This window comes from Phoxinus phoxinus (genome assembly GCF_949152265.1).
Source record: "Phoxinus phoxinus genome assembly, chromosome: 15".
In the NCBI taxonomy this organism is placed as follows: Eukaryota; Metazoa; Chordata; class Actinopteri; order Cypriniformes; family Leuciscidae; genus Phoxinus; species Phoxinus phoxinus.
Window position 1 is genome coordinate 22664533 of NC_136890.1, and position 101383 is coordinate 22765915.

Consider the following 101383-nt stretch of genomic DNA (forward strand, 5'->3'; position numbering starts at 1 on the left):
CCACTGCTTTGATCCACCCTGTGAAACCACAGATGCCGTAAGAGAGTCACACTTTATCACTCATCCGCAGACTCACACACTGGACGGTTGGCTGTGGGGAGACGGGGGTCCCTGAGTAGGAAGTGGGGTGAAAGTAAAACCCGTTGCTGGGCGACTGAATCATAGTTGCTATGGTGAACTTGAGTTGAGCAGCTGGTCCAATCAGCTGAGACATGTAGGGCAGAGTGGATCTCATACTGAAGAGAGTGATGTAGAAACACGTGGGAGGAAGAGAGGAAGAGAGAAGGAGAGTTGAAGTTAAAGAGGGTGCAGAAAAAGAAGATTGACAGTAAGAGAGGAATAGAGGGAAGTTGCAGAAAATGATCGAACAGGATGAAAATAAGAAGGAAGATCATGAGGGAGAAAAATGCAAAAGAGAAAAAGGAGCTGTTGTTTTTCCTCCAGTGGAACATTTTATATTCATGTCTATAGCCTACACTAAATTTATTTTATGCACATTTATTTTCATTGTTGCTTAATTTATTTACCCCCCCCCCCATGTGATTTAACATCCAATTAAATACATTATGTGTGCAATTAAAAACATATGTGTTCTAAGGACAATTCTCTGATTATTTTCATAAACTTGTTAATTTATGCATAATTTATGATGTGGCCAAAACAATGCATGGTTGACATTTTTGCTGTTTTGTGAATTGTTTTGTTTCATACATATTTTCGTGATTTATCACAACTTTTTTTCTTATGTTAAATCAACTTAGACAATTAATGTGGTTCAGATTACATAGGCGAATATTTAGAATTTCTGTTGATTATCTCCTTCATTGTATAAACTCACATTTTTAATGTCATGAACTCAAAATTGTAAGGCAACCACACTAACTTTTTTAAGATAAACCAACAATATATATTTTTACAGTCTGCCTATAATTGTTTCTAGGCCTACATTTCCTGTTAAGTCAATAATAGTATGTTTTTATCGCCAAAATCGACTAATTTAATTAAATACAGTAGCCTACAGTAGGCTATATAATCGTTTTCTAAACAAGCAGGTCTAAACGTCTTTTTATAATCCTTTAAAGAATATGGGGCGTCTTTGACCTCGACAGCAGGGTTAGATAGCCATAGCCTATACATGACAGTAGAAGCAGGTGCAGGCAGTTACTTAAACTCAATGGGCTTTCTCAGCTCTTATTCATCTACATTATCTTGACTCCTCGTCAATGACAAAGCCGCTAAATCGCGGCCCTGCCTCCCTCCTGCACTGACTTGCATGTGTTGTGATGTCTTATGATGGAGAGGCCCGGTCGCGGCGTGGGGTGGACAGGCCGTTGAAGAGCAGGGACGCACGGGATGAATGGTCCGGTCCTTATTGTAATGCAAAGACAAACCTCCTCCCTTGCTCAATGGAGAAGGAAGTAGGCCAAAAATATCGCTCTAGGAGAAGAATAAAACCGTTTTCCCGGTTGAACATCTATTCTCGGATTTTACACATTTACAGTCGAACTGAGGGGGATTGGAAATGAGGTGAATTGAAGATGGTGGATTATAGCCTAGCCTACTGAAGCAAACTGTCAGGTCCATGAAATTGCACGTGGTTTATCGGCTTCCATGCTTACGAAATATTCAAATCCTTTTACTTCGCTTCCTCACACTTGCTCTCATTTGGAGAAATTTACGATTCACAATTTACTAGCCTATATCATTTATGGAAACTCGCGCTACAAAATGATAGGCTAAAGTGGACGATTTGAACTGCAACCAGGGTAGGCCTATGGTTGCTTGGGATTTGATCTCATTAAGACTTAAACATTATAATGAACGTCGACAAAAAGCGATCTGTTTTACTTATTTATCACTTTATAGATTTACTAATGTTTAATAGCCTAGTTCGCGGTCATGCGCCACAATGTTGCGCGAGAGATGCCATATTCTTTGACTGTAGCTATTTAATTGAAATCATTGAATAATTCGCACACGAATCTCATTACAAATGTTTCATATTTCTTTAGGAATGATTCTAATATTTAATTTATAGTTTAGACTTAGGCTACTTATTTTATAGGCTACGTCCTTCCCTAAAAGATATGCGTGCACTGCAGGTTGCGATTGCATAGCCTATAATTATCGCTTTCTCTGTTAAATCTGGAAATAAATCAGACAATAGTATTCCATATGAAGCAAGTGATAAACCACGAACTGACAGACATTGAAGAATGCTTGGGGCATTTTAGCCTAGGCTAACAGCAGAACAATTTTGATTAGCTACTGAATGTAAAGGGCGCAAATGGCTCTCAGCCCTCCGAATGTCAGCCTCACTGGTTTTCAAGGGCATCGTGCTGATGGAGATTTGGTTAAACGGAGAGGAGGGGGCCTTCGGTGCGGGTCATGACGTCACCATGTCCCGATGTAATCCTCTCGCGCTTGAGTCCTATCAGCAGAGGAGGGCGAGCGCGCGGGGACGCGAGGAAGCACTAATCTCTCCAGAAGGGATCATCAGCGCAACTAAGGCGCAAACGAGACCCTTGAACACTGCAGCAGAAGTCGATTACGATGAAAACCTGGATACAATCAGTGTGTTTCAGACGTGACCTCATTGCTCGTTGCGGGATGCAAGAGGGATACGGTGGCAGCTCAAAAGATGCTCGACGGAGAAAATGGAGCATCGTGTTTACGGGGACTGTAGTGATGTTTCAGTCATTTTGCTTGTTTTGGCGGTGATATTATTTTGAATAAGGTTGGTTGACAGCTTTTTGTAAAATAGTTGATTGTTTATTTAGAGATTTTAAAAGTGTGTTGTTTACACTTGATGTAGGCTAGTCCAAGGGATGCGCTACTGCAGAGGTCAGCAAAATGAGTGAGAATCATAACAATGCGCGCCCTTCGGACGGATGCTAGCATAATCTTCTTCATTGCATTCTGTCGCCTGCAATGCAATTCCTTCGGTGTTTATTCGACATCGATTCATTTTTGATATGCTTTATTTGGGGCATCGACATTCTTTTTGAATTCCTAACCGTACTGCCACTGAGGCACAAAAATCCCAGAGACTCAAAAGAAGGAGGACAATAGCCATGGCTGCTTGAATTGAGGCTGCAGAATCATATAGGCTACAGACTCCCAGAGCAGCTCCTAAAGGGAGTGAATATAGGCCACTGGTTGGCCTGGTCTGCGCAATATAGGCTATGATAGGATGTGTTTCACGCGATATTGAAATAGAAAACATTAAAGAAACGTTATTGTGATTATTATTTTGACGTTTTTGTCGTCGGTGTGTTGTCAAAGCGCATTACGCCATCCCTCTTTGCGGTACTCTTTGAAGAGGAGCCTGCTCTGGTGTGCGCGCGTCATGGAGGGTGGTGACATGGGCCCGCCACTCTGCGTGTTCACGGCGGACCTTGATTTAATATCCATACAATTAAGGCACGCGGTGAATGCCAAGAGAGGGGCCTTAAAACGGCAAATCTGTCTCGTTTATAAAACTGAGCAGCAGCACGAGTGATGCGCAGATCCGGAGTGAAGACTGCGCGGTTATTCTCTCGTAAAGTCACAGAGCTGAACAGGAACTGAGGCCGCTTGGGTTGCTGGCGCATGATAGGAATATTAATTTTGGGAGCTGACAGGAATGTGAAATTCCTCTTCTAATTCATAATATATTGTTTTATTTTGAATTTCACCAAGTCTATTACCACTAGGCCTATAGTCTATATAATGTCATTTTCATATGATAGTAAAAAAATAAATAACACAGGTAAATTATTAGATGCTTACTTTGATAGGGATTTGCTGATGTAGACATTATTGCTCGAAGGGACAATGGGCACAAATATTCAGAACATCATATAATGGTTTCTGTGGACATTTGGTCCCCATTGCAACTCAGAAAACGCTGCAAAACCGAAGGCAATGATGCAAGTCAATATTCTAGCCTGAAAAACAAAGGCGAATCTGACAGTACCTGCAATATCATGTTGTGTGATCATTATTTGGTCATGTATTGGTAATGATTTAAAAAACACACAGGCCTCTTTGATTTAGTAATGGAGTGCATCTGCATTCAACTGATATATTGGAATGTTTAGATAAAAATACTGCAAAAAATCAACTTAAATTCAGGAAGACATTATTGTGTATAACACTTACAGGATTTATTGTTTTCAAATTGTGTTCACTGTTTTTGATATGCACCACCTTCTACTAAGACCTGTCACTTCCTTTCATGCTTTTTTGTTTGCCTGTCAATAAATCCTTATTGCAAATCTGTCACCTGTCTAGAAATTTTGCTTCAAGTTCATATTGCTGGCCTTCTCCCAGAACTCCACATACTCACCCTATCCTCTTCTTGTAACTATATGGATGTGCTGCATGATTACAACAATATGGAAGCCAATCAATGACAGAATTTTACTTCCAGCGGTTTCAGTGATAAATTCAACACATTTGAATGTTCTTTACCTAAAAGAAACCATACTGCTATGCATGTGCCACACATGCCAAAGCCTTAAGAGTTTGACCACAATGTACAGATACTCTCATTGGCCGTTTACTTGAATTACTGCATCTCTGAGGAAGTGCCAGATGTGCACATGAATAAAATGGGCAACCAATTTTACACCATTCAACCTTTACTGTAAGGCTTATAGCACAATGCTTGTAGATAAACACTGCTCGCTCTCTTCAACCGAGCAATTAATGGTATGACAAGGCAAAGTTGGAGCGTGTAAAAAATTATTCGCATTGATAACTGAAAGTGACCAGAAACACAACCTTAGAATTTTGATGACAAAGAAAAATTTGGCCAAAACAAACACTTATAAAGCATTGGTGATTATATTGAGACCATGCGAGGATTACCGTTTTTCAACATTTGTTATACCGTAATTAGCTCTATTTCTAAGCTTATTTTACAGTTTTCAGAAGGGACAGTGACAAATATATCCTGGGTTATTTTGAGATTAAAAAAATAAACACATAACAAATACATATCCATAATTTTTAAGTTAAGCATGTTAATCCGGTGTTCGTCAAAGGTGCTTTTTTTTTTTTTTTACTTTAAATCCTTTCAGGTGGGTGTGAGCAGGTTAAAATTGATACAGAACTCTTTGTTTTGTGCATCTTTATGCAAAAACAATCAGCAGAGCAACAAAAGACAGTCTTTCCAACAAAAGCCAGTAAAAAGAACACCAATTACACCATATAATATTATTTTAATAATGAGCATGATCAAATCTAAGAACGTGATAGATAGTGACCTTCCAATACAATGCATATTCATTTCAGGGGTGACTTAAATGTTTGTCTTGTAACTCTTTTTTTAATATTTTTAGTATTTCATATATTTTTCATGAATCTTTTGTTATATGACTATAGAAATCTGAAACCCTCACACGGTTCAAGTCCGCTCTCCCACACACAAACACACAAAACAGCAAGCAGGTCCTAAAAAAATCACGCACAGAAACCATATACTCTTTTTTTGTTTTTTCTTACTTTTGACAGTAAATCAGTAACATTAATTTTCAGGTTACACGTTTTGAGGCGTTCTTCGTTATTGTTATAATTATATGATCCTACGTTAAAGCTTAGCAATATACTGAGGACATGGGGGAGGAAAAAGCGATAAAATGAAATCTGTTAAGAAAGGACAAGGAACAAAAAAAAGAAAAGAAAAAAGAGGTGATGCATCTAAAGTGACTTCAAATAATAAAGCAGTGAATTGCTACATCTTTCAGATTGGCTTAAAGAAACAGCGACCTCTGCTGGGCGGGGTTGGAACAATAAGTAGTTACATTTCTGCTCTTTAAACATTAAGCATGAATGGGAACAGAGTCTGAGCACCGGGCTCTGAACCATAATGAAAACATTAGATTTACTTTCTTTTTTTAGTCCAGCCAGTGACAATGTTGACTTCCCTTGGTTAAGGATGCATGGGATGTCGTCTCCCTGATAATGCTGTTTCATTTGAGGTATAGAACAGCCATTATTAAACGGTTTCCGTAGCTTTAAAATGTTAAGGCTCCAAGCAGGAAAAACAGAAGAAAAAAAGAAAACGTGACATAAGTGGCTCGTCACTGAAGAAAAAAGAAAGAAAAAAAAAGTCAAGTGTTACATAATTCAAAAATAGATTTTTTTTTATAACATCATCTCATGTCAAGACACATTTCATTGTCCCTTCTACGCAGTTGCACGATTCTCCACAAATGGGTTTAAACCACTCTGGATCTACAGAATGTAAAACTGGCCCGTTACAGTTACTGATGCTGGAGATGCCCCTCCCCCCTGACCAGAACGGAGTCTGAACACCCCCCCCCGCCCCACTTCTGCCATATCACATGACTGACATACACTCTACCACCATCCCTGATACACACACACATACATACGTACATACATACAAGTGTCACAGAGTTCACTACCCACTCATGATGAGGAGCAGTGGGGCTAGAGAAACAAACATATAGGATGAAATAAAAGACAAGTGTGTACAGATATCGGTTGGTCAAAGGGGGGAGGGAGGTGCATGAAAACAATACCAAATGATAAAAAAAGAGAGAAATAACAAAAGAAATCGAAATGATGACGCGACGTTGAGAGGTGCTAATCGACTTCAGCCCCCACAGGTAAAGCAGGAGGCGCAGAGGCTCGAGTCTGACGCTGGCTGAAGTCACCAGAATTAAATAGAAAAACATAATGATTGTTTATTTTTTTAAATTTCATCTTGTGTCCTCTTTAAATTTCATTTTTAAATGGTCAGTCCTAAAACAACTGCTCATCAGCTGTAGGTGGCAGCCTTCTATTGTTTATTTCGGTTCTGGCGTTCCTGTGGGAGAGAGAGAGAGAGAAAGAGAAATGGAGGGATGTCACTGATGTACACTAAAACAACTATTTTTATTTCAAAACACTACCACTGCAATCAAAAATTTCTCAAACTGTACTCTCACACACCAAAAAAAGGGTTCCAAAAAGTTGACCAATAATTTCCATTAATTTTCCAGTTCTTCGTCATTTGGTTATTTAAAAACATTTACACTCAATTGGGCAATTCATTTATTTGTTTATTTATTTTATGTCATGGCAAGAACAGGGTATCAGTTACAATTTAGGCAACTAAATTAATAGATGTATGGGTATCTGCAGGGTTTTTTTATTAAATTTCAGGCTTCAAACCATAATATGAAATTTAAACAATTTTATATAAAACAATAATACTCCCATTACAGCCTATAAACTATCTTTTAAAGAAAAGGGATGAGTCAAATTGATAAGAGATTTTATTTATAATTATTCAAAATATTATATATATTTTTATATTTATATTATATATATATATATATATATGTAATCCTAATTTCTTTTGATTGTACATGAACTTATTTTCGATCCACTGGCTGAGTGTAAATGCAATTTCTCTGGTAAACCCTGTATTCAACGCAGCTAGGCTTTTAGAAATGCAGCAAGTTTGCAGGTATGATATAAACACCATAAGGTAAACATTGCCATCGCATAGGTAAAAATGTGCAAGCCAGTAGAACGTGTATCAATGCTGTGTTTTTACTTTGAAACATGGAGTGCTCATAATTAAATCATAGCCTTTTGAAGTTTAATAATCACATTAAGCCATATCGTGATTCCGGTTTTTCTGTCCCCATTTTTAAGACCTTGTAAAATGATAATTAAGTGAAAGGAGTGTTACAGTAGCAGCAAAATGGTAATTCTTCAACCTTCAATAAAAGGTGCAATTTATAGCCATTAGCCAATGACCTATTTTATATTTTAGCATAAATATAAACTTTTATAAAAATTTGACTTTTCTAAAATAAAATGAAAAGGAAAGCTTACTTGATCCAGTCGGGATCGGCTCTGGAGAGGAGCAGGCTCTAGGTTCTGTCAATGGAGATGAAAGAAAGAGTTTCAAATCAATAATCCTTTGAAACTAATAAAAAACATCAGCACTTTGTCTTGACTAAATTCTAGGGGTGTAACGTTACCCTCATGTCACGATCCGATACATATCCCGATACTGAACTCAAGCTACGATATATTTGCAATACTCCAAGACAAATGGTAAAAGGTTAACAAAAAATGTACTGATGATTATAAAGCAAAATTTTATATTACATTGGGACTGGAAATGAATAGTCTTGGACTTGGTGCTGGTAGCCCAATGCACAGGACAATAGTGACACCAGAATAAAAATATTCATGATTCTTAAGCTGAAAATATAGAATTATTTTAGATGAATATGCTTGCACTGTCACTGACTAGATCTATTTAAAATAGAATAGTGTATGCCACTTTTTACTGGTACTTTACTTTTTACTTCAAGACATTTGGCATTATAATGAGTCAGGACACACAAACATTCCCCCATTGCGTTATTATACATTATATGTAGTAGTTTAATGTAGTACTGACACTAAAACTTGAATTTTTTCACACACAGTAATTTTAGGTGTACTATACACAATACATATTGTGACTATCCACGATACCTATTCTTGCATTTTTGTATTGCTATATATTGTGACACGATATATTGTTACACCCCAACTAAATTCTCAACAAAAAACAGCCAAATTTAATTGTTGTTTGTCTTATCCATCCATAACCTGTCAAAAACAGAAATAATTTACAGAGAATACAATTTTAAATAATAAAAATCACATTTAAAATGAGCAAACCGAGTGGAGCCAGATTAAGCCCATTTCTTACAGTCACCAAATGGCTTACTGATAAAATTCAATTTATTTGCAGCTTGATACTCAACTAAAGCAGCAGTAAAAGCACAGTGTTAAACACCACCAAAGACAGAAAAATGAAATAACCAAAGCAATGAGCATCAACCATTTAATGCAGATGTGCACTGATCTACGGCACCTAAAAACAGTAACCTTAACATTGGAAGTTTCTGAGACATGAAGTAGCCCGAACCCATCACATGCCGTTCAAAGTTCTTTGGTTAATCGCCGCTTATGGTCATTCACCTCAACAGGGTCTACATAGAAATATTTTTCTTCAGTATATACATCTCTAAACCATAAAAGACGATAACATCAAATAATAATAAAAAAACACAATCTGCATTAGGGCAGGACGATATGACCAAAATCTCATATCACGATAGAAGTCATCTCATATCCCGATAACAATATACATCATAATATAGTATCTTTTCTGTAAATTCATATATACATACCACATGGAAAATACTTTCTTAGTATATCAACTAAAAGAATAGTTGATATATACATTGAGTTAAGTATAAACTCAAATGTACTCATTCATGATTATTTTTCTCCCTTTATTTAGAAGGTCTGGCCAAATGTTTGATTAAGAATGTAGAAATATAAAATATGAATGAAATATAAAACACTTTTCAAAAACAACTGATTACAGGCCCAACATAAAATATTGCTATGCCAAATGTAAACATTGTACTTTCAAGTTTAAAATATAGTAGCGCTCAGGGCTCCGAACCTGTTCAATGCACGAAAACAAACGAACGAAATTTTGAACATAACCAGAAACGGAAACAAAATCAGTTAACCATAAATCGTTCTGAACAGACATTGAAATTAATTCAAATAGTAGGCTACAGACATAGACTGTAAAAAAAGATGGACGCCCCTTCGCTCTCTTCCATTGGTGAGAACTGAAGCCACCACTGTCCCGATTTGGCGCTGACATCTTGGGACTTGAGTCTGCGCCGTAGCGATCTCGGGACCAGACCTGCGCAGTAGTGAGCAGGAAGTAAAGCCGCAAAATCAACGGCCCGCCCTCACTCTCGCAGAATGCACTCTCCCTGCACTTTTCAAGTGACCTATGTCTGCTCCGTTCTGCTCCAATTTTGATGTCTGTTGATTGCAGTACGACAAGAGGCTTGTTAAAATAAAGTAAATACTATCTCGTCAGTCCTCCGAAGATCCCGAAAAAAAGTTTGTTGGTGCTTCAGTGACTACTTCGCTCAGAGAACCTGTCAATCACAGCTATCAATCATGACGTTACACCACCGTTTTTATAGCATCACGTAACTAACTAAAAACAAACTTATTTTAAAAACAGACACTTGAACTTATATCAGCGTGATAAAAACTACAGCAAATGACAGAAACCACCTTTGAAAAAAAGATATTTGAAGTGTCATTTAATTGTTTAGTTGGTCTCACGTCCCGTTGAATAACAAGGGGAGGCGGGGTTTATGACCTATTCTAGGACCAGCCAGGCGATGGAGACGTTTTGGCCTCACTTTTCAAGGCTTGTACGGCACGCTTGGCTACAGACTCTGCAAATGTGATATTGACGCATATCCAACGTGAGTGAAATGCCCGCGCTCAGCTGTCAATCATCATAGGTGAGTCGCAATGGTAATCTACTGGCGTTAATTTTCCAGAGGATATACTGTACATGTCACCAACTGTCAAACAGTTAGGCCTACATTTCAGGTCTAAATGAATAGCAGGAGGTAGGCAACTTTTTGTTTTTTTGAAACCAACTAAAATTGCAGGATAGTGTGTAGATTAGAACATGGATCCACACGCCAAATCACGCACTTAAAGCGCTTCTGTGAACGGAGGAAACTGAATAAAACTAATATATAGGCCCATATATTTCGCTTAAATAAATACAGATTAATAAAACAAAATAATTTTTTTGCTGAGCTTTGGTTCATTGCGACAGGGTCCTAAGTTCACATCGCAGTGACATCACAGCCTGTTCAATATCCAAATAAAATAGTCAACCAAACATAGAAAGTTAACCAAATGGCACTTTTCCACTACACAGTACCAGCTCGCCTCGGCTCGCCTCGCCTTTGTTTGGTTTTCCACACTGTGTAAAAGGTGTACCGGTACCTGCTTCCAGATAGTTTTTTCGTATCACCTTCCGCGAGGTTCTGAGCAGGCTGAGGCGATACTAAAATGTGACGTGAAACACGGCAGACTGCTGATTGGTCAGAGAGAATCGTCACTATTCACTGCGTCATCATTGCACGCGCCAGACGGAGTATCCTGAATAACCCCGACATTTTTAAATATTTTGGCCAGAGATTGCGTGATATACCCATTACTAATATTATGTAAAACAGCATACACTCGAATTCCTCCATTGTCCTGTGTGTGCGGGTAGCGTAGGGGTGGGCGATAATATGTGGCAAACATATATCACGATTCATGATTTTATCACGATTCCTTTTCATGTTGGTTTTACTATTTTGCAAGTGACTGAGCATTACAGCCAAACTAATGTCCCTATTTTAAAAACAAAGCCTTAGGTAACAAAATATAAAATGAAATAAAAATTGCAGACATTTAGGCCAAAGTGGCGAAGATAAAAAATCTTTGTCCTTTTCTTTGTTATTAAAAATTAAGAACAAATATACACATACACAACTTAATATACAAATTAAATAAACAGTGCTTTATTTTTTCAGCTACAGGTGTATTTAACAGCATTGAAGAAAGTAATTAAATGAACAAATATGAAAATAAAACACAACAGACTTCACTGTATAAATTGTACATTGATTCTTATTAAAGCTACTATTAAAGTTCTCAGTCAAGAGTGAGTGATTTGCTCTTTGTATTTTGTTGTTTATTAACAGGGATAGTTCTCCCAAAAAATTTAATTGCTATTATTTACTCTCTCAAGCAGTTTCAAACCTGAATAAGTCTCCCTCTTCTGTTGAAAATAAAAGTGATTTGGAAGAATGTGGGTAACCAAACAGTTGATGTACCCCAGTGACTTCCATAAGAGTGGAATCTTCCATAAGGTTTCTTCCATAAGAAGAAACTTCCTTTTTAAAAGTCATAAAAGTCAATGGGGACCAGCAACCGCCCAATTAGCCACAATCCTCAAAATATCTTCTTTTGTGTTCAGCACAAGAAATAAATTAATACAGGTATGGAACAACATAAGAGTGAGTGAGTAAATAATGAGTAAAATAATATTTTTGGGTAACTATCCCTTTAAGGACAAGCGGCTGCATGTTTACTATTAGGGCTACTGTCACTTTAAGATCTGCACGCAACGAGTCTTAGGGTGCTTTCACACCTGTGTTTCGGTTCATTTGGTCCGGACTAAGGGCGAAAAATTATACTTTGTATAATTTTCATGCGTTTTGGTTCCTTTTCACACCACACTGATTGCTCTGGTCCGAATCAGATGATGAGTTGATGAAACGAACCAAAATGCAGTCACGTGACAACATCCACATCACTCGTTGGCCAGAGGTAACTGCACTTCGATTGGTCAGAATTAACGTGCGGGAAAATTTCAGACCTCCCGGAAGTAAACAAAGAGGAGAAAAATCCGGCAGACAGCGTTTGACTATGGAGAGACGACTGCGTGGGCTGATAGTATCACTGGTCATAGTATATTACATAGTTTGTCTACACCACTTTAGGCAAACAATTACATTTCATAATGAATCGAGGATGCGGCTTGAACAGAATGTTTTAATGCACTGCACGCGGCTCCGCACCTCCGTCCTCAGAACTCCAAGTTTGTCCGCGAGCTGCCATGCTAGTGCAAAATGTCAACAAACATTATTCCTCATCCCATAATGCACAGCGCGGCTGACTATGGCAGCTGGTTTAGTCCAAAAATGTGCAGTTATCTGACAGTTGGGTCTGTTCGAGTTCGGATCACGTGCTCACCACAAACTAACCGCTCCAGAGTTCGTTTGAAAGCGTACCTCTTCAAGGAGGTCTCGGTACGCTTGTTTGGTCCGCTTTTGGTGCGCACCCGAGTGCGATTGCTGCATTCTCACCTGCCCAAACGAACCGCACCAATTCGGAAAACGAACTCTAGTGCGATTCAACCGAACTAAACAAGGCAGGTGTGAAAGCACCCTAATATACAAGCATTTGACAAGCAGATTTTTTCTTAATTTTTTCTATTGTTCTTTCACTTTAGACATAACCAACTTTGTTTATGTAAACCTTGTGTGTATTTGACAGTATTCGATCAATAAGACTCGAAAGATAACTTAGTCCAGTATCCAGGCGCTGTTAGACAGGCTTTTAGTGCATGTGCACGTCGGGTGTATTGCACTCAGAAAAGCGCTCGTTAGAACAGCGCATCAGCCGCGAATTACATGTTTAACCGGCAAGGCTTTAAAGCACATGCAAATAATTCATTTTTATGAACTACAGTGTCCCGTTCCTCTGCATTTCATGTGAATATACGTCGTGTTGTACAGTATGTTGAGACGGCGGCGCCAGAACTGCAAACGGATAGAATGCACGATCCTACGATATTTCTTCAAAAGCAGATCGTGGAGACATTTTAATCGTCCACGATCAAAAATCGTGATATCGCACACCCGTAGGGTAGCGGGTGTGTGTCGCGTCGCTATGACGACCAGGTACTATTGTGGAGGTACTATGTGCAATGGAAAACGGAACGAAAAGCGAGCCGAGGCGAGTCGAGCTGGTACTGGAAAAGCACCAAAAGTTAGTCCATGCCCCTCGTTTAGGAACGAGCACCTCGGTTTGTCCTGGGTGGTTCTTCAACTGCTCGGAAACACCCATTCTGTCACCCTTCACTCGTTATGCTGTTATTCATGTTTCTGCCTGCATCCTCATGGTGGCGTGTAAGATTGCAGTCATCCAAATGATGAAAAAGTTTTGCCGTAAACTATTTTTTTTGCGACACCACGATATAAGCGATAGAGCATACTATGAAACGATAGGCTTTTTATATCGTCCATCCAATATATATTGTCATATCGCACAGCCCTAATCTGCATCAATATTAGTTCCCATTTATGTGCTAAACAATGCAGCTGTTAAAAATACGGTCCCACTTTATATTAAGTGGCTTTAAGTACTATGTACTTACATCGAAAAATAAGTACAATGTACTTATTGTGTTCATGTTTTATTGTAAAACATCCGTGTGATCCGGGTAAGGTTAGGGACAGGTGTGGTGGTATGGTCAAGTTTAAGGGTGGGTTAAGGTATAAGGGAAGGGTCAACATTGTAATTACAAATGTAATTACATACATTAATTACAGCTGTAATTACATGCAGGTATTTAAAAAATATAAGTACAATGTAAAAACATGTACACAATAAGTCCATTGTATCAAATTATTAATTTCAATTTGAGTATATAGTACTTAAAGCCACTTAATATAAAGTGGGACCAAAAATACTCAAAAAAAAAACCCCAGCTGAATTTTCGAGATTAAAGCATGCATACCTTTCTTACCACCTCTTCCTCCTCCTGCCGTTTCTCGTAGTGTGAGAAGTCATCGAAGATAGAGGTGGTGTGTTTGTAGGTGGCGATGATCTTCAGCACCTGCTTGGCCTTCTCCAGAGGCACCTCCTGCGTGTCACGGGAGTTGGTCACGGGCTTGTTGTCATTGTTCTCCAGGCGGATGTGCCTGAGCTGGCTGTTGGGCACATCTTTAACAAACAGCCAGTCCACGTCGAATTTGCCCTTCCATTTGTCCTGCGCCCAAACGCCGGCGCTGGTGCCGTAGTCTACAGGCGAGCGCATCTCCGCCACGCCGCAGAAGTGTCCGCTGCCATTGACGCTGAAAAGCAGGTAGACGGGACCCTTGCCATTGATGGCCCGAAAGGCAGAATCTAGCCGCTTGTTACCATGTTCCGTGCTGCACCAGATGGAGTACTTGATGGAGCGGTGGATGTCGTCCTCAGAGTAGCTCTTAATGATGAACACCCGGCCGTTTTTCAGGTTCCAATCGAAGTCCTTGGGGTTGTAGCTGTGCGCCGCACGCAGCTTTTCCAGGACCGGGTGGGACTCGCCACCACCAGAGCCCGGAAGGCCGCCTCCGCCACCGTTGCCGACCCCTCCGCCGCTCGAGGAGCCGCTGCTGTCCACGCTGCCACCCCCGCCATAACCGGGGTTGCGGTTACGCGGGGCAACCCACCGGGTTTGAGGGGGAGGAGCAGGGTTATGGTTCTGGTAAGGCTGCGGAGGGGGCGGACCCTGCATCGCCATCTGCTGGGCAAGTGATTGGGCATGGGAAGGCATGGGGGGCTGAGGTGGGGGCGGCAGCCCGTGAGGGTGAGGCGGTAGGTGACCCTGGGAGTGGAGGGGAGGCTGCTGGTGGTGGGGCGGTAGTGGCGAGGCCACTTTAGTCACAGGCCCCTTATTATCCCAAGTGCCAATGTCCATGTTGTGTTTGATAGGCGGCGGGGGCAGGGTGCCTCCAGCCATGGGCATCCCCGGCTTGCTCTTTATCTTCAGCTGCTGAGGCTTGGCTGGTTTGCTAGCGATGGCTGCCCAGGATGTGGGTTTGTTGGGCGGCAGCCCGATAGGAGTCCCACCATTACCCGTGGCCACCGCCGCCACTGGCCCTCCTCCGATAACAGAGCCCACCGTCTTCACTCCAGAACCACCTCCAGTCACGTCGCCGCCAATCTTCAGCCCCACCATGCCCTGCTCTAAGCTATTCATACCTGGCGCCTTATTCAAGGTGTCGCTGGGGAAGCCCGTTTGCCCATCGGGCACCAGTGTGCCACCTAAAGAACTAGGTGGGTAACTGTAACTGCCCCCGTATGCAGAACTCTGAGTCTGCTGGCCCTGGGAGCCGCTCGTACCCCAGGCGGAAAACGCGGGATTTTCAGGGAAAAAGTTAAAACGGTGTGGATAGATGCTACTGCCCAGACCCCCAGGCTGTCCAAACACAGTGTCATGCATGAAGTGATGGTCTCCATTGCTGAGGGGGGCGTACGGAGTGAGGTACGGGATCGGCGGGTCTCCACCGGTGGACCAGGGGGCCTCGCTGAGGGGGTACGGGAACCCAATCGAGGGGGCATAGTAGCTAGACAGGTATGGGTCGGTCATGGATTGGTAACTGTTATTCTGGGGGAATACCAGAAATACAGATATTAGAATTAATAATGACAAAATGCTAACTAAATATACTAATTTCAAATAGGATAAAAACAGATTAGACATGAAACTGCAGATGTGAAACTGTAAGAAACACTATATTTCTATGGAAATTCTTTTAAACTCCTGTACAACTTAAAAACAATGATGTTATAAAAATATTATACAATCAGTTCCTTTTAGCAATGTACTGTGGTTATGGTAATGTACTGGTATTTCAAAAAAATTACAGACAAATTTAGTGGTTAGCACAACAGCAAAAAAAAAAAAAGTATTATAGAATGATTCTTTGGTGAAAGTACTGAGTGCTGATTTTACTTGCATAATGCGTCAAAAATCACGTATTTTTTACCATCTAAACATCCTTACAATAACATACATTAATGGACTATCAAAATTGTGTAAAATAATGAGACTTGTTTTTAGAGCATGTTAAAATAAAAAGTTTTTCTCATTTTCATACCCAAAGTCTTACACAAACAGACATTTCTCACCGGATTAGACTGGCCAGTGAGGTATGGTTCAAAGTCATTGTCGTGGACCGTTTCTTTCTGATGGAGAGAGCCATTTTGCACTGGAAAAAAAAAGATTAACATTTAACATCAGGGTTACTTTTCAATTTACCACATCTGATAATAAACCCAAAATCATGTGCTAAATCCAACAGCCCTCTCTTTCCTGTGAAAAATATCAATTAACCAATGCTGCAATGCCATTCACATTTTAGATCTTTAACAAATGATAAACAACTACAGTAATATGTCTGTCACCACACACTGATCTCATTGACTCATTCACCACATGTTCTGTCAGAGTACCACAATACTACAGACATACAGTCAGGGATGAAGAGGACAGTCTAAAAATCGCCCCAAGCACAAGACACAAACCACACAACTACAGTAGTTAATGCCACAGAGTTATGAAGCATAATCTATTTAATGTGCTCAAAAGCCAAGCTCTCAGTCCCAATAGATGTGTCGGTGTAGTGTTAATCCAACAGGAGCAGTTCTGGACTCCAGGAGGAGGTATATGCTCCATCAGGTGATTGATTGAGCTCTCAGACAACATTTGGATGATATGCGAGAAACACAGCAACCAGGCTTGAGTTGATACAAGTCACAGAGAAAGAATGCCCAAATTTTACTTGACAGATCATAGCTAAGAGCATCTATTATTGTGAAATTAGATTCAATGTATGATTTAATATGAAACAATATCCTGGCCGTTTAATTTATAAATCAAACTTACCTTTAGCGTCTTGCCCTTTGGATGTCTTCCCATTCAGTAAGTGATCAGAGATGGGTAGAAACAACAAGATAAAATATTATTAACACATTTGATTCGTTGTTTTAAACACAAGCTCTTCGTGCTTAACATGTAGATACTTCATGCTCCTAATCCACATCGACTCCATCAGAGCATCATCAATAAATCAAAGCACAATCAGGGGTCGCTCGACACTCGTTATTAAAAAAACGGGGGGCTAACATTGACATTTATTAAGTCAATCAAGTAATTATAACGTTACATCCACTCGGACAGCTAAAGATTCCGTCGACCATGCAGATCAGCCCAAGTCCAGAGAAAACTGGTTATAACTCTCGGAAGCTGATGAGAGAGATTGTGTAAATGAATTAAGGAATTAAGGAAACGTCTGTTTGGACAGAGGAAACGCGATGTAATATTCAATTAAACGAGTGCGGGGGAAATGCTAACTCGTTAGCCATCGCGCTGGTGTGAAGCAAGGAGAGGCTGATGCCCGTCATGTCTCCGCAGAAGCGGCGGAGGCTGCACGCGCATTCCCTGCTCCTCCTAAAGGCCTTAGCGATGCCGTGCCACTCCAACCTACCTGTGGGTCAATACTGGTGGTAGACATAATTCATCAAGAGGGCCTCTTTAGATTCAGCAAGAGTCTTGCAAAGAAAAACTGAAACAGCAGCGAAGGTGCACGGCGTAACCCGAAGCCCGTGGGTTCCTCTCGGCTCCGTGCAGGCTGAACTGCGCTTTTTTTCAGCAAGTTCCACGACTTGATTCTGGCGATCCGGTCCGCTCGAGCGCACTAAAAGTCCAGCCTGAGGATGTTTCCGAGAGTATTAGAGGCTCCGCGGGTTTGAGGTTTAATCCAATGCTGTCACACTCCGTGTGTAAATTAATTTCAAAGTGTATAAATATATTTTTCCTCCTCCCAGCCCGCAGTTATTGTGCACCTCTGTTCACTTCCGCCCAATGGCCGCTCCATCCGGGATCTACGAGGAGGGACTGACGCCACATGGACCGGGTGGCCATCAACCTGAGAAAATTGGGGGGGAAAGTTATTATTGCATACATATCTTATTTATCGTGGTAAAAAAAAATATTTTTTCAATCTAATAATTACCTCAAGAACTAAATAGAGTATTTATGAAGTGGATTTTTTTTTTTTTTTTGCCATTCACATAATGTAGCCTATCTTTAGGGTCAAGCATGGGCAAGACAAGAAAGGGACTGACCCTATTGTAATGGTTGGTTTACTTTATTTGTATCATCATCATTCTCATTCTCATCATCATCATTCCTGAATGGGAGGCAATGGCAGCCCTATAAACCAAATGAAAATGATGAAAATTCACACAGTGATGGTATGAATAATAGTGTAATTATGTTTGTTATAAATATTTTAAATAGAAAAACTAGCTGCTTCCTCCACTTGATCTTAGAAATATGACATCACATTCATTCTGCAGTCACACCTGTCATATTCATTTATTAAGGATCGTTGCATGGGTTTTGTAGCCTGGCTATGGGTTTTGTTTAATGTGGACAAAACAAGTGACTGTCATAAACCACCCTGTAAAGATAACACAATTGGGTTTTAATGAATATTACTTTTTTAATTAATTATATAGATAGCTTGAGTATTTTATATCAGATGTTGTTGACAGGCTTGATGTCTTTTTCTCCAAGCCACATAAGACCATTTGACTGTGAAGACCATAGGCCTATTCCTTTTTTATAGTTCATAACTTTGTTTTATAACATGCCGCCACTTGCTTTTAACATTTACATCTTCACAGTTAAAGAATGTCATTAACAAGCCCTGAGTACTCTTGTATCGCAGTGAAACCTCATGCTGATAAAGGGCATTCAGGGTAGCTAATTGATATTTAGATAGCTATTGATCTTAGTCAGTGATTGGTGGGATGGGTTTCGGTTTAATCCGTTTGTAGTCTCTGGAACCCCACAGGGAACAGCTCTGTTTCAACATAACACCCATTTCACAGATAACACGAAATACTACAAGATTTAGGCTATACTCTATATAAATATATATAATGTATTTATATTTTAGTTACATTTCTTAAAGTTTAATTAGCATATGTGTTTCCACTTTGAAAGTGTTACAGAGACAGAGAGCATGTTGGATTTGGATGCTGGTGGCCGATAATAAAATATTGTATCACATGGGATGTCAAACACAATAATGCCAGGTGTGCTTGCTTATCAAGATCATTAGTAATGCTTTATTTAATTGTTTAATAGTTCTGTTGGGGGCATGTAGGCTACAGCAAGCCGTTGCCACTTACACAGATTCAAACACAACTTGCGTTTTTCTCATTTTAACCACAAGGTGTCAGTCTAATTTGAGTCGAATTGTGAAATTTCCTCGATTACATATCACAACATTGACACAGAGACATTAATAAAAGTGTTGTTGTTGTTTTATTCAAAATGTGGTGTTTTTAATCAAATATTATTAAGATATGTACTACATGTATAATTTAAGAAATCAAAATACGATACGACACACTACAGTCAGCATTCAAAATACAGTGTTCAGTAAATGTTTTATTATTTACATTTACAAAATGAGGTTTCATGTTCTGTATGTGCTACAACGTTCTTCTTTGGGCCATTAAGATACAGACCACTACATGCAAATATTATAATTGCTCTCTCTCCCATACTCACACAAATGTGGCCTGTGTCACCATGGTTAGTAAAGGAGACATTGATCATTAAAAATTAAACAGCATTTTGCTGTGTAAAACAAGTGCATGTAAAGCATTTCATACTTCTTCATTTAATCTTCAACATTAATCCATTGAACTTAAAGAAATCTCGGCATTGTTTAAAGTCCTCTGATTTAAACAAAAATGTAAAAAATTTGAAGTGTAACATTAGTCACAGATTTAACAGATAACAGACAAAATAAATTAAAAAAGACAAAGAATTGGCAGAGGTAGTATAGCAAGAAGTCAGTCATGAAAATGTTTTACAGAAACATCACCTTCTGAAAATAAAATAAATATGTAAGCATAAAAGCGTGTGAGGTTAATGGCTGTATGCTTTGGCTTAGTAATGGATAGCTATACAGATGACTGTGTCTTGCTTCTAGTTAAACACCTTTAAAATGTCATGTTTGTAAAGCCAGCGTTTGGGTGCATCAATCTTATTTTCAAAATGTTGGTGTATTATTATGTTTATACATATATAAATACTTTAAAATCCATCTGAACTGGTTTCTGTTTTCACTACTTTCAATGCTTGAAGTCCTTTTCTGCTATCTCTTTCCCCTCTCAATGTTCCTTCTCTCTCTCATCTGTTGACATCTGGACACTGTCACTTATACAAATCTGAAAAGCAACACAATGCAGATACAAAATTAGATTCACATGACATAACATTAACAATATAAGTTGTTTAAGACGAATAAGAAAAACATTATCCAAAATGACTTAATACACTTTTAAGGTATAAGACAAGGAAATGTATTTTACAAACATGTGTCTTCCTCTTCACTGAAGATGCTGACGATATAGCAGGCAAATACAAATCCCAGGGCCTACATACAAACAAACAAACAAACAAACAAAGCAACAGATTAAGTCGCATACAAGTCACTTTTTATGAGTGTCTGAATTTTTGTATTGGTGTATGAATGTATCACAAAATCTTAAAGCTGAAGTATGAAGTGTTCAAATTAAAACAGACTTATGTAATTTTTAGTAGATTTGTATATTATTTTGTTGGTTATCAAAAACTTGTCTGACACACAACAGCATTGCCTGAACCAAAGGTAGATTGCGTGAATGTTCCGGAAACCTGTTTGAAAACAATCATTATTTCTGCACACTTCAGCTTTAACAACTTTATCAGTTTTAGGTTCTTACAGAAATGAACAGTTGCAGGGCACTGTGCATAACCTCGATGTACTGATACTCTAACAAGCAGCTTAGTTCGGAGACCAGAGCAGGACTGTCCAAATGCTGCCATCTAGTGGTCGGGAGGTTTCTGTTCCCACAGTCCGGACCATTGTCCTTCCACCATGAACGATGAGATGACAGTCCCAGTGACAGATAATCACTGTCCTATAAAAGTAAAGCACAGAAATGCCTTAACACTTTGAGTTTCAGTTGCATGGCTTTGTAAACATTACTGACTTTAATGCTGTAGTACTGAGGAACAATAGTGTAAGTTTAAAACTTTGTTTAATCCCATTTATCTTTGGTTTGTAAGCCTAGTAGATTTTATATAATTTCATACTAGCACTAGACTGACCCGTATGAGCAGTCCCGTTTAAATTCGGCTCTTTACCTTTGACAGCCCTCCGAGGTCTAGATAAAGGCAACAGATAAAGATATTCCAAGTCACCCAAAACACGGTCCAGACTATATACTAAAAGAAAAGGGAAGGACACATAATGGTCAGCAGATATATATAAAATGTTAACTATATACAAAAGGTAGCTAACTATGCAAACAAAAAAAAAACTATGCAAAATATACAAAACAAAAAAACAATTGCATTTATTTAATCAAAAGTACAGTAAAAACAGTAATATTATGTTATATTATTACAATTAACTGTAAAAATTCAAATTAATTCATTTCATATTTTTTTCAATGTAATTTATGATGGCAAAGCTGAATGTTCAGCATCATTACTCCAGTCTTCAGCATGATCCTTCAGAAATCATTCTAAAACGCTGATTTGGTGATCATGAAACATTTATAATATTGTCTGGAAACTGGGATACATTCTTTTAGGATTCTTTGATGAATAAAAATATCAAAATAACAGTATTTATTTGAAACATTATAAACATCTTTACTGTCACTTTTGATTCATTGAATGGATCTTATTGAATACACAGTATATTCATTTATTTATTTTTCATAAATACATACAAAATATATTATTACAATTAAATTAATCATATTAAATAATTCAATTAATAAATAATTTCAGTTTAAGAAATGAATGTACATATTTCTGTAATGTTATAAATATATAATATAAATAATATTTATATTATTACAATTATTGTTGTTTTTTATACAACAAGTTTTACTAACTGTAACACTACTTAACGTACGTATTAGGTTCAAAAGTAAAAAAAAAAAAAATAGAGATAAATACTATACACACCAAAACTACATAACGGGGCTTATACTGGACTGTCCCAAACAAGCCCAATATCACCACAATGATGTGCAGGAAGTTGACAAGGATAGGCGCCCACTGGTAACCAAGAAAATCAAACACCTGTCTCTCCACAGCAGTGATCTATAGAGAAAGACAGAGTATGATATGAACAAGATCTCTACACACTGTGAAAACAATAACAACACCAGCTACTTTGCATCTACACAATAAAAAAATAAAAAAAACACCACCATTCTGCTGCCCCAAACACAATAATGATGGAGACCCCATCTCGCTTTCCCAGAGACACACAATCAAAACCCCCACCTCTGTTTTTCCACATGCTGGCTTTTTACTCAGGGTTGCCAGGGTAACAGAGCCAAAGGGGGTACAAAGCTTGTGACAGAGAAAAAGAGAGTGAGAGGTGGAGAAAGAGAAAAGGAGGGGAAAGGTTGAGCGAGAGGCTCTCCTTGGAGGTCAGAGGCTCAGTGAGGGGAGATGTATGATTCAGAAGGGAGGTGCTGGGTGTGGGGGATGCTGCTCCTTTCATAAAGCTTCACTGCAGCAGTCATAAACCCTCTCTCTCTCTCTCTCTCTCTCTCTCTCTCTCTCTCGGCCACTAACCACCCATCCCCCATTCAATCTCTCTCTGTATGCCATACTGCTGCTGTGTACCAGCTGTTCTCAGAGGTTCCACCTCAAATCATCCATTTGTAGCATGTCTTCACCACAGTCCCCATCACGAGCTGTGTCGACTTTAACGGTCCAAACATAAAAACATAAAACTGTGAGACGTTCCACAGATACAGATCGCCATCCCCTCTTGGTAATAGACACCTGCATTAAAATACATTTACAGTCTCAGACCATACGTACTGTACGTATCACTATCAAATCTAGTTCATCAACGTGAACAGTGATCAACTCATTTGAAATATTTAAAGGAAATTGCACAGCGACAGTTGCAGAACCTGTTGATACTGTATACATGACGGATGAATGTTCAGCCAAGACTATGACATGGCAGACCTCTCTTCGCTGGCAGTAATAGGTGTGAAATAGTGAAATTAATTCGTTAACCGATTAAACCCACAGCTATGTTTTCTTTTTTGAGACAACCTGAGATCAAATGTGTACAACTGTTAAGACTAAACTGCATGCCTCTGTTCTGCGATGTCTCACTAAATCTTCATCATTATTAGGTGACTTTTTTTTATTTAAATGGCTATTAATGAAACCCACTGAGATTATAGTCCAAATATGATGCCATACCAGATAAAAAAAATAAAAATTAGAATATATATATATATATATATAAAAGCATGTTCAATCTCTATATTTCTCTCTCTCTCTCTCTCTCTCTCTCTCTCTCTCTCTCTCTCTCACACACACACACACACACACACACACACACACACACACACACACACACACACACACACACACACACACACACACACACACACACACACACACTGAAACAGGTAATAGGAAAAAGGGAAAGGTTAGGAAAGACAAAGGTAAAGCAAAGGTTAAACCAAAGCTCAAAGCCATACAAAGGTTAAGCATGAGTAACAGCAGGAATGTAGGTCACTGTCTCTGCTGGGGTTCAGACCACAAGTGTGCAACAACTGAAGTGGGATAACACGACAAGAATAATCCAATATATCACTTTATGTGAGAGGAGAAAATGATCTCACACCACTGAAAGACCAAGTGCAATGAGGAGTGATAATGATAAATATGCAGTAAAACACTTAAAATGCACACACAACATTCTCTCAGTATCACATAATGCACAGTTGATTCACATCTCACATTTATTTTATGGTCTAACTTTAATGTAAAAATTAAATCTGCCGTTTAAATAAGTAGATCATAATCTATGCTGGTTTAATGAGTTCTTCTATGAAAGGGATAAATGGATAGGTGGATGGATGATGGATACTTTATGAATCCTTTGAGAAAAATGATGGTGCATTAGCAGCAAAACAAGACAACAATGATACAGGTTGAGTTACAGGACAGTGTAACGCATACAGTAGATACAGAAATTAGAGAAAAATTAACAAAATATGTTTAAAAATAATCATATAAATACACAGAAATGTGCACAATAAATACAACACACAAAACAGTATTCTATAATGTCATGTGTTATTTGCTCTTATTGCAGTTCTCATTTTGTGTATGAGATATTACATTAACAGTATAAATGCGCATCAAACGATGTAGTTTCGTTTCTGTCGTTACTCGTTTCACAATTATTATTTAATAGTCCCATAACTCTCCAAACGTGTTTATGTACAGTGTAGTTCAGAGGTAAAGAAAGACTTCCAACATATCTACTACACAAAAGTGTATGTAGCAGGCTATGTCTGTATAATAGTCTAATTATAAATGAAAAACTACGGTTAATTGTGGCTCAAAACTTGAGTTCTTTCAAACAATAGACAATTTAAAAGACTGCAGGTTTTAAGACGAAATGTTCAGAAACTATTCTCGAAGTTAATGTCAAAACGTCAAATTTCACAAGTGGTTTTATCACACATAAATAAACGGGATACAAACCTGCAACGAGTAGACGCGTGTTTTTACCACAATTATAATAACGCACTCACCAGTTGAAGAGCACAGAAGAACATCAACATGCACCTCCCCGAGCAGCAGCCCATCTTCACTATTCTCTCCGGTGTGGTCAATAAAACGGATGCATTTTGAAGATCCTCAATATTTACTCGAGGTATTTTCAGTATGCTTCCCTTACAATAGGCTGAGATCAGAGCTGTACATCGCGCTTAGGGTTAAAAACAGAAGCAGTACGCGGGGGGATACCGGGGTTGCGGGGTAAATAAAATGGGGTGGGACCTTAAATATAAGAGCCTCCACCTTCTGGTGCTTTGTTGAGAGGGAGCGGCAGGTGGAGCACTTGCGGCTGGAAGAGTTGGAAACTGATCAACATATGCACCTTCATTTTAGCTCTGACTACCATTTACGAGACTAGTTTGTTTTAAATACTCAGTTATTATGCACTGTCTGCTTTGCTGCTTTAGGTGCTGAAACTTCTTGCTGAAAAACATCTTAAAACAACGATCGTCTGCTATGGTTTGGGGAATATTTTATCTTGCCTCTCAGCTAAACCATCCGAGCACTTGCTGGGCAGACTGGGAGACCAGCTTAGACCAGGTAAAACCAGTAAACTGGTTTAAAGCAGGGGGCACCTAATATTGAAGTCGCGGCTTATATACACTTTGTATTTGTTTTAGCCTATACACATTATTTTCAGAGGCAAATTCGAAAGGTGAATGATCTACATAGAAACCCAAACTTGTAGAGATTGTTTACAAGGCTGACAAATTCAGCATTGCTGGTCACCAGCATAAGGAATGTTTTGTATGCTGGGACCAGCATGGGCTACACCAGCTCAGTTAAGCTTGAGAACAACATGACTAAGCTGGTCCACCAGTTAGTCCAGCACTATAACAGCTCTGGCCAGCATAAACCAGCCTGAACCAACATGAAATCCGTGCCGGTTTATGAGTTAATACTCAGGAAGATTATTGTTTGTTCAAGCTGCTCATTTCCGTTCAATCGACTTGGATGTTTAAGTTATTTCAGCTTAAATTACATTATGACTTTACAAGTTGAATCTTGTATAACTTTAAAAAGGTGTTAAAACAATATAAAACAAAAGCAATGTAAAAATATAGACCTATGTTGTCATAACTAATTGTTTATATATATTTTTTTTTACAGTGTATAACAACAACGATGCCAGAATATCATTGTACTCCTTTTACTTACACTGAAAACTCAAGTTAAACTCATATCTCAGAACATGCTGAACTGCACCATGCAGTTATCTACACAATGGGGTTTGTGTGCATACTGTATGTGTTTAGACTTCTAAGTACGGTATGTTTTTTTTTTCTAGATTTATAAAGTAATTAAGATGTCAGCCCTGAGGTTGCATTTTTCATCATTTGGACGCCCTCCTACTGGACTAGCCCCTGCAGTGCCCAGCCATGTTCAGCACATATCACCCACCTGAACACAGCTGTCTGCTGCAGTGAGTATGCTTACTGCACGGTCCATAGTCCCACAGATGGGTGATTAACAGCAGGGTGCAGGGGTTTAGGTCTTTGTGTCTCAGTTTGTGCTGATAAACAAATTTACTATCTTTAGAGAGAAAGTGTTAGATTGGTGGGTTGGCACCTAGAACATGTTTGTGAATCCCCTTTTGTGCCCATTAAATATGTCTCCATTTGTGTAGGCTAGATTCTTGTTATGCTGTAACGTGAAGGTTGATAATAATACTAACATTAAGTTCACAATTTCTACAGCTAGAAGACACCGTGTACACTTTTAAATATAAAGGGTCTTTTTGGCATTGATGGTTCCATGAAGAACCTTTTACCTTCCATTTGGTAAAAGGTTCTTCTTTATATCATTATAATGTTCTTGAATCTTCACACTATAAGAACAAATGGTTCTTTAAGGAAAGGTTCACTGAAATTATTCTTTCATGGTATCGTTGTGAAAACTCCATTCTGGAAACTTTATTTATATGAGTATCGTGCTGACAATTGACTCTAATAGTCAAGCTCAACCAGTCAACCCTGTTACCCAAGTTATTGTAAAAATTTGCATTTATTTTTATAATTAATTTTACATTGTCATGCATAACACAATAGAAAGAAGCTGCTCATATGAAGTACTTTTATAAAGTGTCATGAATGATAGTGAATATGGTAATGACTATATAGCCTACACTACTTTTTATTCAACCACTGGCTGTCATTCCCAGACTGGCCGCGCAGTGGCGCAAAACGCGAGCTCCAAATGCCAATGGAGTGGGCACCGCGCTGTCATATGGTACTGTCGCCGATTCTCGAGACAGGATTGAGGCTTGAGGAGGCTCAACGGAGGCAGCCGTGACTTGGTCTTCATATCACAACCGAACCTCGACTTGGAATAACCCAGCTGTGCGTTTACACCTTTCGCCTTGTGCGCGACGCGGCATGCAGCACGGGAACAATGGGGATGGTCAGAGGTTGCGCTGAGGACGCCAGATGCCATACCGCACACATGTCCTCCCTAACATACGAATCCAGGCTCAACGCAGGTTATTGATTATGCTTGCGGGGTCCGATCGGGAGCCAGACGTTTCAGCAGCAGCAGAGAAAGTGCAGCGAGGTGGATGCTGCGCGGCGACGCGCCCCCTGAATCCCTAAACTGAGTGAGTATCTTCAGCAGCATCTGTATACGGCTCTCGTCTCATTGGCATGCACTTCTGCCTACGTGCTGGCCATACAACGGAACCCTGTATTAAACGCATATCAGAATGTATAGCATGATCATTTGCGGTTGGAGGTTGGAGGAATACGCGTCCGGTATAGATGATATTAATGACTCGGATCATAAGTCAGAAGACACGTGTGCAACAGCTTCAGTGTAGCCGCATTACCCTTTGTGATTCGACGCTTAATTAAACGGTTTATAAGCAGGATGTGGCACACTCTCTCACTCGGCGGAAACGAGCAGTTCAGCACTGCTCGGTATCATATTTAATACCGTGAATTATGGAATCAATTAAGGGAGCAGCAACATAGCCGCTCATTTATTTGTTTCCCCTCAATTAAAAGGGATTTCGATGGAAACCTCTTGCCGTCTGCTGTGGGAGCTGGCCTCGAGGACGCGCCTGCATTGCGCGTGCATTCACTTTGATCTTGTGAGATTATTTCCTGAGTGCATCAGTGATTGGCGGGACGATACCCTCGGGAGCTACGAATTACTCGTGCTGAATAAGAGGTCGACCGCTGCGGGCCATAACATATCATGCATTCGCGCTACATATCACATATGCGAGCCGGGAAAACAATGGTGTTGCATAGTATACTGGCATACTTGACATAGCCTACAGCAGTGTTACAGTTGAAACAGCTCTCGTTTTAAAGTTCACATGGGCAAATCGAATCAAAATTGTACTTATTTTGCTGACCTGTTGGGTCTGAATAAGCAGCCGCAGTAAAAGCTGTCTGATCTCCTGTCCGCAAAAAAAGGGTGCAGTATACTTTAGTTTAAAGTCACCATGAAATCAAAATTGAAGTTTTTTTGGCTATAGTATGAATATGTCTGCTTTACTGTTATCTAAGCGCGTGTGCTCCAAAACCACGGCAAAATATATTTAGAAGATTCAAAACTTCTCTCACTTCCGCCAACATGGATCAATGATTTTGATCACATCACTTTGCACTTCAGCTTCTCATCAGATTTTCTGTCCAATGTTCTCTAGAATCTAAAGTGTCCTGTCCCGTATTTCTATAGTCTTTGTCCTACATTATAAAATCGGTCACTTGTTCAACCATTTACTGTTTTCTTCATGGTGAATGGCACATTGTGCGCTATATAGTGGATAGGCTCAATTCAGACAGTGTAATGCTTTCCAATGGGACGAGTGAAGTCTGGATTCACGTAAGTGTCACATGAACTGCCGCAGCGCACACACAGTCTGCTCCGGTCCAGAGACACGATAGCACACAGCAGATCTATGCTCGAGTTGGCATATACCATGAAAACATATCGGACCCATTTGAATTCTGCACAGAATTCTATTTATAAAGCGGTTAGAGATTAGGAGGAAACTGCGGCTTTACCGAGCTCAACGGCTCTGGCTGAGCTCAGCTGTGATATAAACTAAATTCTATTGGCTATTTAAAAGGGGGGTTGGGGGATAGCTGTTCGATATGTCCCTCCCAGTCTTCCTGTTTCAGTAGAAATTACGTCAACAACACATGAGACGTGGATAATGCCTTTAAGATGATGATGTGTAATATGGCGACGAAGCTCACTGTACAAGTTTAGATCGCCCTGGAAAAGTCTATAGACTAAACAGAACACTAAAAACTAATTATTCATGTGAGTCATTCTCGTTCTCGTTCCCAGAATGGGTCTTTCTAAGGAATTAGTTCAATAATTCACTCATCAAGAATAAACATAGCATAGCTTATTCGATTGCCACCTACTGGCCTAAAAATGTCATTTGCAGAAAGGGCTACATTACGAATTTGAATGAATCTTTTTGTGAACGATTAAAAAGAATCAAGTTTAAATTAATCAAATCGCCAACACTATAGTGTAGAAGGAAGGCTTGCTGGATAAGACTGGTGATGTACCTGTCATCCATAACAGACAGATGAAGGTTCTGTGTCATGTATGTGAGTTAGTTTGTGAGAGTGGCTGCAATGAATCGGACTGTTGGGGCCCAACTGCTCAGTCATATAAACTTCCTGTTGATTGGTGGAGACAGATATGATTTCCCTACCCGTGAGCATTAGAGAAAGCAAGCAGAATGTTCTGTACTGTCCAATCAATGGAAAATCCAATGGAATCCAACATTGGCTCACATGTGATACGTTGGAGTCAGGAGGGGTAAAGAACGGTTTCCTATTTAGGATTTTGAAAATAATTTTTTGTCTAAAGAGACAAGGAGGCTGCACTTGCTTGGAAATCATACAGTTGCAGGTTATAATATAACCTGTAAGTATAATATACAGGTGATGCAATGCATAGCAAAATTTAAATTATTTTAATGACGTTGACTCCAGCTTGACAAAATCATTCAGAATATTTTTAAACCCTATTAATTCATCTCAGCTGTGTCTGCTGTGTCAGCTGTGCCTGGTCTTTGTGACTAAACTTGGTCATGACAGAGGAACCAGACCGGGTTGGTCAACAAGACCCAACAAGCTGATCTTTTTCTTAATCAAGAACATTGAAGTCTTCCTTTTACGTGAATCACATGCCTTGTTTTCTCACATCTGAGATGTGTTTCCCCTGTACTCAATTTCCTGAACCTCTTGTTTATCCTGAGGTGGCCTACTAGCTGATCAGAGTCTTCCAATTTTGAGAGAACCGTCAGAGATTTGCTGTAGGTCTGTTACGGTGCGATAAGGCCCTGCAGGCAGACATCCATTAAACTTGAGGCTCTGCTGAAGATACTGTGAACGGCAGAGGAGTTCCTCCTCTCAGTCTTATCGTGGAGCAGATGAGTGGTCATAGCTCCTCACAGGAGGAAACATACACAGCCTATATCTGTCCTTGAACATAAGAGTGTGTGCATATTTGTGTGTTTGTGTCTGTGTATTTTTCTTTAGACCTGCAATATCTACATGAAGAACATTTGAAATTTGATTGCCTGAAAATACAGAAAATCCAAATAGATTTGCCCCACAATAGTTATTGAGTACAGATTGTGTGGGTGAATGTTTTCTTAGTTTGACAATGAAGGTCATGTGGAAGAGACCAGAATGATCAAACCAGAATGATTCACAGCTACTAGCAAAACTGCATCTCTACAATCTCTTAGCGAGAGGTCAGAAGGTCCTTGTCTCCTCAAAACAAAGGTCATAAGGGCAGGGATCTCTGGTGACCTTAAAATCTGCTATTTTCCGTCATTGTGTTTTGGTTTGTTTCAGTTCAGCACTGCAGGTTGTTCATAACACCAGTAATTTGTTTAAAAAAAATTCTCCTTCATTATACTAATACTGAACAGTTTTTTAAATGGCAGGTTATATTTAAATAAATAAATAATTACAATACTGTTAATATTTTAAAGCTGCTTTCTACAAATGTATTTCTTCTGATTTTCTGAGCGGGAAATTATCAGCCTAAATTATTTATCTGAAACTATTCAAAATATGTATATTTTTTTGTAATTTAAAGCTGCAGTCCGTCGTTTTTCCTCTTTGTCGCCATCTCTGTTAGAAATCTGCAATTGCAGTTATTCGCATAATTATTAACTGTGCGTGGGTAGTAAATCGGCATGAAACAGCGCGGATGAACACAATTGAGTCTGCCGCATCGCTGTGGATACTGTAACGTTACTGTCATCAGCAATCTCAGAGTATACTTTTTGAAAGTGTCAACATTAGAATTTTCATCGGAAAATGTCATCTGAACAAGTAAGTAACATTCACTTTTGTTCTGACCAAATTCGGGGGGTGGGGGAAGCATTGCAGTAGCTATATCATGCTGATTAAATCTAACGATTGCTTATATCACGTCAAAACGTGAAAAATATATTTTTTCTGTAGCCACTCTGAAGTCCGAAGTCTTTGGGTTTTACAACTGGTGAATCTCCAGTTGTCACTGGTGATTGTCGCTTTAAACTTTCGGGATCCGCCATACCAAGTGCTAAGCTAAATCTTCACCTCCATCATCCACTCACGCTAGCCGGGGACTCCTTCTCTATGTGTACAGAAGTGACGTAATGACGCAAAGACATGCTCGAAATTCCCGCGGAAATCCACCAGTACCACTGGAATTAAAATCATTATTACAAGCTTACCGTTTTGAATCGAGGTAAGGCAAGCAGATCGTTTTGAACACTGGCTGGTTACGTTTTTTTTCAAAAATGTCTTTTTTGATATTTTTAAACCCAAAAAAGTGCCAGACTGCAGCTTTAAATAAAAATGAAATGATGAATTTACATTACATTTTCTGAATAAAAAACCGGAGTGATGTTTGCTAGTGGTTCCCAGGGTGTTGCTAATTCATTGTGAGTGTCTTTAAGAGGATTGCTATTCAGTTGCTAGGGTGTTTTGAGTGGTTGCTAGGGTGTCTTTAGATGGTTGCTAAGAGAGTGGATACTGCTCAACGTCAAAAGAGCTTACCTTCAAGTTTGGCCATATGGCTTCTTCAATGTGAATCAATTTAATTTGTTATCGTATTTTCATCGCATTCAGTTAGCTTTAGCTGTTAGTGCTGTAGATGGAAATAGTAGCACTATCAGTTCCATCAGTCATTTATACAGTTAATAAGTTATATCTTATCTGAAAACAAAGTATTATGTAAAGGTGGCACTGAGGAGTTTGGCTTGAAGGATGTGTTTGTTTCAAACCCAAGACAAGATGACAGAGGACACCCTGTTTTACTGCTTGTTTACGAATAAATCATTTAACATCTCATGCTAACATGCTGCTCAGAGAAGACTAAAGGGGCGTTCACATGCAGAGATTTAAAAGAAAGAAGAAGGAAGTATTTCATTTTCAATAAGAGTTGATGATTTCTGATGACATGAACGTCAGCGACAGAAGTTGAGCAAACACATAAAACAAGTTTTTAGTTCATGTATTCATTTGTCGTCATCATTTTTGTAGTTTACTTTCCACTTATATCCACTGACACCCATTCCCCCATTCTTTTTGCTGATGTAAAACGGACAGAAAGAGAAGGAAAAGAGTGAAAGGGGGAAAAAACGAGAGGGGGAGGAGGCGAGAGAGTCGTGTCTCTTGGGTTTGGGGGGACGTGCCAGTTTCTCTCTGACTGAAATCTAGGGCTTCACAGTAATTAAAACATGCCATTCCCCAATCTCTCTCTGTTTCTGTTTCTCTCTTTCTTCTTCCCTGTTCCATGAGCTCCTTACAAACAGACACAATCTTTCTCTTTATTTCTCTGGGGAAGTAATTGACTGGAAAATAGAAGCTGGTGTCTGATATACCTGCCATTATTACACAATCCAATTTAGTCTTCGTTAAAGCAATGAGATTCATTTCAGACACATGGTAAAGAAATGAAAAACAGGGAACCCGAATAAAAAGGATTAATCATGTGATTGGGATCTGGAGTTTCTTGAGTTTGGACATGCTGAGCTGAGGCTTCATGAAGGACCTGTAAGCTGTTTTTGTTTGATATATCTGCAATTGCCGACAATAACCACTAGGGAGCAGTAGTTAAAGCATTGAAATGCCAGCATAGTTGGCCCCTGCTGGTAAACTATCTAGATTCAATAAGCATCTTTCGTAAGCTTGGAATCATTTTAAAAACATAGGCTACATAATTTAAACTGTTAAATGTAAAATTTGGCAAATCTCCAAAATGCATAGCATATCTACTTTTTATACTGCATCTTATAATGTTGTGTTGGCTAAATTCACTTGTAGGATTAAAAATGATTGATTGTAGTTTTCATTTTTTTATTGAGACAAAGTAGTAGGAGGCTTATAGAAATTTAAAATCTGCAATGTATTGGTTGTCAGACATATCTGAATTTCAGCTCCGGAGCCCTTCTTAGCACTTGATACACACACAGTGATAGAACAGTATAACAATGGCGTCATTTTTTTCTTCTCATTTTAATTCCGGCGCGAGTCCTTCCCCTTTTGAAAGTGCATGCAAAATGGATTCGTAGTGTGGAAAATAGCGTATTCTCGAAATATCGACAACACGAACCAAACTCTTCCAGGCCTCAGCTAAAGGGAGGGTCAAAGTAGATGTTGTTCGCAGACAGCCAATGAAGAACATAGATGCAAATTTATTACATTATGTAGGTATGTAACTGGAAGTGAGTCTGGAATTCCTGATGACTCGTTTCAGCAGATCTATTCTTTCTTTAGGAGATAAGTTTATTTGTCGTGCACTTTGATCTGTAATATATAATTACAGAGTTATAATATATTACACACTGCGTGAAAGGTAATATTTGAAAAAGAATAATGGGGCGCTTTAATATCTGTACATCCCTATTGAATTATATAGGGGCCTGACTCCAGGAATCTGGAATCTTACATATTTTAACATGTTAAGCATGTTTACTAAATTTATTTATACTGTAGTCAAGAAGTTGTATAGTCGTTAAGTGCAATAATATATCTTAACTTCTGTTAGTAAGCTCTCAAGACTGGAGGGCTTGTTTCATTTGCGTTTCAATTTAAATTGTGTGGTGGACTGAAAGTCTCCAATTAAGAGTGAACAGGATGTTTTCGTTTTGCTTGGTCACATTAATCAAATATGAAGTGGTAATAATTTTAAAGGGATTGTCCTGGGTATCCTAAATTATTGCGCAGCATTAGCTGATTTTACCAATTACAGAGGATTTTGTCTTGCTCTAATGAGTTGGTTTTCAGAAAGGCAAATTAATCAGTCGGAGAATAAAGACAGGGACTGTGTATCAGAGACAGGCTTCTGCTTCTTCCCAAATAGTATCCATGTAATTACACAGGAAACAAGCTCTTTACTGTTTAATTAGCCCAGCGAAGACAAGATGTAGATTTAGCCACAAACTCCTCACATTTGCCAAGTTCGACGCAGTCCAAAAAGTGTGATGGGAGTTTAACCGTTAGTCTTCTCAGTGCTATTTTTGAGAGATGGTTGTATTTTAACTTTGACACAACACATATGTGTATGGATGTAGATGTGTGTGTGGACTAAAGAGCCATAGTCTCATGAATACCATCAGGTCCAGTCTACACTGCAACTTATTCGGGCCAAGAACCGCCCACGTAGACAGGAACAGACCAACATATTGATTATAACACAATAATACTGCCATCTTTGGTTGAGACTATAAACAATAACAGTTTTTAATTTATGGCAGTTATTAAAGGAAATTCTCCTTTAAGGAAGTAGTAAGCCATAAATCACAATGTAATGCTGCTTAAAGGGTTAGTTCACCCAAAAATGAAAATGATCTCATAATTTACAAACCCTCATGCCATCCTTGGTGTATATTTACATTTATGCATTTGGCAGACGCTTTTATCCAAAGCGACTTACATTACATTATCTTATACATTTATACATAGGTATGTGTAATCCCCTGGGATCAAACCAACAACAAAAAGTGTTAGTTCACCCAAAAATGAAATTTCTGTCATTACTCTCAATTACCCCCATGTCGTTCCAAACCCGTAAGACTTTTGTTCATCTTCAGAATCACTGTAGTCACATAGACTTTTTTAACAATGTCCTTACTTTCTGGGCCTTGAAAATTGTAATAATGTTGCAGTCTATGGAGAGACAGAAAGCTCTTAGATTTCGTCAAAAATATCTTCATTTGTGTTCCAAAGATGAACGAAGGTCTTAAAGGGTTGGAACGTCACGAGGGTGAATAATTAAGAAAGAAATTTCATTTTTGGGTGAGCTAACCCTTACAAAAATATCCTGGCTCTTCCAAGCTTCATAATTGGAGTGAATGGTAACTTACATTTTGAACTATAATCACCCTCGTGTACGGCTGTTACGGGGTGATTATAGTTTATAAAGTTATAAATATGGATATTTTATTTACAAAACGTATCCAGGTGGAAGAGTGACCTCTGACCCGACACATGAAGTATTGACGAATGTGGAAGCACAAAGGATAGAGCAAAGCACTTAGAAGAATACAATTAGAAGTCTAAAATGAGAATAACGACCGCTACCGGAAGCCAGTGATTATAGTTTATAAAGTTATAAATATGGGTATTTTTCTTACAAAAACGCATCGCTTCACTTTACTAAGCCTTTTTATTAACCCCCTGAAACTGTATGGATTACTTTTATGATGGATGGATGCGCTTTTTGGGCTTCAAAATCTAAAATCTAAACCATTCACTCTCATTATAAAGCTGGGAAGAGCCAGGATATTTTTTTAGATAACTCCGATTGTGTTTGGCTGAAAGAAGAAAGTCATGTACACCTAGGATGGCTTGAGGGTGAGGGAGGGCTTGAGGGTGAGTAAATTATGGGATAATTTTCCTTTTTGGGTGAACAAACCCTTTAAGTTCTGTAGAATATGTCAAAGACACACACATTGTCATCAGCAAGGTCAGCATCTACTGTATACCTTTTATTGTTTTTTTTTAATGTAACACTGTCTAGTCACATATGCGCATAACAGCATCTGCACCTGTTGACAGTTACAGGGACTATTTTGTTCACCCAGCATGCTTCTCTGCATGAAACACATCATTATTGGGAATGACTTCACAAATCAATATGACCAACATGTGATTCTGCCATTCGGTGGGTTGAAACACAGTCACAGCTCCATCTGGCCTCAATGTGCTCATGACAGAACAATCCCTGATAGAGCACTGTCCTGTCCTTGTCTCTTTCTTTCCAGAAACACACAGGACAACACACACTAGTAGTAGTTTGCAACATGGGTTAGGGTTTTGTATTTGGTTAAGTGTCATTCAGCAGATGCTTTATAATAAATCACAATAAAAGCTAGTAAGCAACATGTAAATATAAATTGTTGTCCTAGCTGCAAACATGTTGTGTCAGGATATTATAATGAGTGTTTGGTGTGTGTATATTTGCTGCATCAAGCTGGGAAGCCCCGTCCACTGTTACATCTCATTGGTCCAAATTCATTGGTTTGATTCACATCGCACAGCAGTTTCATGTTCAATGTGGACAGACAAATTGCTTGTCACTTTTGACAATAAGACAAATTTGCTTGTGTTATGTGTATCCGAAAGGCATTATGGAGATGATGATTTTAGTATCTCTCTGGATCCTCAGGTACTCTCATCTGATTGGGAAACCATGAAACCAAGAAAGCTCAAGTCATTAGGCTGCCATTAGCAAATTCTATCATACCGATGCAACCTAAATAAGCAGCTCATGTGCAAAATTTAGAGTTGAATTAAAATCACAGTGGCTTTTATTATAGTCATCAGTGTTTCAATATTCTGAGCGTCTGTTTGTCTTGAGCAAATCAAATGGTGCTAAAAAGGCCCATCTGGAGAAAGAGATTATCTTTCAGTCGTTTTTAATTTCTTTAATTTGATTAGGCATTTAAGATATGAGAATAATGCACTGCCAATAAATTGAGGAGAGTTGAAATATGCCATGGGTGCTCTGGACAGATTTGGAGTAAGACATGTCTTATATTAAATTAAATATTAGCAATATGTTCCTTGCAAAACAATTCTTAGTCGGAGTACTTATGGTTAATTTTGAATGGCCATAATGGAGAAACATCTTCTTGTTCAATGAGTGCGTAAATCCACCTGCCGGGGCTAATGCTTGTCATGTTAATTAGGCAAACCTTGACATTTTGATCTAACCAACCAAGTTTAGGTGTGACAACATTTTCATTTTTGGGTGAACTATCCCTAAGTGCAGATCATAATTGATTTGTTATGGTTATATTGAGTAATTAATATTGAGTTTTGTTGGTGCTGTTGGGCGGAGAGGTCCTGTGGCGATCCTATCGTAATCTTCAGTGATACCTGGAATGTGAGAGTCTGGATGTGTGCTTTAGTCTAGCACCGCGTTTTTCCTTAATTTTGTCTGACAGCCTTTGACAAACACTCTGTTTTCTGTGTATAAACAGGGAGTCCGTGCATGATGGATCCACTCATTAATCTTCAGGCATGTTTTTCATTGATGCATACTCAAGAGACCCGTGTACAGTTTAAAAGGGGTCACCGGGAATTCAGGTGGAACTCAGGGCAAGTATGCATGCGTACTACGCATTATAGTAAAAAGTCCTTTTTCAGTCTGACAAAGAGCAAGACACAATGAAAGAGACATTTTCTTAGTATTGTCTCCCTCCTTTGTTGTTTCGACACTGTTGTTTGGTTATGCACAGAGGTATTTTTAGCTCTTATCATGACTCACTTCCCTTTGATAGTACTAAACCAAGAGCCAAAATAATTAAAACTGGGGTAATTCTTTATCTGACAAAATCCACACACTTGAGCTCATGCATGATGCCTGCAAGGTGTGAGTCGGAAATAGCCAGAGAAATCCTTGTACTGCCACCAGCAGTACAAGTCTTCACAATGAAAAATAAAGACGGGATTGTGCATGCAAACAAAAGGTGACTGAGCGATTCAGGACTCACTCTCCATTCTAAAGTGCTGGCTCATTCAGAAGATTTCTGATGTAATGGAGAACATTGGACAATTGGAGAAGTGTACGCAACAACGCTGTCGAGTGTGTAGACTGTATTATATATGTGTCTCACATGGGTTAATTTCAATGCATCTGTTCTCCTGTGCAGACATTTGCGATGTCCCCTATAGAAACAGAAAGAGTTGGAGATGTGTTTGTGTATGTGTATATATATATATATATATATATAAACTTTTTGTATTTAAAAATATATGTATATATAATAAACTTTAGATATATATTATATAGAATATTTGTAGAATTTCTAATTATATATTCAGTATTTAATATAAATGTAATACATAGCATATATATAGATATATATTTTAAGTTTTTATATAAATATAATATTTCTAAACAGTTTGTATGTGTAATATCTCAAACATATATATGTATTTTATTTGTAATGCATAATAGTGTCAGGACTGCCATGGGCCTAAAGCCTCAAGCCGTGTGTCCTTACACTGTCAAATAAAGTTTAACACTTGGGCTCCTGGTGAATATAGTGCAAGACACTTTGGCCCCTGGGACATTAAGCAGTAGTTGACCACTTGGACCCCCAGGCACTGCTACACTTTCTGTGTGAGCTTATTAGCATGCCACTACTATTTTTAGTCGTCTAATGTTAGTCTACCAAATCAAGTGTTTTTAAAGCAAGCAGAGCAAGGGGCCTTGAGTGTACTGTCATATTCATTAGAGAGCAAAATAGTGTTTTTTTATGACAAAAGTTTCAGGCAGAAACCACAAAACTGTATCTAGAAAGATACTTAAGTGACATGTAAAAGCTCAGGGTTTACTGTCGCCTGTTTGTTCACAGCAACAGACAGATGAGGTACCTGATGATCGTGAATCTTCGTATGAAAAATGCCCCCTAGTCTGAGGCAAATGATTTCAAACAAACGCTGAGTGACAGACAGTGGGCAGAAAATGACACACCGTGGGAGAGAAGAGAGAGAGAGACCTACAGGAGACACACACCGAGAGAAAGACTAAATAAAAGTACAAGAGTGAGAACAAGAGAAAGTGTGGGGGAGAGTCATTCTCTGTCATTCATTCACACGGCAGAGAACGGCTTCAGGGAAGGAATAAAAGAGCAGGGGCATCACTAGGCCCTTTTAAGGAGGGCATTCCCCCCCCCCCCCCCCCCCCTAAAATTCTACCCAGCCCCTGTAAAAATGTGCGATTAACTCCGTAATATATACACTCATTCGTGATCGCCTCAGTCCCCTTTAAAACTCATATGAAACCGGCGACAGGCTTCCCATCTCCGTATTTTAGTCTGCGTTATTCAGCGTGTTCTTCAATCCGTAGCAGTGCAACGCCAGCGTCAAATGCAGAGGACAACGTGTGTGCATTTATTAATAGATTGTTATGATATATGCATCTGTGTTTCATGTTTCATGTCATTTTTATGTTAAAAGTGTTTGTTTTCCACCAGACGACAGAAATCCTCCTAAAACATGGCACATTTTCCATGTTATCTCCATGAATGAAAATGATAAATGTAGATCTTCTTTAAAGTTAGACAATTGCAGTTATATAAAGTTTGTCTATATTAGCTGGTTATTTAAAATGATTAGAAATGATCTGAATATTCAGGGATTGACTTTATAGGTAGTGTAGAACTACTGTATTGCTCACACCTACCCTAGTATACAAACAATATATAGGCTATATCTATTTTTTTAAAATCATACTCTCATTGGGTGCTGAGACCCCCTAATATTGAAATAGCCCCTGTAAAAGAGTATTATTAATTTTTGTTATCCCTCTGATGGGTGAAAAAGGCTTTACAAAGCAGAAAGGAACTGATTCTAGCACCTCCACTTTTGCCTTTCAGATCTTGTGGACAGTGTTCGAGAGTGTGTGTGCATATGTGTGTGCGTGTGTGAGGGCGCGCGTGAAAGTGTGTGTGTTAGCACTTCCACATGGCCTCCATGCAGGACGGGGTGAACTTCTCTGCTCATCCCTACGGCAAAGTACTGCTGCTGGGGGCCATCGCCGCCGCCTCAGCCTTCGTTGTCACCATTCTCATCGTCGTGCTATGTGTGGGCTGCCAGAGGTGAGTTGCACACTAACACATATGCTCACATATAAAATGCACTCATTTCTTGTCCTCTCTGGTTGTTTGTTTAGATTCATATTCAGGGGTGCTTGCTTGTTCAAACCCCTAACCTAAGTATAGTGCATAACTCATCCTGCTTTTGTATTGCATACATAATACCTCAAATCATGCAGCTCATGAGGAGAGGGTTCAAATAAAACAGTGAAAAACTTCCTTAGACTTCCACTGAAGGAAGGACACCATATATTGTGACCAGATTGTTATAGAGACATGGGCTAGAACACAACAGAAACCATCTAGAAACACTCTAGCAATAACAACACCAAAAAAAAAAATACACCAAACCATAAAATGTCATTTAGTCCTGTGATGGCAAACCTGTAAATGTATCTGAATCTTTCAGAAATCATTTCAATATTCAGATTTTCTGCATTTTCAATATTCAGAAAACAGTTGTGCTGCTAAATATTTTGTGGAAACCTTGATACTTTCTGTTCAAAATTATTTAATGAATAGAAATAGAATGAAATATATATATATTTTAAATTTTTCTCTTTTTTATGCATTTTCATTCCATCTGCTAGAACCATGATTTTTTTCCCAGTCCATTGCACTCAATAAATGATACACCGGCAGTTTCTAATCTAGGCCGTACAGTATTTTTTGAATAAACAGAGATTTTGACCAACATGTTCACAACAAACTATGTCAATGTCAATGTCACCTTTATTTATATAGCACTATTAAAACAACACAAGTTGACCAATGTGCTTTACATTCTCACTGAAACTCACTGAAAACTAGTATTCTCATGCTTGCTTATGACAATGTGATTTGTACTTTAACCTCTTCATAACAGGAATATCACAGAAAATGCTCCTGTAATATGAAGGCAATGTAATATGTGTTTGTTCTAGGATAAAAGCCAGCGATCACCTGTCTTCATCCATCACTGTCACCAAGGTCTTTCATAGAGCTTATTCAAAAATGGCATTGAAGTTCTTTCGTGCTCACTGGGTAATGGTGGGGATGTCATTTTAACATGGCAGTGATGTTTAAACAGGAAGTGCCTGTTTATTTTATTTTTTACTTTTCCATCTCTCTCTTTTGTTCCACCGATGATAGCTCAGAACGCACAGTGTGAATGCTAATGTCTCATTTTGTCAAAGCACATGATGCATCTGGTAGTGGGAGGACAAAGAAAAATAATTAGGGGGATGAGAGATAGAGGGATCAGAGTGATAGAGGAAATTCAGATCCTGTGGGAAAAAGTAAATGAAAAAACTTTTGGTGTTTGGTGTATATATAGATAGCTCTTCTCAATATTGGACATTTTCAGTTTTTTAGCTTAACAAATATGAGATATTACTGATAAACCTATTACTACTGACCTCTTCAGGTCAAAATATTATTTAGAGTTTGCAAACATACTAAACACTAGTCAAAGATGAACTTAACTACCGGTAAAATGTGACTAATATAAGATTTCATATGAATTATTGCATTTGAACGTCTTTGAACGTATAATGTTCGGCTCATAAAGAAATAGTTCACCCAAAAATGAAAGTTTGACGAAACAGTTCATAAAACCAGTCGGAATGATTCATTTATGATTCAGACTGATCCGGTTCTCACTGACTCGCTAATTCAGTGATTCCTTTGTAGTGGTTAACTGACCAATGTTTGATTGTAAATTTCGGTCTATTTGTCACACAAAGCAATGAAATATAGTGCACGAGTAGTAGGGACCACTGTTATGATGCTTTTGTGTCCTTTTTAAAGCTGCAAAGCCCATATATTGTAACTACATGGAAAAAAACACAACATAATATTTTTTGGGGGGAGGTGAACCGTCTCTTTAAAGAGCACAAGACAAAATGTAAGCTTATGTGATAACTTTTCTTCACTAACCCTCCACATAATTCATATTATGTTAGTCTTGAATAAGATAAATATATGGGTTTAAAAAGCTGTAGTAGACTATATTTATTCCAAAAAGTTTAAGGGTACTGTAAATGTTCTTGCGTGATATTACACTAATGTTTTTTATTCTGTTATGTCTTAAAAACAAATATCAGCGATTCACTGTAATCTCAGTAAAAGCTTTAGTACTTTACAAAATCCATTTTGTATCTATTTCTCCTGCTGTTCTTCTTCTGAGGGCAGATTCCTGATACCTACTCTGTTCCTGTAATCTTATCAAAGCAACGCTAGGCAATCAGAAGAGAACGACAGACATGTTTTTCCAAGAATAAACAGATGTCTGGTCAAATTTGGCGGAACATTCCGGGCAATGGGTCTGGATCGGGGCTCTGTGTATACGAGTGAGAGAGGAAAGTTTAGATTCTGGAGTCACCGAAAGACATGAATGTTTGTGTGCTTCTTGTCTGTTCATGAAGAAATGAATCCTCGGCATCTATTTAACTATTTGAGTGATGTTTGAATTGTATTATGTTGATTATTTGATTGATTTTCTGTGTGGCTACGTTTTGGCCTGAACACCGTCACTATGCAGTGACTCAGATGCCTGTTAATTATCCAGTGAAAGCCTTCTGTTGTTTCAAATGCCAATCTGGACTCATTTCGAGGACAGTTCATCTTGAATACACTTCCACAGCTACTACTTCTGATCAAATGACTTCACTCAAACAGTTTATGAAAAACAACTGCCTTGAATCCTTCGAGTAGCCTAATTGAATTGAAATGTGCATTTTCTTCCCGCACAAGATAAACAGTTGGAGCTACTAAAGTAAATTGAATCAGGGGGCTCAAATGAGTCAGCGCATTCCGTCTCCATAAATCCATGGATAAATGAAGCATTTGAAGTTTGAACCTAACATTCTAAAACGTTTGATTTGGGAACTGATTCACATCTCTCTGATTGTGTCCTGCAGAAAGGGGAAGACGCACAATGGCCCTGGAGAGGAGAGGAAGCACAGGCTCATGGACATGGTGAGAATTTTTAAGTCTCTTCTGGGTCTCATTCACTAATGATTGCGCACAAGTTGTACATATCCTTATCCATTTAGTTACTCACTATAGTTTATTGTGTATAACGTAATGTAATGTATATGTCTGTTGTTTTGGAAAGAAGTATCTTAAGCTCACCAAGGTTGCATTTATTTGATAAAATAATATTGTGAAATATCATTACAATTTATAATTACTGTTTTTTTTATTTCAATATATTTTAAAATGTAATTAATTTAGCAATAATCCATCCAGTCTTCAATGTCACATGATTTTTCGGAAATCATTCTGATTTGGTGCTCAAGAAAGAGTTGCTGCTTAATATTTTTCTAAAAACTGTGATTACATTTTTTTTCAGGAGTTTAAGAACAGCATTTATTTCAAATATAAGTATTTTGTAACATTATAAATGTCTTTATTTTCATCAATTGAATATGTCCTTGCTGAATAAAAGTATAAATTTCTTTAAAAAAAAAAAAAATCTTACAAACCTCAAACTTTTGTTTATATAATGACAGAAAGAGAGTGTATCCTAAACTGCAACCTTATTGATATATCATGATTTCTGTATGAAAACATTTACAGACAGGTTTTTTTTTTTTTTTTTGCACAATTACATGTGTATGCATGGCTAGTGAATGAAACCCTTTCTCCTTCCTTGCAATCAATTCCTTCTTTTCTACGTATTTTCTAAGGAACCCAGGTCTGGGCTCAGTTCCATGTCAGTTCAAGCAGTTCATGGTTTTGTTTCAGGATTTGAATTCTTCCCACTAACTAGTTTTCAAGTAACAAATTGAAGGCTCCTCCTGAATTTAATTTATCTTCTTAATCGGCTCAGTGGAAATGGATCTGACCTAAACTTTGAATGGATCTCTTAAGCTTTGAATCTAAAACCAAAGCATTTGAGCCATTTCACTTTTTTAGCACCACACAGAGTAAGACACCCTAATGTAGATGTATTTATTGCCATGTGCTAGCTTGGCCCAACAATATGTCGGACATAGGCTGAATTGGAAAACTGACAATTTTGTTGTATTGGTTATACTGTGTTTTATTTTTATTTGAACACACATTTTAAGCAGTTTATCTTTGCATCTTTTTTCAGAGTATACTGCGGCAGTCCAAGCTGCGCTCCATCAGTAAGTCAGACACCAAGCTTCATGAGATGAACAGACTCAACTGCAATGGCAAGAGTATGTACTGTAAAATCACATCTCTTAAAGCTCTTAAAGTCTCTAGCTCTTCACACATACCTGCAGTTCGGGGGGAAGGTCTGAGCATGGTACCAACTGCATTCCGGGAGTTTCAATGAGGCTATTTTAGTAGATGTAATTAATTTTACTCTATAGTGATTGGCATGTGTCTGCTGCCCTTTGCCTCTGCAGTTTCGAGCAAATGTTTTATTGTCTCTTTGAAAAAAAACAAACAATAGTTTTGCTTCTCAGATTTTAAGCTCTTGACTTCCGTTAATATCATGCTGCTCTCTGTAGAATCTTCTAAGAAGAACCGTCCCGCCAGCATGGATCTGCTCCTACTCCCTAGCCGTCGCTCAAACTCCGACCTGCGTTCTCAGGGCCGCCAGCTGCCTCAGATCCCCTCTGGTGAGGATGGGGAACACACGTACGCCGAGGTGGGCCGCCGCTCCTCTCCCACACGTGGTTCTGAGGATGCCCGCTATGGTGTCGGAGGTCGAGCTGGGGAGACGGACACCCCCGCCCCACCGGCGGTCCCTGCTAATACCCCAGCTCCACCTGATCCTGACGGGGACTGCTTAGAGGGCGGGATTCCGGAACCAGAGACCCTCCCCCAAGTAGTAAACACGCCCCCTCAACCGCAGGAGACAGTGGAGTACGCCTGCATCAGAAAGGTCCGGAGAGTGGACAAGGCCGCCCAGAAGAGGGACAATGAGACGGAGACCGAGGAGGGGCTTGGACAACAACGACACAGCAGTGGGGACATTCGGCATGCCCCACCCACTCACCCAGCCCCGCCTCCAACGCACCCACACAGTCAGAAGATTCCTCGGAAAAACATGGAGGGCTTCAACTTGCCATCTTTCCCTAAGGTATCTATATCTATCTAGGTATATCTACCTGCCTATGTATACGTCTATACTAGACTTATAAAAAAATAGATTTTCTAGTTAAAAATCTATATTAATTTCTTTGAATATTGATTCATTTTCATACATATACTGTAGTTCAAATTGCAATTCACACCAATCAGTTTCTATGGGCCATACATCTGAATGGGTCATTCATCTGTATGGGCCATTTGGCACACACCTTTGCAGACACAGACAGAGTGGATTACATCTGATACACAGTCACAATGTAAATGAATCTGATGACTGAAAATACAAAATCTTTCAGGTACATTCAAGATCTCAATTAGAATTTAAAGGATATTCTTAATTCCATTCTGAATGGTGCTTAAACCTGCATTTACATCTACTGTACATTTATGCATTTGGCAGACGCTTCCTGGGAATCGAACCCACAACCGTGGTGTTGCTAGCACCATGCTCTACTGCTTGAGCTTCAGTCTATAACCCTCAAACTGTATAGCAGTGAACAAGAACAATGCAGTTAATTACCATCAATGCTAAAATGCTATAAATGAATCAAGCCAATCAATTCATTAATTGTGATTATTACATGGCTTGGTTGAATTCTAATGTAGAATGTGGTCTGTTATTCCTTGCTAACAGACCGTTGCCATGAAAAACAGAGCGTTGCCAATGGACGCAGGATTCTAACCGTAGAGACGGAACGGACTATTTTCTTTAGCGGATGCCAATTGTTTTTAAATCAATAAATTCCTTTTTAAATCAATATTTTGTGTCAAATTATTAATTTATTTGGTATGTAGCCATGTAATAAGCGGGATAATGTATAGCGAGTTGGTTGTTATAGCGAATACAACTCCCTTCAGGCTCCGCTTCGCATCAGGCTCATAATGAGCCTGTCGGGAGTTGTATTCGCTATAACAACCGCCTCGCTATACATTATCCCTTACTTACACATACATTCAGCATGTAATTCACCAAGTCATGCAACACTGCAATGGCATTTCGCTGAGGCTACAAATGCAAAGAACAACTGCAGTATATGAAAGCATTGTTGCTCATGAAAACTATTTGTCTTTTCATGACCATTAAAAGCCTTTGACTCGCTGTAATTTCCGATTGCTCTTTGAATTGTGTCTTAAAATTGAATATATTATAAATAGAAGCATGCTGGGAATGGCTTCCTCTATTTTTGTGTACCTCAGCACTAGTGTGGACTTGCAACTTAAGTGGGTCTGCAATTAAGTCCACTGCAAGTTTACTTAATTATTTCCTCTGTAGGAAAACTGTCCAAATCAATGATACTTGCGAGCATTGTTGTCCATCCACAGCATTCGGGGTGTTGGATGCTCATAGGTACTAAACTATGAGGATGATGCAACCAGTGGAAACGCAGAGTGAAACCTCTCATTCACTGAAATCCAGGCAAACAGCCAGACCCATAAAATGGGCCAGTTCTAATGGGAGAAAAAGTGAATTCCAATGTTGAATGAAAGAGGCTACAACAACATGCTAATCCCTGCCTTAAAAGTGGCTCTGTGACACACCCCATTGCCCACCTTCCGTTTCTCCTGCATAACAATGAGGAGAAAGTGCACAGCAAGCATCAGCCTGTTCCCTTACAGCCCGAGTACAGGAAACACATTAAGCTCAATATCATTAGATGCAGAAGATGGTTAGACATGAGGGCAGGCATTAAGAGGGGGGATCGTGGCCTGATTATGCTACATAGGCTTATTTTCAGGTAGAGGAGTTTTGAATCGACTCCTCAATTGACCTTTGCAAAGTCTTTGTGGATTTCTCACATCCAGACTGTATGACTATGAAACCATTTTAAAGGGTTTTTATCTTCTTTGACTTCTTTCAAATTAATTTTGAACTGTTACCTACAACAGCTACAAATATATACCCAAAAACTAGATAGAAGTGTATATTCTATCTCAACCACCTCATGCCATTCCCAACCCGTATTACTTTATTTTTTCCCCCCTGTGAAACACACCATTTTTTTTAACAATATCCTGGCAACTCTTTTCAATATGAGTGAAACAGCTGATTTGTTCACAAATTGGATTAGTCTAGTTCTTGATTGTTTTTAAAACACATTTGAACACAAAACATCCAAGTTGTGCACATTTTGAAGCTCCTTTAGTGTTCAATAGAATAAAGTCATACTGATTTGAAACAACATGAGGGTGAGTAAATTATGTCAGAATTCCTTTTTTGGTGAACTATTTCTTTTAAACCAATGGTTTTAAACCTGTGAACTGTCCTTTGAGGTCATGATGAATTAGATATGCTGAGCTCTACTCCCCAATGCCCCAATGTATATTGTTTGAGATGGCTCCTTAAACTGTAATATAATATTTACTCTAGTCAATTGTTTTTAATACTTTAGGAGGCAGTGTTTATGGGAAATGGAGAGCAGTACATATGGAAACCTCCGGAAGAGGATGACATCATCTTCCAGCACAAGCAGATGGGTATTCTAAGCTCTCATGCGGGAGAGAATATGGCAGCATCTGCAGCAGGGGTGAGTGTGCATTTAGTTTTCCACACAGTCCTTAGACACATCCTCTATTTCTCATTCTGTGCAGTCAAAAAGTCTTGTATGGTATTATACAATCTAGAAACATTGTAGATGATCCCAGAGCACTTCCTTACCCCTAAACACTGTATTAGAGTTAACTAGAAGCAGCTGTAAAATGAGTATTCTTAAAAGACCAAACATTTGGAGTCAAAGATATATACACAGACTTTCCACTCACAAATACATTTCAGATGGGTTGTCTCTTTATTGTCATGTAGATCACAGAGATGTATTCGAAAGTCTGCAAACCGGGCAAAAAGAAGCGAGGCGTGCCCGGCTCGCCCCCCGCTGCGAGGGACATCAGCGGCTATAGGACCTTGGCTCGGGGTGACCGTGGTGAGCGGGACGGGGGTTTCAGCGTGGTAGTAAAACCCCAAACATGGGCACCGCAGGAGGGCAAAGGCTCGAGAGCGCCACCCGGCTGCATGGAGGACCACTGCTACGAAGCCATCAGCACCGAGGAAACAGACCTGGCTTACGAGACCATGGAGGGTGGGGGAGGCTGGAGGCGAGACAGGCCTCCTCCCAATGCCAGCGCCACCTTGCGACCCAAGCGGAAGCGGCCCCAGCAGCCCTTACAACAACCACCGCCACCCCCTCCACCCCCCCAGCAGACCCCCAAACTACAGCATCTCCCGGCCAAAGCATCGCTGATGCCCGGGGAGAGCCTGTACGAGAGCATTCCTGACCTGAAGCAGGGCTCGGCCACCTCCAGCACAACCACCATCTTTACTTTTAATGACGGTATGGAGATGTATGTCACTGGCCTGTAGGGGGCGCTCTAGTAAAGAAAACTTTCCTCTCTAGGGCTTGAATTTTGAATTGGGACACGTGTCGTAACCCAATGGGATACGCGCATTGTGCCACTGCTATATATTTTACATGGGTTCCAAGTATTAGTTGAGCATTAACTGAGTTTTGTAAGTCTAGTTAAAGGTCAGTATTCTCGCAGCACAAAATGATAGAATGAAATGATTTCGATTAGTCACGCCTCATCACGAGGGAGAAAAATACTCACCAGCCATGACATATTACCACAGACAAAACATATCACACCTAACAGTAGCATTCCTGTAGAGGGAATTCTTGTTTATTTGTCATTAAATGTTGTATTTTCGAACAAAGTGACCATCGAAATTGCGGGTCAAACTCGTATTTGATGCCTAGAAAATCCCAAAGGAGAAAAAAAACAAGCACAAGCCAATTACAAAAGCATCGTGTCAAAAAGCACAGTCTGATTGTGTTCCACGGCCCTCTGAGGGAAAAATTTGATTCGAAGCACTTAGGAAAGCTCTGTCCCGTTTAAAAAAATAATATATAGAAAGTGAACTTTATCAGAGAGCCAATCAAAAGCTATTGCCAAGCAAAATATCATATATTGACAAAAAGCCTTTATTTAATGTTCATAGAAGAATTGATCCTATTTTAAAACAGCTAAAAGCTATCTATTATCGTAAAAGCTTTAGGAAATACATGGCTCTATTTTTGTAATATCAAAGCCTCTATTTCTGTAAAAAATTAATCACATAATTTTAGAGTTAAAATAAAGATTCTAATTCGATTGGTCAAACAGATCCTGTACGTCAAGAAAGTATTTTCTTATAAGCACAAATATTTCATGCCCAGCAAAAATACCTTATAAAATTGAAGAGTACATATAAAACATTAATAGATGGTGAATTTCAGTTGTCAATAAAGCAAGATCACGGAGGAAAATAGCAAAAGCTCAGGGACAGTGAACAAAAATATTAAATAATTGCACACAAAAACATTATGACATATCTGACAGGAGACCCCCAATGTCTTTTCATGTTATTTTTTGTTTTGGTCATACATCAATTCAAACTGTCACATGAGTCACCACAGTGCTTCAATGCGGTAAAATAAGTGTTTTTCTTTGTCAATAATGTTTATGCACTTTGCCTGATTAAAAAGATGCATGCTTTCAAGAAAAAAAAACCCTTGTAAAGGGATAAAAAAAAGAAAAGAAAGTAAAGTGAAACTAGCACTGTCCTGTGGTATCAGAGAATGGTTTATTTCTTGCTGTTGTTGGTGGATTGTTTGATTTATATGCCTTTTTCTTCATCTGAGAAAGAGCACAAAGGGAATCGCTTCAGGACTGGGGAGGCCAATGACGACCCTAGGAGGACTCTCTAAATAAAAAACTGGACAGTTAGGAATATAACACAATTGGTCAGAAGAAATGTATCATAGACAATCCCTTTCCCCCCATCATTTCAGGAGCAGTCAGGATGTCCACGTATGTCCAGATAAGATTGAATGGAATCGCATATATCAGATTGTTGCAAAAAAAATCTCCTGTGTGTTATATGGAAATAATGGGGAGTTTAAAAAAAGTTACAATGACAAAGCGATTTAAAATTAGTGGATGTTGCCCCGTAGGTCCATGGGAGGGGGGGGTTTGGGGTTTTACGGCCAGACAGTGACGAGCTTCACCAGTGGACAATGTCAAACTATCTGTGATCTGTGGACTATAGCCGCTCTCTCAGTGTCTTTGAATCTGATGCTAATGTGATCTGGATTAAATTATCCCAAATAGCTGGAGCACTCAGAAAGGGGCTCAGGTCAACCAAATATAATCAAACCGCTTGTCTAAGCCTTCGTTGCTATCAAATGTTGGTGCAGTGTTGTAAATATGTTACAAACAGAAGAAATGCAGAAAAGGGGGAGGGAATTTGCTCTTGGTGTTCCTGAAAGTATTTGTTTCTTTCCGGTTGTCCTTTCGGAATGATTTTTCTCTGGTGAAAAATTATCTCAGCAGTATCTCTGTGAGTTTTGATTATGTGCTTTGGGATTTTTTTTGTTTTCCACATCATTTTAGCTATATTGTGTATCTCAAAGACCAGTTGAGTTTAGTGTGGCAGCTAATGTTGTGCGTTTGCTTATCAAACAACAGGGTGGTGTGTATTAAAGCTGTGTAATTAAGTACTAATGTGCAAAAGATTGTAATGTTTTTATATCAAAATGACTATTCATAAAAATGTCGGGTCAAGTTTATACTTTTTTAAATAAAGTAGCACTTCAAAAAAACACAAAGCATAGAGCATTTACATAGTGTTTTCTCCCAATAAGTCATTCATTCTGGAAAGAGACAATATAAGTAAGAGCTGAGACACAGGAACAATATTTTGTTTTGTAGACATTTGTAGTACAAACTATAGTTATTTGATACTTACTAGCTAGCACACACATAGCTCCACATTGGTGGAGTCACAAACAATGGACAATGGAGTAAAACATGGGAAAAGGTGGAATACACAATATTTATTTGCAAGTACCTCAGTTAAGGAAGAGATGGACCTGCGAAGTTGAAGAACATGATGTAAAATATGAAATCGTATATATGACTGTTCTTATACATTAACAAAAACAAAAACTAATTTGAATCAGATTTCATGCTTTTTTGCCTGTTCTGAGTATAAATAAACCGATTTAAGTTGGGTTTAAGTCATTTAAAAAGAACTAGGGGTTTTATCAGCAACAAAAACATTGAAGACATTAATAAACAAAAGTATTGCTCCTCCAACTTACTGACTTACAAAAGAACCAGATGTGCGCCTGTGTTAGATTTGCATTGTGTGATGTCTGTAGGCATCAATGCTAAAAGGTTCAGCAAATATTCCAGAGGACATTTCTCATTCTAAATCTGGATGTGATTAAGCTCTGATTAAACTGGCTTTGATTAGTTTATACACTCAGGTAGATGAGGAATTGCATTAGAGTTCTTTGTTTACCCTAATTAGCCATTGAAGCTGCAGTCACATCAGCCTTTCACTATGGTACATGCTGTTCCTATGACAACTGCCTCACTGTCATGGTATGGTATTTAAGAATTCTCCTCCATTGAGACAAAATCTCATCGCATTTCACAGTAAGATTACATTAAAAACAGATGGAGGAGGTCACAGGGATTTTTCTCTCTTTTATTTCATTCACATCCTCTACTAGACCATATGAACTTGTGTTTGTAAAAGTGTAACCCGCTTCCCTACCTCTCTTACTGTGTCCCTGCGTGTGTTTGTGTGTCACAAGCTCGCATCTGACTTGCTCTGGAAAAAAAAATAGGTCATCCTTAAAACAAAAAGGGTGCAGTCAACATAGCAACCGTCTGCTGTTTTTTTATTGGCTGACTTGTTTCCATAGTAACAGGTTAACCTTGAGGCTGCAGTTGCAGACCAGTTTTTTGTCTAGGCAAATCCAGCATGTATGAGGAGCTCTGCTAAGTCAAGATGTCACCCACATTTTAGAGCTACAGCAACACTGGTAAAAAGGGCCTGACTCAGAAGCCCTGGAAATATTTTTGCATGTTGGAGCAAAGTGTGGCTACAACAGTCTCGGTCATCTAGGTTTCTATACAATGTATGTCAGCACTGTACAGTGCCTTTGATATGTATCCACCTCCTTTGAATTATTTCCGCATTTTATTAAATATTTTTGAGGGAATGGTACTTTAGGTTCTTTTCTCATGTATTGTACTGCCATTATAAAATGGGGAAAAAGTTAAATTTCTCAATTTTAATGTTTCCAAACTTTTTAGCCCCAAAGCCTGTACTGTACGTCATTAACGTAAAATGAGAAAAGAGCATTTTCATTCTACATATGCTAGATATTTAAACGTGTGTGTGTGTGTAAGGAATAATTGACGAAGTGCTGTTGAATTATTGAAAATTTATGCACACCGGAGGTTGTATGCAGCCACAACACCAATTAATTCAACACCCCGAGACATGGGCTGCGTCCGAAATCGCATACTCTCTTGAGTAAGTACTTATTTTGCATGTATGTTCTATATAGTATGAATGTGAGAAGTATGAATGGACATACTATACTCTCCATGTTGTCATTATCATGTGACCTACCAGCGTCAGTTACGTCGCTTCACTGCCCATCACAAATCCTCTCCATCGTATACACACTTCAGAATCTCGCCGGAAGTAGAAGGTCATACTGGGACTTTTTGCCTCCTCTTTTATGAATGCTGTGAATTCAGACATTCTTATTTTGTCCCATGCTTTTTGCCTACTATATAATAGGGGCACATGCAATTTCGGCTGCAGCCGTTGTTTAGATGTTTTATTTGAAGACATTTGTCAGGTTTCCCTGTTGCTGATTTTTTGCCCTTTTTTTAAATGCAGATGGTCAGATTCTGACCTTTAAAAAATTTTTTAGCTCCCATCGAGTCAAATAGGTTATATTTGTGAAGTGCTGAAGAGATTGATGATGTCCGGTTAATTTTATCCAAATATATCTGCTGGATTCTTTAGATAGATGCCCTTTGTTTCCAGTTGCCTAATTTGTCAAAAGTCTGATCTTAGAAGAAACTTGTTAATGCAAGTTTACTCCATTTTGCCGAAACAGATGTCACATCTTTTAAAACCTATGACTTTTTCCTACCTACATTCATCTTTAAGTTCTCTCTTATGGTCTCATTTCTATACCCTACTTGTACTTGACTCTTAATTACTCCATCTCAATAGAGCTCTTGTTCAGTTCCTCTCAATGAAGACCCCTTCACCTTCACCCAGAGCTATTAAAGGTATAGGCAATGTTTTTCATAAACACTTTTTGTTATATCGGTTGAAACTCTCTTCACTTCTTGATAGCAATCAATAATAGAAGTGGACTACTTATGAAAAGAATGTACATCTGTGGAAGTCTCAGGACCAAAAAATGTTCGTCCAATCATTGCATTCGGTCCTAATGCAATAATAGGATGCTGTATTTGCATACCTTTGTAGACCCTGCTAGCGCAGACACACAGTCACCGAGCGCTGGAACAAACAGCAGCTACCATTTACAGTTCCTTCTGAACCAAAACAACAAGCTTATGCTGCGTTCACCCTATAACTACCGTAATTAAGAGATGGCAAGTCGTGACGATTTTTTTGCGTTTCTATGTCAACACTATCAACGGCGAAATGAACCCTTTGAGAAATGGGGTAATTGAATGCCATTTGTTATGACACTTTGCTGAATCTGCTCTGGCTTTGCGACCTGCCTGTTAATGCGTTTTGGAGGAGCGCTCTGAAGATATGGCGGGATCTAATGATTGCTGTCCGCTCTGAAATTGCCTACCCTACCTTTAACAGGTTTTTGAGCTGAGTAAGTGTGCTGTTATTTACTCTCAAGGCTTATAGTTCCACAACAAAAACACCTTGAGCTTAATCTTGTCACTATTCTGTTTAGCTACTAGGGTCATGGCTAGGTCAGTGTCTTCTTCTGGTCTTTTATTAAGATTGGATTAACAGTTTGGTTTGATTGTCTCTAACTTTTTGAGTGAACAACATATTTTGGGATTTGAATGCCCTTATTAAACCAGCAAAAGAACAATAAGTCAGGAGGAGTGAAGTACTGCCCCCTGGTGTTAAGGCTGCAGATACACATGTACAATAAATACAATTTGGAGAGAAAAAATAGCTCTATTGCTCCCAGAAAACTCCCTCTCAGCTGTCTGAAGAATGATGAAATAGAAATTTCTCTAGCAATTGTAAAATAGAAGGTTTGAGAAAAATATATAATGCGTGTAAAGGACTGGCACATTATCAAGTGCTTGAAAACATGTACCGGTAACAGCCAAGTGTCCAGCCATTATTATACATATACACAAATGTACAAACTAATGCTTAGAAATGTCTAAATGTTACCAATTTGAACTTTTGTGACAGTGTTTGAGGAGCTAGAATAAGATTAAATCTAACATTGTTTATTGATAAAATACATTTTATTGTTTTAGATCACATCATGAACATACGGTTTTAAAATAAAGTGCAAAATACTGTGCCTCATAAGTGTGCTAGGCAAAACATTTTTGTTCCTGGCTGGCTTTATGAAATTACAGTAAAAGTGTTGATCCTCACTTGTCACAACTGCCTGAATTGCTTGAACAAAATGTCAAACCTCTGAAGAGCTGCTATGTGGTTCTTGCTGTTCTTCATCAATCCACGATGAAGACCCATCTGTCCCAAAGTAACGGTCACCAAAGTCCCCTTTAAGGACAGCGAATACACACCCACAAGATTTTAGTACAAAGTGTAGTTTTTTTTTTCTTCATCTTATATTTAGATACACACTACCATTCAAAGATTTGGGGTTGGTCAGAATTTTTGGTAACATTACAATAAGGTCCCATTAATTAACATTAGTAAATGCATTAACAATAACAATGAACAATACATTTGTTACTGTACTTATTTTACTTTGTTAACATCAGTTAATAAAAAAATGAACTGGTCATTGTTAGTTCATGTTAGCTCAGGTCCATTAAATAATTAAAAATGTTTTAATGTATTAGTACATGCTGAAATTAACATTAATATTAATAAAGGCTTTAGAAGTATTTTTCAATACCAGTAAAACCAGTGATATTGTAAAACATTTGTACAATTAAAAACAACCGTATTCTGTTTTAATATATTTTGAAATATAATTTATTCCTGTGATGTTAAAGCTGAATTTTCAGCATCATTACTTCAGAAATCATTTTGATATGATGATTTGCTGCTAAAGAAACATTTCTTATTTTTTATCTATGTTTAAAACAATTGTGCTGCTTAATAATTTTGTAGAAACTGTGATGCATTTTTTTGATGAATAGAAAAAAAAACTATTTGAAATGGAAATCTATCTTTTTATAATTTATAAATATCTTCACTGCCACTTTTGATCAATTGCATCCTTGCTGAATAAAAGTATTTATTTCTTAAAAAAAAAAAAAATCTTACTGACCCTAAACTTTTGAACGGTAGTGTATCTATCAGGACCACTCACCTATCCCTGGAATGAGATGAAGAAGGTCGTCTAGGCTCTTATCCACAGCAGTAGTGATGATTTTGACACGAGGGAAGGCGTAAGCCACTGAGGAAACTCCCAACTCCGCCATCAGCAGAGACAACAACACAATCTTGTCTTCCTGGACATCATGGTCCTGTATATACACATACACACACTCACATTCAACAAATTAAAACAATTAAAACATTCTAACAATGAGTCTTGGCCCCTAATTACTTTTATTTAAAAAAATGCAGTCAAAAAAACGCTTTGTGTAAACGTGTCTAAATGATACTGCCGTGCAGGGTTTGCACTTTTTGTTTGTACATTTCGGAAGGAATGAGGTCTACAGCAACATACCAGCAACACCCTCACTGCCATCATGGCTGCCGCTCCAGTAGAAACGGTGCTATCCATCAAAATCACATGGTCCTCACTGATGTCTCTGGGCAGTCGCAGGTAGTGCAGCTAAATGGAAGGGGAGGGAGTCATAGTTACCACGGAAACGAAGTGAGAAAGAGGGAACCACAGCCACCAAAAAGAATGAAACTGAGGAGTCAGGAGATCTCTGTTACCACAGAGACAGAGACCAACAGGCAAAATGGACAAACAGGGTTTGTGGAGAGCCGAGAAAATAACAGAGAAAAGGCCACAAATATAAACAAAAAAGCATGGTGAAATGCCAGGCATAATCTGTGTCCAGGAAAAAAAAAGGCATATATATTGTATGTAGTCAGAGTAAAGTCTCGTAGGCGATTCTTTTTTCATGTCAATTGTCGATGCTCGTATGGTTGTGGCTCGTATCATGTGAGAAGCGTTACGAGCCGAGCAGAGTACCTTACGGACACGATAATCTTTAAACGTTTAAAAAAAATGAGATGTCAGCCTGAATTTGACCAGTGTATATGCTCTCCCCTATTCTCAAATCATACAACATACAATAATACATACATAATACAACCACATCGCATTGGCTACTAGCGACCCGATATCATGCACATACACTGACACACAAATGCACTTTCAAGTTGTTATTGTTGGCCAGAATGACCATACTGTTCTCTGCTATTCACCTAGTCATTTACACATTTCTTTTTTTTCCGTTTCCATCAAAAGCTATAGCAGCAAAATTGATGACTTAATTTTCTGTGTTTAGCGCCTGAGTTCATGCGATTGACGCCAGCTCACCATAGGTGGAGGTAAGGCTAAGGAGATGCACTTCCCCTTTAAAAACACATTTAAATAGATTTACATGAAATAGATTCAAGTGTCGTCACACAACCTACACGTCGCAGCATAAATGCTCCTCATAAACTCTTATTATTAAACGGAAAAAAAAAACAAGCATACTGTATGCGGGATTTGGTATGGCAGAAAGCACGGAAAGAGGGCTTCCTTTTTATCCACTGAAAGGATGTCACTCAACTGCTTTGACACGGTTATCAGATTAACTAACTCGTAATGTGTGCAAGGGCTCTCGAGTGTCTAAATTCGCACAGTGTACGCCCGGCTTAAGATTTAGTACTAAGATCTCTCTTATATACACAAGAGAGACAGGCTTCATTGCATTCATTCTGTTATTGTCCTGTGTTACCTCTGGTTCTCCTGAATCCAGATTAGTCTGGATCAGAATCTTGCCAATACGGACGTCTTTCCACACGGCTCTCAGTGCAGGCTCCATGGTCTCCCCTGCCCGAAGAATGGACACACCTGTGATCTAGAAAACAGGAAGACAGGTGCTGCTACAAAAACCAAGATGATACCAATCTAGTAAGAAATGTTCAATTACTGTCAGACACACAAATTTACCCCTTTCCCACTAAATCTGCGCCCCTTATACTCTTGACCTTGTGGTGTTTGGATGGTACAGGCCTGTAAAAAGGACAGATATTTTTGTGATGACACACATTGTACAGCGGAGAAGATTTTTTTGTTTGCTTTGCATTCATTAAGAGGGGTGACAACAGGTCAGCAAAAGAGAAACATAAGCAAAATATTGATATTAAGGTGGTTAATGTCATAGATAACATTAATATTATTGATAAACCATATATTTAGGTTATAATTGGGACTTTCAAAATTACATTGAAATTGATTGGAATGAACTAAAAATAATGAAAAATAATAGTCTTGCCGATTAATTATCTGGCATATAATGTCATTAACTCAATCAAAAGTTTTATTGATGTATATGTGTGATTATTAGCGATTAACTTGATTAATTAACTGGCATATCATGTAATTCATTCAAATAAAATTTTATTGACAGGTGTGATTAATTGTGATTAATTTGATTGATTAACTGGCTTATTTAATTAATCAGAATAACATTTTTATTGATATATGTGTGACTAATTGATGTTCATTTAATTTGAATTAACTCTAGTACAATATTATTACATATTAAAATACATTGCATATATGTGTGGAATAATTCATACCGGGGACAAATTCCTTGTTTGTTTTGCATACTTAGTCAATAAAGTTAGTTCAGTTGAAGTTTCAAATACAATTGGCATATTAATATAATTTTTTATTGACATCCGCATGGTTATAAGCTATTAATTTGATGAATTAACTGTCATGTAACAGGTCATGTTATTCACAATTTTAATTGAGCACTAGGTATAGTTTAAATCACAGTAGATTCAGCTTTGATCGCACAACAATATCACATACACGCAGAAAAACACCCACACACCTTGGAGGGTAAGAAAGACAGTGCGTGTTCAATCAGCAGCCGCATCAGTCTCTTTGAGTAGAAGATGAACTCGTCACGGCTGGTGTCTTTGTTCCTAAAAAACAAACAGAAAAATTGAGGCGGTGTGCATAAGAGACGCAGAGAAAAGGGTGATGCAGGCCAGTCACTCATTAGCCTGATTCACACATGTGAGGAATTCTGAATGGCACCCGCAACAGATGAATGGATTTCAAAAACACATTTCAACAACAAGAATCAACTTCTTAAAGTAGGCTAATGTTTTGATGTGATTCATATGACACTCACCACTCACCTGATGATGGTGTGGAGACCTCGGACCTGTGGCGTGCTTTCCAGCACACTGAGAGTCTGAGGTAGAGGCTGGGACTGGTGGGCCGTGGCCAGGAGTGCCCTGTGTGTGCGAGTGCATATGCAAGAGAAGAGATATGAAGCAGATCAGCACTTTCACAGATAAAAAGATGCCATTTTTACACCTCAACATAACATTTCTAACAATGATTGCAACACTAAATGAGCTATTGTGGGTGGTTTGCATGTTCATACACACACATGGACTATATTCCTATATATGTATATATATAAAAAAAACTAAAAAGCATGATTAAACAGCTTCTCTACCTGACACTAATCTCACGCTGCCGAGAGAATGCATGCAACAGAACAGAGATGAAAGATCAGTGACAAACAGTGAAAGAGAAAGAGTTAGCAGGCTGAGAGTTTGAGACAATCTTTCTGTCTTACATACGTACTTCTTTGATAACTGTTTACTTCATTGTCCCTAACTGTATTTATATAAAATAAAATAAATAGAGGTTGCAGAACTTCTATTCACAGATAGAGGGCGCCGTTTCTGCGTGTAGTGTGAAGTAAGCTGAAAAAGCTTCAAGTCTATCTAACATGAAAAATGCCCTCCCGAAAATGTTTGAGATGATATTAGGGGGGAAAAAACTGCACAGCTACACTAAAACTTGTCAGTTTTACATGGTAAACACTAAGTTGTTAAAAAGTGTTTTCTTTTTCTTTTTGTAACACTTTCCCTCTTACAGTTATGCTGGGGTGCCAGACAGATATATATTCTGTCAAAATGTCCTTATTTTTGTTTAGGGTCGTAAGTCAAGTCAAGAACTTGACTTAACATGTCTTGTCTAGGGCAGACTACCCTCATGGAACAATGGATAAGATTACTTCACAGGACACATTTTCCCACAATGCCCCTTTTCACTCACCTCTTCTAGCTGGCTGTGAACATGCTGAACGATCAGGTCAATGGCCACCATGTTACCCCCGCCTGTGTTTGCAGGAGAAATAATTGAATAATTGTAATACCTGTATTCAAAAGGCAATGGTAACTGCAATTATACACTGCAGGAAATAAATATTGAACTCACCACGTGGCACTACAATGTCTGCAAGTCGCATGGTGGGTTCTATGTACTGCTCAAAGGCTGGTTTTACAAACTTATTGTATTGTTTAATCACTCCCTCAATGTCACGTCCTCTCTCTGTGATGTCCCTCCTCAGCCGCCGTACCAGCCGAATATCTGAATCTGTATCTACAAAAATCTTCATGTCCATCAGCTGCAAAAAAAAAAAAAAAAAAAAAAAAACATAAGATGCCTAAATAAATATGTTTTCGAGATATTTTCAGCAAGATTGAGTCATCATATATTTAGTAATCAATATTCCCTGGAAAAAAAATGTAGGCCTACATTTGAAATGCTTATACCTGCAAAATGTTAATTGTGTAAACTTTTAGGAATATACCAGCATATAGATGAGCTAAAACCTAAACAATATGGACTAAAAACCACACAAGACAAATGTTCATTTCATGGCTCTTTAAGATGGATCTGTGATAAATGTTCCCTCATCATCTTCTTCATCACAAAAACATTGTTATCACTTACTTCACTTTGCATTTTTATCAGCATTTAAACATTCAGAAACTGAAACATTTCACAATACCTGCAAGAGCTCTTTGTCTGCAAAGGACAAGATGCCTTCAAAGATAATGACGCTGGCACCATAGACGTTTTTCTGGAAGGGGGATGAAAACGTAAACACCATCAAACAACTGAAATCTTTTGCTGTATCTGTATCCTTGGCATCTGGAAAATCAGTAAAACATCTGCCACACACACACACACACACACACACACTCACCCAGTCTTTCTGGCGTCCATGTGTAGTGAAGTCATACACTGGGATTTTGACACTTTTCCCCAGTTTAAGTTTCCGCAGTGTGCTTTCAAGCAGCTCAAAGTCGAAGGCTCCCGGATGGTCAAAGTTATAGTCGTTCTTGGCTGCTAGAGCTTGTTCCTCTCGAGACAGGACCTGCAGATGGGTAACATAAAGGTTGCATGTTTGATCACTGGTGGGGGCGCCACAGACACAGGAAAGATCACAATCCTGACCCATCACCATATGTGCTTTAACATATTCATATTCTAATCACATCAAACGTGGCATATGGCTGTTGGTAGTATGTGTGAAAAGATGTTAAGGGTTGCATAAAATTAAAAAAAATTGTAGTTTGCCCAAATATGACAATTCTGTCATTTATGTCAAACCCTTAAACCCTTATATTGTTGTTTTTTTCCTAGGAACACAAAAAAAAAAAAAAAAAAAACGTTCACACCAAGGACGATAACGATAAAGATATGACGAACGATATCGTTGGGATCACTTTCAGAACGATTTTTTTCCAGCTGTCGAACGATAAAACACTGACAGCCAATCAGAATCCATTCTAATTTAAAGGTCTCGCTTATTTAAAATGGCAGATGACATCGTGTGCTTAAAAAGACCGTTATCGGTCGTCGGTGTGGATGCATATATAGTTATCTTTGTAGTTATCGTCCTTGGTGTGAACGGCCCTTAATTCCTGAACAAAGTCAATAATTTTTAGTCAATAAAGCCAGAATTCTGAACAAATTTTTAGTTTTTTTTTGGTGACTCAAAAACATTCAGTGTGGGCAATGAAGTCCGATTCCCGAACAATTGACAACTCTTTCCCAGCCAGTATTTTTTTTTTAAAGTTGCCAGCCACTCATAGCATTTTTCACAAATTCACAAAAATGTTCATGCCCCCCAGAATATTTTGTTGTATGAATATCTGAACATGCAATATATCAAGAGAAAGAAAGCTTCTGCTTAAAAAAAAAAAAACTTTCATTATAGCTTAATACATTTTTTTTTATCAACCGTTGAATGTGGGTAAGTTTCATTAAAAAGGGTTAGAAAAACATGAAAAAAAATTCTAAAGACTGTTTTCTCAGTGATCAAAACATATTAGATCGAGTCCATCAACACCCCCAAAGCTTTCACAGTCCTATAGCTTGTTCTAGGTGAAAATTTCATTTAACATTAGGCAGTTTTGATTTATATGCGGTTTAATGTTGATAATTGCTTTATTTTACATATTCTATCGCTTGCTTCTGCTTCTTCACAAGTCTTTTGATCAGGGGATTCAGTACTCTTTCAGAAATCTCCATCATTGGCAGGGAATGAATTAAGAGACAGTTCTTTTTGATAATCTTGTGTAAATTATGACAGAATTAAATTTTTGGGCAAACTTCATTAAAAAGAAGTGGATACATACAGCCTTGCTGAACAATTAACAAACAAATCTCCACAGCGGCCATTTTGATTTTATATGTGCAAATCAAATGTGACTGGCTAAACTGTTTAGACTAGAGTGTCAGTCATTAGACTGCAGTGTGTTTGTGTGGTCATGTGTTGGAACAAACGGATTCACACAGAGATAAAGAAGGAAGGAGAGGGATTACGGAAGCACTTGATTTACCAGATTAACTAAATATGGTGGACCAATCGCACATTCAGATCTCACACTCAAACAAACACAAACAGATGACCAAACTTCTTTCTCATAAACACAAACACCTCACCTTATAAAATGAGTCCATGGATAGTAAAACAACCCAAGGAACGTCCAGAGCTTCAATGATTTTATTGGCTACAGTAGTTTTTCCAGAGGAACTGCCTCCACACAGGCCTGTAACAACATTATTACTTGTTTAGACTTTCTGATTTAGTATTTAAGTTCAAATCTTCAAGAAAACATAATAGGGAACGAGCTGAGCCAATATTGAAAGGCTTTTAAATATCTCTATTTAAATGATCATCAGGAAGTCAAGTTTCTGTTCACTCTTGTTTCCATCTACTCGTACCAATGACAAAGGCCTCTTTAAACTGGGCTCCATGTTCGTTGTACCAGGGCGGTCTGCCGGCTGTGTAGATGGTACGAGTGCCGGTGCGAAGCAGTGGAGGTTCTGTTTTACCCAGAGTGCTGCTCTTCCTGCGAGAGGTGCTGACCGTGGGGAGGAGCCTGTCCAGAGAATCTTCACCACTCCCACTAGACCAAAAAAAAGAGAATTATTCTATTATATAATACATTCAACATGCAGAAACAACTATACAGTAAGCTCTGTCTGTCTGACAAAACCAACACAGCAACAGCAGCTCAACCAATGGGGTGAGGTTGGGGCGGGGCAATCTCTATGTCCAACCAATGGGATACAGGAAGAGTGTTTGGGAAACCTTTTGACACCAGTTAGTATTATTCTTTTTGCTGCTCCTAGTGACACAAACAACAACCTTTCCCTTTTATTTGAGTCTACAAGAATTGTTTATACAAAATAAATATTTGTTTTTATTCTGTCCCCTCAACAATCTAATGCCTTACAAAACAAACTTGGAGTGAGTATGTGGGCATCATTGTTGTTATAGTTTTTTTTTATACCATTTTTTTTTTAAATCCGTTAACTCAAATGAGGCTGAAATAAAATAAAAAATAAATATTAGATGAAAAACTTAAAGAAAAATGGGAAATGTTCTTGTCCAATGGTCCAAATGTTCTTGTCCATGCCCTAATTTGGCAATTTATTTGGTGTTGCATCCTTCTCGCAGGAATTTAATAATTGTTGACTTTTCAGTGCGAGTTAAATCTATTTTTTGGGTCATTTTTCCTGTAAAAGAAAACCAGCTTAATAAATATGCACATCTGAATATAAGCCATTTTTCACTTTCAGCCCACGTTAACTTATAAATTACTTATAAATGATTATATACAGATTTAATTATAAGGATTTATGTGGTTTGGAATTGGTAAAAGTGCTTGGGGGAAAAAAATATGATCAGAATATCGACTTGTCTAATAGTTATGCACGTACTGTATAAATAACATCCAAATAACACTGGTAGGTGTTAACTGACACAAACAAGCTTTCAGCCATATAAAATCTATGTTAACTAATTTATAAAACAGCAACCAAGACATGTTTATGCCATCACGTCAGTGTATACACAACCCGTCTTTCTCACACTGTGTATCAACCTGAGTGAGTGGCTAAATCAGGCCACTAGTCACAATCGAAACAGACAAACAACACAGAGCAAAATGGAAACTGCTGAAATTAGAAAGTAATAGCCAAAATACATAACATCTTGGGGGGGAAACTATATTAGGGTCTGAAAAAAAAAAACGACTCAAAATCTAGACTACAAACAAGATAAAATAATCAAATGTTTTCAGTGAAAAGGTTTGAGAAAACAGCATGCTTCAGCACTCTTAACAATGATTTACTCATTGATGATTTAAATGCATACGTCTGTTCAGAGTATATCCAAGCGACTGCCCAAAAATTAGTGCTTAACCTTTTAAATACTAAACAGTGCATAACTTACCCTCCATCTGCACGGAGAGACCAGCAGCCTGATATTATGGCACCTGTGTATCCGGGCAGCGTGCTCATATCAGCTGAGAAAGCCTGACTGCGGTCTTCAATATGAGCACATTTTTATCGAAGCTCAAACAGCCCAACACAGATAAACCAGCTAATAATCACAGATGAAGCACAAATCCTGGGTCACAGAGGACATCGTACCGTTCCTAATGCACTAGCAAAAACACAACGCCTGCTTAATCTGCCTTTTTTAGCAGAGAACCCTTGAAGTTTGAACGTTAGCTGACCACTAATGTCTTAGAAAACAACTTTTCTTGGCTGGCTCTCTCATGTGTGGGCTTGATTGAATAAGAGGATCAGTTCTACAGGTGATGTGGATGGAAAGTATTAATAGAACCAGGTGAAAGAGAGAGAGAGAGAGAGAGAGAGAGAGAGAGAGAGAGAGAGAGAGAGAGAGGAGAGAGAGAGAGAGAGAGAGAGAGAGAGAGAGAGAGAGAGAGAGAGAGAGAGAGAGAGAGAGAGAGAGAGAGAGAGAGAGAGAGAGAGAGAGAGAGGGAACGAGAGGGAACGAGAGGGAACGAGAGGGAACGAGAGAGAACAAGAGAGAGAGGGAACGAGAATGAGAGAGAGAGAGGGAACGAGAGAGAGAGAGCGCAAAGGACAGCTTTACTGCTTAGTTGGTTGTCAATTTTGTCTCAGATGTTTCTCCTGCAATCCCTTAGGTGAAAAAAAGTTATAAAGAAAGGAGACAATTGTTTAAACAATAATATAATATGTAGAGCTAAAAATGAAATCCCATTAATTTTTTTAGTCTCCTCTAGTATTTTCACTTAAATTCTAAAGGAGACGTGAGTTTACAGACTTATTTTTCTCAGGAGAAAAAAATATAAGAAAGGGAGAGATCAGAAATTATTTTTTATGTTATATAAGGGGTTCCCAAACTGGGGTTGACAAACAAACAGCAGAATTGCAGAATTGCAGTTGGAATTGATGAAAATAAAATAAAAACAAAATGCATTTTTTGTTAGACACCTGAACTTATAAAAGTAAAATATAACAATAATAAAAGGCCTATATTAAATAAAAAGAACTGTAGGGTCAACTAAAACAAATAATTATACACCCCGGTATAAGTCTATTTAAACGACATCTCAAAGGTCAAATCTCGGTTGTTGATCTGTTAGGATGTGATCTCTCCATGGTGCACTAATGGGAACACATGTAGTGTTAGGAGGGAGACCTATAGTCTAACTTCATTATAATAATAACGCGTCATTAGCGCGCAGCAGAAGCTTGCTGAAACTGGGACAAGAGGGAAGGAAGTGGCTTAACTAACGCAATGCTGATTTAGGTTCTTATGATGATTAATTTTCTTTCATCATCAGAGCAACGAAAAGTTGTATTCCGCTGTATGATGAATAACCGTTCTGCTAAAAATAAACAATTATTAATTGACTTAATGTGGGTCAATAGCAACGCGTCAAGCAACGTAGGGAAGAAGAAGAAGTAGCCTACACCTGCGTCAAAAAACGTCACTGAAGCTTAATTTCCATTATAATTTTTTTATATGCCTATATGTTTTTAGAATAACGGATGTTTCGCAGACAGCTGTGCTGTGATACCTGTTCGATCGGCTCGAGTTTTTCCTCATGCACTCCATCTCACAACATTCTCCACTCAGATCCATAGATCCGACTCGCCATGAAGCTGGACTTGGACTGTCAGCTGTTAATTCCTCTCGAAACGCATTGTGGGAAATGTAGTTTCGGCACGCTCTGTGACTAGTGGCTTTTAAGTTCCAAATACAAGTAATGGCGCTTGTGATTTTAATTGTTTTAACTAAAATGCGTCTTAAATGTCTGGTTTACAAATATGGTAGAAAATAATAAATATGTTTTTACTCTATGTTTTTTATAAATATATTAGGCTAACCTACACATTTCATCAGGCCTAAAATTGTAGGCTAGGCTGCCTGTTCAGTAATGACATCATCACAACTATAACGTTCAAACCAAGAACATAACTATAAATAAAACTATTAATATAGCGTCCACACCAGCAGATGATATCGTTCTGTTTAAGCACGTGCTTGTCTGTCATTTTAAATGGTAACGCGGATTTTGATTGGCTGTCAGTGTTTTTATTGTTCTTTGGCTGTGGTTCCAACGATATCGTTTATGCCGTTATCGTTAGCCTATGGCCCCGTTTACACGATGGGAAAACGCAGATATTTCTCTGCGTTTTGGCCTGTCATTTACACGAAAACGCCGTTTTTATCCCAGAAAACGATCATTTCTAAAAACTCCGGCCAAAGTGGAGATTTCTGAAAACGCCGGTTATATGTTGTCGTGTCAACTGGGAGAAACGGGGTTTTAGGTTCTCTCTTGTCGATTCTGAGGATTCTGATTGGCTTGCATGGCTTTATCCTTCTCCCTACACTGCCGCCCATAGGTTTAGCATAGTTATAAAGGCGCTCGACGGCGTATTTATGCGGGTTGTGTGCACGATGTTATTATTGAAAACGGAGGGGGAGAAATATTCGTTTCTCTAAATACCCGGCTATGTGTAAATGTGGCCTATAGCTGTGGTAGGCTATGAACTCTGCTATTTTTTAACATTGAGAATATTGAAAATAGTATTTTTAGAACTATCTGTCCTTGGTGTGAATGGGCCTTTAGGCAAACTAAAAAGAATTCAACGTGAAAGTTATGAAACAAATGCACTTTTAAAGAGTAGCCTAGGTTTCATTTTTTGTTTTAAAGTTTCAAAGCTCAAAAGGCACTGATTTGTAGGAATGACCCATATAAAACAATTATTAGAGAAAGAAAACACATTCTCTTTAAAAAAAATGTTGATTAAAGTTGTGCAGGCTGACTTTATTTGAAATACAAAGTGCACAAAACAGCTTGAGTGCAGCTTGTTTGGAGGACAGGGGGGGGGGGGGGGTGTTTGTGATCACTACTTTCATAATGATTAAAAACAACCTGTGAAACAGCAAGAAATCTTTTGCAAGATCAAATACATATATGCACATAATTATTTACAAATTAATTTGATATTCAACATTTGTGATCTATTAGAACTGGTCTATAACTGTATGTCTCAACCAAACAAATATGTGTGAAAAAATGCAAATGTTTCTTTTGGTACATCATGTGAAAATGTGACAATGCATTCTGAGAACGTACAATCCAGATTTAACATGAACAGCGCTGCCCGCGGGTAAAAGCACATTGTGAAATCCGAACTGTGGCTAAAAAACATTTCCCTATTTGTTTAATGACAAAACAATTCGCTTTTCAACAAAGTAAAGATAATCCTTGAACTAGTTTAGCATTTTTCAGTAGAAAATAGTTTCCTATTAAGTATCTTTTAAAATTTCTTAAATACCAATGCACTTCCCACAGTAAAAGAATGTTTGAGTCATGGTGTCACAACACTTAACAATCCATGTTAAGGAATCAGACTCCTATCATTACTTAAAATAACATGAGACTCTTCACAAAATAATGCAGGAATACACATTTACAAGTTGTGCGTGTCTCAAACTGCTTTTAGGTTCCCACACTGCATCATCTTGATGTGGGTTATCTTTATGGTCTCTCGTGCAAGTCCAGACTCGAGTCTTTTTAAAACACAATGCAGCACGTCATCGGTTTGCCTTAACTTTACATCTGTCATCTGCAATTATCAGACTCTTACAGAGCTTTGTAATTTACACAGCCTTTTGTGGCCAACATTTCAGTGTGAATGCTGTTATCATGGTCACGTGGGGAACTCGTTTGGACGCATTTTTATCTCTGTTCCCAGAAACAGAATCATCTTAAGTTAAAAAGCAAATGTATTGTTCCAAGAAACAAAAAAAAACAGTACAGCCTATAGCCAGACACAGGAAGTCCAGTTGTGTACAAATGCAAGTTTGAATCTAGCCTATAATGTGATTTGATTCCAGCATACCAGTACATTTTGCTTAAACAATACCACAGTCTTGACGGATACGTTTGAGGGCACGTCTGGTAAGGTCACATTCCAGCAGAAAATAGTTTGTTTTCTATGTGCAAAAGGTCTTCATAACACCGCGGCTTTCGCACGTTCTGAACGTCTTGTAGACTTTAATCTAGATCGGAGTTTTTACAATATCCAGGGAGCTTTGGTACAGCCAGCTGGGTCCACCTCCATCAGATACAAAGATTTCGGATTTCTTCTTCATTTTATGATTTTTAAAGCAGATTTGGGATAGATAAATCAAAGGGCGCACATGAAAGCTCCTTTTGTAGGTGTCATCCGAGGTGGTCTGAGTTTTCATAGTGAGGATGTTGGAGGCTGAGTTGTACTGTATAACTGAAACCTGTCCCCGTGTCCCAGTCCCTGACAGCTCCAGTCAAATGTCTCTGGCCTCAACCTAACTAGACACATTGATGTCCCTTCAGAGTCAGTGTGGTAGAACTGCCCCACGCATGGTTGAAGCTATGACAGGTTTCCAGATAGCCCTGGAGAAGAGAGGGACAGTGAAAGAAAATGAGGGATGGAGAAAAAAAGAATGAATGAATGAATTTAATGTGTAAAAATACCTATATATACACACATGGTGGACGAGAGAATCCAGGATATTTCCTTTCTGGGTTTGGGTTTTTAATATAGACCATGGTTCAAAAAGTTTGGGGTCATTATATATATATTTAAAACCTTTATTCAGCAAGGATGCATTAAATAGATCAAAAGTGAGAGTGAAGACATTTATACTGTTACAAAAATATATTTTTTTCTTTTGAACTTTCTGTTCATTAAAGAATTTTGAAGGTTTCCTCAAAAATATTAAGCAGCACAGTTTCTTTTCAACATAATAAGAAATGTTTCTTGAACACCAAATCAGAATCAGAGTAATAACTGCTGAAAATTCAGCTGTGCCATCACAGGAATAAAATATCTCTTAAAAATATCTTAAAATAAAGAACAGTTATTTGAAATTATAATAATATTTCACAATATTGTTGTTTTATTTTTGATCAAATAAATGCAGCCTTGGTGAGCAGAAGAGACTTCTTTCAAAAACATTTAAAAAATCTTACCGACCCCAAAATATTGACAGGTAGTATAATTGGGACTATAAACAAGTGACTTATTTCTTATAATATTTATTTGTCACTACTGACCATTCATAAAATTAATAAAATCCATATTTTGAGTGCATTGATCATTTTATTTTAATGACCGCCTTCATGTTTATTCATCTAATATAGCTCTAATTGTGGGTAGAAAAAAATGCTGTCAACTTAATACAAGAAAATATTTTTCATATATTATTTGAATCACTTTTTTGGCTAAAAGTAATCCCATTAAAATAGTGAATAATAAAATTTTAGTAACAACATAATAGCACTTACTATTTTTCTCACACAGTATAATTGGGTCTATATACATGGAAATTGGCTTTACGCTTTTGGAATGATGTCATCAACATATTGTCATCAAAAAATGTAAAACCCCCTGCACTGAAGCATAACAACACTGCTAGGGAGAGATAAATAGGCACAAATACACCAAACCCCACAACTTTCATTTTTCATTATGCAACATTATCGCTTTAGGTCATGCCACCTGCTGCGGAAACTTTCTTCCTCATTTTTGCTTTTTATTCACACACACACGAACGCACAGACGCACACACACACACACACACACACACACACACACACACACACACACACACACACACACACACACACACACACACACACACACACACACACACACACACACACACACCTCTGCTTAGCAGCTGTAAGTTGCGCCCTTCCTCTTGTACTTGTAGCTGTAGAACCTGCTGGAGAAGCTCTTGTCTCAGAGTCTCCTGAACCAAACCCATCCGTTCTAACTTCTCGCCATTCAGTCTCAAAAGAGCACGACCTGACAAAGACAAATTGACAGAAAGAGAGACAATTTCAGTAGGCATGATCTCTTTGGAAACACACAAGCTTTGCAGCCTCTGCATTATGTATGCACAGTTTTGCTGGCAGCTATAAACAAGTTACAGCATTGCAAATCCCCGCAAGGTTGTTATCGCTGTGCTCCCAGTGATCTTTGCATGTGTGACTATGGTAACATGCTGTGTGGAACTGCTGCCTGAGGGCACAGGCCGCCCCGGGTTCATTTCCCACTTTGTATCCAACGGAGCCTCTCGTGCTGTGACTCTAAACACTTCAGTCCACAGCTTTGCAGAAAAACCATTGTGGCTGTATTTCATCCTCGTGTTTTTAACTCCCCGAATTCCTTTTCTCTCAATTTACTTTTCTTTGGATCTCACCCAGCGTGTCTGTGAGCTTGATGCTTTGTGTCCACCCGAGAGAGAATAGAAGAACCTCATGGGTCCCTGGTGAGCGAGATCGTGTTCAAGGAGTGAGTGGGAGAAGCAGCGGTCTAAGCTGTGAGTGAGACCCTGTGACACACTCAGATATATGAGACGCATATACAAGCTAGAATTCTTCAAACCCCAACAAAAATAATGAAGGATATCAGTATGGCCAGCGAGCTTCGAGCTAATGGGGAGTCATTGGTGTGGTCGAGGGGTCAAAGTTTGGTTGGTCAGCATGGCCACATTTGCCCCTGCTGGTAGATGCTGAAACTACACCATCTGGCTGCATCTTTAGTTGTTCCAAAAACCAGGCTAAAGTCTAGTGGCGATCGAGCAATCGCCACAGCCACTTCTTTAGAACAGCTCGCCAATTCAAATCAGAACTGACCCTACATTACCACTTTTAAATCAAAGTTAAAAACGTTTATTTGATCGGCCTTATAATCTGTGATGTGTTGCTTTACTGTTTATGCTCTGTTTATTCATCTGCGGCTTTGTGCCTGTCTGAATGTATGTTATGGTTATGTATTTTAATTATATATTCATGTACAGATGGTCAACAGCACTTATTGTAAATTGTGCTTTCTAAATAAATTAAAATTGAATTGATTCTTTTTGGAAGCCCTAAAAATCTTGAAATTGACATTTTTTCTTTGTCTTCCACAGCTCAGGCAAGTAGCTGTGCATGTTCATGAGGCGCCATCAGCTACAGAGCTGTCACAATGTCATTTTCCTAATTATGCTGAAAATGACATAGCATGTACAGTATGTCTCAGATGAATGGCTCAAAGACAAAACAGTGTCCATGAGCATATATGGCAGATTTCTAATCTTGTACATGCGAGTTTCCAGTGCCAGTGCTTTACTTTTTTTTTTTGAATATTGAAAAGTGAGCAGGAAAGAGTAGAGCACAGTGAACTGTAAATTCAGAGGTTGAGAATGAAATAGTATAAGTTCTTTGACAAGATACGTGTTTTTAGGAGAATAGATGAGCACAGGTTGGCTGACCTTCAGCTAAAAGGATAATGCTTCTGTCATATCATATGAGATTCAGTAGATGTGTTGGTGTCAGGGGATTGGTCTTACTGCTGACTATGCGGTAGGCTACCTTTAAAACTTTTTTTTTTGTATGTGCAGGATCGTGATGTGAGATTTTATACAGAATGTTACTATATGCATATGCAATGGCTTACATGTATAGGGATATAAATTACATACAATAGCTACAATTGTTTTTTTTGTTTTGTTTGTTTTTTTAAGTTGGATCACACACCTGTAATTGCGTGGTGGGAAAAGGCTTCCACGTAGGTCAAGTAGTTGTGCGGACAGTGCTTCTTCAGCCATCTGCACACGTCCTGCTGAGACCACAGAACCACTGGCCTGGAGAGACACGGCAAGGTGGGGCTGGTGTGGTAAACAGAGTACGATTCACCTGAACGTAACTGCAAGAGAAAGAAATAGAGCATGGTAAAGAGAGAGACAGAGACAGGGAAACTCATTTAAATATGCATTTCACAGAGAAGTGGAACCGAAAAACAAATCTCAAAATGTGACTGAATTGTGTGCATCCTTCTGGAGTCCTACCATGCATGAATGCACAACTTTTTATAGTACTACTAATTTGAAACCAATCTCTTGCACAGTAATAATAAAAAAAGAATATAAACAGCTCTCCCTCCTAAGACCTCTGGGAAAATATACATGTTTTTTAAAAATAAATAAATAACAATGCTCCAAGTCATGCACTGGCAGTGATTAAGATGGATGTTTTCATCTCATGCGCGCAGCCAGCTGATTGGCCGCCTGATGGACATGGCCATGATTCTGCACATCGAGCTGTATAAATGAAGGCCATAATATATGACATGAGCCACAATAACACTCGCTTGACCTTCATCCCACACTTCCATATGATCACAGACTAATTAGACTTATACAAAACCATCCGGCAAAGATAATTCCAGCAAATCATCCACAGTTTATGAGGGATTGCATCTGTGACTTTCAATATTATGATGTTGTTTAATGTGACACCAAAACGAGCATTGCAAAATGTTGTTTTCGAAAGACATTAATGCTTTTATTCAGCAAGGACAGAATCAATTGATCGAAGTGACAGTATGGTATTTATAATGTTACATATTCTATTTCAAATAAAAGCTGTTCTTTTGAACTTATTCATTAAAGAATCCTGAAAAAATGTATCATGGTTTTCACAAAAAATTTAAGCAGCAACTGTTTTCAACATTGATAATAAAGTTTCTTAAGCATCAAATAAGCAATCAGAATGATCATGTGATACCGGAGACTGGAAAAATGATGCTGAAAATTCAGATTTGCCATCACAGGAATAAACTATATTTTAAAATACAATAAAATAGAAAACATTTATATTAATTGTAATAATTCACAATTTTACTGTATTTTTTTATCAAATAAATGCAGCTTTGGTGAACATAAGAGTCTTATTTCAAAAACATTACAAATCATACCAACACCAAATCAAACTCTAATGTATAGTATAATATAATATATTATTTAGATATTCTATTCTACTATTTCATAATGGGTCGCTATAAATTCAGGGTCCTGAAGCAAATCTTGTTTCATAAAATAACTGTGCTTTGCATATTTTCTTCCCTTTCCTTAGTGTTCCGATTCATTAACAGTCATTTATCCTCACACAATCACAGCCCTCCATTTTCTCACTTCTCCCTCTATTTGTTTTGTTTTTCTAAGCCATTTGCCACCATCTGTACCCCATCCCTCAAGTTCATCTTCAATTTTCTTTCTCCTTCACAGTTTTCCACCCATCTCCCCTGCTCCCTTTCTCTCTCTTCTCCCTCAGGCAACTTTCTACTTTGTGCCTTTGCTGTGTTTGCCCTTGAGGGCAGTGGGGAATTCTTTCTTCTGCAACTGCAGGAAATCGCACACACACATTCTTGCACATGCACATACATGTATGCATGCATGCACACATATAGGCTGAATAAGTGACTGTTCCACTCAGCTGGTTTTGGGAGGGATGCACATCTCAACTGTCTCTAATGCTCTCTTTAGGGCATAAACACACCGAGGTCCCTCTAAGCCCTTGGAAATGAGAATATGAGACTATCAAGCATGTCAGTGAATGCATTTACATCTGCACCCATCTTTTGCTCTCACAGTAAACCATGAACATAAAATTTTTTTGTGGCTTATATATGTATTTGATAAAGTAGCTGTCAAACTTTCACTGTTTTAACAGCAATTATTTAAGATTCTCTCTTGAATTACACTCTTGAGAGAGGAATACTTGAAGGTACGATATTAATTATTTATAGTATGATTTCCATTCACACAGACCCCAGAGAATCAGTGTGAGCACAATAAAGAAAAAGAAAAACAAACCCTAACAATCAAAAATGGCCCCCAGTGCAGAAATGCATACATAATAGTAAAAAAAAATGTTTTACTACAAATAGTCAACTTGAGTTCTTCATTTCTTCTTTGATCTTTCTGAGATGGCATGGTGGCGGAAAGTGGCGTGTCTTGGCAAAGTTTATAGACAATAACAAGAGCACTGATGAAAGTGAGAAAACATTTGTGATAAAAGTGACATGTTTTTATATTTTCTTTTCTTCTTCTTCTTCTTTTCTGGGATGAGCACACTGTGTGGTGAGACGTCAGTGAGTCTTTATACTGACATACACAAAACAGCATTGTTCAGAAAAATACTAACAAGAGTAGCTGATATGAACAAAGCATTTGTGAAGCCATTAGGGGAAGAGATAAAACAGAGCTGTTTCTCTGTCCTGTCACTGTAGGATAAGGCTAACAAGGTTCACCATTCATTAACGACGGTTTAAATTAAGGCCAAAAAAAGTGCAGAGGTTAGTTAGAATCTCATCAGCTCCTGTTTGGGGTTTTCATGAGGAATAAATTAACATAGACGTCTGATCGCACCAAGCTTTTGATCACGGATTCACTTTTTGGAAAATCAAAGGCAAACACTCTGAACCTTTGCACTCTGATCCGGTTCAGCAAAATCCAACAAATTTAAACCCAAGTTCAAAAGATTCACCTTAAGTCTGGCTTTCCTCTTCCAATTACTCTGGCAAAAAGCAAGATTTGTGAACGATTTTGATATTGTATTGGTTTGAGATTTGAAATAAAAATATAAGGAAAAAGATGAAAGATTTAGCCATATATATATGATATTATATATAGCATTAAAAAATTTGAGGTCAGTATGTTTTTGTTTTTTTAAGAATACTTTTATTCAGCAGGGGCACATTATATTGATCAAAAGTGACAGTACACACATTTATAATGTTATAAATGATTTCTATTTCAAATGAATGCTGTACTTTTGAAATTTCTATTCAATCAAAGAATCCTGAAAAATATATCAGCTTCATTAAGCAGCAAAAGCCTTTTTCATTGTGTAATAATGTTTCTTGAGCAGCAGATCAGCAAATCAGCAATTTAAAATTATTTATTAAGGATCGTGTGACACTGAAGACTGGAGTAATGATGCTGAAAATTCAGCTTTGCCATCACAGGAATAAATTACAATTAATAAATATATTTCATTTGAATTTTAATCTTTTTTAACTATATTACAGTTTTTTTACTGTATTTTTGATCAATTAAATGCAGCCTTGGGGAGCATATATATGGTCCTTTCAAAAAGACTCCTTTACGACATAGTTTAACTTATATTTAATCCACTAAACACAAAATGTCCAAATGAACAGCACCTCTGCTAAGTTCACAGAGGAGATAAAAAAACTAATTTAGCACCAGAAAAAGAGAAATGGAAAAGAAAATGGAAAAGACCACAGAACACTGGATTTGCCTTAAGTAATTACTTTTGAATACTATTAATTAAAGGCAGAACACAAACTCATTAAGATAATATTATCTATCTATCTCAGTTTAACGAAATCAGGTTTGGGCCTAATTATTATCTGCAAACCTGTTGTAAACTCTAAGAGGAGTCTAATTGTGCGGGTGAGACTGACTTTGACCCACAAAGCTCTGCACACCCGACTAGAGGCACTTGCTTCATTAATATGCTAATGCAGAAGATCAAATGAAGTTAAAAACACACATTACGACCCATATAGCTGCTCACAGTGCTCAAATCAGCAGTGCCCATGGGACCTGAGGCCCACAAGGCTTTATAAAGCCATTCTGTGGAGAGTGGTCTCTCTCTTCAGTACCCTCTGGCCTAACAGCATAACTCGCTCACTTCAAACTAAAGCTTTTAGATGGCTGGAAAGAGAGAGGAAGCCTTTTGTTGCCAGTCTGCCCTCCTCCACCTTTTTTAATGCACAGGTTTTCACACAAGTGCATTTCTGAGAAACATTTTTCACACTATTAATAATGCAACAACCGTCCGCCATACATTATATTTGCACACAAATTCTCTAATCGCATCTTTTAATGACCAAACTATTGAAAATCTGAAATCTGCATTGCATTAGCTCTGCTGTATAATAACTAGTTTCAACAGCCTACTTCCCTATTTTTCACAGCTGTCAAATTCCTTTGCACTGCAAATAGTGAAGTTACTAGTTTATCTACTCATATGACTCATGAATATGGTAATCAGCAATAGCAACATTTTTGAGTAGCTTGCCCAACACTGGTCTTTCATAATGTCTTTCTCAATGTCTCTTTTGACCAACAATATCGTGTGAAAATGCAATAGTAAGAGCTTGAAAGAGCTTCGTTTTGACACTTAAGTCATATTAATGAGATGGTACAAAATGCTGATAATTTGAAGCTGATGCAGTGAATATATAATAAACGGCTTGGCCTTGTTCTTATCTTTATTATTTAATCAGAAGAAGAGGACTTGTGTCTTTCTCGCGCTCAATGTAGACTCATATTCAGAAGGACTGAGATGTTGGTCTCACCTGCAGTCCTTCGGTTCCAGGCTGCTGCAGTAGTTTGACCGTTCGACCACCCGCTGTTTTGCGGCCGTGCCCCTCGTGCCAGGTAAGGTTTCCACCTGCACAACGACTCAATTGGTACTTAAAATCCTCTGGAAGAGCCCTGTACTCCACCGCAGGGCGACAGAAGGTAAAACTGGAGGCCGCTGCAACAGAAAAAAAGAGATATGGCATTCATTTAGACATATACATTCCACCCTTCTTACTTGTGTTTTCACTTCCCGCTTCAGAAAGACACAGACCACTGAGATGTACAGCTTGACTAGTGCCTTGTGGGAGATTCAATGTTTACATTCGTCAAAAATGCTGTGGTTACAGGTCAGTTCAAGGACTGGGTTTGTCATTAGGGGGTTTTTTGTGGTTAAGAAAGAGTTTAGGCTCAAGTAAAAGCTAAGCCTCGACAAAAAGAAATGTTTGAAAGACGCGTATCTGCTGCGGCTGACTGGGCGGCTTGGATTCTTCCCAAAATAATACCTAAAGATACTAGTCAGCAAAGTTAATGGGAAAATTATGCATTAGAGTGTCAGAGGGCGATAAACCAGCAGAGCATTGGTAGCCCGTGGGGTAATCTAATGAAAAGCATATGAGGCTCCAGATTTCCAGGAAGGAAAACTTTAAGTGCCGCTAAATACCGAACGCCTCGGAAACATAAGTTCTTGCTGAGCTAGACAAAACTAGCATTTGCAATTGATACAATTAACTGCAAACTTTTGTCGAGACCTTTCTGGCACAAAACATCAGCTTTAAAATACTCTTTTAAAATCCTTTACTTACCCTTATGTCGTTCCAAACCTGTATGACTCTTTCTTGTGAAACATACATATTTGTGAAAAATACATTTTCCAAATGTGTCCATACATATACTGTGAGTATAAGACTGAAAATGTGCATATTTCAAAAAGCAATACAGCAGAGCACATCACAGTTTTGCTCGACTAGTGACTGTAAATGAGTCGGTGGGCAGCCTAAGTAGATTTTCTCCCACAAGCTGCGAGAGGCCAGTGCATTAACAGACAAAGACAGATACAGTGTGCGTATGTGCTCATTAAAACCTCACGCTTCTAATCACCACCTTAGTCTTAGCACAAACGAGTACAATCAGTCATCTCCGCGCATGGCAGCGTGCGTGTGTGTGATGGTATTATATCTGCATGTGCGTGTGTGCATAAGCAAGGGTTGATGAGAGGGAAAGACTATAAGTTTGTGTGTGTGTGTGTTTGAAAGTGGAGGCCAGGATGAGATAAAAGGGATGTCTTTTGCTCTCGTTCCCTGCAGCCTCGCAGGCGGCTACAAAGGCCGTCCTCATCAAGAGTGCATGGGGGATGCCTGCCTGTATGAATGCATTTGGGACGGAGTCAGAGTTGAACAGTCTTTCATCGCAGTGCCTCTGAAGCAGACATTAGAGAGATGTCGCACTGCTGTGGCTGGGGGGTGAAAACACGTCAAGGCCCGTTAGTCTTGGACAGATGTTGCCCTTATTTGCTATATTTGTGTGCAAAAAGATGTGCTCCTAAAACAGTATCTCATCCTGAAAGCTTAGAATAAAGGGGAAATAGAAAAATCTATAGGCAGCAGAGTTTTTATATTACTGTTCAAAAGTTTGGGGGGTCGGTAAGATTTTTTTAAATGGTTTTGAAAGAAGTCTCTTATCCTGCATCAAGGCAGCATATATTTTGAAATATTTTTACAAATTAAAATAACTGTTTTCTATTGTAATGTATTTTGAAATGTATTTTATTCCTGTGATGGCTAGTTGAATTTTCAGTCTTCAGTGTCACGTGATCCTTCAGAAATCATTCTAATTTGCTGATTTGGTGCTCAAGAAAGATTTCTTATTATTAGCAATGCTGAAATCACTTGTGTCGCTGACCCATATATTCATATGATACATTTTTTCAGGATTCGTTGATGAATATAAAGTTCAAAAGAAAAGTATTTATTTGAAAAATATTTTTTTTTGTAACTTTATACATGACTTTAATGTCCCTTTTAATTAATTTAATGCGACCTTGCTGAATAAAAGTATTCATTTTTGAATGACATATGGAAATATATTATTGTATCAAAAAGCACGTTCAAGGCCATAAACAACTTAGATGATGATAAATCTAAGATGAATATTCAGATTAGTGTTAGGTTTCCCAGAGTCTGAATCGTAAAAGACTATTTTATTTAAAAAAACATTTTTTTTTATTCTGTAAAACACAAAATGAGCAACTTGGCAAAATGCTCATGTTACTCTTTTCCATACTATAAAAGTAAAAGGTGAAGAGTCGTTGTCAAGCTGCAAAATAGCACCATAAATTTACTCAATATGACTTGTAGCACTATATTCTGAAATGTAGCACTATATTCTAAATCTTCTGAAGTCAAATGATATGTTTGTATTAGGAGCAAAATTAAACTTTTATTGCATCTTTATTTTTTTGGTCATTATATAAGCTTGAAATATCACTGATCACCATTATATTCCTTGTATGGAAAAAGCATTATCAATTTGTGGTCCACCAAAGAAATGAGTTCAGAATGTGAGTACATGATGACAATTTAAACTTTTAGTTGAATTTTTCCTTCAATCTTGAATATGTGGTTACAGACACACTTCATGGTGCCAATATGAAAGAGCAAACCAACCAAAGACAAATCACTAAATTCATATTATATTACAGATCCATCATCCATGACAGTGCTTCATTCGCTAAAGCACAAGCACATAATTAAATCCAGGCCAAGGTGTTTTTCTCACCTGCTGCACCCACTGGACTGAACTAACGATGTGCTCTCTTGTGAGAGCCAAGCAAGTTTGCCAAAGATCTCTGAACAGCATGAGGGGTTTGAACTTGGGAAGGGAGTGAAACACAACATCTGTGTGAAGTAATGAGCTACAGACCGAACGAGAGAGAGAGAGAGAGAGAGAGAGAGAGAGAGAGAAATGTGGAGATAGCTGCTTCAGATCTGTTTGGCCTCATTATCTATGCAGATAAATGCAAAAATGAATATGCAAGCCATCATTAAAGTGGTGTATGACACAAACCGCTCAGCAGGTAACTGGTTCACCAGAAAAGTACTCAGTTTCAATGTGATCTCAGACTGGAAAAAGTGAGATGATTGGGGTTTTCTTTTGAGGTTTTGAAGGACATGTTGAGACGTGGATTCTCGCGCAGAATTTAGTCAATAAGAAGCCACGATTAGCCTATGTGTCAACACCTTTCATTTTACACAACCAAAACTACAACACGTTCACATAAACACATAATAGCTACTTTACTCAAACTTCACAAAATGTCAAATGAATTATTTTGCCATTCTACGCTTATACTAGATAGCCGGATACATACAAATAATATTGATTGTAAATGACTCAAATTATTTTGAACTGATTCATATTAAAAGGCTGACACTGCACACACTAAAGCCCCCCAAAATGAATGAGGCATCATACACACATTAATTATCAGACTGTTAACCTACTTAATTCTTTAAAACTAACCATGTCACTGTGTACAAGGCTATTCTATCCTGAGATATGCCTTATATTTAAATTATTACAAATATAAGAAATGCAAATGCCCACCTGGGTGCTATTTCAACACCAATGTTACATTCAAATTTAACATAGGCTATATGAAATATATTCAAACCATATAATCAGGAAATTAAAAAGAAATTACATTTAAAATGTATTATGGGATAACTGATACCTCGAGTCATCTCTAGCTTGTGCAACGTAGGCTACCATCTAACTACTACGATCATCTTTTTGATGAAAATAAAACTAAATAATTACCGTCTACTGCCATGTCAACAATCCAGACTCTGCGACAATGCTCCTGTTAGATTAAAAGTTGCGAGCTGAAGAGTCCCATTTCCACCCTGGGCGCACTGAAAGGTGTTTCTTCAGCAGGTAGCCTACATCCAGTGTGTAGTAATCGACTCGCGCTTCACAATGCAAAATATGAGAGTAGGCTACACATATCGCGCGCTGCACACATTCTCTCGCTGACGCCTCCCCACGCGCACTGTTCACCTCAACCACCTCTGTTATGAAGCTTTTCATATTTTGAGAAGAAAATTGAATAATACATATACAAATAAATAAATAAATAATACATTAATAATTTATAATAATTTATAATGCATGCTATATATTTAAAATATATTATCTCTCTTACACAAAGGGTAAAATATAGGATAGCTTAAATAGCTGCATAAATAGTAGCCTATGCAATTATTTTTAATTCACGCAACAAATAAAACCGGCTTTGCTAAATTGCCTCTTAAATCTATAGGCTACCTACACATTTTTAAAAAGTAGCATAACTACAAATTTTTGTTTATCTGTAAACCCTCTTGCTTGGTGTATTAGGTTATTTCTAAATGTTATATTTGTCACCAAATGGGTGTTTCGTGAGAAACTGTCGTCTGATTCTCTCTCACGTCCAAGTGGCAGCAGGCAAAGCCTGTAATTAGCCTAGTCTGTGAACTTCAGCAAGCAATATAGGGATGCATTTCTGTGACCCATCATATGACCAAATTTCGGGAAAGTGTTTTCAAATCATTCTATTGTTAGTCTATTGACTTCATAGTCTAATGTTTATGAAACGATTTGAAAATGAATCCTAAACCCTCAAAAAGGCACGATATTTTGTCCTTGCACTTTAAACACTAGAGGGAGGCATTTCACCTCAATTCTCTCAGCAGATCTTCAGCAAGACCTCACCTGACTGAGATCAGCTGCTCGGTGTGCGGCGGTCCTGAGTCTGACAGAGCTCCAATAGTATCTGCAGCCCCGCAGCGCCACACGTTTCAGGACACACAAGCCAGACCGGAAGTTAAAAACGAACTATGGTGTATTTCTTTTGAACTAACATGAATATGGGAGATGTACCTAACACGCTTGAAAGAACAGTTTACTTTTCAGTCCCATTATTTCATTGCATTCTTACAAACAAGAGTCCATGTCTTCCCTAAAAACAAAATGAAAAGGGCTCTTTGAAATCCTCCAACTGTTCCATGATATTTTAGAGGGCCATTTCCTCATCCTCCTCTTCCATTTTGAGGAAAAGAAGCTCTTCCACGGGGCCCCTGAACACATCTTTATAACATTAGTGTTAATTAATGTGTTGTCCTGGATATATAAACCAAAACACAGTTTATTTTTTATTTTTTATAATGCATTAAAAAAAAAACATTTCAACACAATATAACATATATATCAAATATTTAAAACGTTACAATAATGTATGAATATGCTACATAAATGGCACATCTTCTTTAAGCTGCCTGGTTCCAACTGCTGGTCCTTGACTTTGATTGCCAAGCGCTGCATTTTTTGTGGAGGTGACTGGTCCACACCTGCATTGTCCTGTTGAAGGAACAGACATGTCATGTCACACTGACCAGATTTGACGAGTGATTCTTAGAGAAAATCTTAATACACGTTCCTTCTACAATTTCAATATGAGGGTTCTATAAACTGAACATAATATACTAGTCATATATTAAATTATTAAAGTATTTACATTTTTAAATCTGAAAAAAAAGGAGGGAACTTACCAATGCTCTCTTCCGGTTCAGCTGGGACCTGGGCTGAAGACTCCTCTGGTCCAGGTGTGAAGTGCTTATCTGATTCTGGCTCCTCAGTTTAGGATTCAGCTGCACCTTCTTGTCAATTTCCACACGTATTTTATTTTGGGGAGGTGTCAGGTAAATGTTTATTGGCTTGAGGCTTCTGCTGCAGCAGCTCCTTCCTCAGTAGCTCAGAGATCAGTTTTCTCTTCTCTGGAACCTTGTCAGGGACAGATGATCCCTGTGCACAACAAACAGGCATCTCCTGCAGCATCTCCTGCTTCAGTGGCTCCAGGATCTTAGGATCTCTAGTTTTTCCCTCTTTTCGGTCTTGCCAGGCATGGGTGCTCCCTTAAGAGAAGACGCTTGAGGCCTCTGCTGCAGCAGCTCCCCTCTCAGAGGCTCAGGGATCTTTAGCTTTGGCCTTTTTGGTATATTGTCAGGCAGAGTTCTCTGAAGAGAAGGAGCTTGAGGCTTCTGCTGCTGTAGCCGCTCCTGCCTAAGAGGCTTAGAGATATTTAGCTTTCGCTTATCTGGTACCTTTTCTGGCATGGGTGCTCCACGTGGGGAACATGCGCGCACCTTTGGGGGAGGCACAGGTGGTCTCTGTAGAGACTTGGGCACAGGAGCTCCCTGTGGAGACCCAGTGGGCACAGGTGCTTTCTGTGGTGACTCGACAGCCACTGGTTCTTCCTGTGGCCTTTTCTGCCTCCACTTTCTCTGCTGTTCCAGGGTTTTTAGTGTTGCATCTGAGTTCATGTCCTTCGCAGATGCATCAGTGAAGAACAGTGCTGAGGTGAGGCTCCCCTTCCTAGAACTGACATGCACAGGTGCTTCCTGTTGGGACTTGGTGGCCACAGGTGCTCCCTGTGTAGACCTGGCAGGCATGGGTGCTCCCTGAGGAGGAGAAGCTTGAGGCCTCTTCTGCAGCAGCTCCCCTCTCAGAGGCTCAGGGATCTTTAGCTTTGGCCTTTTTGGTATATTGTCAGGCAGTGTTCTCTGAAGAGAAGGAGCTTGAGGCTTCTGCTGCTGCAGCCGCTCCTGCCTAAGAGGCTCAGGGATATTTGGCTTTCGCCTATTTGGTGCCTTTTCTGGCATGGGTGCTCCACGTGGGGAACATGCGCGCACCTTTGGGGCAGGCACAGATGGGCTCTGTAGAGACTTGGGCACAGGTGCTCTCTGTGGAGACCCAGTGGGCACAGGTGCTTTCTGTGGGGACTCGGCAGCTACTGGTGCTTCCTGTGGCCTTTTCTGCCTCCACTTTCTCTGCTGTTCTGTGGATTTCAGTGTTTTATCTGAGTTCAGGGCAGATGTATCCTTGAAGGTCAGGGACATGCACAGGTGATTCCTGGTAGGACCTGGTGGGCACAGGGGCTCCCCGTGTCTTGTTTTGCCTCCACTGCTTTGTGGACTTCAAGGATGTGGGGGATGGAGTTTCTCCTGTCTCCATTGTTCCCCACCACAGGCCTCAGGTGAGGTCCCCATACTCAGGCTCCTCAGAGATGGGATTTGAAACCTCCATTATGGCCCACCACTCTCCTGCAGCAAGGGCCATGGTGAGCTCACTTGAGAGTTCAGAACATAAGGACTGCTCTGCATTCTCAGGAAAACCGATGGGAAAGGTTGACAAACTCATATTGATTTTGTATTGATGATGATCTAAAGAACTGAAAAATAATGCCTTTGTGCAATCTATAAGCTGTCAATCTCTATCTGTAAAATAATGTAAAAGACAGAGAAATGGAAGAGATGAGTTGAGCAAACACATATGAACCTGGAAGCTGATTGCTTGTCAAAGTTATTAAAATACTCAAAAAAATAAATGTTCTACTACAGTGTATGCCCATGGCTGTTCATCAGAAGAGGCAAGGCAATCCAGTCCAAGAGCCTCCTTAAAATCTATTCAAAATGATCAATTAAGCTGAAAAAGTAGTCAATTTAACTAATGAGGACAACTAAGATGCATATAGGCTAATGTAAAAAAAAATCTATTTTTCTATCATGCCTGTAGTCAAGGCAAATTGTATTTACTGCACGAATAGAAGAGGATGACAGCAATAAAGGCTCCATTAATGAAACCAATGAGAATAAATATTGAATTGGACATTGGCAGTATCTGTCCAAAATGGCCATTAAAGGCATAAGGAGGCTAAATGAAAATGACCTCCTTTCGCATATGGTAAATGGTAAATGGACTGCATTTATATAGCGCTTTCACAGACCCAATGGCCACCAAAGCGCTTTACATATTGCCCTACATTCACCCATTCACTCACTCATTCATACACCGACCGCGGTGTCATCGGCATATGTAAACAGGTACAGTCAGAGATACAGAGATAACCATTAAGGCCAATCAGCTTTCATTATCAATTCAATGTGTAATCAGATCTTCTATTGGTTGGTCAAATAATATAAAGGATCTCAAAACAAGAGAAATTGAAAGACAGGTCCATATGAGAATTGATCATATTAAAGAAGTGTGGAGTTCCTTACAAAGACAAGATAACGTCTATGGAGCTCTCTATTTAGGCTATGCAATGGTAAAAATGGTCATAGTCTGTATTTGTTGATTTAATGTGTTGTGTTGATTGAGAGAATAATGTGTCATTAAATATCAAGAATATAGGAGGATGTAATCTGTGTATCGGATATCAACAAATAGCTTACGTTAGGCTATATCAAAAAACATCAAACCCAATTTACATATTAGCCTCCCCAAAATGTTCCACACCACTGTATGCATATTTATTTATCTGCATCGAGTCAATAACATTATATTGTTTAAATAGATTCTAATCTGAGTAATGCAAATATTTATTAAAATTCAAATCTCCAAACCCTGAATAAAAAGCATAGGCTACTCACGATCACTCGCCGACTCGCTACAAAAAGCAAGATTTTCTTATTTTTATTGCAAACTTATACATAACTACAAGCTCAGGGAAGTTAAGCAAGGTTGTATCATTTACAATGAACAAACAATGATACACCACAGAAAACATGACAATCGCCTATCTGCACTCGACTGTTCGGTCTGCAGTGACATCACAATGGAGCACGGCGCAATGAACTCAAGTGTTTGTGAGTGACGGCCGGGAAATCTATGTTGTTTCGTTAGATTAAAACTGGACATGCAATACAAATACAAAGAGTGACTAAGCACATTTAATCTATGATTGTTCATAAACAAATCTGTTTTACCCTTGTAGGCTACTGAAGTTTATTATCTTTTTTCCCTTTTCATGCGGTAGCTGAATAATTCTCAAAATGAACAGCTTCTTATTTCTTTATAGGCCTATACAGTATTTTTTTTTTCTTTGATAAGTTGCATAATTATTATCTCAATCGGGTTTTTTATGCAGTTATGTGGTTTGCATGCGTTTATGCTTTAAGAGATTATTTTCAGGTTTATATTCGATTTATTATTAGGCTATAGCCTACTGTTTTCATCAAAATACTTGTTGTTGCTAATATTTTTGGTTGTATAATATGAATTGCTTCAAATGAATAGGCTACAAATATTATTGTAGCTGGAGAAGGATGTGTGATTGGTTGTGCATGTGTTTCGCGTCATTGCGTACTTTGCGTAGGCCTACATTTGTAGAGGGAGTTCTCGCGAAACGGGATACGCTTCATTCACGATAAGCAACGGTGAAGGAACTTCGCTTGGACGTGTTGTCTAAAATCGTCTTTTACAGGTGTAAAATAAAATGCACACCATCATTGTAGACTGTTCGCATTAATTATTTTCCGATGTACAGTGGTCTATTGTTAACGATCGGTGCTGAGCACATGGTAGCAAATGTGCCGCGATAGCGTGCCTCTGGTGATGCGGAGATTAAATACAGAGCATGTAGTGTTATTGTATGTGTTTCATGTTATCCTTTATTCATTCATTCTTTGTTATGAGTTTATTTCGTGCTGATTCACTGATAGTGTATATGACTTCATGTAGTCGAGTGAACTTGGATGATATGGCATGAATGAAATTTGAGTGTTTACATTACCAGCATGTAATGTAAAGCTGTGATGAAAAGTATGAGACTATGCACATGTTAATGTATATAATGTATTGATTCACAGCAATGGTGAAGGAGCATCACTTGAACGTGTTGGCCTATTCATTTTAATATCATCCTTTACAGGAGTATTACACATCAATATGAAGATTGGACCTAAAACTGACTGTCACAGGCTGTGGCGCTTCAGCGGGATGGGCCCAAAAAAGAATGCGCTCAGTGGAGCCTTTCTCCAGAGCAAAGGAGTAGAGCTGGCTCTGGATTGCATTGAAGCATGCCACCCTCTACCCAGAAGGATCAACAACGACAGACCAGCAGTCATTCTGAGATTTGTCAACAGGAATAACAAGCATTGTTAAAACAAGGCCGCAAACTCAAAGGGACGAATGTATAAATGAACACTTAACAAAAAATGTGCAGACATAGCCAGGAAAGCACCTCAAGAAACAACGCAAAAATCCAACACACATGGGTAACAAATGGGAAAATCTTTATAAAGTTAAATGGGTCTCTGGAGGAGGACAAGTGATCACAATGCACATCAGCCATCTGGAAACAATCAAGGTAACATCTGACTTACTATCACAATGAGCACTGAGCCACACACAGGTGGTCAAAAGGACAAATACAGACAGACCTGTTGCAGAGAATTGAACAACTTTGTCAACTGGATCTGGGTGTAATTGAATATACTGAATACAATACGCATGATGTAGAGACTGATATTGATCCTGACAACAATTTCCTTTCTACTATAAACAATAACTAATTACTATACAAATTAACAATACAGCAATTGCATTGCAAGGACAACTTGTCTATTGTTCATTTCAACAGCAGAAGTTTGTACACAAATTTCAATGCAATAAGAGAATATATACAAAACTTAGTTTATCCCTCCAGTGTTATAGCCATATCTGAAACCGGGTTCATTCAAGAGAAAAGAATTGACTTTGAAATAGATGATTATGATCTGCATTACGTAAATAGACAAAATAAAACAGGAGGTAGGGTCGCGCTATATGTACATAAAATATAAATTATTCGGTTCTAATCAATATGTAAATTGTACTCGATAATGTAATGGAAATTAATGTATAACAATAGCAACAATAATGGAAAGAAAAAAAAACATTAGGCTATAAGTTGTGTTTATAGATCACCTGGGTCAAGTGTTGATACTTTCAATGGAGAGATAGATCTGTTTTCAGCAGTTAACAATAAGCCCTTATTCATCTGTGGGGACTTCAACATTGACCTTTTAAATCCAAAACAAACACAAACTGACTGATGAATTCATTGAAAGAATGTACTCCATGTCCTTATTCCCAACAATAACAAAACCAAAGTAGAATCGCATCACACCGTGCAACCCTAATTGATAACCTCTTGACAAATAACATAATTAATGGCTTGCTTATTTGTGATATTACGGACCACTTACCTGTTTTACAAATTTAAGAAGCAATTAATGCATTTAATGATGACCTGAGAGTACAAAACTGGAGCTCTGCTTATGGAGAGATGGACACAGACAGAGCATACAATAACTTTTTAGAAATTCACAACTTTATATGATAAGCACTGTCCCATTTCAGTTTACAGTAAACAGAAGAAATATTAAAAGTTATGATTTTAACTTTTGCTTTAATAAGCTTTTTTATTTTGTTTTAGATTGTAATATTCTAATGTTCTTCTAATAACCATAAAAATGTACTACATCTGCCAAATAAAACCAGAGAGAAATTTATTCATAAATCTTTAAAACTATCAAATTAAATCTTGGGCACAAAACATTCAGCCAGTAAGAAAAAACCTGTAGGATATATATATAACAACGTTAACATAAACATTTCATATACAATTTGTAGGTCTATATTGTCTCATTTATCATTGTAGCCTTATTTAAGTTGATTTTCTTTACTGTATTTATTTTTGGACTGATAGTGGTTAATAAAGTCAAATAATGGAATGAGAGAGTGTCAGTCATTGTGTTCCTATTGGTCAGTGTTAGAGGATCTGTGTAACAACTGAGGCTTAGCCTGACAGTTAGCCTGCCCTAGACCAGGCTATTTTCCCAGCATAAGTTGCCAGAGTAACTAAGTTTGAACTATTTTAAGTTTGCTTTATGAAACAGAATCAACCGACAATAAGTCTGACTAACCAAAATAAGCCTGGCTTGTATTCTAATCGTGTTTTATGGAACAACCCCCAGCGCTTCGGGATCTTCAGAACGTCAGTTTCGCGTCAGCCATCCATAATTCGTACTACATTCGCCATGTTGTCATTATCATGTTGTCATAGGTTGCCGATGTGTAGAAAGGTATGAGTTTTGTTTCTGTATACGAGCTCTAAATACATAGGAAATCGGCCATTGATAGGCTACTTCATGTATGCTCTCTTGTTGTTGTTGTTTTGTTTTTGTTTTGTTTGTTTTTTTGTGATGTCAGCAACTATGATGGTATTATGATATGTTGATAATTTAATATATGTGTGTTTGTGTTATGTACGCATCTATGGTGGAAACAAATTTACTCTCGAGGACAAATAAAAAATTTACACTATCTATCTGTGACCTACCAGTGTCAGTTAGGGCCTACTTCGCTTCACTGCCCTTCACAAATCCTCTCCCATGGTCTCATGGAATAGTAAAGTGTCCATCGTACACACTTCAGAATCTCACCGGAAGAAGTAGGTCATCCAGGTACTATTTACCTGCTCTTTTATGAGTGTTGTGAATTCGGATATAGCCTACTTTTTTGTCACATAGGCCTACTTCACCTACTTTTTCACCTATATAGGGAAGTATGCGATTTTGCATGCAGCCTAAAATTCCAAAATATTAAGCATCAGCCTGATAAAATCTCTAAAAAATACTTTAAAATGTCACAAAAATAGTGTAATTAGTCGATCATTAATTTTTTGGGGAAACATATGCATGCTAAATGAATAAATGTCATGTGAATCACACACATCTGAAGTCCATTTAATAAAAGTACTTGACTAAAGAAAATGCCATTCAGTTTCGTCATAACTTGTTCTGGACCTTGGGAGTTTAAGCGATAACCCTACTTTCTATCATTTCTGTCATCACTATTAAAATGATCATAGGGACAGTGTATCATCCAATATTGTGTTTATACAGCATGTGTGTGGAGAGAGAAGGACACTAAAGAGGGAGTTATGGGGAATAAAAAAAGTGGCATACTACAAATTTGTCCCCACAACAAACTTGAGTAGTGACGGCATGCATGAATGTCCTGTAGCATCGCTGCATGTGATGTTGTTTTGGCAATTTAGCTCTGGCAATTTAGCTCTCTACTATTCTCTTTAATTTGCTTCTCTGTGCTGTGCTGATAACATTTTTTAATCTTTCTGAATTGCTGTATTTGAGAAATGTTGTTGGTAACTAGCCTAAAGGCTTAACATTTTTATTTCAGTATAATATCCATAAACCTTTTGCTAGTGAATCCATCAACCAAATGCCGTTAATAGATAAAAGTAGATCAGTAGATCAGATCAACAAACATTCTCAGTCTTGTTTCCGTAAGTTTCTGTGTAATGGAAATGTGCCAGCCATCAGCCACACTTCACACCAAACATAACAGACAAACACACAGTTGACTTGACTGATTTCACCATCAGGAGTTGAATGTGGATGGTTGGTGCTAATTTTTTTCGACAGACAAAGGCAACAGAAAAAAAACACTAGAGAGTGAGAGAGAAATAATGCATCTTTGTCCATGTCAAAAGCCATTCTAAAACTTCTCCTTATGGTTTCTTTCCCCTTATAAATTTGACCCGAACACACCCCATAGCCTGTTTGCCAGGTTTTGCGCTCTTTAAATCATTCAGTATTTTCAGCTTCTACAGGGGTACAAATTGTGATTGAAATGAAAAAGGGCTCCACCCTACTTGAGGTGTAACACATCATTACACCTGATGAATGAAGGGTCTGCCCACTACTGAATACAGAACAGCATTATGAGAGTTTGAGGCCTGAACAGCTGGTTCATTGTGATGTCATATCCTGTGGACTTCCTGGGTTGAGGTGGTTGTGAAGAATGGTGTATGTGTGCCTGGTGTGGTAGTGGAAAGCCAGTGCCAACAACATACTGTGCATGTTTTGTCAGTTGGTGAATAATATGAGGGAGGTGACACACTGACACACATACTTAACTTTCGAGAGTCATTTCTTTAGAAATTTTAAAAGAAAAGTATTTTAAAAAGACCTTAAATTGCTTTACTTGTTGAGAAGAAAGTGATATGAGCAACATCAAATCAGAGAATGTAAATGGTGTTTCTTCAGCTTCAGGTTGATTTATTTAGTAAAACTATAACAGATTTTAAATTATTTTCTTTTTATATGAACATCACAACTGTCAGACAGTCTTCATTAATTTTTGCTCCTTTTGAAATGTTATTATGGATAAAGTTTAGCATTTTAACCTGGTCCCAGACTCAGACTTTGAATCTTACAGAAAAGTAAACACTGACAAATATTATAATTTTGCTAAAAGCAACAACACTTAATTTAAACATTTAATCTCCCCATGCAAAGCATTCTGGGAACTAGAAACCGCAGTTTCTGTTAATGCTAGTGAAAATGATCCATGCAATTCAGACACAAATGGATTGTTAACTTCTATTTTCGATTATTAGTGGATCGCACACAGTTAAATGAATTTGAATTTGTTACCAAATGTACAATAATTAAGTTGCATTGGCTTATTTTAATTAACTGACCTAGAAGCAAAACATTACTTTTGAGTACTTTTGGTATTTATGATATCGGTATAGTTTTTTTTTTTTTTTTTACGTTGTGCATCGTATGATTTATATAAAGTTTTATTGTTTAATTTCAATTTACGTAATTTGATTTCTAAAAAAATGTTATGTATACAATATAGTTTGGCGCATTTTGATCTGCATACTTTATCGGTATTTTGGATATTAGAACAGAATTTTATTTATTTTTTTCTCTCTTCTATAGGTCTATTTAGGCCAATTGTCTTGATTGTCTCTTTACACCGAGTGACCAGGTGTTTTTAATTTGATTAATTAACTGTTGTTAAAAACAAACCTGAGATGCTGTTGGTTACACACCCTGACGAAGGCATGTAGCCGCAACGCGTAGGTGGATCTGTCACCATTTTTAATGTTTAGAGCCATTCATCAAATAAAGGCTTTTTAACTTTTTTTCACACATTTCGAGTGCCTTGGAGTTCCTTATTTAATTAACTAGATTCTGTATCCCATCCAAAGAGCACCGAGATTTTACACCCTGAAGCAGCACTTCTATTTGCATTCTTTGCTTTGATTACTTTTGAGTATGTTGACAAAGAAAGTGATATCAATGTAAATATAACTTCTGTGAACTTCGTTTTTAATCAAGCTGCAATTTGTTTTTAAGCACATGCAGCCATAGTTGAAGAAACACCCAAATGTTTCCTAAAAATATTCATTATCAGCCATTTTGTTTACATAATGTTCTTTTAAACACTTTTTAGTTTACAGGTCATCCTAACAGTGTTTTACATAAACAATGGAGACAGATTTCTTTATTTCAGACCTGTATTTCAGACCTGTATTTCAGACCTGTATTTCAGACCTGTATGACCACATTGGCACGGCTTTTGCAAATGTGAAAATAGGAGCCTGTTTATACAGATTCCTGACCCTCACAGTAGAGCAGCACAGCCCTTGGAAACAGGGTAAACATTGTCGGCTAATTAGCCACCGCAACTCAACAAAGGCATGGTGTGTTTTGCCTTTGTGGTTTTTTAGAAGGCTAGTTTGAGGTGGTGTGATTGTTTGCTGGTGGTGTGTGATAGGTGACTTTTGGGGGGGCTGTGCACAATTAAGGTCTATGAGTAGTGAAGAGTGTTTGGAATTCTCACTTTTCCCCCAGACCTGTAGTTCAAGGACTGCAACACAACCACCGCCTCTACCATAGTGATAGCCATGGATACACTTACTGTGGACGGATGTTACAGCAATAAAGAGAAAGGAGCGGTATCTTCAATGATTGTTTGTTTGTTCAGCTTTGCAATTAATCCAATATGGGACAAACATGGTCAACAGGAAAGAAGCTCTTTCACATTGCATATTTTTCATTAGAGCTATTTTGCTATTGTCAAGTAATCGTTAATATTTACAGTCCGACTCCCAGTGTTTATCTGAGTAAAACTGTATTTGTTCCATATGGCTGTGCCCGTGTTTGTGTGTGTGTGACTGCAGCCTACAGCTAGTGAGTCCATATGTTGTTTTTTTTACTTATGTACAGACCCATATGCTCCTGTATCATTTAGTGTTCAGAAAACGGCCAATAATCAGACACTTTACATTAGACTGAGGGTTTAAAAACACATCCCTAGATTCAATGCAGCCAAATGTAACATAAATACACCAGTCATATACCTGTTCCTTTCAGAAGAGCTAGCTTTTAAATTGATCAGTTCATGATAATTATTAATAATTTATGCATGTTTTGATTTATTCTGAAGTAATTCACTTATACTAATAATTGTTATCATGATTTATCCATCTTTAAGTCTTTCTTAAAACTTCTGAACATCACTGTTGTACTGTGTTGGTCAGGTCTCAAAAATAGCATCTTTGTGTGAATTGTGTTAGGTGGCATAGTGGGTGGATCTATGTAAATGAGGTGGTTCAGTGTTTTATGAGGTGACCAGGACTCTCAGTCCCAGCAGTCTGCAGGAATCTCAGCATCACCACCACAACTGGAGCACACAGTGTCCTTTTTAGAGACTATTTTATGATTATTATTTTTTTGTATTGACTATGAACAACATGGATAGACACTAGCTAGTGTTACACTTTTTTTACACATAGATTTTGTTCTGGCAAAAAAGGGATTTCCCTCTGTCATTTTTTTTTTCCAGTATTGATAATATAAAAAAATCATGTTACTGGAGATGATCCTGTGCTGTTCTCTTCTTTTTTGGAGTTCTTTTCTGACCGTGGCAGCATTTCACCCTGCATCAAGCCAATACAGCCTCTACTCAGGACCACATCTGCAGTACAACTCAGAGAAACCAACGGCCAGGCATAAGTGAGTATCCATGAGTGAAAAAAATCATTATCTTAATTGATGGCACAGATAGCCAAATAGCCATTGAAAGTTACTAAATAATTTCATACACTGTGAGACAATACAGCCTGCCCTGCTGCACTTGATCTATTTACTGACATCTGTGTTGGTAAAAATGTTAATTTCCATTCCATGCTGATTAAGATTGTAGTTAAGAAAATATGACCCATGACGACTTAAATTAATCTACTGTAGACACTAAATACCTGTTGAGGTAACCTTTTCCAGTTTTGTAATACAGTTGGGCATTATCTGTTTAGTTTACACTGAGGTGCAGTCATAAATGTACTAAAATTTGGTGAATTCATAGTGAATTGATTGTTGCATTTTACAACAAGGTTACATTAACATTAGTAAATGTATTAGGTATCATCATCAACAATGAATGATAATATTTACAGGTTTTATTCGTTTTGATTAATGCTATTGAATAAATTGTTCATTGTTAGTAAACAAATGTTAATGTACATAACTTTTAATATTAAAATGTATATATGTAGAATAATATATTGTTAAACAAGATGAATACTTGCTGCATAAATTGTTTATTGTTAGTTCATGTGAACTGCATTGACTAACTCTCTTTTTCTCTCAGGAACCACTGTGCTTATGTTGTGGAGAGAACTGTCTCATTCACTATTCAGGATGGAGCTACTCCCTTCATGAAGGCAGAGTACAACAAGTGTGCTTGGGGTCAGAAATGCCCAACTATAAAGTAAGACAGCTATTAATAATTGTATCACTTTCATACATGCAATTAATGCTTAAAAAATACTCTTAGATCATTTTGACACCCTGTCTGTTTTTACAGGTATCGCACATACTACAAGCCTATGTACAAAGTTGCATATAAGACTCTGACTGAGCTGGAGTGGAAGTGCTGTCCTGGTTATGCAGGTGTCGGTTGTACTGCAGCATATGGAATGAAAGCAAGGCCCCTATTCAAAGGACCAATGCCTGCACAGAAGGGTCCTATGCCTCGTTTTAAAGGGCCCATGCCTATGCAGAAGGGCCCTATGCCTCCTTTTAAGGGGCCCATGCCTATGCAGAAGGGCCCTATGCCTCCTTTTAAGGGGCCCATGCCTATGCAGAAGGGCCCTATGCCTCCTTTTAAAGGGTCCATGCCTGCACAGAAGGGTCCCATGCCTTTTTTTAAAGGTCCTATGCCTGCACAGAAAGGTCCCATGTCTTCTTTTAAAGGGCCCATGCCTATGCAGAAGGGTCCTATGCCTTCTTTTAAAGGGCCTATGCCTGCCCAGAAAGGTCCCATGCCTGCCCAGAAAGGTCCCATGCCTTCGTTTAAAAGGCCCATGCCTATGCAGAAAGGTCCCATGCCTTCTTTTAAAGGTCCCAATCCCTCTCAAAAGGGTCCAGTGCCTTCATTTAAAGGACAACTTCCTCATCACAACTTCAATGGAAACCCCTGGAATCAACCTCAAACACAATATAATACCTTGAATGGATACCCAGGCCCTAATACTGGGCCCTCTTCCCAAGATACCTCAGTTGAACCTTATTCAGACCACCAAGATTCGGAAGTAGAATATCCTGAACCCATGCCAGAGCCTCAAGATCTTGGCCATGACTTAATGCTAGAAGGGAATGAGCCAATCACAGACTACGAAGATCCTCAACCAGATCACAGTGAGATAGAGCCTGCTTCCAATGCACAGGCGCCCTCTGGTGGTGGTGAAACAAACCAAGGTAAATAAGCTGTATGCAGATACACTATACAGTATATACAATTGTTTTAGAATCAGCATTTTTTGTGTTGTGTGCCCAAATAAATAAATAAATACGATTCATTCACAGATCATGGTGACAATATTATCGAAGATGAGCGGTTGGATAGGATAGAAGAGGATGTGCAGCGACTCTCTCTTGGTCTTGAGACTCTCCGTGGCACAGTGACAGGCCTGGAGGCCAGCTTGCGTGCTTCCCTCCGTGAAGACGCCAACCGGATGTTGACTGCACTAATTTCTGCTGCACCCAGCCCTATTGCTGCTCCTTCCCTGTCTAGGGACTCTTCTGTGGGTTTCGGAGATTTACCTGGAGGTGCACCGGATATTGAGGGTTCAGATGTGTTGGGACAGTTCCCAAACTTGGTCGATTTGGCTGAAAAGGTTTCAGAGCTGCGAGCTGAACTTGTGGGAAAGGTATCTGAGCTGGAAGGGTTGAGGGGAGCCGTTGTTGGTCACAACAACACCCTTCAAAGATTGTCAGAAGGGTCAGTGAACCTTACTCAAACTGAATTCCAAAAGGCCCTGGAGACAATGGTGGAGTCCAAAATGAGTGAGGCTCGGGTGGCTATCTTAGATGGCTTTGAAAAACGTGTGGAGAGTGCTGAGGAGCGCTGCGAGGGTCGCATGGCAGAAGTGCGGCTACAGTGCAAGGAGGAACTTTTAAATGGACAAGATCAGATTGAGCAAGTCCTAGACATCAGGGCCATGGGATTGAGGACAGAACTCCAAAAACTTCAGGCTCAGCTTCAAGACCTGGAGCCTGAAGAGGGTTGTTGCATTGCTGTATCAGGTCTAACTGAAAGGATAATTCATGCGGAGCAGTCAGTGGGTGGCTTGAATGAGTCCCAAATACACCTACGTGCTGAACTTGGTGGACACAAGGACCATATAGAGGGCATGTTGGAGGGCCGACTGGCTTATGTGGAATCCAAGATGAATATTGCATTGAATCAAGAGGAGGAGAGCATTAACAAAAGAGTGCCCACCGACCTGGAGACACAAATAGAGGGGAAGCTTAAGGCTCTTGAAAGTCGGCTCTTGGCTGCAGTGGACGAGCTAGGTAATGTCACAGCACCAACTTTGCTAGAGGGTCAGGCTGTGCCCACACTGGAGACAGACGTAGAATCACTCAGAAGAAGTGTTGAGGATGATTTGGACCGTTTACAGAAACAGCTTAAATCCATAGAGGTTATGTGCACTTCATCTTGTGTTCCACAGCCTATTCTTACAGGATATGCAGCTCCTTTGGAAACTGAGGAGGAGAAAATTGAGGACAACCACAAGGAACTGAACGGAAAACTTGATTTACAGGTACAGAGATTGAACAACCTCAATGCCACACTATATAATCTTCTTGTCCAGTTGTCAGAGAAACATGAGGAGGTAGGTCTTCAGGGTGAGGTGACCCTGCTGAAAGTTAGTGTGAACTCCGTTAACAGATCTCTCTGTGGCTTGCAAGAGTCTCTTGGCTCTGTGATCAGAGAGGTCGGCCACACAAACCTCACCTGGCAAGAGAGAGAAGAGAGGCTTGCACAGCAAGTTAAGGGTGTGGTTCAGCTGGTGGGACGACAGGCATCTATGTTGGGTACTGGGGAGCGAAAGTTGACCCGTCTGAAAGGGGAACTCCAGGATCTGCGGCGCAGAGTGGCCGGAGAGCTACAGGGTTGCCGCTCGACTGCCCTGGGTGTTCAGAAGGAGGTAGATGAAGTCGGGGGTCGTGTTGCCCGTGTGGAGGGTCAGTGTGGAGGGCTGGCACACCTGGCTGATGACCTAGAGAGAATTCGAGGAGAGCTAGAGAGGCACTCTGATGGGTATCTGTCTCATGTTAATAGCACCCTTGTTAACCATTCTCACCAGCTATCCGAGCTCAGAGATAGCATTCAAAACTGCACTGGACCATCTGGGTCTACTAGGAAAGCCGGGGATAATTTAGCTACAACACAACAAGTGGAAGAACAACACACAACAGAACCAACCCATCCAAGAGGAGACCAGTTTGCAGTCCCCACACAGCACAGAGGTGACTAGTAATTCAAGTGCACTTTATAATGTGCAGACATTCTATACTCAAGACATATACTATTATATAGTATCTTTCTCAGGAGACTTTTCTCTTCTCAACATCTGTTGTATGATCAGTGTTGTTGAAATTCCCTCTTCCCAGTCTGTGGTGTTGCTGTATTGTATTGTCGTTGTCTTTTTTATCACTTAAATATATATTTAAAAAACTTTTACTTAGGAGTTTAAGGGTTGATAGGTGTATTCATTGTCTAACTGTGTTTTTATGAATATTTTTATATAAAATAGATGCCTGACTTTGCAAATGTTTTTATTGTAGGACTTTTTAAATTAAAGAGACTGTTGTGTTCATGTGGTAGATTCAACATTTCTTGAACATGCTCAACAATATTTGTGAATTTTTTTTTATTTTTGTTACCTCTTTTTACTTTTTTTTGTGCTTGTACGGTTTATATGTGGTTTGTGAAAGCTGGTTCTTAATAAAATGTTTAAATCTCACTTCATTTTTTAGTTTATGAGGTTGACAAATTACTGTGTGTATTATGAACAGAAAACACTCAATAGGCAACAGGCTAATAATTGCACTCTTTAATGCCAAAACATGAAGTAAATTGAAATGTAAAATGTCATCATTCAATTTCACATTTAGACTTTAAACATGACATGACAAAAAAATAGCACAATAATTAACCATAAACAGATGTGGAAACCTTATGAGTTCCTGTTGTATTCCATTTTTTAGAAGAAAATTACACCTGGGAAAGAAAAAAAAAGGACACATAAAGCAGTTATTCCACATTTGATTTGATGAGCTGGGTTATCATTAAAGTCTGGCTAAAACAGTTGAAACTGTTTTGTTTTTGGACCTGTACTTCTGTGAACTTTTAAAACCAACATGCAACATATGACACCCCCCCCCCCCCCCCCCCACACACACACACACATTTTAAATGTAAAAATAACACTTGAAAGCCCTCATATATAAATCTAAAGGTGATTATATATGTCTGTTGGTGCTGATGCATTGTACTTACTAACAGCCCTCTCCCCTGCTCTTTCAGTCTCTTGATGTGTCTGAGTATGGTATAAGTGTCATACCCAAGCACTGCTGCTGCCATCAAACCAAAAATCTTAAAGAAAAGATCAAACATGAAAAAAGTTTGAAAGAAACAATTGTAAAAGCACAAGGATCATAAAAGGCACAACAGGACATAATCAATCACTATACTATTATACTTATTACATCTTATCACTAAACAGAACATTATTATATGATCTCATTTTATAAACGTGTTAGTGAGTTTGACAGCAACACCATTAGATATCCATTTAGGGGCCCAACTACCTAAAACTTTAATTATTTTGCCTTTTCACATGATCATATAGCCAGAAACATATTCTTTGCTTCACATGATCATTTTAGCCAGAAACATATTCTTTGCTCATTTACTCACCGAACCAGCAACTTCCCCAGATGTTATTCCCCAGATGTAATATTCCCATTTAATGCAGCAGACAAGAGAAGTAATGAACAAGATGAGTGTGCCTGATTGCTCTAAAGAAGTCCTGCAAGACAAATGAGAACATGCAACCTTTTTAGTTAATTTTCAGTACAAAAAAGGAAGGAGGTTGAGAATAAAAACTATTGGGTGTGTTGTACTTATAACATGGTGGCTAGGTAATATTTATTTATTTATTTTTTTTAATCCCGAGAATCCAATATCTACTGTAGTACATGGATATTTTACCGTCCATTGTAATAACGGTAACTGCAGATCCATGCCATAAACAATGAAGATGACAATGGCCCAGACCAGCTCTATAATGGGGCTCCACAAATGGCATCCAAAAGAGACTGCTTTACAAATAATCACAATGAGACACAGAACCTAATAAAAAACAAAAAAGAAGTATACATCACGATTAATCACCAACAGCTTGTAATATATGTAGCATCAAATGAAAGTCTATTTTTAAACTATTTAGATTTTTTAATTATTTATTTTAAAGCAATATGAATCTTGATTAGCTATTTTACCGCTCGGTAGACTTACAATTTCAAGAGCTAAAATTATCCCCTTTGGTGACCAGATGAATTTCTTATGCTCAACGGCTGAAACTGGCTGGATATTTTCTTTCGTGCCTTCCATCTCGATCTAAGTGACCTAAAAAATGATAAAAAAAGCATCTAGTACCAGACAATGTGTTTATATAGATAAATTATATATAGTGTGCACTGTATTTTACTGCATCCTTTACAAATCATCCTTGTTAGTGTTATTCCACCGAAGTTACAGCAAACTTTTAAAAGCGAAATATAGAGAAAACAATGACCAATACTATTGAGTGGCCTATAATCATTAAAAAACTTAGTCAAAACATGTAATATGTTTGATGCATTAAATACCTGAAAAGAAACAGTTGAATAAATCTCTTCAATGCGATGCTTTCACAATGGGACTTAATACAATAAAAGCGCAGCCCACCTCTCAAGTGAGTAAGGGTGCAGTAAGAAAACGAATCACAGGCTACATCTATTGCACAACAACACTTTATGCGTACACCCATGACATAAGATTTCCCAGTATCTCTGCTACCATTTCTCAATCGCCATGAATCATACATCTGACTGTGTGTATTTTTTTATTTTTTCATCAGTAATTACTCCAGTCTTAAAGGAACACTCCACTTTTTTTCTAAATAGGCTCATTTTCCAACTCCCCTAGAGTTAAACAGCTGAGTTTTACCGTTTTCGAATCCATTCAGCCGATCTCCGGGTCTGGCGGTAGCACTTTTAGAATAGCTTAGCATAGATCATTGAATCTGATTAGACCATTAGCATCTCTCTAAAAAAAATGCAGCTTGATATTTGTTTGCATTTTGCGATACGGCGCAGTTTCTTGGGAAAAAATGGAGAAGGAGGAAGGGAAAGGAAAGTGGCTCTATCAAGAGAGAATAAAAAACAACGCCAGGCAGCGCTATTTAGAGAAACTGCTTGACATCAATCAACATAGACCTTTCCCTATGTCTCTATGTCTCACTGTTGAAGAAACCATGGCAACGGATAGCGTATCCTGCAAAGATGGCGGCGCCTTCCCGAAATGCAACGCAGAGTGAAACGTGAGACGTCACATTATTCTCTATATGACTAGGAACTACTCTCATGCCTGCTTAATAATCAGGAACTGTGCTGCCGTACCATGAGTGCAGCAGGCGCAATGATATTACGCTGCGCCTGAAGATAGTCCCCAGTTCGGTAACTTCCAACGTGACTGGCACTAAGTTTGTAATATCATTGCGCCTGCTGCACAGTTCCTTGATTATTAGGCATCATCACTCACTGGAACAGCACTTACAACATGCTGGAACGTCTGTATCAGCTGAGAGAGCCAGTGGGGGCAGCCCTGGCCTCTCTAAAGACCGACATCACCCCTCCAACAGCCCTGGAGTATGAGGCAGTCCAGGATGCTTTAGATGTTCTTGCCCCTTTCCGCCAGGCTACAGTAGAGCTTTCAGGAGAGAAAAGGGTGTCTGCCTCCAAAGTGATACCTTTGATGAAAATGCTTGCTGTAATGAGTAAGCTAGAAGGCCTTAAGTCCAACTTAACAAAGCAGCTGGGTGACAGCCTTGGACGGAGGGTCAGGGAACACGCAGTTCATTTGGAATCAATAAGTGTGATGACCATACCCACGTTATTGGATCCCAGATTTTAAAAACTGGGATTCTTGAGTCAAGGGAAACTGCAAGAAGCTACTGTATATCAAGATTCAAATCGGAATGCGCTACTGTGATCAGAAGTTCTGGTCTCCATTCTGCTTCCACCAACACACTCCCAGCTCAGCTGCCAGCCTCTTCAGAAGCAGGTCAATATTCAAACAGTAAGTAGTATATGTCTTTGTTGTGTGAATGTTCACATTAGTGATTATTACTGTGAACCATTGTTAATGGAGTTTTTTTCTTTGTACCTCCATTATTAGGTGACCTTTGGCATCTGCTGGATAGCACGGTGGATCACAGTAGAATGAGCTCAAGTGCAACAGCAGATGCTACTGTAGAAGTGGATCGATATTTATCCGAAGTGAATCTCACAAGATCTGAGGATCCACTAGTATATTGGGCTCAACATAAACATCTGTATCCTCATTTATACCAGCTGGCACTGACATTTTTATGTTCCCCCGCATCCTCTGTTCCATGCGAAAGGATCTTTTCCAAGGTTGGAGAGGTTCTGTCCAAGAAGAGGAATCGTCTAAGCCCCAACACACTTGAAAAAAATATGTTCCTCAATAAAAATAATGTGTGATCCTTCCTTTACCCACCCCAAACTGCAGTGTTGCAGTTTGTTCCTCTAAATCCATAGTCCCAGCACAACACTACACTAAAACTAGTAACACGTCAATGCACAAAACACACCAGAAACATTATTTTTAACATTTCCCACCCCACACTTTTCTGTTGCAATTTGCATTATTACACTCCCTCCACCATAAGCACTGCACTCAACACAGTCTCACTTTTGTTGTTCCTACTGTCACTATCCAAACAATTTATGAATAATTAATGAACTGTGCGTGACAGTTGTCTCTGCACAAGTAAATTCAGACAGAGAGAGAAACATATTTTATTTGATACCCAGGCAATGGAAAAATGTCTGCTCAGGTCATTGATTCAGTATTAATTTATTGGTCTGCTATTTATTTGCACAGTAGCTGTCACTAGTGAGCAATAATGAATGAAGCTTCGAGTAATTAACCTTTTGGTGAAGCAATGG

General features: G+C 38.5%; 6 protein-coding genes and 1 long non-coding RNA gene across 18 annotated transcripts; 2 read left to right on the plus strand and 5 right to left on the minus strand.

Annotated features, from left to right (window-relative positions):
* Positions 1-5187: 5187 nt before the first annotated feature.
* Positions 5188-18176, minus strand: ythdf1 (YTH N6-methyladenosine RNA binding protein F1). 2 transcript variants are annotated; one of them, XM_079637569.1, is made up of 6 exons: positions 17718-18176; positions 17117-17141; positions 16360-16439; positions 14204-15835; positions 7840-7884; positions 5188-6820 (listed from the first exon to the last, which is right to left on the minus strand). In XM_079637569.1, the coding sequence occupies exons 1-6, from the start codon at positions 17742-17744 to the stop codon at positions 6794-6796; spliced, it is 1836 nt and encodes a 611-aa protein (XP_079493695.1). In that variant the 5' UTR covers positions 17745-18176; the 3' UTR covers positions 5188-6793. The 2 variants fall into 2 exon arrangements, with proteins under 2 accessions (XP_079493695.1, XP_079493696.1); XM_079637570.1 differs by having other exon boundaries at positions 14213-15835; positions 17718-18109.
* Positions 18177-19549: 1373 nt separating this feature from the next.
* Positions 19550-25136, minus strand: nkain5 (sodium/potassium transporting ATPase interacting 5). Of its 2 annotated transcripts, none has more exons than XM_079636844.1 (6): positions 24895-25136; positions 22277-22414; positions 21443-21523; positions 21019-21216; positions 20630-20690; positions 19550-20481 (listed from the first exon to the last, which is right to left on the minus strand). In XM_079636844.1, the coding sequence occupies exons 1-6, from the start codon at positions 24946-24948 to the stop codon at positions 20468-20470; spliced, it is 546 nt and encodes a 181-aa protein (XP_079492970.1). In that variant the 5' UTR covers positions 24949-25136; the 3' UTR covers positions 19550-20467. The 2 variants fall into 2 exon arrangements, with proteins under 2 accessions (XP_079492970.1, XP_079492971.1); XM_079636845.1 differs by having other exon boundaries at positions 20369-20481; positions 20626-20690; positions 24895-25070.
* Positions 25137-25224: 88 nt separating this feature from the next.
* On the plus strand, positions 25225-50688 carry LOC307011625 (uncharacterized protein). 3 transcript variants are annotated; one of them, XM_079637516.1, is made up of 8 exons: positions 25225-25459; positions 27081-27512; positions 39783-40004; positions 42902-42959; positions 44083-44170; positions 44468-45042; positions 47444-47578; positions 47854-50688. In XM_079637516.1, exons 3-8 carry the CDS (start codon positions 39871-39873, stop codon positions 48406-48408), a joined length of 1545 nt encoding a protein of 514 aa, XP_079493642.1. In that variant the 5' UTR covers positions 25225-25459; positions 27081-27512; positions 39783-39870; the 3' UTR covers positions 48409-50688. The 3 variants fall into 3 exon arrangements, with proteins under 3 accessions (XP_079493642.1, XP_079493641.1, XP_079493643.1); XM_079637515.1 differs by lacking the exon at positions 25225-25459 and adding an exon at positions 26257-26342; XM_079637517.1 differs by lacking the exon at positions 25225-25459 and adding an exon at positions 26257-26342 and having other exon boundaries at positions 44083-44116.
* Positions 50689-54345: 3657 nt separating this feature from the next.
* On the minus strand, positions 54346-65968 carry uckl1a (uridine-cytidine kinase 1-like 1a). 7 transcript variants are annotated; one of them, XM_079638256.1, is made up of 15 exons: positions 65476-65968; positions 62339-62523; positions 62057-62163; positions 60312-60482; positions 60114-60185; positions 59537-59726; positions 59375-59436; positions 58767-58783; positions 58441-58539; positions 58128-58221; positions 57236-57298; positions 57021-57143; positions 55787-55894; positions 55424-55580; positions 54346-54642 (listed from the first exon to the last, which is right to left on the minus strand). In XM_079638256.1, the coding sequence occupies exons 1-15, from the start codon at positions 65538-65540 to the stop codon at positions 54548-54550; spliced, it is 1608 nt and encodes a 535-aa protein (XP_079494382.1). In that variant the 5' UTR covers positions 65541-65968; the 3' UTR covers positions 54346-54547. The 7 variants fall into 7 exon arrangements, with proteins under 7 accessions (XP_079494382.1, XP_079494381.1, XP_079494380.1 ...); XM_079638255.1 differs by lacking the exon at positions 65476-65968 and adding an exon at positions 63855-64189; XM_079638254.1 differs by lacking the exon at positions 58767-58783 and having other exon boundaries at positions 58434-58539; positions 59356-59436.
* A 660-nt stretch (positions 65969-66628) lies between these two features.
* On the minus strand, positions 66629-80165 carry samd10a (sterile alpha motif domain containing 10a). Its single transcript, XM_079637825.1, has 5 exons — positions 79935-80165; positions 76112-76293; positions 71479-71647; positions 69620-69760; positions 66629-68343 (listed from the first exon to the last, which is right to left on the minus strand). Exons 1-5 carry the CDS (start codon positions 79945-79947, stop codon positions 68321-68323), a joined length of 528 nt encoding a protein of 175 aa, XP_079493951.1. The 5' UTR covers positions 79948-80165; the 3' UTR covers positions 66629-68320.
* An 11653-nt stretch (positions 80166-91818) lies between these two features.
* On the plus strand, positions 91819-96994 carry emilin3a (elastin microfibril interfacer 3a). Of its 2 annotated transcripts, XM_079636847.1 has the most exons (5): positions 91819-92812; positions 93447-93566; positions 93663-94114; positions 94178-94555; positions 94664-96994. In XM_079636847.1, exons 1-5 carry the CDS (start codon positions 92664-92666, stop codon positions 96619-96621), a joined length of 3057 nt encoding a protein of 1018 aa, XP_079492973.1. In that variant the 5' UTR covers positions 91819-92663; the 3' UTR covers positions 96622-96994. The 2 variants fall into 2 exon arrangements, with proteins under 2 accessions (XP_079492973.1, XP_079492972.1); XM_079636846.1 differs by having other exon boundaries at positions 93663-94555.
* A 646-nt stretch (positions 96995-97640) lies between these two features.
* Positions 97641-99138, minus strand: LOC307011880. Its single transcript, XR_013800511.1, has 5 exons — positions 99020-99138; positions 98667-98777; positions 98361-98501; positions 98067-98178; positions 97641-97742 (listed from the first exon to the last, which is right to left on the minus strand). It is a non-coding gene; the product is annotated as an uncharacterized lncRNA (long non-coding RNA).
* Positions 99139-101383: the final 2245 nt, after the last annotated feature.

Bases quoted from the DNA above. Each gene is read 5' to 3' on its own strand.
- ythdf1 (XM_079637569.1), bottom strand. From the start codon at position 17,744: ATGTCTACCACCAGTATTGACCCACAG. The intron at 17,142-17,717 runs GTAGGTTGGAGT...CTGAATGGGAAG, and splicing joins CCACCAGTATTGACCCACAG to ACATCCAAAGGGCAAGACGC. The intron at 16,440-17,116 runs GTAAGTTTGATT...TTTTTTTTCCAG, and splicing joins CAAAGGGCAAGACGCTAAAG to TGCAAAATGGCTCTCTCCAT.
- nkain5 (XM_079636844.1), bottom strand. From the start codon at position 24,948: ATGGGCTGCTGCTCGGGGAGGTGCATGTTGATGTTCTTCTGTGCTCTT. The intron at 22,415-24,894 runs GTGAGTGCGTTA...CTTTCTCTATAG, and splicing joins TCTTCTGTGCTCTTCAACTG to ATCACTGCTGTGGAGAGACA. The intron at 21,524-22,276 runs GTGTGTATAGTA...CTTTTCTTTTAG, and splicing joins AGCCCCGTTATGTAGTTTTG to TATATAGTCTGGACCGTGTT.
- LOC307011625 (XM_079637516.1), top strand. From the start codon at position 39,871: ATGGCCTCCATGCAGGACGGGGTGAACTTCTCTGCTCATCCCTACGGC. The intron at 42,960-44,082 runs GTGAGAATTTTT...ATCTTTTTTCAG, and splicing joins AGCACAGGCTCATGGACATG to AGTATACTGCGGCAGTCCAA. The intron at 47,579-47,853 runs GTGAGTGTGCAT...ATTGTCATGTAG, and splicing joins TGGCAGCATCTGCAGCAGGG to ATCACAGAGATGTATTCGAA.
- uckl1a (XM_079638253.1), bottom strand. From the start codon at position 63,922: ATGAGCACGCTGCCCGGATACACAGGTGCCATAATATCAGGCTGCTGG. The intron at 58,222-58,433 runs GTGAGTGTCATA...TTTGTTTTTTAG, and splicing joins ACACCATCATCAGGTGAGTG to GAACAAAGACACCAGCCGTG. The intron at 57,144-57,235 runs GTAAATTTGTGT...CCTGTTTTCTAG, and splicing joins GCAGATTTAGTGGGAAAGGG to ATCACAGGTGTGTCCATTCT.
- samd10a (XM_079637825.1), bottom strand. The intron at 71,648-76,111 runs GTGAGACCAACA...TTTCTCTTGCAG, and splicing joins CTGGAACCGAAGGACTGCAG to TTACGTTCAGGTGAATCGTA. The intron at 68,344-69,619 runs GTGTGTGTGTGT...TCTCTTCTCCAG, and splicing joins CTTACAGCTGCTAAGCAGAG to GGCTATCTGGAAACCTGTCA.
- emilin3a (XM_079636846.1), top strand. From the start codon at position 92,664: ATGTTACTGGAGATGATCCTGTGCTGTTCTCTTCTTTTTTGGAGTTCT. The intron at 92,813-93,446 runs GTGAGTATCCAT...TTTTTCTCTCAG, and splicing joins AAACCAACGGCCAGGCATAA to GAACCACTGTGCTTATGTTG. The intron at 94,556-94,663 runs GTAAATAAGCTG...ATTCATTCACAG, and splicing joins TGGTGGTGAAACAAACCAAG to ATCATGGTGACAATATTATC.